At 41.9% G+C, this 144179-nt stretch overlaps 2 protein-coding genes and 1 pseudogene across 3 annotated transcripts; all 3 read left to right on the forward strand.

Moving 5' to 3' along the window:
- The first annotated feature begins 9455 nt into the window (after positions 1-9455).
- Mtmr6 (myotubularin related protein 6) lies at positions 9456-50423 on the forward strand. Of its 2 annotated transcripts, XM_048341630.1 has the most exons (15): positions 9465-9634; positions 27628-27744; positions 31416-31578; positions 33002-33159; positions 33587-33715; positions 34324-34458; positions 35465-35578; positions 37153-37285; positions 38283-38392; positions 38738-38863; positions 43268-43317; positions 44364-44564; positions 45970-46101; positions 46547-46673; positions 48299-50423. In XM_048341630.1, the coding sequence occupies exons 1-15, from the start codon at positions 9611-9613 to the stop codon at positions 48557-48559; spliced, it is 1980 nt and encodes a 659-aa protein (XP_048197587.1). In that variant the 5' UTR covers positions 9465-9610; the 3' UTR covers positions 48560-50423. The 2 variants fall into 2 exon arrangements, with proteins under 2 accessions (XP_048197586.1, XP_048197587.1); XM_048341629.1 differs by lacking the exon at positions 35465-35578 and having other exon boundaries at positions 9456-9634.
- Positions 14773-15638, forward strand: LOC125349720 (annotated as a pseudogene).
- A 2390-nt stretch (positions 50424-52813) lies between the features above and the next one.
- Positions 52814-80563, forward strand: Amer2 (APC membrane recruitment protein 2). The gene is made up of 3 exons (XM_048340615.1): positions 52814-52865; positions 77833-78794; positions 78915-80563. Exons 1-3 carry the CDS (start codon positions 52814-52816, stop codon positions 80106-80108), a joined length of 2208 nt encoding a protein of 735 aa, XP_048196572.1. The 3' UTR covers positions 80109-80563.
- Positions 80564-144179: the final 63616 nt, after the last annotated feature.

Here is a 144179-nt window from a genome sequence, read left to right on the forward strand (position 1 = left end):
CGCCACTTCTGGCCATTTTCTGTATATGTGGTGCTGGGGAATCGAACCCAGGGCTTCATGTATAGGAGGCAAGTGCGCTTGCCACTCGGCCATATCCCCAGCCCCTCAGTGAAACTCTTATCTCCAACAACAACTCAGAAAAAGCTGGAAGTGGCATTTTGGCTCAAGTGGTAGAGTGCTAGACTTGAGCACAAAAAGGCTTCGTGACCATACCTAGGCCCTGAGTTCAGGCCCCAGTACTGGAAAAAAAAAAAAAAAGAAAGAATTTTCAGTCCTTAAAAAGAAGAATAAATATTGTGAATTTTAAAACTCAATGATCTATGGGCTGGGAATATGGCCTAGTGGTAGAGTGCTTGCCTTGTATACATGAAGCCCTGGGTTTGTTTCCTCAGCAACACATAAATAGAAAAAGCCAGAAGTGGCACAGTGGCTCAAGTGGTAGAATGCTGGCCTTGAGCAAAAAGAAGCCAGGAACAGTGCTCAGGCCCTGAGTTCAAGCTCCAGGACTGGCAAAAAAAAAAAAGTCAGTCCTTCCTTGAATCTATACTCAGTTCTTTACAGCACCACATATATAGAACAAGTCAGAAGTGGTACTGTGGCTCAAGTGGTAGAGTGCCAGTCTTGAGTAGAAAAAGGCAAGCAAGAGTCCAAGGCCCTGAGTTCAAGCCCCAATACTAGAGTTCAAGCCCCACTACTAGAAAACACACCAACACACACACACACACACACACACACACACACACACGTACTCATAACCTCATAACTGAACAAGGTTTATTTGCTTTTGTGAAGTAGAAATCCTAAGTAGGCAAGGAGAAGCTCCAGCCCTTGCTGATATTGGCAGGCAGTATAATTGATGGTATGGACAGCAGCAATAAACACTGGGATGATTGACAGCTAAGTGTTACAGCTTATACCCCAAGTGATCTGAGGTCTTAAGTGTTAGTCTTCTATTTGATGGAAATCTGCTTCGTTCTCATAACTCCATGTTGATCCCCTCTCAGCCCATTCTTTTTATGTGTTCAAAGATTCTATATGAAGGACTTGCCTCTCTCCTCCTAGGCACGTTCTTTCTGTGTATCCAAAGATGGAATATGAAGGATTGACCCTCGCCCTGTTCTCCCAGGTGCATACAGATACCAGGCAAGCTACCAAAGACTGACTCCAGCAAAGCAATCTATCTAAGCCTGACTGTAAAGATTCCATTGTGGGCCCAACTGAAAAGCCCCCCACCTCCCTTAACATAATGGCTTTTTCGTGAATCTTCTTGCTTAGACCTCATAAAACCCAGCTCCTGTCCCAGATCTGACACTTAGTCTCCAAGCCCACAGGAAGGTTGTGTCCCTTGCTGCTGTATCTCAATAAATAGTCCTTGCCTATAGAAGATCGAACCTGGCCCGTTTTCTTCCTTTCTCCTCAATTTTCCTAACACTATTGCTGGCTGATACTCTTCTGCTTTCTCTACCAGGCCTGTCACTTTTCCCTAGCTGCTGCCCTGCTGCCAGGGTAGCTGCTTCCCTGACACAGCTACTGCTTCTAACCTTCCCTCCCGCCCTGCCCCAGAACTCATAATATTTATTTAAATCTATCTTATTTCCTTTAGGTAGTTGTACAAAGGAGTTACCATTAGACAGAATATTTTATGAATATAGTGTGTCTTGATCAATGTCACCCCTTTTAACATTCTCACCTATCCCTCCTACCCCAACTTTTCTTAATTTTTAGGTTATGTATTGAATTTTTTTGCCAGTTGGCAAAGCAATTTATGTATACAATGCATCTTGATCTGTGTCATCCTTTCAACATCTTCAGCCCCCCTTAGGCCCAAAACTTACCTTATTTTTCTCAGTTCCGTGTCATATACAATGCATTCTTATTTCCCCCATTCATTCTTACATCTTTCTCTACTTGACTCTCCACTGCCCACTTGCAAGTACCCATTTCTTAGTACTTTTTTTTTTTTTTTTTGCCAGGCCTGGGGCTTGGACTCAGGGCCTGAGCACTCACTGTCCCTGGCTTCCTTTTGCTCAAGACTAGCACTCTGCACTTAAGCCACAGCGCCACTTCTGGCCATTTTCTGTATATGTGGTGCTGGGGAATTGAACACAGAGCTTCATGTATGGGAGGCAAGTACTCTTGCCACTAGGCCATATTCCCAGCCCCTCTTAGTACTCATTTTGTTAGGCATTGAGTGAGTCTTTCTAAATAATTATACTATTTGTGTTCTACATATATTCTATTATTTCAATTAGTTAACCACTTGGGTGCCACCCAGTGTTCTTAATTCCAGATTTATAGGCACATTGTAGTTCCCATGGATGAGGGAAACCATGCAACCTGTGTTTCTCTGGGTCTGGCTTTCTTCACTTAATATAATCCTTTCCAAGTCTTTCCATGTCTTTATGCATGGTTCACTGTCATTCATTCTGATAGATGAGTATTCCACTGTGTATATATACCACATTTTCTTGATCCATTCACCCATTGAGGGGCATCTGGGCTGATTCCTTATCTTGGCTATGGTAAATAATGCTTCAATAAACTTGATTGCGATGGTGGCTTTAGTGTATCCTTATTTGTGCTCTATTGGATAAATGCCTTAAAAGTAGAACTGCTGGGTCACAGGGTAGTTCTAAACTTAGTTTTTTGAGGCCTCTCCATACTGCTTTCTGCAGTGGTTGAACAAGTTTACATTCTTACCAACAGTGTTTTTGGCCACCGAAGCCAGCATTTATTATTGCTAGTTTTCTTGATAAGGGCCATTCTAACTTGGGTGAAATGGAATTATGGTGGTGGTGGTGGTGGTGGTGGTGGTGGAAGCAGCGGTGGTAGTGGTGGTGGCAGTGTGTGTGTGTGTGTGTGTGTGTGTGTGTGTGTGTGTGTGTGCTTTGTTCATCATGGGACTAGAACTCATAGCCTGGGTACTCTTCCTGAGTTCTTTAAGCTCAAGGCTAGTGCTTTACCACTTTGAGCCACAGCTCCACTTCCAGTTTGTTTTTGTTTTTTTGTGCCAGTCACTTTTATTCCAGTTTTCTGATAGTTAAATGGAGATAAGAGTCTCACAGACTTTGCTGCTCGGGCTGGCTTTGAACTGTGATTCTCAGATCTCAGCCTCTTAAATAGGATTACAGATGTGAGCCACCAGTGCCTGGTCAAAGTATTGTTTTGATTTGCATTTCCTTTATGGCCAGAGATACTGAACTTTTTTTTCATGTGATTTTTGGCCATATTTACTTCTTTTTCTGAGAATTCTCTAGGTCATTAGCTCGTTTATTAATTTGGTTGTTGTTTCTTGGACAGTTTTGTTTTGTTTTGTTTTTGGCCATGAGGTTTGAACTCTGGGCCTGGACACTGTCCCTGCCTCAGCTCTTCAGCTCAAGGCTAGTGCTCTACCACTTGAGCTACAGGGCCACTTCTGATTTTCTGGTGATTAATTGGAGACAAGAATCTCATGGACTTTCCTGCCTGGCTTTGGCTTTGAACCACAATCCTCAGATCTCAGCCTTCTGAGTAGCTAGGATTACAGGCATGATCCACCAGTACCCATCTGGGAAGTTTATTTTTTTGAGGGTTCAATTTTTTGGAGCTTTAATTACATTTTGGATATTAGGCCCTTGTCTGATGGATAGCAGGTAAAAAATCTCCCAATCTGTGCTCTTTCTATTTAGCTTGTTAGCTATGTCCTTTGCCATGCATAAACTTTTAAGTTTGATGTAGTCTCATTTATCAATTTTTTTATTTATTGTTTTCTGGATTTTTACTTAGAAAATTTTGACTTGGGCCCTTTTTTCTCAAATGTTGCCAGCTTAGAAAAAGTATACAAGACCATGGAAGATAATGTCTTTATAGGAACCTTGCTGTATTACATGTGAGGAAGGTCTTCTCTAGCTGCTTTCACAAAGGAAGTTGAGCAGCTATCTTAGAAAGAGGCAAGGACAAAGGAGTCTGTACCAAACACTACAGTCTACTCATGTTTGTACAAATCATGGTCCAATCTGTTATGCAAATGAAGGGCTGCGTTTGCACCAACCATAGATCTTCTGTTGGGTCAAAGTGTCAGTAAGACTCTCTTACTGAAAGTGTGTGTTCTGGATTTGGAGTCATGCCTTGAGTATTGGCATGAGGGCAGTCTACATGTTGGTTGGCATTCCTTTTCTGAAAACAACCAGAACCTGGAGAATGGTTTCACAGTTAGCAACTAGGAAGTCTCCCCAACTTATCAGCACATTTTGAAGAGAAAAGTAAACTTTTAAGATGGTGTTTACCACTGAGTACTGGTAGAACATGCCTGTAATCCTAGCTACTTAGGTGGCTGAGATCTGAGGGTCACAGTTCAAAGCCAGACAGGGCAGGAAAGTCCATCAGAATCTTATCTCCAGTTCACCACCAGAAAATTGGAAATAGAGCTGTGGCTCAAAGGGTAGAGTGCTAGCCTGTGTGAAAAAACTCAGGGACAGCTTCCAGGCCCAGTTCAAGTTCCACAACCAAGAAAAAAAAAAGCCCAGGACCTTAGTGTGAGCCTCAGGATCAGCGCGCGCACACACACACACACACACACACACACACACACACGGTGCTTACAACAAAGGCTTATGAAAAGCAGTACTTTAACACTATTTAGCAGTGCTCTAGCAGTAGGTAACATCTCCTAGGAAGAAGTATGTCCCAGTCATCTGTTTCAATAGGAAAAACTGGCTGAGGAGTATATTGGAACTCTGTAGTCTGTAACTTGTAAAATGATACTTTTATAAAAAATAAATAAAGAATATCTGAGATAAAAGTTTCAACTTTAGAGAAAGGGCAAGTTGACATACAAATTGACAACTTTTTTTCAACTTTATAAATATCTTTTGTATCTGGCAAAGTCTTGGCACAGCAGTGACCTCCAGTAACTTTCAATGTTGCCTAGATCTACTGTTGCTAATAAAAAGTCAGATCTCAATTTTAGTTTTGAGGTACTAGCAGTTGCCTGTTCTTTTTCTTCTTTGGATTTTTTTTTTTTTTTGGCCAGTCCTGAAGTCAAGGCCTGAGCAGTCCCTGGCTTGTTTTTGCTCAAGGCTAGCACTCTGCCACTTGAGCCACAGTGCCACTTCTGGCCACTTTCTATGTATGTGTGGTGCTGAGGAATCGAACCTAGGGCTTCATGTATATGAGGCAAGCACTCTTGCCACTAGGCCATATTCCCAGCCCCTCTTTGGATGTTTTTTAAAATCTCTTATTTTTTGTTTATGTATATTGGTGCAAGCCTTGCAGTTTGACTCGGGGCCTGAGTGCTGTCCCTATGCTTTTTTTTGTTCAAAGTTAGCATTTTACCAGTTGAGACACAGCTCCATTTCTGGGGTTTGTTGGTTAATTGGAGATAAGAGTCTTACAGACTTTCCTGCCTGGGCTGGCTTTGAATCTCAATTCTCAAATCTCAACTGCCTGAGTACTTAGGATTACAAATGTGAATCACTGATGCCTGCCTCTTTTATGGTCTTTAATTGTTTTACATATATGAAGCACAATTGTTTTATAAACTAAGCCTGATAATTATAAAATATTATTTCATTCCTGTCAATTATCTTGAGAAGTCTTTCCTTGTCTGCTAATTTTATGATGACTTTAATATTCCTTGGAAATAATTCTAAGAATCATACAAGGTCGGTTACAGAGGCATGTTCAACCATAAAGGATTTATGTTTGCTACAATAAAGTTCCAAGGCACTGACACCAAACACTTTGAACTATGTTGTCAGCATGAGTATTTTTGGATCACACAGATGATATGAATTTAGCTATAAATCTGTCCGTTGACCATGTAATGGCTGAAGCATCTCCAGCAGAGGTAATTATCTGCACTATTTTCTTTTTCCTCACTGTAAGGGTGGAGTTGGGCTGGTTGAATCCTCTTCTGGTTCTGAGACCCATATTTTGGCTTCTGAGCTCTGTGCCATGGGAATTCATCAAGCCAGGCATTAAATTCATCTGATTTGGAAGTTGTCCTCTTGCAAAATCAAATTCAGCATTCTGCTGACCTCTCTGAGTGTATACTTTCTTTTATAGCTTGCATAGTTTTATCTTTGTCTATTATTAGCTACTGTATAGAATTTGATTTTGTATTTTGTCCATTACTTTATTTTTCCAAGTAGAGTGATTTCCCAATCTATCCTATTACTTTGAGTGGTACATTGATATGGATTTTGAAAGGCAAGTCAACATAGAATAGTAAAGAATATAGACTCTGGAGCCAGACTGTCTGGCTTTATGTTATGTATCATGAATCTAGTTTTATCTATTGTGTGGTTTGGGGATAAATTACTTCACTGGATTTCACGTTTCTCATCTTTGGCATGAGGAAAGTAATGGTATTATCCTCATAATCTAAGAAAGGCACTACACTGTGTCACCTGATAATCACTTAAATGTTAATCAAAGTCATTATGATTGTAAGAAAGGAAAAAACAAATGTGAAGTTGTGGGAAGAGAGAGAGAATGGGATAAAATACTAATTTGAAGAAAATAACTTAAAAAAACCCTTGCTGTGTATTATGTAGTATAACTTACCTGTTTCCTCAAAATATCTTCAATAAAGACATCCATTACTTTTTTATTTATTTTTTAAAGTAAGGCGTGTGTGTGTCGGGAGGGGGGAGGTGTTACTGCCCAAACTTGGTTTCCAGATGGTTCAATCCTTATGTATCTTTTTTTTTTTTTTTTGCCAGTCCTGGGCCTTGGACTCAGGGACTGAGCACTGTCCCTGGCTTCTTTTTTGCTCAAGGCTAGCACTCTGCCACTTGAGCCACAGCGCCACTTCTGGCCGTTTTCTATATATGTGGTGCTGGGGAATCGAACCCAGGGCTTCATGTATACGAGGCAAGCACTCTTGCCAGTAGGCCATATCCCCAGCCCCCAATCCTTATGTATCTTACAAGGACCAGCTGAGTATCTTACATCATTGCAGAGGCTGTTAAATAAACAATCCCATTGCATTGGCATTGCTTTTAAACTATAGTAGGCACTTAAAACACCAGAACAACCCAAATAAAAGGAAACCAAGTAAAACAAAATTTTTTAACTTAGGAAAGAAAAACATAGATGGCAGGTCTTTGTAATGTCAATCACAGTAAGAAAATTTCCTTCCTAATTATACCCTTTCCTTTTTCTTTTTCTTTTTTCTTTTTTTTTTTTTTTTTTTTTTTGGCCAGTCCTGGGGCTTGTACTCAGGGCCTGAGCACTGTCCCTGGCTTCTTTTTGCTCAAGGCTAGCACTCTGCCACTTGAGCCACAGCGCCACTTCTGGCCGTTTTCTGTATATGTGGTGCTGGGGAATTGAACCCAGGGCCTCATGTATACGAGGCAAGCACTCTTGCCACTAGGCCATATCCCCAGCCCTCCTTTTTCTTTTTGGTGCTGGAAATTGACCCCAATTCTCAGACATGATAGATACCTTTTCTGTCACTGAGGTAAAACTCCAGTTCACTTCCTAACCTTTTCAAAATACCTTGGTGTTGTTGTTGTGCTGGTACCAAGGCTTGAACTCAGGGCCTGCGCACTTAGCCCTCCCCTTGCCCCAAGGCTGGTGTTCTACCACTTGAGGCACATCTCCACTTCTGGCTATTTTTGTAGTTCATTGGAGATAAGCATCTCATGGACTTTCCTGCCCAGGCTGGCTTTGAACCATTATCCTCAGATCTTAGCCTATTGATCCATCATTTTTGAATTACAAATGTTAAAGTGCTCAGCACAGAAGATTCAGAAAACCTGGAGAAGAGTTTCTCTGCCCCTGCACTGCTGACATCATGGGTGGGATGATTCTCTGTTGGTGGCTTCTCTGGTACATTATATTCTGTAGCTAAACTAGCCTGGACCCACCAGATTCCATACCCCCAAACCCTAACCAAGGAAGCCATGACAACCAAACAGGACTCCACATCTCACCAAGCATCCTCTGGAGAGAAGATGTTCTGTGCTGGTAACTACTGCATTAGATGAATAATAACAATAACAACAACAAAAAGTCATCTGTAATCGCACTACCTAGAAATAGAAACATTTTGCTGTCATAAGTACAAATTACAAAATACGGTTATATTGAACTTACTGTACTAAAGTTAGCCTGATCTTCTCAATAATATAGTACCAACATTTTTGCTCTGTAATATCCTTCTATAATTGTGTGTGTGAGCGCACGCATGCACACATGCATGCCCACTAGTCCTGGAGCTTGAACTTAGGGATTGGGTGCTGCCCCTGAGCTTTTTTGCTCAAGCCTATCCTCTACCAGCTCTACCATGTGAGCTCCACATTTAGCTTTTTGCTCGTTAATTGGAGACAAGCGTTCTATGAATTTTCTTGCCTGAGCTGGCTTCAAACTAGATCCTCAGATCTCAGCTTCCTGAATAGGTAGGATTACAGTCATGATACATTGGTGTCCACCTCCCTCTATGACTTTTAATGAATACCTGTACTAACATTAATGAATACATCATATTTTACGTAACAAATCCAGAAGTATTTGAGAATTTGTTTCAAATAAGATCACACTACATTATTTCCTTAGAAAAACTTCCAGTGAGTAGCCAAATTGCTTTTCAAGTTACACTGAAAATTCCTAGTTAAAAATTAGCTTTAAGTAGTTACATAAAGGGGTTTCCATTTAACATGTAAGCTTGTGAGCACAATGCATCTTGATCACTGTCATCCTTTCCATCATTCTCTCTCATCTTTCTCAACCTCACCCCTTCATTTAATTTATGTGGTTTCATTTTCACCTATCTCCAATGAATGTTATGATTGGACCATCTTTCTCTCTCCAGTCGTCTACCCTTTCCCCCCTCACCCCCTCATAATACACGTTCTTTCCTGGCATTAAAAAGTAATAAACTGGGCTGGGGATATGGCCTAGTGGCAAGAGTGACTGCCTCATATACATGAGGCCCTGGGTTCGATTCCCCAGCACCACATATACAGAAAATGGCCAGAAGTGGCGCTGTGGCTCAAGTGGCAGAGTGCTAGCCTTGAGCTGGAAGAAGCCAGGGACAGTGCTCAGGCCCTGAGTCCAAGCCCCAGGACCGGCCAAAAAAAAAAAAAAGTAATAAACTATGTTCTTCAAAGGAGTGAGACCATTGGAATCCCTCCCTATATAAAGTCTCTAAATTTTGTATCGTCCGTTGGTACAGTGATGGACTTCAGAGACATCCAGTCATACCCTACGCATCAAATACCCTTTACTCAGGGTGCATTTTCAAAGCAAGAAACATCTTCCAGCCACTTGGCCAGGTTCTGGCTGGCTCAGCTGATCCAGGCCCAGCTGCACCTAGGATGGCTGATTAGTCCGCCACCAGCAGTGGGCGCCGTGGCAGGCTGAGGATGTTTTGGACCAATGGGAGCGCTTCTCTCCCTAGACAACACTACATGCCCGTCCACACCCCATTTTCCCACTGGCCTCTGGGTTTGGGAAGCGTTGCTAGGAGACGACGCTCGCCGGCCGCGCTTGCGCAGTTGCCGCTGTCTGGGGCGGGCTGACGGGGCGGCGGCGCAGGTCGGTTGAGGGAGCTCCCTCAGACTCGGTCGCTGTCACCGCTCCATGCTTCGTCGGTGAGACCGGCGGCCGCAGTCGCCTCCTCGGAATGGAGCACATCCGGACGACCAAGGTATTCTAGGTGTCACTCGGCGCCGCGGGAGGCGACGAGGGCTCTACCCGGGAGCCCGCTGGGCCCGGGCCCGGGCCCGGGGCCTGGCGGGGCTCGGTGGGAGGACCGTGCCAGTTTGGATAACGGGGTACCCAGGCCTGTATCTGGGAACAGGGAGCTCTGAAGCGGTTTAGGGCACTTAGGGGGGAAAAAATCTAGGAAAATTTGTCGCCACCTTATTAGCTCTACACTTTCTTGGGCAAGGTTGGGGCTGCTTCAACTTTTGTTATTATTGTTTGGTGCCGGTCCTGGGGCTTGAACTCAGGGCCGGGGCACTCTTCCTGAGCTTCTTTTGCTCAAGTCTAGCACTCTGCCACTTGAACCACAGCTCACTTCCGGGTTGGTTTTTTTTTTTTTTTTTGATGCTTAATTGGAGATAGTCTCGCGGACCTTCCTGCGTGGATGGGCTACGAATCCTGATCCTCACATCTCAGCCTCCTGAGTAGCCAAGATTACAGGTGTGAGTCACTGGTTCCCCGGCTCAATGTTTTTGGAAGTTGGGGTGGCGGGGGTACTTTCAGCCGTTCGCCGCTTAATTTAAGGCAAAACCAGTGGGTCCCGGACTTCACTTTACCATGTGTGCAAGGTAGTCTTTGCTCACGTTTCATTGTCCCGTGTCACAGATAAATGATGCAAGTTTTGGAGGATCCGAGCCCAGTAGTAGGATCTGCCTTACTTTACATCTGGTGTTTCTGTTTTGGCTTCAAACTTGAGGCGTGGACCCGAAGTCACTTTAACAAGAGTCATGGGTTTGGGGGGGGGGGGGAGGGTTTGGTATGTTAAGTTGTATTTTAAGGTCTAGTGGAAACTTTTCTTCTGTGGAACTTTTAAAAATCCCATGCTTTTTTTTGTATGCGAATACATTTATTTTGAGGATGATTATTTGTATGATTCTGTTAGGAAGTTAAAGATATAAGGAAATGACATCAGACTATCACAAGATTATGTTCTCAGCAACATTTAAGCCTGGTGAGGGAGAAAAACTGGTCAGAAGAATTGAAAAACATTTTAAGATTGCAGAGAGTAGACCAGTCTGGCACCCATTGTGAAGATGCTGAAAACTTACCCTTGTAAAAAATCTTTTTTTTGTTTAAAAAACTTGAATTAAGAAAATTACATTGTCAATAAGTGTTGACTGAGCACAGATGAGCCAAACAGAAACAGATGAAACATGTTACCTTCTTTGTTTTTAGCTTCTAGATGGTGAGAAGCAAATGCTAAACATTAATTGTAGGGCTAGGAGTATATCTAGATAAGAAATGTTTAGAAATACTGCTGATGTTTGGAACTGCTCCTTCAGGTTTCCATGTAGAAATCTTTTTAAGAGAAGAAAGGTAAATTAACTGAAGAATTAAAATTGCTGAGAAAGTTAGAAAATAGAAGGATAAATAACCAAACTATTAAAAGGTGAAAAGAGTACTAGAGTGGACCTTACGGCTCGCTTTTCCTGGGGCAGACTCTTATCCTGTTTACCAGAATCCAGATGTGCATTAGATGGCAGGTGTAAGAGTTATTAAAGTAGGTTAGGTAAAGCAGAACGCCTCGCGCAGGCCAGAGAGAAAGTTTATTATCTAACTGCTACCCTATGGCCAAGGTAATGCAAGGCGGGAGAGAAGGGGAGACCCCCGCCCAGCCCTGAGGTGTGGCCAGGTGGATTAGGATTAGGAAGGGGAAAGTAACTGCTTCCAGGTATGCTGGTTACCCAGGTAACTGGGTGGAGACTTAAACTAGGTGGGGGCACCTGCATAGAGCTCTTTCGGGGCGGGCCTTACATTCCAGCTTTTTAATAGTCATGAAAAAGAAAAAAATTATGAAAAAGCATGTAGACTCGCTCTGGCTACTTCCTGCTGGCAAGGGGCATCGACTTTAGGGGTAAAAGGCAGAAATGCGGCCCCTCCGGGAGAAGGCGAGCAGCAGGGACCTTTGGTGGTAGATGCCAGTCCTTGCATGAAGCCTGGAAGAAGTCTCATGAGGCAGGGGCTTGACCAAATATATATATATATATATATATATATATATATATATATGTGTGTGTGTGTGTGTGTGTATATGTATATGTATATATATATATATAGGCAAAAGGAAGGGTTTAGGACAGAAAATTAAAAATTGGATGACTTGGCTAGTTCAGTTAGTTCTTATACTCAGGTATGGACATTAGATGGACAAGTTCCCATCTCTTGATCCCCCGGCTCTGATTAATTTTGAAAGGGTGAGTATAAATCCACTCCATTTAGGATGTGACATCATTCTCCTCTTATTTCTCTCCGTGATCCCTTGTTCCCCAGACTGGCTGAATCCTAGGGGTTTAGGTGCTTGTTGCTGGGATGGCTTTTCCCAGATGGCAATTAGGGGGTTTGAACTCAAGGCCTGGGCACTGTCCCTGAGCACTTCTATTTGAGGCTAGTGCTCTACCACTTGAGCCACAGTACTACTTCCAGCATTTGGCTGGTTAATTAGAGATACATCTCTTGAGCCATGCTTCCAACCTGGCTCTTCGATGATTAGTTGGGAGATGGAGTTTTAGAGAGATTTTCTGTCCGGAATGGTTACAATCAAAGGAGTCTTTGCCACAAAAAGTCCTTTTTTATTCCCAATTAAAGCAACAAGGAGACCAAGAGGACTAGAGCTTACCTGCACCTTGTCAAGAATTGACCAAGAAATACTTGCCAGAATTCTGCAATGACAAAACTCAGTAGATGTGATGAGTTCAGCACAGTTGGATATAAACAATGACATGCTGGTTTTACACCAGTGCTTAAATCACAGCTAAATTACATACCAATTTAATAAGCTTTATCTTGTAAGAATTTAAGACATATACCATCTTCTCTCTACACTGTTTCTTCTATCCCTTTTCCAAGACTTCACTAACAAATGTTATCTAACAGACACAGACATACACACATACACACTGCACATAGGTTTTACAGCACGCAAAAATGTATTTCAGCCATAGACTCTTGGAATTCCAGCAGCAACTGACATTTTGCACAATATTTTAGAACCACATGGACAGTTAGAAAAACAAAAAGTTTGCTATCAAACAAAAATTTTCAGATTATAAAATGGAGAAACCATATTTTGATAAGCCAATTCAGCTCAGGTGTGATGTCCTGGTGACCAGAGGAGAGCCAGGAGAGAGGATGCTATTACAGCAGGGAGCTTCCTTTTACACACCTCTGGGAGTCTCATCTTCTTGCTTGTGTGTGGTTATTAGAGCTTGAACTCAGGATCTCACTTGACTATATTGTCTTGCTTTCAGCTGGTGCTTTACCACTTCAATCATGCCTCCAAGTTGGCTAGTTAATTGGAGATAAATGTCTCACATTGGTCTGTCTAGACTGGCTTCAAACCAGGATTCTTAGTCTCAGCTTCCTAGTAGCTGAGTAGTAGTAGTAGTAATAGGAGGAGGAGGAGGAGGTGGAGGATTATAGGTGTGAGCCACCAGCGCCTTGCTTGAATTTCATCTTTACTTTGTTCTTGTGCCTGCTACAGAGTATAGTACACCACAGAAAAGTTGTAAAAGTGAATTGTGTCATTAAAAACAAATCTTATTCCAAAGTGAATGATAATAAAACATTGGGAAATGTGGACCTCTTCATTATGTTAAAGTCTTTCTTCTTCAGTGTAGGATATATCCTAGCTGCTGTCTCTTAGCTCCTTTGGCTTAAGGCTAGTGTTCTACTACTTGATCCACAGCTCCACTTCCAGCCTTTTCTGTGAATAATTGGCATTCAAGAGTCTCACAGACTTTGCTGCCCTAACAGGCTTCCAACCACAATCCTCAGATTTCAGCCTCCAGAGTAGCTAAGATTACAGGTGTGAGCCACCAGTGCTTGCCTTTGTTTTTGTTCTTATGGCTGTAGCTTCTTTTAGTATATCCTTGAAAATAATTACTTCAAGATTTTTTCTCATTTAGCTTTATCTTTTCATAGCACTTGAGGTCTTTTGTGCCTTTTTTAAAATTAGATTTCTGACACATTTTCTAATAAAATTACTTTTCAAATATACTTCTTTATTACTTTGTGCTGTTTTTGTAGCATTGTATCACTCACCCTGGAATAATGTCAAATGAGTTTATATAAACTGCAGTTAAACTGCTTAGGTACCTCTTAGGTGCCAGGCACTGACTTAGACAGTGGGGTATACAACAGCAAGCTAGACATGGACCTTGGAATGCATTATGATAATTGCTGAATGGACCAATAGTTTAGAAAAGAGCTTATTCTTAAGAGTCAGTTGAAATAGCCTTTTTTTTGGGGGGGGGAGGGGTACTGGTCCTGGGGCTTAAACTCAGGGCCTGAGCTTTTTTACTCAAGGCCCTTGAGCCATAACTCCACTTTCATGGTTTTTGGGTGGTGAATTGGAAATAAGGGTCTTACAGTCTTTCCTGCTTGACCTGGCTTCAAACCATGGCCCACTCAGATCTCAGCCTCCTGAGTAGCAGGATTGCAGGCCACTGGCATCCAGCTTATAGCCAATTTTTTGTTTCCATTATGTATATCTGAACATAATGAATTTGTGGTGAAAAAATTAAGTATTTCAAAGCCCCAAATTGATTGTTTTAGGTATATTAACTTTTTGTTGTTTATTTGTTTGTTTAAAACAACTTCTTGTTGTTTATTAACAAGTTTATTAACTTGTTCAGAAATTAGTGCTTGTACTCCAAGCTTGGACACTGTCCATTAGCTTTTTTGCTCAAGGCTAGCACTCTACCACTTGAGCCACAGCTCCACTTCCAGCTTTTTGGTGGTTAATTGGAGAGATTCATCACCTACTTTCCTGCCTGGACTGTCTTGATTACAGGTGTGAGCCACTAGCGTTAATTAGCCAGATTGTTAACATTTTTGAGCTCTATGTAATTAATATGATCAAGAATTAACTATAATATTGTATGACTGTCTAGTGCTTTGATTTTAGACATCTGTATGTGAAAAGTAATAAATGTCATTTTCTAAGCAACAGCACAATAGTAGCCAATAATAGGATACTATATAATTTCAAAATGTTCAGTTTTCACAAGTACATTAATTTATTGGGTATTTTTGCTAATTAAAAAAAAATAGGCTTACTTCTTCTTCTTGGGAAAACACCAAATGGCGGATGATGCCGGTGCAGCGGGAGGGCCCGGAGGCCCTTGGGGCCCAGGCTTGGGAGGTCGTGGCGGCTTCCGAGGAGGCTTCCGTGGAGGCTTCCGTAGCAGCCTTCGGGGTCGAGGTCGAGGCCTAGTAGAGGCCAGGGTCGTGGCCGCGGGGCTCGTGGAGGCAAGGCCGAAGACAAGGAATGGATCCCTGTCACCAAACTAGGCCACCTGGTTAAGGACATGAAGATCAAGTCTTTGGAGGAAATCTATCTTTTCTCCCTGCCCATCAAGGCATCTGAGATTATTGACTTTTTCCTGGGGGCGTCCCTCAAGGATGAGGTGTTGAAGATCATGCCCGTGCAGAAGCAGGCTTGAGCTGGCCAACGCACCAGGTTCAAGGCATTTGTAGCCATTGGCGACTACAATGGCCATGTGGGTTTGGATGTTAAGTGCTCCAAGGAGGTTGCCACTGCCATCCGAGGAGCCATCATCCCGGCGAAGCTCTCCATTGTCCCTGTGCGGAGAGGCTACTGGGGGAACAAGATTGGCAAGCCTCACACCGTCCTGTGCAAGGTGACAGGCGGCTGTGGATCTGTGCTGGTGCTCCTCATCCCCGCACCCAGAGGCACTGGGATTGTTTCAGCTCCTGTCCCCAAGAAGCTGTTGATGATGGCTGGTATTGATGACTGTTAGACCTCAGCCAGGGGCTGTACTGCTACTTTGGGCAACTTTGTCAAGGCCACTTTTGATGCCATCTCCAAGACCTACAGTTACCTGACCCCTGATATCTGGAAAGAGACTGTGTTCACCAAATCTCCTTATCAGGAATTCACTGACCATCTTGTGAAAACCCAGGCTCCATCTGTGGCTACAACATAGGATTTTTATACAAGAACAATAAAGTGAATCAAGCCTGAAAAAAAAATAGGCTTAGAGAGTTTGAGAAAACTGCCCAGTTACCTCATGAGGAGTAGTTAGGATTTAAACTAAGGTTTGTCTGTTCTAAAGACTATCTTTAGGGTTTTTTCTTTTCCATTAATGGGGTGGAACTCATGGCCTGGACAATCTCCCTTAGCTTTTTCTACTCAAGGCCGGTGTTCTGCCACTTGAGCCATCCCTCCACATCCAGATTTTTGCTATTTAATTGGAGATAGAGGCTAATAGGCTTTCTTGCCCAGGCTGGCTTCCAACCTTGATCCTCAGATCTCAGCCTCAGTTAGGATTATAGGCTTGACCCAACACATCTTTAGTTTTAATCTAACAGTTAATTTGTATTAATTTAACAATAAATCAAAATAATAATTCTAAAAGATTTTTATCCTTAACCTTGTCATAAGTAATATTTATGTATCTTTTTTGTAGTATTTAGAGTCACTATATTGTGGTCTGCTAGCTGGAGATTGGTAGTATTTTTGCCGAGTATTAATTGAATGTTATTCTGGATCTGAAATTCAGGAACAGGGGTATCATCTTCTTTTGGTCATATTTGTCTTATTGAATAGTATCAAAAAGCATGTCAAATCCTGTGTTTGAATTTTTAGATACATGTTTTTTAAGCTGCACTTATGAATTGTGTAGCTCTTGCCTGTCACTTGGAGTTGTGAACCAGATACAAAGTTGGAACAGAGTAAGTAAAGAAGAGCAGAGTAGATTAAAGATAGAAGACAGGAGCAAGTTACTATAGGCCCTTCAAGGCTATTTTAAAATCTTTGCTTTCACTCTGAAATTGGAAGCCACTGATAGAATATAACTATTTTCAACATCAAAGAAAAGCTTAGTAAGATAGAACCGAAAAGTTCTAGCTTGCCGGCTGGAAGTGGCTCACACCTGTAATCTTGCTACTCAGGAGGCTGAGATCTGAGGCTCACAGTTCAAAGCCAGCCTGGGCAAGAAAGTCTGTAAGACTCGTATCTCCAATTAACCATCAGAAAACTGGAAGTGGGGCTGGGAATATGGCCTAGTGGTAAAGTGCTTGCCTCGTATACATGAAGCCCTGGGTTCAATTCTTCAGCACCACATATATAGAAAAAGCCAGAAGTGGCACTGTGGCTCAAGTGGTAGAGTGCTAGCCTTGAGCAAAATGAAGCCAGGGACAGTGCTCAGGCCCTGAGTTCAAGCCCCAGGACTGGCAAAAAAAAGAAAGAAAACTGGAAGTAGTGCTGTGGCTCAAAGTGGTGGAACGCTAAGCTTGAGCTGAAGAGCTCAGGGACAGCACCCAGGCCCAGAGTTCAAGCTCCATGGTTGACAAAAAAAGTTCTCATTGAACTTATGGTCTGAGGTGATAATCCCATCGATAATTCATGCCACCAGACATTATATACATGAGCTTGGAATACATGATTTTTTTTTTTTAACCAGTCCTGGGGCTTAGACTCAGGGCCTGAGCACTGTCCCTGGCTTCTTTTTGCTCAAGGCTCGCACTCTAACTCTTGAGCCACATCGCCACTTCTGGCTTTTTCTATATATGTGGTGCTGAGGAATTGATTGACCCCAGGGCTTCATGCATGCTAGGCAAGCACTCTACCACTAAAGCCACATTCCCAGTCCGGAATACATGATTTTTTAAAGACAATCTTTGCCCTCTACTTAATGAATATGAGCTGTTTTTTGGACATTACTAGGATGAATTTGGGGCCTTGCACTAGCTGAGCACATGTTCTATGACTTGAGCCATGCCCTTTTGTTTTTAGTTTTCTAGTCCTGCTTTTTTACCTAGGTTGTCCTGGACCTTGATCCTTCTATTTTTGATTCTGACATTGCTGACATGACAGGCACATGTCACCAGCTTTTTATTGGATGAGAACAGGTCTTGTGATCTTTTTTGCCTGGACTGGCCTCAAGCTAGAATCCTCCCTATCTCTGCCTCCTGAGTAACCAGGATTGTAATTTTCAGCCACCAAACCCATATTGCTCATTCTTGTTGGTAGCTAATTCTTGGTAGGATGTCAGTGTAGGATAAGGATTCTAAAAGTCCCAAATGGGTGTCTGGCTATTGGGAGAGAGAAGAAGAAGCTGGAGAAACTGACAGTGCATTTTCTGTTTAGGAGCACTGAACACATTGTCAGTAACACATAGTAAGGGCAGCTGTTGATCTTGGAAGTTTGACAGAAGACATTGGCCTTCCTTTCCAGAAGTGTCTGAATTTCCTCACTGTGGTTCTGTATATGTGTGATTCCCTGCATTTCTTTCCAGCTTTGTAATTAGCTGAAATGTCAGTTTCCTGGATAGAATAAGGTGATACATTTTAGTGAAGTCCTTCAGTTGGTAACAGTTTGACTAAGCAGTCTTTAAAGGGGTAGTGTATTGGCATTTACCATCCTTCACCAAAGTAACCACACACTCCCAATTTTTCCTGACACCCATCTCTTTCGTGTGTGTGTTTGCATGTGTGCGTGCACACGCTATTATTGGTTCTGGAACTCTGGGCCTGGGCACTTGTCCCTTAACTTGTTGCTGGTGCTCTACCACTTGAGCTTTACTTCCAGCTTTTTAGTGGTTACTGTAAATAACCAGTCTCACAGACTTTCTTGTCCAGGCTGGCTTCCAGCCCTGTTCCTTAGATCTCAGCTAGAATTACAGGTGTGAACCACTGTTGCCTCTTGTCCTTCAGTTATTCTTTCCTTTCCCAAATCCTTTCCCCATTTGCCTTTTGTCCTTTTAAGAATTTTAGCACTATTTTTTTTATAGTGCCTCAATGATAGTGACATGAAGTAGCTATTTTAGGAAGTACTTGGGGGATAAGCTGTAAAGTACTTCATACAAAGAAATATAAAGCAGTTGCTTTAAAAAATTGACTTAAGTCTTTGAAATTTTCATGTCAGTGATTTTAACAAAAAGATCCATTTTCTCTCTTAGAGAGGTGAGTTTTGTAGTAGTGAACTACTGTGCTTAAAAAACTGTTGGTATATCTTTATCTACAAGCACAGACTCTACCTTACTACATGTTTCTCTTTAATCAGATAAAGTACTGTGTCTTTTTTGAGATATAAATGCTGAATTATCTCTATTGAGATTTCTGTATTTTCTCCATATTCCTATAAATAAAAACAATTTTGTTAATCCTTGCTTTCAGCAAGTTGTATTAAAGAAACAGAATTCCTCCCTCCACCAATTGTTGAGCACCTAGAATATACTCCATATGTGTTCCTTCTTCTTTTTTCTCTTTTTGAACTTAACTGGATGGTAACTTAGTACAACAGACTGGCAAAGCCTTACCAGATTAACAACTGTAGTCATTCTTGCAAACATTTTATTGTCTTCATTTATTAGGCAAATGCAGGTAAAATACTTGTTATTTATTATACAAATCTATTGCAGGTTTTTGAAGAAGCAGTTATTATTAGTGAATGATTAAACTCTTTCCTGATACTGAATATTTAGGTACCTGTTCTTTTTGTGTGTGTGTGTCAGTCTTGGGGCTTGGGCTCAGGGTCTGGGTGCTGTCCCTGAACTTTGTTTTTTTGCCAGTCCTGGGGCTTGAACTGAGAGCCTGGAAACTGTCCCTGAGCTTCTTTTGCTCAAGGCTCTACCACTTAAGCCACAGTGCCACTTCTGGTTTTTTCTGTTTATGTAGTACTAAGAAATCGAATCCAGAGCTTTATGCATGCTAAGCAAGTAGTCTACCACTAAGCCACATTCCTAGACCTGTGAGCTTTTTTTTTACTCAAGGCTTGTGTTCTGCCACTTGAGCCACAGCTCCATGTCTGGCTTTTTGCTAGTTAATTGGAGATGGCCTCATGGGCTGGCTTTGAACTATGATCCTCAGATCTCAGTCAACATCCTGAATAGCTAGGATTACTGGCTTATGTAAATGGCTTTTGAGCGCATGAACATTGTGCACATGCGTGTGTAACATGCATGCATGCATATTTTAAGGAGTTAAAGTTGTAAATCAACTCCTGTGAAAAGTGGAGAACTCTACATGGTAGGACCTTAGGTATTGTCAAAACAGACTGAAGGTAGAGAAGAAAGCTAGCTCAAGTGAGTTAAGAGTGAGAGGGGTTAATTCCCCATTAAAGCTTGAAGGAAAACCAGTTGCATAAGAATGAGCAACTGAGCTTCTTAAATACAGTCTTTGTCCCCATCCTCTCAAATGACTGAGTGAGTGGCTTTGAGGTGTTGAGATGCTGCTAGGGACAAGGGCTGTTGCCAACTTTTGGAGATGATTCATTTGACCAGCCAGGCTTTGAATCTTAAATATAACTGACCCAAACTACAGCTCTAACAGAGGGATTTTAAGTAATTTGGGATCTAATACGAGGATGAATCAGTGCTGGGAAAAATATTTTAAACCAGAATTTAAAGAGAACATCTTGATGTAGCCTCAGCCAGAAGGAATGATGAAATATTATTTAGGTTTAGAAGAATGATTTTTTTCCCAGAATGAGTGATGAGATGGTGATAGAGAACTTTGTATTGCTAGTTGTGCTTTCTACCAGCAGTTTTTCTATGTGTTTGCAGTTCATTCAGGAATTTGTCCATTGTGTAAGAAACATAGCTGAAAGAAATAAGGAAGAGAATAGTGGTATTAAAAAAGGATCCTATTTAAAAATCCCTTAACTGATTTCAAGTGAAAAGTTTGCCACTGGTAAATTTTGGTCACTTTCTGGGTTTCCCCTTTGAGAAATTCATCTTAGGCCAATAAACATTTATGTCAAAGAGTGTTCTAGCCATCAGAATAATGATTCAGAAAGAAAAGAGACTATTCTTGCCCCGAGATATGTTAGAGGTTTTAGTGAGAGAGACTAGACACATGAATAGATGTGTAGATGAATAGATGCTTTCATTCTGACAGGCAGTGCTTTCATAATGGTGGGAGGAGCCAATTTCAAAATATTTAGGTGATGAAACTGGTAACAGTGATTGATGGAGCATTATGTGTTAAAAAGAGACAGGACAATTTCTAGATTTCTAAGTGGATGACCCCGCTAAGGGCGGGGTAACAGTATTTCCCATTTGTGATTACATTTGTGAAAGCTGAGAGGTGAAATTGGTTATTTTAATACAATCCACATAGCTCCTAAGATGCCCAAGTGGAGATAGTATAACTCTGGGTGAAAGGATTCCATCTCAGCATTCAGACCGTTCACGGGTAAAACACTACTGTCCTACTTAATTACCTAGGGATAGTGACTCCATCATAGGAGTTGTGAAAGTGAAAAGAAATAATGTGTGTTAACCACTTACCAGAGTAGTGGCCCGTAGTAAGTCTTCAGTATTATGTTAGAGATTACAGTCATATGTTAAACATATTTATAACTCAGGAACGGTTACAGTCGTGCATACAGTTCTGAGAGCACTAATAAACATGTTTAAAATAATGACAGTAGTAGGAAAATTGTGAACCAGGGGATGGGCAGGGTGGGATAAAGTCCATTAGAAAAGTATGATTATTGTCGGTGTATACAAGTTTTGTTTGTATTCAGGGTACTTGTTCCTTGTTCTGTAAAGCCTTACAAGTCTTATAATTAGAGAAATATTTACTGTCTTTAAGAATACACTTCACATGGACTTTTCTTTTGCCAATCGTGGGGCTTGAACTCAGGGCCTGAGCACTGTCCCTGGCTTCTTTTTGCTCAAGGCTAGCATTCTACCACTTGAGCCACAGCGCTACTTCTGGCTTTTTCTTGTTTTGTTTTTGTTTTTTGGCCAGTCCTGGGGCTTGAAATCAGGGCCTGAGCACTGTCCTGTGCTTCTTTTTGGTCAAGGCTAGCACTCTACCACTTGAGCCATAGCGACACTTCTGGATTTTTCTATATATGTGGGGCTGAGGAATCGAGCCCAGGGCTTCATGTATACAAGGCAAACACTCTTCCACTAGGCCATAGTCCTAGCTCCACTTCTGGCTTTTTCTATATATGTGGTGCTGAGAAGTCGAACCCAGGGCTTCTTGTATACGAGGCGAGCACTTTACCACTAGGCCATATTCCCAAGCCCTTTATCTTTCTTTTTAAAAATTGCCTGTACTGAGTACTAAGGCTTGAAGTCAGAGACAATCATGTTCCCTTAGCTTGTTTTACTATTATTTGCCAGTTATTTAGGTTCTCTTGGGCTTTTTGGTCCATGCTGATTTTTAAACCACAGTCCTCTAGGTCTCAGCCTTCTGAATAGCTAGGATTACAGGTGTAAGCCACAGCCACTGTCTTCTTTTTAAAACAAGCTTCCTAATTAATAACTCTTCCTTCTAAAACTAGTTGCCAGTATACTGCACTATTTTCTTAATGGCTACTTAATGTGCTTCAAAATGTTGACACAAATTTTTAGCTCAAGTAGTGTTGATACTTTAAGATTACCATTATGTCCATACATGTTCGCTAGTTCTCCTTTTTATTAGAGTCCTTAAAACTTTGTTTTACTTGCTTGAGGAAATAATGTGGGTGAAAACTATGTTGGTATAAGTGGTTTTCATTGGCTCAGTGCCTTGTCTAACCAAGTCTGATGTAACTGGAGAGGAATAAACACTAGTTGATCCTTCTTGTCCAGTTTGCAGTGTGTGGTACAGTGAAGAAGAAATAGCCTTGAACCCTGAAAATATATGCTGACATCCAAGGAAAATCTGCATTCAGGCTTGTGGGAAGCTTTCCTATTTTTTCTCTTTTTCTTTTTCTCACCATTCTTCTCTCCCTCTTTCTCACCTGTTCCACCCCCCGCCCCCCCATTCCTGGGGCTTGAACTCGGGGCCTAAGAACTGTCCCTGGCTTCTTTTTGCTCCAGGCTAGCGCTCTACCACTTGAGCCACAGCGCCACTTCTGGCCTTTTCTATATATATGGTGCTGCGGAAACAAACCCAAGCTTCATGTATACAAGGGAAACATTCTGCTACTAGGCCATATTTCCAACCCTTTCTCCTGTCTTTTATTTACTTTGTGTGTGTGTGTGTGTGTGTGTGTGTGTGTGTGTGTCTAACTGTATAACTAAATTGGCCTTGAGCTCATAATCCCTCTACCTTAGCCTCCCAGGTGCTGGGATTATAGACATGTGCCACCACGTTTAAGCTCTATTGTTTTTTTTGTTTTTTATTTTATTTTATTTTATTTTTATTTTTGCCAGTCCTGGGCCTTGGACTCAGGGCCTGAGCACTGTCCCTGGCTTCTTTTTGCTCAAGGCTAGCACTCTGCCACTTGAGTCACAGCGCCACTTCTGGCCATTTTCTGTATATGTGGTGCTGGGGAATCGAACCCAGGGCTTCAAGTATACGAGGCAAGCGCTCTTGCCACTAGGCCATATCCCCAGCCCGCTCTGTTGTTTTTTTAAATATCAGTGTATAATTGATGAGATAGTTTTTGTTTGTCAAATTAACTCTAAGAATAGAGTTACATAAATTGCATTTCGGAGTATCAGACTAAAGTCTGAATTTGCTGTTTTAATTGTACAAATAAAATTTGTATAAAAAATGAATTTTTATTCTTTGTGTCGATACTAGGTCTTGAAACCAGGGGCTGTCTCTTAGCTCTTTCCTTTCAAGTTTGGCACTCTACCACTTGAGCCACAGCTGCTCTTCTGACTTTTTTGTGATTAATTGGAAATAAGAATCTCTTGGATTTTTCTGTCTGGGCTAGCTTCAAACTGTGATCCTCAGATCTCAACCTCTTTAGAAGCCAGTATTACAGGCATGAGCCACTTATGCCCAGCTAAATATTTAACAATTATTTTTAAAATTATCTTTAAGTAGTTGTACAAAGAAGGTGCCATATAACAAAACAGTTTATGAAAACAATGCATCTTGGTTGGTGTCCTCCCTTCAACATTCTCACCCCCCTTTGACTTCTTCTTCTTGCTTTTATTAGTTTTGTGGTATATACAATGAATTTTTGACTGCATTCTCCCCACTTTCCGGATTCATTTGTTTTCTACTCTCCCCTTGGCCCCATCACCCATCTTGGAAGTACCCATTTCCTAGTGTTGATTTTTTTGGTCTTTGTCTCCCCTCTTGGAAGTACCCATTTCCTGGTGTTGGTTTTGTTGGTCTTTGACAAAGATAGTACTATTTGAGCTCTCCATAGAGTCTGTTACACTTCAGTTAATTCATTTGTGAGCACTTGCATACCACCTGGTGTATTTTTACTTCTAGATTTATAGACACATTTTAGCTACCACAAATGAGGGAAAACATGCAACCTTTGTTTTTCTGGGTTTGGCTTCCTTCACTTAATATAACTTTTTCCATGTCTCTCCATTTCCTTACGAATGGTACAATATCATTCTAATAGATGAGTAAAATTCCATTGTGCATATATACCACATTTTCTCCATTCACCCATTGATGGACATCTGTAAATTTAAAATTTTAACTTATTTGAAGAAATGCTGTTCTAAGCAAAAATTTTCTGGGGAAGTACATTGTGGGGAGTGAGGAAGAAAAGAGGAAGATTATCAGCTTTTTAAGTGCCCATTACTGATTACTTTGGAAGCAGTATTTTGTTTTAATAAGATTTATTATTTTTCTACTGTAAGAGTAATGATTTTTTTCTACTAATAATATGGAAAATTAGTGGTCACTTTTTTAAAGAAAAAACACTATTTTACTACCCAAAGATAATCACTACATTTCTTTTTTAAAAATTTTTTAAAGTATATGTATGTGTATATGTGTGGGTGTAGATTTTGTGTTCCACTTCTAAAACTTCATACTGCATCACATAATGTTCTGCATTAAATTCTTAAAATGTTTTTATTATTATAAAAGTGAGGTACAGAGGGGTTACTGTTACATAAATCAGATAAAAGTATATTACTTTTTGGACAGTGTCACCTCTTCCCTCACTCCTAGTTTTTCCCTCCCATGTCCACCCATTTTCAATAGTGTCTATTGAGTACCACAGTTGCATTTGTTTGCCCTTTGCCTCTCCATTTCTGTGCTCTCCTTACCTTCCCAAAGACAGATAAATGAACAAACAGGACAAAAAGAAAGCAAATTGAAAATCAACCTCTGTTCCCATTTCCTGGAGTTCATTTCAAATAAATATTTTGTATGATCCGGAGCACATAAGCATTTTGCCTTTGTGCATTAAATTCTTTTAAATTTTCTTTGACTAGCTACAATGATGATCATCAAATGGATATTCTATGGCATTCATCCCTCTTTATTGATGTATTTTTTTTTTTTTTTTTGCCAGTCCTGGGGCTTGGACTCAGGGCCTGAGCACTCTCCCTGGCTTCTTCTTGCTCAAGGCTAGCACTCTGCCACTTGAGCCACAGCGCCACTTCTGGCCATTTTCTGTATATGTGGTGCTGGGGAATCGAACCTAGGGCCTCATGTATACGAGGCAAGCACTCTAGCCACTAGGCCATATCCCCAGCCCCTAATGTATTTTTTGATAGAATTTTATTGCTTTTATGGTGGGTAACCATTTTGTAGGTCAGGTCATGAGTACATTCCTTTTCTGAACAAGGTCACCCCTTCCTTAGTTTTTCTCTGGGGAAACAATTTTTAATGAGGATAGTTTGTTCTTTTAGCAAGAGGAAATAAAATGCACATGGGAAGAAAGAATAGAATCATGAGATGATTAATAATTTGGTTTTGAAGGTCTACAATATTTAAAAGACTGTTCATAACCTGCTGCTATAACTGCAAATAGATGTTTTTGTGAGGCTCAAATTCCCTGTCCCCCTGCTTTTCCCGGGGAGATGCCAAATCCCAAATTATGAAAGACACTCGGCTCTACTCCTCCTGTCTGAGGAAGGAGCAGAGGGTGTCTTTATGGGCTAAGCTGAGGAAAGATGCCAACACCCCCCCCATGTGTCCGGAGCAGAGGCAGGACAGAGATTTTGGGGAGCCAGTTTGGATGTTCCACCAGTGTCAAAGAACTTGAATCAGGGAGGGGTTTTTATAACGGTAATGGCGGGCTGGAAGAGGAGGGACTACTGAATATTAGCGATTGGCTAATGGGGCTGTCTCTCAGGTGATGTCATGGAACTTCCTCTATGGGCGGAGACCTCAGCCCCCCAAGGACCGGGCCTCTGGGGTCTCCGCCACTATGATGACACGCACATGCTCGTCCCCAGGGGCGGGGGCTTCTCTTCTGGTTGAAGCCGGAAAGAGGTGGGAGGGGCTAACTAGGCCATCCCCTCTTAAAGGCACAGCTATCCCCGTCCCCAACATGTTTTTAAGTTGGTAGTTGATTATTTTACCCCTTTTTCCCTTATAAGGGAGAATGACATAAAATTTCTAGTTTTCTGCATATCCCTGACAATTCCAATTCCACTCTCCAATGACATTTGAGAGTGTGTGTGTACCAGTATTTTTAAAAAAATTATTTATTGTCAAAGTGATGTATAGTATAGTATAGATGTATACGTATGACAGTGAGTACATTTCTTATCCAACTTGTTACCTCCTCCCTCATCGCCCCCCCTTCCTCCCTCCCCATTTCCCCTCCCTTCCATGAGTTGTACAATTGGTTTACAACATGTCGTTTTGTAAGTATTGCTGTTGCACTGGTTTGTCTTTGTCTCTCCATTTTGATACTCCCCATCCCTTCCCTAGTTCCAATACATGTATATACAATATCCAGGGTACCAAGATCAGTTACAGTGATATCAAGGGTAAAACCATGAGGAAGAAAGACAAGAGAAAAAGGCATAATTTCACATGGTATGTTGAAAATAACAACAATGATAAACCATGTGTTTCCATACTTGGAGTTCATTTGCTTAGCATCATCTTGTGTGTTCATATTGTACCAGTATTAATAAAGACAATGTGCATCTCACTGTTTCAGGCACTTAAGGAGGCCATGCAGCACAGACATATCTGTGCCAGGGGAATTCAGACCTGTGAAGGATGTAAATCATGCCATGAAGCGGAGATTCATTTTCTTTCTTTCTTTCTTTCTTTCTTTCTTTCTTTCTTTCTTTCTTTCTTTCTTTCTTTCTTTCTTTCTTTCTTTCTCTCTCTCTCTCTCTCTCTCTCTCTTCTTTCTTTCTCGGTTGTGGGGCTTGAACTCTGGGTCTGGGCGCTGTCCCTGAGCTGTTCAGCTCAAAGCTAGCGCTCTACCATTTGAGCCACAGCTCCACTTCTGGTTTTCTGGTGGTTAATTGGAGGTAAGAGTATCAGGGCCTTGATTTTCCTGCCCAAGCTGATGGGCTGGCTTTGAACCGTGTTCCTCAGATCTCAGGCTCCTGAGTAGCTAAGATTACAGGCATGAACCACTCGCATCTGATGAAGATGAGTTTTCTGAGGAAGGTCACGTCAGCTAAGCAGGAGTCCTGTGTAAGGAAGAATAATCTGAGTAAAAGCTTAGGCTGGACACAGAATAATCAATATTTAGTATGGGATAGTAAAGCAAATAGAATATAAACTTCAGTTTGCAAGCTTACCTCTTTCTGAATTCATTTTCTTAGTTTACTCTAGAATTTAAATAATAACTTTATATACTTGGTTTTTGTCCATACTGGGGCTTGAACTCAGCTCTCTTGCTCAAGGCTGGTGCCTCTACCACTTGATTGATGTTTTTAGCCTAGCTTTTTGCTGGTTAATTGGAGATAGTAGTGTTTTGGGGACTTTCCTGCCTGGACTGGCTTGGAAGTGTGGCCCTTGATTTTTTAGCTTTAGATAAAGGACCCATGGGTACAAAAAAATTTTTTTTTGCTTATTCATACTCATCACTGTTTCTTGCCCTTCTTCCTGTTAATGTTGATGTTTCCAGCCTTCTTTCACATTTGTACATTTGTAATGAGAGAATACCTGTGTTGCTTGTGACATATATGTTCCCTCAAAAGGTAGATTAAATTGAACATAGAATATTAAATAAAGCTTAATATTTTTTCACAAAATGAAGAGAAAATTGAAAATGATTCATATAGGTCCTAGGATTTAACATTATTTTTTACTGCTTTTGAAATGAGAAATATTCTTTTTCTTTTTTAGGTTGAACAAGTAAAATTACTTGACCGATTCAGTACCAACAACAAATCATTAACGGGAACACTGTATCTTACAGCCACACATCTATTATTTATCGACTCTCATCAAAAAGAAACCTGGGTAAGGAAGATCACAGAAAAATGTTTTCCATAGCACTAAAAATTGACTGGTCTACTATTCTTTATTTTGCGTAGAAATATATTTGAATATATTTGAGATATATTGAGATATATTGAGTATATATCAAATATATTCAAATATAAACATATAAAATATATAGCAGAATATAAATATATACACATAAAACAGAAATTTAATCATTGGTTACTTACCTCAAAACAAAAAAAGTTTTTTTGAGATAGGCTCTTATATGGTTCAGGCTGGTCTCTGACTCTTATGTAGCTCAGCTACCTTCCAACATGCAATTCTCTTGCCTTTACCTCTGGAGTGCTAGGATTATAGGCATACAACTATAACACTCAAAATATTTTAAGTGGCTCCTGAACTTCCTGAAGAGTGATGTCATGAGTAATATGGAATTCTGTAGGATACCAGGCACTCATCTCTATAAATAATTGAAAATAATTGTTCGTTAACTTTCAGTTTTTAAAAATTGAAATACATTAACTAATTGGATAGGTTATTTGATATATTTCAGTATTTTTATATGGAATTAAAATCATAGTACCTACGGGTACTATAAAGATTTTTTTTACTTTACTATAAAGATTACAATATATAATATAGACAAATGCATTTCATATGGATACAGAGATATACTTGAAAATGTATATATGCATCCTACAGTCTATAGTTGACTCAAATAATATACTGACTAGGTTTGATCTGTATGGATCCACTTGTAGGCTGATTTTGTCCTCGAGATTTGTAACACTTTGAAAAGACAGTGATATAAGTAGTATACAAGTACTGAATAAACCAAAGAAAAGTTTATGTCATGGATGCATAAAATGTATGCAGGTAACTTTGTCATTGACTACCATAAAATATACGTAAACCTATTATAGTTATAATTTGTCAAAATTGACACAGGCACAGAAAATAGAGAAATGTAGGCATGCAATATTATATCACAACTGCATAAAATTAGCCTACTATATACTATATTACTGTAATGATTTTGTTGCCACATGCATTGCTATTGTATGAGCTCAAGTGTTGTGAGTATCCACTTCCAATACTGTGAGTAGTGACTGTATGTGGTGGTGTATGCCTGTAATCTCAGTACTTACAGGTAGAGGTAGGAGGATCACCAGTGCCTGGGTAGTGGGGATATCTTGTCTCTGAAACAAAGTATCAATCAAAGGGCAGGAGGTGTAGCTCAAGTGGGAAGGGCATTTGCCAGGAATAGCCATGTCAAGGCCCTGGGTTCAACCCTTAGTATGGCAAAAAACACCCACCAAAACAACAAAAGATACATTTCATGTCTGTCTTTAGGAAATTGCATAAGATAGTAAAAATGATGTCTTGTCATTCTCATTTATCTTTCACTGCTTATAATGTATACCATATAAAGTATGCATTAGTCACTGATTTGTGTTATTAGTAATGTTTCCTTCCAGTCATCAGCAGGCTATTGATAGTGAAGGTTTTGGGGAGCCAAAAGTTATGCTTGGGTGTCTAACTGGGTAGATATTTCGGTGCCACTAAATCACATGATGTTGAAAAGTTAACTCTGCAAACATCTCTTATTTGTATAGCTAGCTAGCTAAATGGATATTTTAGAGTTTATCTTAGGTATTTGCCTGGGAGTAGCATGTCTTAGATAAGCATAATATATAACATACTGATTTTATATACAATATAATCTTAATATGTACTTCTTTAGAGCTATCATATAATTACATAACTCATTTAAGGATAATATGCTTAAGTATATATATTAAATGACATTTTGGATTTATTCTGAGTATTACACATTGTTTTGCCTCAGTGTTTTACAGCATTGCCATTGTCTATTTAAAGACTTTTGTCTGTGTGTTTGGATGTACAATTGTGCTGTTAACTTGCTAATTGTTGAGAAGTTTTCTTTTTGATTTAGTGTATTGGGTCTTTTCTTTTTTTATTATCTTTTCTTTTGTTTTAATTTATTTGTGTTTGTGATATAGATACTTGTACTTAGGACCTTGCATGTGCTGGGCAAGTGCTGTACCACCGAGCTACATCCCCAACCCCATTTTTTATTAATTTTATAAGAATTCTGTATCTTAATACTTTATCAGTTATATATGTCATTATTTGTTTCTTCAAGTATGTGGCTTGTCTTTTGTATATTTTTGTGTATATTTTATTTAAATTTAATTTGTGTGTGTGTGACATCGTTGGGGCTTGGATTGGAGGCCCTATGCTCCCACTCAGCTTACTCACAGCTGGTACTCTACCACTTGAGCCTATTCTTCCAGTTGTGGCTTTTTGCTAGTTAATTGAATATAAATGAGCCTCTCAGATTTGTCTTCCCAGGCTGGCTTCAAAGTGTGATCCTCAGATCTCAGCCTCATGAGTATCTAGGATTACAGATATGAGCCAGTAGTGCCTGGGCAGATTTTTTGGTTTTTTGTCATGGGGCTTGAACTCAGGCCTCGATGCTGTCTTTGAGCTCTTTTGCTTTACCACTTTGAGCCACAGCACCACTTCTGGTTTTCTTGTGGTTAATTGGAGATAAAGAGTCTCAAGGATTTTCCAGCCCTAGGTGGCTTTGAGCCATGATCCTCAGATCTCAACTTCCTGAATAGCTAGGATTACAGGCATGAGCACCTGTACCCAGCAGAATTTGTTTCCTTTACTTTTCCTCTCTTATTGTCTTTTAAGTAGTTTTACAAAGGGTTTTGATTCAGTATATTTATGAATACAGTTCATCTTGATTAAAGTTACCTTTCCAAAATTAATAAAAATTGAGAAATAGATTTTTTTTGGCACTATTGGGATTTACTACACTTGATCTTAGCCAAAAGGTGGAGAAGCAATAGTATTGGGATTTGAATCCAGAGCCTCATACTTGTTAACAAGGCTGGACCACTGTAATTAGAACCAATCTACTAATCCCTTTTTATGATGGTTATTTATTTATTTATTTACTTATTTACTTATTGCCAGTCTTGGGGCTTGAATTCAGGGTCTGGGCACTGTCCCTGAGCTTCTTTTTGCTTAAGGCTAGCACTCTGCCTCTTGAGCCACAGTGCCACTTCTGGATCTTTCTGTTTATGTGGTACTAAGGAATCAAACTCAGGGCTTTATGCATGCTAAGCAAGCACTTTACCACTAAGTCATATTCCCAACCTTATGATGGTTATTTTTAAGATAGGGTCTCATTTTATGCTGAGTCGGCCTGGACTTTGATAACTCCCATTTGCTTCCTCTTTAGCTTGAGATGATAGGCTTGCACTTTCTCCACCATGTGCCTATTTGTTGAGTCTTGTGAATTTTTATGCCAGGGCTAGTTTCAAATCACATTCCTCTAATCTCGAACTCCCAAGTAATTAGGATTGTAGGCCTGAGCCACAGTGCCTAGCTGGCAAAGATTATTTCAGTAATAAAGTATTATTGGTAGCAGTGAGAATGGAAATCATATATTTAAAATACCATCTAGGTATTGAGTTTATAGTAGGACTTTTTATCCACCCAGATGACACCCATATTTCTGGCTTGAATGTTAAGCTATTGGATATATTAAGTATGAGTGAGTGTGCACCAAATAACATTTTTTTTACTCTGTTTGAGGGTGGCATTCCTAACATTTAAGTGCTTTCTTGATTTTTTTTTTAATGCTGTAGATATTACATCACCATATTGCCTCAGTGGAGAAACTTGCTTTGACTACTTCTGGATGCCCACTTGTGATTCAGTGCAAGAACTTCAGGACTGTGCATTTCATTGTTCCCAGAGAAAGAGATTGCCACGATATCTATAACTCTCTACTGCAACTGTCTAAACAAGGTGTGGTACTTAGGGACTGAAGCATGTGTGCTAAATTTGCATAGGGTTTTCCAAGATACCTTTAAAATCTCATTAGTGTTTCATACTTTGTTATCCTGGTAGTCAGGTTCTTGTGTACTCTCTATCTCCCAAAATGGGTTAGAAATAACTAGAACTACTGTTCTTAATTGTAAGAAAGGTATACAAAGTAAGGATAATAAACCATTTATAGTAGATCAAAGAAACTGTAGATTTATTTTAACATTTTAAAAGCTTCTTGACAACAATTTGCCTGTGTTTTAACAGTGGGTTTTTAGGAGCAGGTCTATGTTCACTCTTTTCTTTTTGCACATAGAGCCTGTTACAGTCAATCCACAGTGTATTCCTCAGAGGGTTCTGACTCCAGGCTTTTTGAGCAGAAGAAAGTTCTCTCCTGAGTTTTGCAAGCATTGCTTTGGTCCACAATGGCCTGTATGATTATGTAATGTGATGCAATTTCATGTTCTCTATTCCACCTCTATGGCTCTAAATGTTTTTTGTTGTTTTTGTTTTGTGGTGGTCTTGGGACTTGAACTCTGGGCCTGGGTGTTGTCCCTGAGCTTTTGTGCTCAAGGCTAGCATTCTACCACTTGAACCACAGCTCCATTTCTGGCTTTTTTGGTGGTTAATTGGAGATAAGAGTCTCATGGAGTTTACTGCCTGGACTGGTTTCAAACAGTGATCCTTAAAGCTCAGCCTCCCCAGTAGCTAGGATTACAGGCCCCAGTGGCCCCAGGAAATTCTAAATTTTCTGTTTATTTTAGTTTTTTAGATAGGGCCTCATTGTATAGCCAAGATAGCTTGAACTTGCAATCCTCTGACTCAGCCTCCTAAATGCTGGGATCATAGGCATTGCCACTGTTACCCATCTTTACTATTAGCTTTTGTTTCATATCTCATGTAGGGAAAGGGGTACATAGGAAGATTATATTTGGTTTTAATTTTACATTTAAGAAAAGAAAAATTTCAATACAGAATTTAGCATACAAGTCTAATTGTATTTTTTTTTTTTTTGTCCTGTCCTGGGGCTTAAACTCAGCGCCTAAGCACTGTCCCTGGCTTCTTTTTTGCTCAAGCCTAGTTAGCACTTTGCCATCTTGAGCCACAGCACCACTTCTGGACTTTTCTATATATATGGTGCTGAGGAATCGAACCTAGGGCTTCACTCTTGCCACTAGGCCATATTCCCAGCCCTTAATTTTATTCTTTATTAGCTTCAACTTTTGAATTAAATCTCAAATGAATTTCATGTGTATGCCTTTTTTATATAATCATTTGCATTACAGAACTTAGAAGATAATATGTTCACATATCATCTCTTTGAAGGTTGAAAAATTGCTTTTATTTATAGTGTATTAGGCCCTATAAGTTACATATTAATGTTTTGTGTTTTTGTATTTTGTAGCAAAATATGAAGATCTCTATGCATTCTCTTATAATCCTAAGCAAAATGATTCAGAACGGCTGCAAGGTTGGCACCTCATCAACCTTGCTGAGGAATATAAGAGGATGGGAGTGCCAAATTCACATTGGCAGTTGTCTGATGCCAACAGAGAATACAAGGTAACTTACTGCTTTGGGGAGAAATTCAGAATATGTGAGGACCAGGGAGAGATGTCATAGTAGCAAGTGGTATGAATTGTAGCATGCTTTTCTTGAGATTTTTAAAAACTAGTGTATATTAATTGTACAAAGGGTTATATTATGGTATTTCCTTCTTTTTCCTTTCTTTCTTCCTTCCTTCCTTTCTTCTTTTCTCTTTTTTCTTTTCTTTCTTTTGGTTTAAGACCGGGTTTTGAGCTCTTCATCTGATGTTTTCTCTCATTGGTTGGCTGATGCTCTACCACATGAGCCACACCTCTAATCCTTTATTATGCTATTTGTCTATATACAACTGTTCTTGAATTTAAGTTTTAAAAGTTTTGGAATATTTCTTAACTTTATGATTTTTATACAATGAGGCAAATAGTTATTTGTTTACTATTTGCAGATTTGTGAAACTTACCCCAGAGAACTTTATGTGCCCTGGATAGCAAGCAAACCAATAATTGTTGGTAGTTCCAAGTTCCGGAGCAAGGGAAGATTCCCAGTTCTTTCCTACTATCATCAAGACAAAGAGGTAGGAACCTTCTGTTTGGAGTTTTGTAAAGACATATACTACCCAGGGACAGTAGTACTCAGGCCCTGAGTTCAAGCCCCAGGACTGGCAAAAAAAACAAAAACAAAAAACAAAAACAAAAACAAACAAAAAATATATATATACACACATACATATATATATATGATTGTTACTTAGTTACATCTATGAAATTTTAATATAAAACTACCCTGAAGGGCTGGGAATGTGGCTTAGTGGTAGAGTACTTACCTAGCATGCATAAAGCCCTGGGTTCGATTCCTCAGCACCACATAAACAGAAAAAGCTGGAAGCGGCCCTGTGGCTCAAGAGGTAGGAGAGCTAACCTTGAGCAAAAGAAAGCCAGGGACAGTGCTCAAGCCCCCAGACGGGCAAAAAAAAAAAAAAAAAGAGTGTTTATGTTCATTTTCTTAGAAAATATTGGTAAAACTTAGGGAACCTCAAGATATTGAAACAGAATTTAATTAAATCAGATTTCATAGTTAGTATGTTCTAATGGTCTTAGTTTTAAATACATGACGTATTTCCAAGCATTTTTGAGTCATATCTTAGAGACCTCTGTATAATCGGTTTTCTGTCTTTAAAATTAGGCTGCCATATGTCGATGCAGTCAGCCACTGTCGGGATTCAGTGCCCGGTGCCTGGAGGATGAACATTTGCTTCAAGCCATTAGTAAAGCCAACCCAGCCAATCGCTACATGTATGTTGTGGATACCAGGCCCAAAGTATGTATCTTAAGTGCATGCAGTCTGCTCCTGCCATTATCTTTTATTGCTTTAATCCTGCTTTGAAACAAATGGAGGCTAATGATGCAAAGGAAATTAGTCCTTTAAGGGATACCAACTTAGAAGACTAGTTCTTAATAATTGAGGTGCCAAATTATGTTTTTTGGTGTACATTTGTGTAACTTTAAGAAAATTAAATTTTATTTATGTACTATATATGTGTGTGTATATGTACATACACATATATAATTATATGTATATTTATGTTTGTGTGTGCATGCCCTGGTACTGAGGCTTGAACTCAGGGCCAGAGTGCTGTCCCCTTAGCTTTTTCACTTTACAACTTGAGCCATACCTCTGTTTTTGAAAGTCTGTGAAAGCTCACAGACTTTCCTTCCTGGCCTGGCTTCCAACTGCGATCCTCAGCAGTGCCCAGGGGAACTCTTGATGGTGTCTAAACCTTACATTATTGTGAAGAAATATCAATTTTTAAAGTCATTCTTAATTTGTAACACATTTTGCTTTAAAATAATTTGACCTTAATAAGTAACAATAGCGAGGTAACAACCTAGGAAACATTGAACAAGAGCATTAAAAATAATGACAGGAAATTGTTACTCTGTAAAACACCTGTGGTATAAGGCTATACATTTTTACCACTGGGATCAAGTCAGAATCCTTTCTATTTCAATTTTTTTGCCAGTCCTGGGGCTTAGACTCAGGGCCTGAGCACTGTCCCTGGCTTCTTTTTGCTCAAGGCTAGCACTCTGCCAACTTGAGCCACAGTGCCACTTCTGCCTGTTTTCTGTATATGTAGTGCTGGGGAATTGAACCCAGAGCTTCATGTATATGAGGCAAGCACTCTTGCCACTAGGCCATATCCCTAGCCCCTCCTTTTAAATTTTTATGAGCACAGTTAAGCAGCCACTACATGTAAGGACCTGAAGTTAAAGTCATTAAAATCTTCAATGGTAATAGCTAACTTTGCTTTTAATTTTTATTATAGCATCGCATGCAGAGCTGGTGGGATACACAAAAGGACATTGGCAGAATTATAGTGAGGATTTCTTCAAAAATCTGGAATGATGAGAAAATAAGAGAAAGCGATGAGAAAAAGCGAGTGAGCAAAATAGAACACAAATCAATTTTAGGCAGCTTGCAAAAGGAATTCTATTTGTCATAGAGTCATTATCATCATTAGATGAGATGACAGAGGAACAGAAGATGAGAGTCATAGGAAATAGTAACAATTAGAAATTGGTGATTCATCATCTCTTATTTTGTTGAAATTTTTTTTTCTAGGAGTTAGGAGTTGGTGATATTTTCTGTAAGAAAAAATTCAATCTATACCTTGTACAATCTGGATTGATTAATTATTAGTTATATTAAATATAAGATGTGATTATAGTACAAAACTTTTTGAAAGGTGGTACTGGGGATTGAACTCAGAGCCTAGTGCTTGCTAGGCAGGTACTCTATACTTGAGCCACTCTTACCTACCCTTACCTATCTTGAGATAGTGTGCTGCTTTATTGCCCAAGCCAGCCTGGACTCTGATCTTCCTACTTATTATTCACATGGCTACAAACAACAGGCAGTACTGTACCACTGCACTAACTATTGGTTGAGATGGAGTCTTGTGAACTTTTTTTTTTTTTTTTTTTTGGGTCCAGGCTGGCTTTTGAACCCTAATCCTCCAATAGCTACCTCCCAAGTAACTAAGATTATAGGCTTAAGCCACCACACTCAGCAATATCAGATTTTTGGAAGATGAAGTCTGATTGTGATTTGTATGAATAATTGTCTTCTACACAGAAAATACACCTTTCTTTTCTAAGAAAATGAGTAATAATAATTAAGCTCTCTTAATTTTACCGTAGTATCTTTAAAGATGCTGAGTCAATAAATACAATTTAACTGTAGCTGTTACAAACCTAGAGCCCCCAGCTAGAGAAGGAAAGGTTTTTCTCTTCTACTTTTAGATTTTCTTTCATCCAAATTCACGAGAAAGGTCATCCTAAATTGTAGTAACATACTGTATGAAATCCTATTCTGAAAGAAGTAAGCATACCAAATTCTCACAGAATCTTGAATAACATGGTATAATAATGAATGACCATGGCAGTCTATTTCCTCTAGAAACAAGTTCATTTTTTTTATCCATTTCTTACAGGTCTATCAGGCTAGTGAAATATGTACTCTCTTATACAGTTCATCGCCCTCCAGTTATGTCTAACATGCAGACCTTAATCTGTAGACATTTCACATCAGATTTTCAGGCCCTAGGGATTCTAAGTCTTGTTTGGAAGTGAATCTCAGTTTGATTCTTTAAATGAAAAGCTCTCCAACTCTACTTAACTCTAAGTCATTTAAGATTGAGATAGAAGGTATTCCTATGTTTATAGACATATGATATGGGAACTGACTGAAAACATAGTTTCCTAACTTGTGGATACTTCCTGTCTGGATTTTCCTTTACACATCAGCCATATCATTACTTTATTTGTATTTTTGGTATCGTGTGACATTCTTGCCTATTTAAAAAAAACAGATAACTTGTTCAGTTTTGATGATTTCCTTTAAGTTCTCTTCTACCTAAAATGTGACTTATATAGTTATTTTATGACATTTTGGCAAGTTAATTTTAAAGATAAAAGTAATTTGATTTTCAATGTCTAACATTTTAAATTTTAGCTGAATGCCATAGCCAACAGAGCAGCTGGAAAAGGTTATGAAAATGAAGACAACTATTCTAATATTAGATTTCAGTTTGTTGGAATAGAAAATATCCATGTAATGAGGTCCAGCCTTCAGAAATTGTTGGAAGGTATGATTATTGCTTACCTTTTAGACATCTTTGCTGATCTCAGATAATTTAAAATTTTCTAGCAGCCGCATCAAAAAAGTCAAAAGTAAGCATGTAAAATTGATAGTGTATCCTCTTAATATATTAAAATTTTGACATGTAGTCAGTATAAAAGTATTGATATTTTAGTTACCATTGTCTTAGAACTCAGTTGTATATTTTACACTTATAATGCACCTCATTTTGACTTGTTCACATTTCAGTAGCTACAATTGGGTAGTATCTATTACATTAGTACAATTCTAATGGTTTTGTAAAAAAAAGTTATTAAGAGATTCTTGAGTAACCAGTAAAATTAGTATTTATGCTACTGTTTCACCTAAATATGAAGCTATCTTTCCAATCATGACTTAGAATTAAAAAATTAAAATATGAAATATTAGTTAAACATTTGTTGCATTGCTTTAAATGAGATTAGAACATTTTTTTACATAAAAGGAAGGACAGAAAAATGTACCCTCCAAATCATTAAGATTCTAATAGTATATTTCTTTTGTAAAAAGCCTTGCATATTTATTTTATCCTTTTTCAATTTTCTCACCTTGAGAGAGCTATAAAAAGACAAGTGGAAACTCTAGTCTCATTCTTTATTTTTTAATGTAATTTTTATGTTATTATAAAGGTGATGCACAAAGGGGTTACAGTTACATAAGTCAGGTAAAGAGTACATTTCTTTTTTTTTTTTTGCCAGTCCTGGGCCTTGGACTCAGGGCCTGAGCACTGTCCCTGGCTTCTTCCCGCTCAAGGCTAGCACTCTGCCGCTTGAGCCACAGCACCGCTTCTGGCGGTTTTCTGTATATGTGGTGCTGGGGAATCGAACCTAGGGCCTCGTGTATCCGAGGCAGGCACTCTTGCCACTAGGCCATATCCCCAGCCCTAAAGAGTACATTTCTTTTTGGACAATGTCACCCTCTTGCCTCATTCTTACTGCAATTTTTTTTACCTCTATTTTTTTTAGTGAATGGCACCAAAGGGCTCGCTGTCAACGATTTCTATTCTGGTTTGGAGAGCTCAGGATGGCTCCGCCATATCAAAGCTGTTATGGATGCTGCAATCTTCTTAGCCAAAGTAACTTTATCTCTCATACTTGATTTGGAGACTTAAATTGATTGTGAAGGGGTGGATTTATCCTGTTCTGTATTGATGTCAAACCTCTGGGTCACTTTAATTTGAACTTTAAAAATATTGTGTGTCACTTACCCGAAAGGCTTGAAATCTTCAAATTCTTTGAAATGTTTTTATGTATATCTGTTTTTTGTTTGTTTTGAATTATGCTACAGTAACATTATTACTGCAGGTAGAGTACTTTTTTAAAAATACAATGCCTGATAGTATGATTTTCAAGTAAATAGACTTACTGATTTATGTAAAAGGCATACTGTTAGAATCTAAGCATGTCATCTTTCTTTTCAGGCAATAGTGCTTGAAAATGCAAGTGTGTTGGTACATTGCTCAGACGGTTGGGATAGGACATCCCAAGTCTGTTCCCTTGGTTCGCTTTTATTGGATTCCTACTACAGGACAATTAAAGGATTCATGGTAAGGATTTACTATGTTAGGCCAGTGGTTCTTGGACAGAAGTAATTCTGTTCCCTCATAGAATGTTTGACAATGTTTGGAGACACTAAAGGCAGTGGTGTAGCTGGCAGACAGTGGAAATAAGCTTAATGTAATGCACAGGATGGCCCTATAACAAAGAATTACCTGGCTTCAAAATGTCAGTACTGCTGAGGCTGAGAGACCTTGAGTCAGACTGTTTTCCATATCTGTGGCAAAATAAGATTTAAGACTTTTTCTGTTTTTCCCACCTCTAAAATATATCTATAGAAATACTCAGTTTTTCTCCTTATTTTTATCTAATAAAAGTAACACACTAACAAAAAGGCATGAATAAGAATTCTTGAAAGCTATATTCTAGAGGGAACTTTCTACTTAAAATACTTTCATTAAGTATAACATGGTAGATATGTTTTATTTATGAAGCTTAAAATTCGGTTTGGACAAATTTCTCCATTCTGAAGATAAAGCCTTGGTTAATGCTATTTGTTGGTTTTCTTTTTCTTTTTTTTTGTTTTTGGCCAGTCCTGGGCCTGAGCACTGCCCTTGGCTTCCTTTTTGTTCAAGGCTAGCAATCTACCACTTGAGCCACAGCTGTACTTCTGGCCTTTTCTGTTTATGTGGTGGTGAGGAATCAAACCCAGGGCTTCATGCATGCAAGGCGAGTGAGCACTCTACGGCTAAGCCATATTCCCAGCCCCTGGTTTTCTTTTTAATGTCTGCTCAGATTAACTTTTCTTCAGGACATTAGTGGCACATTTATTTTCTCTAATTTTTTTGTCATCATCAAAAGTTTTCTGAAACTGTATTTGTTAATTGACTTGCCAGTTAACTTCCTCTTAGCTGACTTTGGTTGTACAAGGGAGGACTTTATTGTGACAGTTTCACATGTGCATAGAATATATTGTGATCAATCTCATCCCTCTATCACTCTCCCACATCCCACTCCCCCTGCTTGAAATAAATGCAATAGGTTTCATAGTTTTATTTTCATACATGCAAATAAACTACTTTTACCATGTTCATCTTCATTCAGCCTATTTGCCCTTCCCACTCCCAAGGATGCCCCTCTCAGTCTACTTTACTTTGCTATCATTCATTTTTTTTGTGTGTACTAACTATACCAAAGTATTTCAGTGTGCCTATATTTTACTCAGAATAATCTTCTCTGTTGCTTTCTTTTTTCCTGCCCCAACCTCCTATTGGTCAAGCTTCCTTATGCCATCTTCATATATAATTGCAATGTACTTAGAATTTATTCAACCTCCATCTTTCTTTTTTGAATTATTATTAAGTAATTGTTCAAAGAGGTTACAGTTCCATAAGTCAGGTTATAAGTACAATGCTTCCTGATCAGTGTCACCCCTTCCCTTCCATCCTTCTTTTTCCCTTTCCCCTTTCCTTCCTCTTAAATAATCCCATAGTTAGAATCATGTTCTATGTGTATGTTTGTTTGTATGTTATGTATATGAACACAGATATGTTTACACATGTATACAAACATACATATGTTCATATCATGTATTTGTGGACATGTATATATAGTGCCATGTCCACAAAAATATATATAATGTGTGTGTATACGTGTATAAAATGTCCACAAATGTATGTCTTTAGGTCAAGGTTCTACATATGAGCAAAACCATACATGTTGGGCTTTTTGAGCATAGCTTATGATCAGATTATCTTTTAAAATTTACATGCTAATATATGGTGAGAAAAAGATATTAGACAGTTTTCCTAAGTACACAGTAATTAAATACAGTGCCACTGTAGAGCAAGGGAAGATTTAAAATCATTCATTTTCAGTACTCTTATTTTGTGCTGCTAACATATTGAATCTGGGATAGACTAAATGCAAATAAGAAAACAGCTAATAAGGTAATGTTCAACTTACTTTAGGATTACAAGATAAGCTATGTTTTTCTTTTCAGTTCCAGTTGCATCGGAATAAAATCACAAAGCTGGGTGCTGGTGGCTCACACCTGTAATCCTAGCTGCTCTGGAGGCTAGGCTCTGAGAATCATAGTTCATAAGCTAGCCTTGACAGAAAAGTGTATGAAACTCTTATCTCCAGTTAGCTACCAAAAATCTGGAAGTGGAGCTGTGGCTCAAGTGGTAGAACACAAGCATTCAGTGAAAAGTTAAGGAACAGCACCCAGGCCCTGAATTGAAGCCTCAGGAAAGGCAGGCGCGCGTGCGCACATGCGCGCGCGCGCACGTTAAAACAGATCTGTGGTCAATTCTAAAACTCTTGTTGTTCCCTCTCCTCTCCCCCTCCCCCCAGCTGCTGCAGGGATGAAATCCTTCACTAGAATCTCCTCTAGCCTCTGATTTACGCCAAAACTTCTCTTTGATAATTTTGTTTTATATTTTTTATGCCAGTACTGGTGCTTGAACTTGGGGCCTTTCATTTGGCATTTTTTTGGTGGGGGGGTTCGGGAGGTCTGCAGCTTAAGATGGTACCTCAAGACTACAGCCACATGTATTCTTTTTTTGTGTAATTTATTTATTAATTAAACACAAATTTTTTGACAAGGTGTTGTGCAAAAAGGGTACAGTTACATAGTAGGGGGCTGGGGATATAGCCTAGTGGCAAGAGTGTCTGCCTCGGATACACGAGGCCCTAGGTTCGATTCCCCAGCACCACATATACAGAAAATGGCCAGAAGCGGCGCTGTGGCTCAAGTGGCAGAGTGCTAGCCTTGAGCGGGAAGAAGCCAGGGACAGTGCTCAGGCCCTGAGTCCAAGGCCCAGGACTGGCAAAAAACAAAAAACCAAAAAAACAGTTACATAGTAGGGCAGTGGGTACATTTTTTGTGATATCTTACACCCTGTTTTTCTTTCCCTTCCCTAGGTCAGGTAGACATATATACAATACACAATGTACCAAGAACCTATACAGTAGCCACGTGGCCTACGCCCAAGAAAATTCACCTAGGGCTTTAAATGTAATGTCGACATTAGACAGTATGTCGACAGTAGTCTTATTCATTTGGCATTTTTGATGAAGCCCTGTGCTCCACCACTTGAGCTATGCCTTCACTTCTGGGTTTTGGCTTTAAGAATTTCTGGACTTTTCTGCCCAGCCTGGCTTCAAACTCCAATCCTCAGATATCAGCTTTCTGAGTAGCTAGGATTACAAGAGTGAGCCACAGGTGCCCAGCTAGTCCTAAGCTTTTCTGATATATAAAAGGTGATGAAAAGCAGAGTTTCCAGGGAAATTAATTGTTCATGTATCAAACCTTTATTGAGCATCTACTGTGTGCCAGACACTATTCTGGATCTTGCAGACATAGACAAGAAAGAAATGTGAGGGTGAAGGAAGACAAATATGGTTTGTACTATGTGCATGTATGAAAATGGAATAATGAAACCTGTTGAAATTGTTTTAACAAGCAGGGAGGGAGGAGGAAGGAGAGCAATGGAGGACAAAAATATGATTCAGGCTGCATTGTAAATAAATATGGATATGTCAGAATGAAACTTCCCTTGTAAAACTAATAGAAGCTAATAAAATATTTCAGTGGGTTTGATAAATGGGGAAGCCATGACAGAGGAAACACTATAATAGGGTGGATATGTAACATTTGGATTTGAATATCAGCTACTGTTTTCATTGCTCTTGTTATTTATTTATTTATTTATTCATTCATTCATTTTGTTTTGTTTTTTGTTTGTTTGTTTTGTTTTTTGGGCCAGTCCTGGGGCTTGGACTCAGGGCCTGAGCACTGTCCCTGGCTTCTTTTTTGCTCAAGGCTAGCACTCTGCCACTTGAGCCACAGCGCCACTTCTGGCCATTTTCTGTATATGTGGTGCTGGGGAATCGAACCCAGGGCCTCATGTATATGAGGCAGGCACTCTTGCCACTAGGCTATATCCCCAGCCCTCATTCATTCATTTTTGACTGGATTTTGTTTGCTATGTAGCCCAGGTTGACCTCAAACTTGAAATCCTCCTGCCTCAGCCTCCTGAGTGCTGGGATTATTGAAGTGCTCCACCATACCCAATATTCTTTCTTTTTAATCACTTCAGGAAAAATAATTCCAGAAAATAAGTTTATGCAAGTAAGGTACAAGTAAGCCAAAAAGTTTGAAAACTCCACCTTCATCATCATCTCAGAGTCAACTCTTGTTAACATTTTAGTTTATATTTCTTAGAGTATGTTTCGTATGTCATCTTTAATGTGCACCCTTTTTAGTATAGTAGTACTGCTTTACACTGTATACTTTTCAGTTAAAAATATATAAATACAACTGAATTAGTTATGAAATTACTCTTTTGTGTATTTGTATACTGTAACTCAAGTTCTGGCTGTTTTCTGTTTATAGTTTTTATTTTGTTCTAAATAGCTATAAAGTGGATTTTTACTTTTTTTCTGTTAAGGTTTTAATAGAAAAAGATTGGATCTCATTTGGACATAAATTTTCAGAGAGGTGAGTGGCTGTTAATATACTTATATCATTTTTTCCCTGTGGTTTTAGAGATAGGGTTTCATATCCCAGACTTACCTGGAACTCTGTGTAGGCCAGACTGATCTCATCAGCTTCCCCAGGTCTGAGATTACATGTGTGTGTTGGTAGTCCTGGCACCACTTAGGACATACATAAAATTAGAGTGTTGCATGTTTCTAATTTTTTGTGTATGTGTGTCAGTCCTGGAGCTTGAACTCAGAGCCTGACTGCCTGTCCCTGCTTTTGCTCAAGGCTAATGCTCTATCACCTGAGCCATGGCTGTAACTGCCTTTTTCTGGCTTTTTTTGGTAGATTATGAGAAAAGTCTCATAGACTTGCCTGCCTAGGCTAGCTTTGAACCACAATCCTCAGATCTCAGTCTCCTGAATATCTAGGACTACAGGCATGAGCCACCAGTGCCTGGCTGTTTCTGTCCCCTATGAATTTTTGCATGTGTAACGGGGTGAAAGTGCTGTATGAAGTCAGATTTAATTTTTCCTCTCATTTCAATTCTAATATCTTTGCTAATTTTCAGGGTTAGTTATTAACCAAAAATGACTATATTGGCTGTTCTGTAATATTTCGAAAGTAACAACTTCTTTAAAATTGTGGTTACAAAGCTGGATACTGGCGGCTCTTGACTGTAATCCTAATTAGTATGCTAGCCCAGGAAGAAAGTTTTACTCTATCTCTAACCAGCAAAAAAAAAAAAAAAAGACTGGGTATATGGTTCAAGTGGTAGAGGGCCAGATGAGCAACGAAGCTGAACGAGTGGAAGGGCCTGAGTTCAAACCTCAGTATTGGCAAAACCAAAAAACTGTGGTTATAAAATTCATAGATAAGAATGGCTTCAATACACTGCTATTTTTTGTGCTCATGTACTAGTGTTTTAGGATTCTTTTATGTGTGTATTATATATGTATGCTATGTGCGTAACTATGTTTTATTTTTGTGTGTACATTTATGATTCTTTCATACAGGACTTCTTTCCAAAGCATTTTTAAAAGTTTGCTTTCCTGGTGGTTTAGGTGTGGCCATTTGGACGGTGACCCCAAGGAAGTCTCACCAGTGTTTACTCAGTTTTTGGAATGTGTGTGGCATTTGACGGAACAGTTCCCACAGGCTTTTGAATTCAATGAAGAATTTCTTCTTCAGATCCATGAACATATTCATTCATGTCAATTTGGGAACTTCCTTGGAAATTGTCAGAAGGAAAGAGAAGAGCTCAAGTAAGATGGCTTGATTTAAATAGATTTTGTTTTATTTTCTTCATAACAGGTCCTATAACCATAAATAGTGGTTTTCTGAACAAAATGTCTAACAGTGTGAAATAGAACTGAACTTGAATTGTAGGTTTTATTGTCTGTATTTCTGAATCTAAGTGCTTTCCTAACATCTCCCACCCTCACAGTAATAGTAAAATTCATGCTGTAATCTGTTTTGAAGTGTGATATACACAGAGAAAAGTACATATAGTGAAAGTGTTCAGGCTAGTAAGTCTATGCAGACTCACACCTATGTAACAAGCTCCCAGAATAGGAACTGTTACCTGTACTCTAGAAATGTTTGTGGTGCTGATTTTCAGTTTGAGTATGTATTTTAGAATAGACAAATATTTATAATTTTGCTTCCCAGAAAACACCGATCACTAGTTTTAAAGTATGGTGGATTTTTAAAGTGTTGGTTTGTGAACTGGGCAGCAGAGCTTATACCTGTAAACCTATATACTATATACTCAGGAGGCTGAGATCTGAGAATCACAATCTGAAGCAAGCCTGGGCAGAAAAGTCTGTGTGACTCTTAATTTTCACCTAACCAGCAGATATGATTGGCAGGTATCATTCATGTCTAGAAGTGGAGTTGTGGCTCAAGTGGTAGATAGAGCACCAGCCTTGAGTGAAAAAGCCAAGTGAGGGCATGAGGCCCTGAGTTCAAGCCCAGTACCAGCACAAAAAGAGAGAAGAAGAAGTGAATGAATATTTCATAGGTCATCATCCTCTAAGATAACACCTATGGGAGACATGGAAAAATGAGAAGATTGTCTACTTTCTCCCTCACAGCCATTCTGCCCTTCACCCATGTGTTCTTTCTCTCCCTTTCCACGCCTAGAGTGCTGGAATTATTCCCAGTTTACTACATACTCAGATTTGCAATATAACTGGCATTTAGAACTTTGCATCATGTCCTAACTTTGCCTGTTTCTCTTGTTTGTATTCTTGTATTCCTACCCCATGATACTTGACATTGTGCCCTAGATATAGCATTAAGAGAATTAGGCCAAATGGAGCTACAATAGTAGCTTGGCCCACGTTTGTATGTGTAGTAGCAATAGCTAGAACAAGGACCAAGGCTTTACAATTGTGTGGCTTGAGGGGGATCCTATAAAGTATATGGTTTCAAGAACAAAAAAATAAGGTTATACTACTATATTGTGTTCAAGAAAAATGGTTTTTAACTTACGTGGTTAGGAATAAAAAGCAAAAAAAAAAAAAACCAAAACAAACCAGAATTCATAGAGATGAATGTGTGGATTCCTAAAATCTACTTTGAAAGCATTTTTCTGATTTATAAAGATGATTTTAGTAGTAATACTACATTTCTGAACAAGATCTTTGTTTCTCTCGTTGTATTAAGATTGAAGGAGAAGACTCACTCCCTGTGGCCATTTCTTTTGGAGAACCAAAAGAAATACTTAAATCCTCTGTACAGTTCCAAGTCTCAGAAATTTACAGTTCTGGAGCCAAATACAGTCTCTTTCAATTTTAAGTAAGTTGGCATCATTGTAGTTTTGTTACTTGATTTTTTTCAAACATAATTTAGTGAATCTTTAAATTTTTGTTAAGAGTTTTTAATCTTTAACATTTTAAGGAACATTTAAAATTATACATAGTGTGTAGTGTGATAATTGGATACATATATACAATGTGTAATGACCAAAGGATATTAGTTATCATTTCTAAGTCTTTAAAAAAATTGACTCATAATTGTATTTATGAGATACATTTTGCTATTTTTAGTACTGTAACAGTGTATAATGATCAAATCAGGGTAATGTTTTCTTCTCCTTATCATTGTATTTGGAGTCTTTGAGCTCCTCTCAGTTGCTCATAAAATATACAGCAGGATAGTGAATATATTCATTGAAAAACATTAAAGTTTATTATTTCTGCCTAATTATGTTTTGGTAAAGCTTCTTTGTTTTATGGTAAAGGTTTTGGAGAAACATGTACCACCAGTTTGACCGAACATTGCATCCTAGGCAGTCTGTATTCAATATAATTCTAAATATGAATGAACAAAATAAACAATTAGAGGAAGATCTTGAAGATCTAGAGTCTGTAAGTATTTTGAAGTGTCTAATATAGTTGGAATATTAGTTTAATTTACTGTAAGTTTTTCATCTTGGATTTCCATGACTACAAATGACTTTCAGTGACTTTAACATGTTCATTGGCCATTTAGTTTTAGCCTTTTGTCTTACAGGTCTGTGAGAGTTCATAATATACGGGATAGTAATTCTCTGCTAGTGAATGTGTATTACAAATCGTTTCATGTCAAATTTATCAGTCTTTGGGTTTTTGTTTTTTTTCAAATCCTGGACAAGGGCTGGGGATATGGCCTAGTGGCAAGAGAGCTTGCCTCGTATACATGAGGCCCTGGGTTCGATTCCCCAGCACCACATATACAGAAAACGGCTAGAAGTGGCGCTGTGGCTCAATTGGCATAGTGCTAGCCTTGAGCAAAAAGGAAGCCAGGGACAGTGCTCAGGCCCTGAGTCCAAGGCCCAGGACTGGCCAAAAAAACAAAACAAAAAAAAAACAAACAATCAAATCCTGGACAATTTTTTTTTTTTTTTGTCATGGCTTGAACTTAGGGACTTGGTGCTGTCCCTGAGCTCTTTTGCTCAGTGCTATTGCTCTGCCACTTTGAGCCATAGTACCACATCCGGTTTTCTAGTGGTTAGAGGTAAGTCTTATGCACTTTCCTGCCCCTGCTGGCCTTGAACCATGATTCTCAGGTCTCAGCCTCCTCGGTAGCAAGGATTATAGGCATGGGCCACTAACACCTGGCTTTGGACAACTTTTTTCAGTGAAGACAATGACTGTCTTTTCTGCCTCTTGGGCAGATGTCCCTTAGTCATCTCTAGCTAACAATTTGGGCAAGTTGTAAGATAGTGTTAGGGAAAAGCAGGCCCAAAATTTGGGAACAAGAAGAAACTGTCCAGGTCAGTCCAAAGGTTGGACCATCATGCTTCTAAAACCTATTGTGTTAAAAAGAAAAAGAAAAAGAATTCTATTGTCTTCTAAGCAGTATCTTCAGCTAGCAAACTGTTGTAGGGAGACCCAGGAAAAAAAACCAAGAACTTCAGCTAAATAAGCTTGCAACTGCTCATAGTTAGGACTTCTGGGAAAGTGTTTCATGTTCACCTCTGTCTTTATTAAATATTTACTTGCCAGACTCTAGGTAGTTCATTCCCTTTTCCCGTATGAAAGACTAGTAATGTTTTACAGTCAAGTCTAGCTGGCTTGATTGATAAATATAAAAACCTAACTAAACATTTTCCACTATAAAACTTGTAGATTAGCTTTTTTTTTTTGGCCAGTCCTGGACCTTGGACTCAGGGCCTGAGCACTGTCCCTGGCTTCTTTCCGCTCAAGGCTAGCACTCTGCCACTTGAGCCACAGCGCCGCTTCTGGCCGTTTTCTGTATATGTGGTGCTGGGGAATCGAACCTAGGGCCTCGTGTATCCGAGGCAGGCACTCTTGCCACTAGGCTATATCCCCAGCCCTGTAGATTAGCATTTTAATGAAGATTTTCATGTCATGTGCACCAAGCCATTATGAAGTTTTTGAAATTTATTTTTGTGTCATATGTAGAACATTTAAAAAAACATGTTTTATTTCACCTAGCTTAGAGTGCCCACATAGCATCTAGTTATACTTTCCCCCAATTTTTGTTTTAGAAAATCAAGCAACAAAAAAATACGCCAACAGATGACATCATTCCAAAGGAACTGTTACATTCAGTTCATCCTGAATCGCCTCCTCTCAAAACTTCCCTGTGTCTTAAAGAGCAGACTCTGCTCCCTGTGAGTGAGGCGCTTCGAACCATAGAGGGCAGCAGCCCCCCGGATAATCGCTACAGTGACTACGCCGAGGAGTTTTCCAAGTCCGAACCGACTGTGGTCAGCTTAGAGTACGGCGTGGCAAGAATGACTTGTTAGGTCTGCACTGACTACAGTGCAAGAGACAGGTGATGGCAAAGATGGTCTCTGCAAATGACCAAAGGGATTCAAGTAATAATGACTTGGGGGTTAGAAGTAGGTAAACAGTTGAAGACAGAATAATAACTATCCTTATGAGAGAAAGAAGTCAAGTTTGATTATATCTCTTTAGCAAGGATAATGACTGTCAGTTCTGTAAGAAATGAGTATTATTTGGCAAGTTTCCTCAAAACACAATTTACACAGTACACTAGATGACATTTCTGTATGGTTTCTGTGTCAATTAAAGCCAAACATGAATAGCTTTCCTTAAGTATAATTTAACTTTCAGAAAGCAAACCAGACAAAATGATCCCTATCTAATTATTGACATGGCATGTACTTCTAATTATGTGACTGTGTAACTGAATATTGACATGTTTTGCCTTTTAGTGATGTGTATTTTGAAGTGCCACGAAAAATATTTCTAAGAGGGCCTTAAAATAAATGCTCAGTGTGTTCTTTACCCTTCAGTTTGATAACATATTAGAAGATGTTTTGTTTTTCTTCTGGGCAGCCTTATTTCCTGGGTGCAGAATTAACACTGTCATTACTTCAGGGGCCACACACTGTACTCTCTGGCACCCACAGTTGCACTAGTTGTATGTTTATTCATAGCCAACCCCACTTCCAGATTCAAAGGAATGAAATGGAAGGTTTTGTTTGGATTGTAATTGGCTTGATGGTTTTATTTACAGCTTAGATTATTGACTTCTTAAAATGTATAAGCACACTGATTTTTAAAATATGGATTACTGCATCCTATTGATTCATATTTTGTGGTTGACTTTAGTCTTTTAATAATGGTGTAGGTATGAAGAGCTCTAAAGCTTTTTGTTCCTGAAACAGTGAATAGTACATATATGTGTTTTTATCTAAATGGCCTTTATCTCCCAATGAATTGGTACTTTTCGCACATTGAACTTTTGGTATGCTGAAAAGCTTTTAAGTAAAAAGGGAGGTACAGATAGTTCCAGTTTTGCTTAGCTGCATAAATCTTAAAGCAGTAATTTTTAAGTGGAACATTTTTGTTTCTTCTCTGTTAAATATAGAAGAAAAACTAAGGATAGCCTAGTCAAAAAACAATCTGGGAAGGGTTTCATTTCACCTTGGTATTTCCACACTCTGTTTATAATCTATCTTTACATAACAATAAAGAAGTCAATTGACATTAGCAGTATTACCCAGCTAACTTTACAACTCAACTTTACAACAATTGGGGCAATGTGGCTGGCACTAGGTACAGTCCAAGAAACTCTGAAATCTGCTCAGATTGCTCAAGTGACTCTTTATTCCATCTATGTCTATTATAGTAGTTTTGGCCACACACACATTGTTTTTATATAAATGCAGCCAATATTATGTGTGAGCTTCTCTAATTTGTTTATTTTTCCAGCTCATTTCTATAATATGTAATAAGGAAAAATACTGCTTCTTAAACTGTAACAGAAATGTGCTAAAAATATAGTAAGCAAATAACAAATCTTACTTCCTAGAAAAGGAAATGTAATCTCTGTAACCACAAAGGGAAGCTTTCGTGCCGTGGTTCTAGTCACATTGTGTTTTAGAATCTTCCATGGCAGACTTCTTATATTCAGCTCATCAGTTATCTTAATCTTCAACTTTAGACATATATTTATGTGTTTACATGCCCGCACATGGACTGAAAAATTGGCATCCTAAGTGACCTACAAGGTTTATGGTGGCAAAAAGAAGGTTGTGTATATGTCTTACAAAATTGGATTTGTGTTCATTGTGTCTTGGAATGTATAGCATGTAAATTATTTCATGTATTATTTAAAAGAAATTAAATGTTCATATTTCATTTCTAATGCTTTTCTTTTGGGGGATCAAGTTGTGATTCCCTCCCCCCAACTTGCCTAGCAAATGATCTTATGCATTACATTAACAGGGTAAGTGTTTGGCATTTCCTTTCTCTAAGAATTGTTGATGAATGACTCCTGGTAGACAGAAAAATAATTCCCACATCCCATAGTAGTTGTGGGCTAAAAGACTGAGTGGATGCAGCCAACAGTCACTACCTTGACTCTTAGAATTAGTGCTTCCTCTTAATGGATTACTGGGTCCACTGAGCCATGTACCTTCAGGATGAGCTTATCTCTCCAAAGGCAGGTCTGATGTCAAGGTGGAGAGAAGTGACTGCTCAAGAGGAAGGTAACGTGGCTGTCAGGGTTGGCACAAGTCAGCTGGGCAAGAAGCAGCGTTGGGAAATCTTGAGTTTAAAAAAATGAATGGAACTTTTCCTAGAAGCGTTCCATGTAGTGGATAGGGAAGCAGAGCAGCAATGTAATGTCAGGCTAGTCTTTCATGAAAACTAGGTTTTGCAGGTCAGTTTTAGAACTTGGAAAGTATTCCAAGTTGGAAATTTGGAGCAAATAAATAAATACTAGTTGGCTATATAACTAGAGTAGCAGGTGTCACTTCCAGCTTTTTGTTGGTGAATTGGAGATGAGTCTCGTGGACTTTTTTGCCCTGATTGGCTTAAAACCACAATCCTCAGATCTCAGCCTCCTTAGTAGCTTTAGGATTACAGGCTTGAGCCACCAACACCTGGCAAATTTTTGAAGCTCATAATGATATTGGTGCCAAGTACTTGTTTGTTAAAGGATAAAAGCTATTTTATGAATATTAAATGAGTGACAAAGTATTGGGTTCTTGGAGGCAAGCTGGTGGTTTCCATGCTTTTTCCAGAAGGTTCCTCAATAACTGTTAGAATCGCTATGAGACCTTGTTAGAAATATAGATTCTTGAGCCCAGCTCCAGATCACAGAGACCTGTTCAGTTGTAGTGGGCCCTGCAAACTAAATCCTGCAGTGACTTTTCATGTACATTAAAGTATGAGGTCCATTGTGAATGGCCAGGGCTGGGTAAAAGTTGTTTCCTTTTATTTATTTTTCCCTGCTCTGAGGACTGGTGCAAAGAAGTCCTACCCACAGCTGGAGAAGGGCCATCCAAAGCAGCTTTTCTGCCCAGTTTGCACGAACACTTAGGTATGAATGTCACTTACTCACAAGGCAGCCAAACATGGGGAATTAGAAACCCCAAGTCTCAAAGAGGACAGAGTTAAGAAGTAGTTACAGTTTAAGGAAACTGTGGCCTGAGGTGTGGGGACAAGTGAGGTCATTGCGGGCTTGCGCATGTGTAATCAACTCCGTGGCTCTATACAGGACCCATGTTCAGAAAATTGTACATTAGCGTTCAAGGAGAGTAGAGTTTAAGACTGAAAGCAAGGGAGACCAGTAAGCTTTCCATATTTCAGTACGACATTGTTTTTTCTTTTCTTGGTGCCATCCTGGGGCTTGAGCTCAGGGTCTGAGAATTGTCCCTGAGCTTTTTTTTGCTCAAGAATAGCACTCTACCACTTCAGCCACAACTCCACTTATGGCCTTTCAAGTGGTTAATTGAAGATGAGCATCTCATGGACTTCCTTGCCTAACTGGCTTTCAACCACCATCCTCAGATTCAGTAAGACAATTTTTTTTTTTTTTTTTTTTTTTTGGCCAGTCCTGGGCCTTGGACTCAGGGCCTGAGCACTGTCCCTGGCTTCTTTCCGCTCAAGGCTAGCACTCTGCCACTTGAGCCACAGCGCTGCTTCTGGCCGTTTTCTGTATATGTGGTGCTGGGGAATCGAACCTAGGGCCTCGTGTATCCGAGGCAGGCACTCTTGCCACTAGGCTATATCCCCAGCCCTCAGTAAGACAATTTTAAGCTTTGGGGTTAAACAGGACTGGTTTTAAGTCAGGTCATCATGTGTGTGGGCACAGGGAAAATCGGTGGTGACTCCCAAATTTCTTGTGGAGGAATCAGGGATGAGAATGCACTCAGGTGGGTGTCACTAGGTTTTATCCCCCCCCCAAAAAAAATCCATCCAATCAAGAATCCTTTCTGGAAAAAAAAAAATCCTTTCTGTGTTGGTGCACAGAGATAAGGGAGCCAATCATAGGGCAGGGCAGCATCCATGCTTGAGTTCCAAAGTAAGAACTAATCATGATAATCCCCACAGCACCTGTCTACCCCTTAACCAATCAGAACAGGAACACGTCCTTAGGGGGAGGAGGCAAGAAAACCCTATCTCTAGCCAAAAGGAAGGAAGAAAAGGGGAGGGGAGAAAGGGAGATGGTGGGGGGGGGGGAGACAGAGAAAGAGAAGAGAACAAACTAGTCTGGTCTCCTCATTCTTGGACGCCCTTGCACAATGACTCCCCTAAATAGGAATCCATTCACTGTCCTTTTGCTGGACAATGAAGGTAAGTAGCATTACTAAGGGCTCTTGTGTTGATTTGCACAAAAATGTATGGACCTGGAAAAAAAAAGTAACAGTAAGTCAGGCTCAGAGAGGCAAAAGACCCCTGTTTTCTTTCATATGTGAAGGTTAGATCTAAATTCTGAACAAACTTAAACGTATACAGAGTCATATGCATATAGACATCAATATATTAACTAAAATACGGTATACGCAGTGGGGAATCCAATGTTGTCCTTTGTTGGCCAGGGTGGGGTGGGAGTTGAGGTCAAATGTAGTGGGTCAGATGCATGGAAAAATGAAGGGTGGATGAATGCAGTCATAAAATTCAATGTAGATAGGTAAAAATGGAGCCAGGTAAGTTGAGGTGATGAGTGAGGCTGGGAGGTGAGGGAGAATGATGAAAGGAATGACATCGATCAAGATGCATTGTACTCACAAACTGACATTTTGATGGAAATCCCTTGGTACAACTACTTAGGGTAATAAAAATACTAATATTAAAGCCGGGTGATGGTGACTTAGCTGTAATCACTGCTATGTGGAAGGCTGAGATCTGAGTATCATGTTTTAAAACCAGTCTGGGCAGGAAAGTCCATGAGATTTATCTCCAATTAATCACCAAAAAGTTGTAAGTGGAGCTGTGACTCAAGTGGCAAAGTGCAAACCTTGAGCAAAAAAAGCTAGAGACAGCGCTCAGGCCCCAAGTTAAGCCCCAGGAACCGCACACAAAACAAAGACAAAAAGGAAAAAGTTCCTGTGCTCTGAAGCCACCTGCCAGGAGTGGGCGACAGTTCCACGCCAGGTGGCACCTTGCCAAATGCTTTTGGAAAATGCAATGCTGAGAAATGTTTCATGTTTTCCCTTTTATCTGCAGCTGCTAGAGAAGTCCTTTCCTCTTTGTGAGGACCTCGTGCTTGTTTTCCTTGATATTTTTCAATTTAAAACAATACAAAAAACGAACTTGAGCCCAGGGCCTAGGAGCTGTCCCTTTGCTTTTTTTGGCTGGTGCTCTACCATTTGAGCCACATCTCCACTCCTACCTTTTTGCTGGTCAATATATGAGTATCTATCGCTGACTTTCTTGTCCAGGGTGACTGCACACCACAATTTTCAGATCTCAGCTTGAGATCTGAGTAGTTAGGATTACAGAGGTGAGCCACAGCAAGGAGTTTGACCTAATTTCTTACCCCTCATTGTCAACATATTTATATAGCCTTTCCCACTGCAAATCCTTTAGCTAAGCATTTTTTAAATTCCTGGGGATTTTGATTTGAATTAATAAAACTTGCAGCAGTTGCCCCTCCAGGACTATATATTTAATGGGTAAGATATAAAAAGAAAAGAGAAAGCTGCTCTCTGATAAAGAAGAGTATTTATAGCTACCTCTGTTCCTTCCTTTGATTTGACCACATGTCAGTTCTAGGTGTATTTTATTTTGACAAGGTTTCTATTCTCTCATACAGTTAAGTCCTATATGAATTAAATTCTTAGCAAAGTGACTGGTTCATGAGCCATCTGACCAGGTCATATTGTTTTTAAGATAAAATGAATAGCTCAGGCACTGTCGTCTCATGCCTGTAATCTTAGCTACTCAGGAGGCTGAGATCTGAAGATCACAGTTATAAACCAGCTCAGACAGAAAAGTCCACAAGACTCATATCTGACTAACCGGCAAAAAAGATGGAAATGGAGATGTGGCTCAAGTGGTAGAGCAACAGCTTTGAGCCAAAAAGTCAAGTGAATTTGAGGCCCTGAGTTCATGCCCCAGTATAGGCAGCGAAAGGGGAGGGAGGGAGGGAAGGAAGGAAGACAAAATTATTTAGTGAATGATCTCCCTATGACTCAAATATTGTTTATTAAAAAATAAGCCAGGTTGCCAGTGGCTCACACTTATAATCCTAGGTACCCAGGAGGCTGAAATCTGAGGATCCTAGTTCAAAGCCAGTCTGGGCAGAAAAGTCTGTGAGGCTCTAATCTCCAGTAACTACTCAGAAAAAGCTGGAAGTGGCGCTGTGGCTCAAGTGGTAGAGTGCTAGACTTGAACACAAAGAGACTCAAGGACAGCAACCAGGCCCTGAACTCAAGCCCCAGGACCAGCAAAAGAAAATATAAATAAATTTAAAATTTATGTAAATAAATAAGCCCTGTGGGGGTAATAAAACAGAGCTAGACAGTAACATAATAAAATTATTAGACTCTGTATAGTAATCTACAGGCAACATTTCCCTATAATCATCTGCTACAGGAACCCAGGAGTCAGGAAGATTCTAGAGGCAGAGCAGGAGTTGGGTTGAGTTTTAGATAGTGGGTAGGAATTCAGCAGAGGTATGAAAAGAGGACACTTGTGATGGAAAGATGAATAAGCACAAAGGAATTGGTAAGATCATGAGTATTTCTGGGCTCTGCTGGTACCCAAGGCATTGGTGGGGATGGTAGGTGGAAGATGAGCTGGGGAATGGATGTTAGTTAACTAGATCCTGCGGTCTTTGTTCTGCCAGTTGTGGGTGCTACGTGGAAAACTTCAGTGGGTTGAAGAATTTGAAACAGCACATGTCCGTGTTATACATCAGATTTATATTTTGGAAAGAGGTTTTAGAAGGCAGGTAGATTATTCTGGTATTTTGCCCCACCTCCTTTGCCTTTAGTACTGACAGCATTTCCTTGGCTTTGACAGTTCCAGTACCAAATCTTTTTTTTTTCCTCCTGGTTTTAGGGCGCGAACTCTATGTCTGGGTGCTGTCCCTGAGTTTTTGTGGGGTTTGTTTTGTTTTGTTTTGCACAAGACTAGTGCCAGTTTCTAACCAGTAAAATGCTGGAATAGAGGTCAGGCATGGCTCAACTTAAGAGTTCCAGCCTACCAAGTGCAAGGATCTGAGTTCAAACCCAGTAGTGTCAAAAAAGATGTAGTCTTACAGGTAAAAGTCACTTAGATAAAATAGTTACATAAATGTGTACAAGGGTAACAAATGCACAGTACAGTCTGTGCTATTTAAGGGCTGGCTTGAAAAAATTAGTTGGCTAGATGCTGGTTCACACTTACAATCCTAACTACTCAAGAAGCTGAAATCTGAGGATTATGGTTCAAAGCTGGCCCAAGCAGGAAATTTTGTGAGACTCTTATCTCCTATCAGCTAGCAAAAAGCCAGAAGAGGAGCCCTGGCTCAAGTGGTAGGGTATTAGCTTTGAGTGAAAAAGCCAAGTGAGAGTGTGAGAAACTGAGTTCAAGCCCCAGTACTGGCACAAGAAAAAAAATTTAAGTTGCTCACAACCCTTTCAGGAGACCAAGACTTTCAGATTTTTTTTTCTTTTGATCCCAATTTTATACCATGTCATAAAATTTACAGAGCCACTGAACTTTGCCAGTTCCAGGTGTTTTAAATTCCCCTTTGCCTGGCTGCACTTTCCAAAGACTTCCTGGAGGCCATAGAATCAAAGCTAAATCCTCGGGGCTGGGAATACGGCCTAGTGGTAAAGTGCTTGTCTTGTATACATGAAGCCCTGGGTTCAATTCCTCAGCACCACATACATAGAAAAAGCCGGAAGTGGTGCTGTGGCTCAAGTGGTAGAGTGCTAGCCTTGAGCAAAAAGAAGCCAGGGACAGTGCTCAGGCCCTGAGTTCAAGCCCCAGGACTGGCAAAAAAACAAAATCAAACAACACAAATCTAAATCCTCATCACAACATAGCCTTCCCTGTGTGCATACTTCTGTCTTGTGCGCCAATGTAGACTGATAAATGGTTTCTTCTTTAGGAACTCAAATACTACACAGTCAAGACCATGCCACGTGTATGTGAATGCTGGCTTATTAGGAAAGACAGCAATGGTAAATGAAGCCGAGGGGGGGGGGGGTGCGGGGTGGAAATAAGGGCTACTGCCCAGCATCCTTGCTTGGCCTGGGAAAAGAGCTCTGTTGGTAACTAAATTGGCTTTGAAGAACAGGGCCTGCATTGTGCTCAGTGGATTTCCCATTGAGCTGTCACTCAAAGGGCAGCAGGATTTGGAAAGAGGCCACCTTGTTGCCAAGGTCATTTCTACTGTGAGGAAGACAGCCGTCCCCATTGCCCAGCTATGTCTGCCCCAGTCAGTATTCCAGGAGTCAAAGCTCCCATCTCTAAGATTAGTCCTGTTGCTGATGGGTACCATCCCTTCTGGGAATTAGAACTGGAAAAAGAAATTTGCATCCACTCATCACCCTTCCATGAACATTGTTCTTCTGTGGCACGGACATTTCTATTTCTTTGCTGTTAATACAATTGTGACTTGCCAAGCTGGGTACCAGCACCTATAAGCTTAACTACTCAAGAGGCTGAGATCTGAGGATCCCAATTTGAAGCCAGACCAGGCAGGAAAGTGTGAGTGGAGCTGTGATTCAAGTGGTAAAGTGCCAGCTTTGAGCAAAAAAGCTATGGGAAACTCAGTGCTGGTGGTTTATGCCCATAATCCTAACTATTCAAGAGGCGGAGAGCTGAGGATCTTGGTTCACAGCTAGTCCAGGCAGGAAAGTCTGTGAGACTCTTATTTCCAATTAGTTTCCAAAAAAGTCAGAAGTGGTGCTGTGGCCCACATGGTAGAGGACTAGCCTTGAGAAAATGAGTTCATTTTTTTTCTTTCATCTCTCTTAATTTTATGTACCTTGTGTCTTATATATAAGATTATTTGACAAGAGGAAGGGAATCAGAAACAGCAAGTGAAAGGACAAACTAATGCAACAATGACACTTGACTCTAGGTTGGATATCAATCTTACAACTTGGAGAGGAGGGGAATAGGAAGGGGTAAGTGGGAGAAAAATGAAAGATGGGGTAACATTGCTTAAAAACAAATGCAATCATTACTTGTGAAACTGTAACTCCCCTGCTCACCACCTTATCAATAAAGATAAAATTTAATAAAGTTCAAGAACAGGGCTGGGAATATGGCCTAGTGGCAAGAGTGCTTGCCTCTTATACATGAAGCCCTGGGTTCAATTCCTCAGCACCACATATATAGAAAAAGCCAGAAGTGGCGCTGTGGCTCAAGTGGTAGAGTGCTAGCCTTGAGCAAAAAGAAGCCAGGGACAGTGCTCAGGCCCTGAGTTCAAGCCCCAGGACTGGTTAAAAAAAAAAAAGTTCAAGAACAGCATCCATGCCAGGTGCTGATGGCTCACCTACAATCATGGCTATTCAGGAGGTTGAGATATGAGGATCGTGGTTTAAGGCCAGCCTGGGCAGGAAAGACCATGAGACTCTTCCCTCCAATTAACTACCAGAAAACCAGAAATGGCACTGTGGCACAAGTGGTAGAGTGCCAGCCTTGAGCTGAAGAACTTAGGGACAGAGCCCAGGTCCAGAGTTTAAGCCCCATGACTGACAGAAAAGAAGGAGAAGAGGAGAAGGAGGGTGGGGAGGGAGGAAGGGAGGGAGGGAGGGAGGGAGGGAGGAAGAAAGGAGGGGAGGGAGAGATAGAGGGAAGGAGGGAGGAAAGATGAAAGAAAGAAAGAGAGAGAGAAAGAAAAGAAAGAGAAAGAAAGGAAGAAAGGAAGGAAGGAAGAGAAAGAAGGAAAGAGGAAAAGAGATAGTGTCCAGACTGTGAGTTCAAGCCCTGCTGGCACGTGTGTGCATGCACACACACACACACACACACACACACACACACACACACGGAGTGACTTGTGGATCAGACTGAACAAAAATGACACTCCAAATTTAGATGAAATCACTGTCTAGTTAATCATTTGTGATTAATGACGCCATGCATAGATGCAGGTACTGTCAGAAATCCTGAGTCAGAGGTAATTACAGTTAGGTAAAGTCATCTATTTTTCATTCAATTTGTGTTGTCTTAGCAGTTCTTAGAACAAGTGACAGGACCCAGGTGTCATCCAGATTAGACATTTTTTTCTACTTTCTGTTTCCTAGTCCCCTGTAAATGATGTAAGATTATTTTAGCTTCTACTCATCTGAAGTTTTTAAACAGGTTGATTGTGTGTGTGTGTGTGTGTGTCTGCTAGAAAGAGAGGGAGGGGGGGAGAAAGAGAGAGAGGAGGGAGAGAGGATGCAGGATCAAATCTAGACAAGTACTCTATCACTATGCTATATCCCTAGATAATAAGACTAATAATTATTAACAGTATTATATACAATATTCTATGATATACAATTATACAATATTATGTTATTGAGTACTATAATTATTCTTAATAACTAATAGTTTTTGTGTCTGTTTGTGCCAGTTCTCCTGAGGCTTGAATTTAGGGTCTCAGGGCCTGAGTATAGTCCTTGGGTTTTTTTCTTTTTGTTCAAAGCTAGTGCTGTAGCACTTGAGCCACACCTTCACTTCTTGCTTTCTTATTGGTTAATTGGAGATGAGTCTCACAAACTTTTCTGCCCAGGCTGTCTTTGAATGGTCATCCTCAGATCTTAGCCTCCTCAGTAACTAGGATTACAAGTGTAAGCCAATAATGGTTATTATTATTACACTTGAATATCACTCCTAGCCCTTTTTAGTTTTGTTATTTTTGAAGTAGAGTCTCCAAGTTTTGCCTAAGGCTGGTCTAGGACCATCTTGCCTCTGTCTCCCATGTAGCTGGAATACAGGCATGAGCCACTATGCCTGGCTTATTTTTTGAGATGAAGCCTCATTAATATATCTATTTTTTTAACCTGGACTAGCCTCAAAACTGATTATCTGTCTCTTGCATAGCTGCAATTACAGGCATGTGCCACTAAGCCTGACTCTAAGCTTTTACGAGGCAAGCACTTGCCACTAGGCCATATTCCCAGCCCGTGACCCTAAGCTTTTAATTTTAGAATAGTCTTAGAATAATTTTAGAATAGTCTTGGCTTAGACAATTCTATATTCTCACTCTCCCATTTATTCTGCCCTCAACATCTTACATTATTTATCACAACCATAAGTTAATATTGGTGTATTACTCTCAACTATCTGATTCTTTTTCTTTTTTTGTGTGCAGTCCGGGAACTTGAACTCAGGGCCTAGTTACTGTCCCTGAGCTTTTGTGCTCAAAGCTATTGCTCTACTACTTGAGCCATACTTCTACATCCAGCCTTTTGGTGTTTAGTTGGAGATAAGAATCTCACTTTCCTGACCAGGCTGACTTTGAACTGCAATCCTCAGATCTCAGCCTCCTGAGTAGCTAAGATTATAGGCATGAGCTACCAGCACATGACTTCATTGTGTTCTTTTAATGGCAAATGGATGGCTTGCCTCTCTCACGAGTGCAAAAGGGCTAAATGTGTGCCCTGATACAGGGCTCCTCAGCCCTGTTCCTTGTCTTTATTAGAGACCTTGCTTTTGATAAATCATCTGATGTATTCTCTATTACATAATATATGCTACAATTATAATAATATAACGGCTGGTGTTGATGCATTTTCTTTGAAGGCATCTCTGTAATTAATCTTCACTAGTTCCAAACTGTGTGGGATTTTGAGGCATCTCTGTGGGAGTCCTGGCCTCTAAGCTGTGTGCTGTGGACCCTGATATTCCTGGAATCCAGATGTGCCCTTGTAAAGTGGGAAGGACACACAGAGAAATCAAGCACTATGGCAATAACAAAGCCCCTCCTGTGCAATATTGGCACATTTGACCCCCTTGCCCTGATCCCCAAATCCAGGCAAGCCTAAAAATCTAGGGTTGGTGCTGACCAGATCAGCCCCTCTGCAGTCACCACTGGGGGGTTTTGGAGGGCCGCCACTGGGGGGGGGAGGGGCATTCCCTTGCATCACAGGTTTTGTTATGAGATAATGTTATAGTTTGCATCTGGAATGTCTGCAAAAGTCCACATACTATAAGCTTGGACTCCAGATGTTGATGCTAATTGGGAAATGGTGGAACTCTCAGCTGGTGAAGCCTAGTAAGAGAAGTTAGGTCATTGGCATGGGGAGGGAATCTTTATGGGGGATTGTGGGGCTCTGGCCTCTTCCTCTTTCTTTGACTACTGGCTGCCCTAAGGTGAGCAGGCTTCTCCCGCCATAATGTTCTATTTTATCACTGGCCCCAGGCTAACAGCACAGACTGAGAACTTCTGAAACTTTGAGCCTACATAAACCGTTCTTCTAATTCTCAAGTATTTTGTTACAGTAAGGAGCCAGCTGACTACCTTACTTTTTTTTTTTTTTTTTTTTTTTTTGGCCAGTCCTGGGGCTTGGACTCAGGGCCTGAGCACTGTCCCTGGCTTCTTTTTGCTCAAGGCTAGCACTCTGCCACTTGAGCCACAGCGCCACTTCTGGCCATTTTCTGTATATGTGGTGTTGGGGAATTGAACACAGGGCCTCATGTATACAAGGCAAGCACTCTTGCCACTAGGCCATATCCCCAGCCCTGCTGACTACCTTACATTCCCTGTGTTGAGAAGAGCAGGAAGTGAGGAATGTCTCTGAGAGACACAGCATTTATCTTAAGAGGGTGAACATGGAGATGATCTCAGCAGGAAATCCCAGTCAGCTTCCCTCCCCACCTTTGCCTGGGCACCATCTGGGTCACCCAAGATTGAGCAGCTCAGCTATGAAGCAAGCAGAGAGATTTTCCTTTGCTTTGATTTAGTTGTTTTGGTATTTTTTGCCAGTCCTGGGGCTTGAACTCAGGGCCTGAGCACTGTCCCTGGCTTCCTTTTGCTCAAGGCTAGCACTCTACCACTTGAGCCACAGTGCCACTTCCAGCTTTTTCTATATTTGTGATGCTGAGGAATCAAACCCAGGGCTTCATGTATACGAGGCGAGCACTTTATCACTAGGCCATATTCCCAGCACTCCTTTGCTAATTTAGGACATGCTTCAATACAGTATATATTTTCCAATACTGTATGTGCCTGCATGTGCGTGTGTGCACACATCAGTTCTGGGGCTTGATCTCAGGGCCTGTTCTGTTCCTGAGCTTTTTCATTCAAGGCTGGCACTCTACCACTTGAACCACATCTCATGGGCTTTCCTGCCTGCTGGCTTCAAACTGGGGTCCTTGGATCTGTTTCCTGAGCAGCTAGGATTACAGGCGTGAGCCACTGGTGCTCAGTGGGGTTTCCAGTATTTTTTAATCCCCTGGCATATAGTTGAGGAACATCTCAAGACCATTTTGTAAATTTCCAGGAACCCAGCACTTTCCTTATCCACTGGCGTCCTAAGTGGACTTCTGTACTTCCGAGTTATAAATGTCTTTAATCAGTGCTCCCACAAAAAAGACTCCAGACAATCGTGGGTTGGTGTGATGAATGGAGCCTGGAGCTGTAGACCCATTTGGTGTGACACAGGGACTGCGGCTTGCCTAATGAGCTTCCATGGTGTATTTATGACCCTCATATCTCCCTCTTCACTGAAAGCCCGGAATATTTCATAAATATTATTTTAGATCACAATTGGCAGAATCACTATTCCAGAAATATTTTATCAGTCATCTATTTCTTCCCCTGAAACAGTTGTCAGGAAGTCAGAGTGCCCTCTTGCTCTCTCTCTCTCTCTCTGCTCACACAGGGGTCTGTACATTCCAGAGGCCTGGTGGTAGCCATGGCAATCCTGCAGCCCCGTTGCCACGGGGCAGGAATCTGGCTCATCTGCTTCATCAGCACCAGAGAGGAAGTCTGAGACAGAGTTGGAAAAGCCCATGAAACCTTTGTCATTCTCCCTTCTGTCCCAGTGAGGCGAGGAAGAGGTCCAAGTGAGAAAAAAGAAATCTAACAAGGAAGGGCTTTCTGATGTACACAGCTTCTCCCAGTCCCTTTCAAGGAGCAGGCTTACACTGGTGGTCTGAATGCAGAAGAAACAGTCTGGGAGGGGCTAAGGATGTATACCAAGGTCCTGTGGTCACTACATAGGAAGATTTCTGGACAAAAACCTTCAACAACTTTATGTATGCAGTTCCCCTCAGGTTTAAAAGGGAACACTATATTTATCCCCTCATCTGATCTTCACTATGGTCCTATAGATGATAAATGGAAAGAAAACAATAGATAGCCCCTCTTTATCCTTGCTCAGCCTTCTCCTGTCCTATATACCCACAACCCATCAGTCTGAAAATATGAAATGAACAATTCCAGAAAGAAACAAGCTCATAAGTTTTAAAGACATTTTCTTACAGTATATTATTCAATGATATTTATTTTGTTTTTTTTTAATTTTTATTTATTTTTGGTGCCAGTTCTAGGGCAGGACCTGGGCTCTATGAGCTCTTTTTTTTTTCTTCTCAAGGTTAGCCCTTTACCACTTAAGCCACAGCTCCACTCTGTCTTTTTAGTGATGAACTGGAGATGAGTCTCCTAGCTAGCTACTCAGGAGGTTGAGATTTGAGAATGGTGATACGAAACCAACCCAGGCAGAAAAGTCTCTGAAACTCTTATAGTAAAACTGCCAGCTTAACTGGAGATGAGTATGCACAGATTTGTCTTCCCAGCTTGGTTTCCAACAGTGATCCTCAGATCTCAGCCTCCTGAGTAGCTAGGATCACAGGTATGAGACACTGCTCCCAGCCAAGGGTTGTACTTTAGTTTGTATCCAATAGATAATAAGATCATTTAAAAATAATAACCACAATGGCTGGGTGTTAGTGATTCATACTTGTAATCCTAGATACTCAGGAGGCTGAGATCTGAAGATCAATGTTTGAAGCCAGTCCAGGTAGGAAAGTCCATGAGACTCTTAGTTCCCATTAACCACCAAAAAGCCAGAAGAGGCACTGTGGCTCAACTGGTAGAGTGCTAGCCTTGAACAAAAAAAGCTCAGGGACAGCACCCAGGTCCTGAGTTCAAGCCCCGGGACAGGCATAATAAAGAAGAAGAAAAAAATCCCCATGACATTGCCACTCTGAACCAAACTATTTCCACAAAATCTCTTATCTATTATGCACCCTATCACAATTTTCTCCCTTTGATTTAAAGATATAATTTTCAGTCTAAAACTTTTCCCTGGAGTCTACACAGAATTTTCCTTCTGTTCTGGTTGCAGCCTCTTCTCTCTCCCTTTTGCTTCTGATGGTTTCTAGGAGTCACTGGTAATTACCGCCGAGCTCCACCATTTCATCAGGGGTGACAAGATTTTTCTAACAATGTAATTACTCTGCACCTAATTAGCTGCGTCGTTTTATGAAGACTGGCTATACTGGAAGACTCAGATTCTTCCCTTTTAATACTTAAATTTAAACAGAATTTTAAATATGTAGAAAATAGGTACCAGTGGCTCACACCTGTAATCCTAGCTACTCGTGTGGCTGAGAGGGGAGGATCGCAGTTCAAAGCCAGTCAGAGCAGGAAAATCCATCAGTCTTATCTCCCATTAACCACCAATAAATGGGAAATGGAGCGGTTGCCTAAACCATAGAGCAAAATCTTTGACGTTCTCTCCTGGAATGGAGCTGCCGTGCCGCATTCTCGGCCTTGTTACTGCATAGGCACATGAGAGTTGGTTCCAACAGAATGGCCATCTGTGAGGACAGGCCCTCTCACAGCTGACCGAAGGCTGGCAGGACATATGCAGGCGCACAAAATACCCCGCCCTGCAGGATAGATTCTAATGAGGAAGCACACCAGGCATTCCGGAGGTGGGGGGCTGTCATTAGCGATAATTGTAGTAATCATACACACACTTAGCAAAGGAGCCTGCTGCTGTTGTCCTGAGCCTGTGTAATAATGAGCGCATGATTGGGCAGTGGGGGGGGGGAGGAGGAAATAAGCATGTCTGGCCTAGTTTAGAGGCCTGAGTGGGGTGGGGGTGTGTGTGTGTGTGTGTGTGTGTGTGTGTGTGTGTGTGTGTGTGTGCGCGCGCGCGCACCGGTTCTGAACTCAGGGCCCAGGCACTGTCCCTGAGCTCAGTGCTAGCACTCAAGGCTAGTGCTCTACCATTTTAGCCACACCTCCACTTCCAGTTTTTTGGTGTATAACTGCAGATAAGAATCTTACAGACTTTCCTGACTGGGTTAGCTTTGAACTGTGATCCTTAGATCTCAGCCTCCTAAGTAGCTAGGCCATGGCCACCTGCGGTGCCGCTGCTCATGGCTGATCAGAGGGCCTCTAACCACACTGAAAGAAAACAGGACCAAACAAAGTCAAATTCCTGGTTCTTACTAAGACATCGATCATGCAAGAAATTATAGGTGCCAGAAAAATTTCTACATGAAGAAAGACATAAAGCAGGTGCTGGTGACTCATATCTGTTATCCTAGCTACTCAGGAGGCTGAGACCAGAAGATCCCAGGCCAAAGCCAACCTTGGCAGAAATGTCTATGAGACTCTTATCCCAAACCAGTATAAAGCTAGAAGTGGAGGTGTGGTTCAAGCAGTTGCGCACTGGCCATGAGAGCAAATTAAAAAAAAAAGAGCTCAAGGTCCTGAGTTCAAGCCCCAATACTGGCAGATACTAAAAAAAAAAAAAAAAAAAAAAAAAAAAAAAAGATTCATAAGAAATACATATAAGAGCACAACAATGTTCATCGCAACACAATTTGTCATAGCTAGAATATGGAACCAACCTAGATGCCCCTCAGTAGACGAATGGATCAGGAAAATGTGGTACATATACACAATGGAATTTTATGCCTCTATCTGAAATAATGACATTGCCCCATTCATAAGAAAATGGAAGGACTTGGAAAAAATTATACTAAGTGAAGTGAGCCAGACCCAAAGAAACATGGACTCTGTGGTCTCCCTCATAGGGAATAATTAGCACAAGTTTAGGCTAGTCACAGCAGAGGATCACAAGAGCCCAATAGCTATACCCTTATGAACACATGAGAAGATGCTAAGTGAAATGAACTCCATGTTATGGAAACAACTGTTATATCACTGTTGTAATTACTTTCAACATGTGATGTGAAACCGTAGCTTCTGTTATTTATGACCCTCTTGTATCCCCTTCCTGTGGTTGTACCTGCACTATCTCTGTATCTTATCTGAGTATATTGGAAACCATCTATACTGGTATTAGAACTAGGAAACTGAAAGGGAATACCAAAATCGAGAGACACAGGGTAAAAAGACAAACGACTACAAAAGCAATACTTGCAAAACTGTTTGGTGTAAATCAACTGAACAACTCATGGGGGGAAAGGGATAGGGGGAGGGGGGATGAGGGAGGAGGTAACAAACAGTACAAGAAATGTATCCAATGCCTAACATATGAAACTGTAACCTCTCTGTACATTAGTTTGACAATAAATTTTTTTAAAAAAAAGAAATACTTATAAGAGGGAGGAGTGGCTTTGGTTATGGTCTGCTAAGATTTGGGGCTGCTTGTTACTCAGCATTATTATAGCAAAAACTCATTGCTGCTGGGTGCTGGTGGCTCACGCCTATAATTCTAACTACTCAGGAAGCTGAAATGTGATGATTGTGTTTCAAAGTCAGCCCAGGCAGAAAAGTCTGTAAAACTCTTATCTCCAATTACCAAATACATACATACATACATACATACATACATACATACATACATACATGCATAGAAAGCTAGAAGTTGAGACCTGTGGCTGGAATGGTAGAGTACTAGCCTTGAGTACAAATGCTCAGAAACAAGGCCCACACAAGAGTTCAAGCCCCAGGACCCACAAAACAAACAAACAAAAATCCTCACTGCTACATAGTTGGTGGTGTGGGATACTGCCTTGAACTTAGTGATGAGTAAAGACTGTTACTGCAAACACTATAACAAACACTTTAGAGTTGTCAAAGAATGTATCTGAAATAGGAATATTCATGACACAGGAAACTATATGTGAAGTCACAAAGGGATATAAGGGTGTGTGTGTGTCTGTCTGTATGTACATACTGTGTGTATACTGGTGCTGATTTTGAACTCAGGGCCTGGGAACTATCCCTGAGCTTTTTGGCTTAAGGCTAGTACTCTACGACTTGAGCCATACTTCTACTTCCAGCTTTTCAGTGGTTAATTGGAGATAAGAGACTCACAGACTTTTCTACCTGGGCTGGCTTCAAAACATGATCTTTAGATCTCAGCCTCCTAAGTAGTAACAGGTATGAGTCACCTGGCAATATCTTTTTTTTTGGCCAGTCCTGGGGCTTGGACTCAGGGCCTGAGCACCCTCCCTGGCTTCTTCCTGCTCAAGGCTAGCACTCTGCCACCTGAGCCACAGCGCCCCTTCTGGCCGTTTTCCATATATGTGGTGCTGGGGAATCGAACCAACACTTTCATGTGTAGGAGGCAAGCACTCTTGCCACTAGGCCATATTCCCAGCCCCTGGCAAGATCTTTTAAAGGTAAAATTAAGCGGGTTATATTAAGTTGTTTTGAAACAATTTTCCTTCCTTCTTTCTTCCCTCCCTCCCATCCTACCTCCCTCCCTTCCTTTCTCCCTCCCTTCCTTTCTCCCTCCCTCCCTTTCTCCTTCTCCCCCTCCCTTCCTCCCTTTTCCCTTTTCCCTTCTCTCCTCTTTCCCCTCTGTCCCCTTCTCTTCTTTCTCTCCCTCTGTCCTTTTCTCTCCCTCTCTCCCTTTGTCTTACTCTCTTGCTCTCTCCCTGTCCCTCTTTCTCATGCAAGTCCTGGGTTTTGACCTCAGGGCCTGGGTGCTGTGCCTTGGATTTTTCATTCAAGGTTGGCACTCTACTGTTTGAATCATACCTCCACTTCTGGCCTTTAACTGGTTAATTGGAGATTGAGTCTGTTGTACTTTTCTTTCCAGGCTGCATTTGAACTGTGATCCTCCTGAGCAGCCCAGCTGTTCTTGTATTTCCAATGGTATTTAGAAAAGAAATTACAAGTGAGGAGGTAGAAATAAAATTATCTAAAAAGAGATGACCACACTAGACAAAATCTTGTTTAGATGGTCATTATTATTTTTTTTTTTGCCAGTCCTGGGCCTTGGAATCAGGGCCTGAGCACTGTCCCTGGCTTCTTCTCGCTCAAGGCTAGCACTCTGCCACTTGAGCCACAGCACCGCTTCTGGCGGTTTTCTGTATATGTGGTGCTGGGGAATCGAACCTAGGGCCTCGTGTATCCGAGGCAGGCACTCTTGCCACTAGGCCATATCCCCAGCCCATTAGATGGTTATTTTTAAGATTTGGGCTGGAGGCATGGCACAAGAGGAGGACCATCAGCCAAGCAAGCACAAGGCCCTGAGTTCAAACCTCAATACTGTCAAAGAAAAAAAAATTCAGTAAATGAATCAGTAAGTAATTTGGCTTCCATTACTTGAAAAGAAGATTGAAGCTGGACACTGGTAGCTCAAGCCTATAATCATAGCTACTTAGGAGGGTGAGATCTGAGAACCTCTGTTCAAAGCCAGCCTGAGCAGGAAAGTCCATGAAATTTTTATCTCCAATTAACCAGAAGAAAAGCTAAAATGGACTGTGGCTCAAATGGTACACTAGTGCCTTGAGTGAAAAAAGCTAAGGGACATCTCCCAGACCCTAAGTTCAAGCCCCAGGACCAATACAAAAGAAAGAAAGAAGCCAGTGGTTCATGTCAGTTATCCCAGCTACTCAGCCGGCTGAGATCTGAGGATTGTGGTTCAAAGCCAGCCCATGCAGGAAAGTCTGTGAGCCTTTCTCCAATTAGCCACCAGAAAACTGGAAGTGGTGTTGTGGCTCAAAGTGGTAGAGTGATAGCCTTGAGCAAAAAAAAAAAAAAAAAAAAAAAGGAAGAAAGAAAGAAAGAAAGAAGAGCTCAGGGACAGTGCCCAGGCCTTGAGTTCAAGCCCCATGACTAGCAAAAAGAAAGAAAGAAAGAGAGGGGGGGGGGAGGGAGGGAGGGAGAGAAAGAAAAGAAGAAAGGAAGGAAGGAAGGCAGGCTGGCTCACTCTGGGTTTCATCTGTATTTTTCAGAATAGGGAGGAAAACCTCAATAGCGAATGCAGAGAGTGTAGGAACAAGCAAGAATGGTTTATGGCAGTTTAAGCTGGTAAAAGAGGAGTGTGTTGATTCACTTTCGTGTTCTGATTTTCCCTCTTCTTAAATTCTGAGTTTGACTCAGGACATTAAGTTCCTTTCCCAAGTTCTCAACTTTTTCTTAAAAAAAAAAATACAAGATCTCACCTGGCTTGGTTATGAAGATAAAAAGGAGTACATATGCCACCGAGTCACAATTATCTATTTATTCTAAGATTAACCAGAGCCAGACCCAGTACAGATTAAAATGATTTGACTTCATTAGCTTAATTAGGGAGCTCCAAATTCGATTTCTGCAGCTAAATTCTTCGGCCAACCAGGGAGAACAGCTGTCACCCAGTCGCATCTCAAAGGACTGCTCTCCATCACTGAGCCTGTCCCTCCCATGCTGATTGGCAGAGGACTCTGTCCAACAATCCCACTTCAAAGATGATTTTCAGGGGAGACCCTGCTGACTGTTCTTGTTTTCACTTGAGCATGTTGAAATTCTACAGTGACACCAGCCACATGAGCCCAGTGCAGACCTTGTGCAACTGGCCATGGCCAGTGAAAGCCGTGTGTGTGTGTGTGTGTGTGTGTGTGTGTGTGTGTGTGTGTATGCACATGCACACATGTACACTGGTCCTGGGGCTTGAACTCAGGGCCTGGGCACTGTCCTTTAGTTTTTGTGCTCAAGGCTAACTCTCTACCACTTGAGCCACACCTCCATTTGTGGGTTTTTTGGGGGGAGGTGGTGGTTAATTTGAGCTGCATTAAATGTGTTCGAGGATGAGCACTGGTGTCTCAAGCCTGTAATCCTAGATATTTAGGAGTCTGAGATCTGATGATCGTGATTCAGAGCCAGCCTAGGCAGTTAAGTTTGTGAAACTCTTACCTTATCAACTTACAGCAAAAGCTGTGACTCAAGTGGTAGACTACTAGACTTGAGCAAAAAAGCTCAGGGACAATGCCCAGGTCCTGATTTCAAGCTCCAGGACTTACACAAAAAAGAGATCAAAACAAGAAAGAAAGAAAGAAGGAAAGAAAGAAAGAAAGAGAGAGAGAGAAAGGAAGGAAGGAAGGAAGGAAGGAAGGAAAAGGAGAGGCAGAGAGAGAGACAAAGAAAGAAAGAAAGAGAGAGGGGGAGGAAGGAAAGTAGGAAGGAAGGAAGAAGAAAGGAAGGGAGGGAGGAAGGAAGGGAGGGAAAGAAAATTTAATCTAGCTGGTTTTGAATGGCAATCTTCAGTTCTCAGCCTCCTGAGTAGCCACAGGCACAAGCCACCAACACCTGACTTGATTGAATTTCCTTTTAATGTATTTTTTTCTATAGTTGAGACTATACTGCATGTAGCTTTGAGACTAGCCTTTCCCCTCTGTTCTTGTTATCTTAAGCATTTTCCCATGTCACAAAAATTTCTTCATGCAATAATCTGAAAGGAAATGTATATAATTAGCCAGTGATACAAGACTTCCTTTTAGGGGAAAAATAAGTTTGGGGCTTTTTTTGTGGGGGAAAAAAATGATCTGGGAAGAAGCATGAGGAATAATCTCAGTTTCTTCAGGGAATTGGGAGGTGGAGAAGGGTGAGCGAGAGAAAGAAGTGAGATGTCCAGTGCCTTTGCCATTTCTCTCAACTCCAAGAAAGCACCAAAATCATCAAATACTTGAGGGAAAACAGAAGCTAGATGGAGGCTGACCTGGGGCACAGATAGAAAGAAGTTCCTTGGAAAGAAGCTCCTGGTCATCTAAACAATGAATGGGGAAAGCTAGGCACCAGTGGCTTATACCTGTAATCCTAGTTACTCAGAAAACTGAAATCCGAGAATCAACCCTCAAAGACAGCCTAGGCAGTAAAGTCCATGACACTCTTATCTCCAGACAACCACTTTTAAAAAGCCACAAGTGGGGCTGTGGCTCAACTGGTAAAGTGCTAGCCTTAAGAAAAAAAAAAAGCTCATGGACAGTGCTCAGGCCCTGAATTCAAGCCCCAGGGCTGCCACCAATAAATAAATAAACTAAACAAACTGGAACTATTAACCATATCAAATCATGGAAATAGCTCAGATATACTACAACTCTTGAAAGGGTCAAGAATATATATATATATATACACATATATATATACACACACATATACACATGTACAAATATATATCAAGAATATATATACAAAACACATACATATCAAGATTCTGATCAACTCAGGTGGGCACTGTATGATCAGAATCCTTGCTTTTAGAGTCCAGCTATCATGTGCCAATACTGGGACTTGACCTCAGGGCCTGGGTAATGTCCCTGGGCTTTTCTTCTCAAGGGTAGCACTCTACCACACAAGCCATAGCCGCAATTCCAACTTTTCACTGGTTAATTGGAGGTAAGCGTCTCATCGATTTTCCTGCAGAAGCTGGCTTTGAACCTTGATCCTCAAATCTCAGCCTCCTGAGTAGCTAGGATTACAGGTGTGAGTCACTGGTGCTGCCCAGCTTCAATAGGCTTTTCTTGACTATGAAAGGGAGACATCTTCACTTTGACCAATGATTTTGCTGGTACTGGGGATCAAACTCAGGGCCTAGGCGGTGTTAGCCATTATTTGGTGAACTATTTAGTGTACCTTTCTCCCTATGAATCCAATGCCAGAAGGTGAGGACACCCAGGTCCCTTAGCCTCCCTGCCCAGGAAGGGGGTACAGAAACGGTGTCAATATCCCCCAAAGTGTTGTGGGGGTGCAGACATAGAGGGTGTTGCTAAGATCACAACAACACAATTGCCAGGGTAACCCCCCTAATTACAGAGGCTCTAAGAAGGCAGCACTGGCTAGTTCTTCAATTAGAAATAAAAGAAAAGCTGGTCTGTAATTGAAATCTTTCCTGATCTCAGAAAATATCCCAGGCCCTGGGAGATAACCCCAAAGTCACTTCTAGTTCCACCAAATGTTTCTCTACTGTGCCAATCTAGGGCAGGGCACGAGACAGAGGCAGCCAGACAGCAAGGCACAATGTCTGCGCCAGCCAGGGCAATCCACTTGTTTCCTAGCTATTCAGTCTCTTCAGATACCAGCTTCAAAGCCAGTAAACTCGGGACTCTAAATGAGGACAGACTAACTCGAGAAATGGGGACAGGTGTTCACTGATACCCCACTTTGAAAACCCACATGGGGTATTATAATAGCATTCTCCATCTGTCCAACTTCAGGGGTTAATCCGTCCTAATCTAAGCCATAATAATTGGGTAATCAGACAAGTCACACCAAGAAAACCCAGGCCATAGCTTTGCTGTTCATTTTGGCTAGCGATTTGGGGGTATTTTTTTAAAGAGTGAAGTAGAGCTGACCTAGAAATTTCCTGCTCAGAGTTTCAATCTTCCACTAAATAAAAGCAGACACTTGAGAGAAGGAAGCTTGTTTAGAATGGCACAATTCTCTTTCTAGGGGACAATTTGAGTCAGTGTCTCCCCAACATACAGGATTGAGAGCTACTTGGAGCCAGATCACATGATTTCACTCGGCTAAAAGCTAAAAAGAAAAGGAAAGGTGGGGCGGTGGGAGGAAGCCCCATCTTTAGCTTGGCTAATGAGCTCACTGGTGTGAATCCAGGGAACATCCATGATGAATAGGTTGGCTGAGATTTCTGACTTTTGAAAAAAGAGTAGCCTTGCTGGGATGGCTGGTGAAAGAAACATAAATGAAAGCTGAAGGAATACAGATCAGAGTCTTAACTCAAAGCCTGTGAAGGAAAACCAGTAGGTAGTTAGGGTCTGTGGCAGAATGAAACGTGGCTATTTGAGGATTCACCATCATGAAGGAAAACAAGTTTTTCTTTTCTTTCTTTTTTTTCTTTTTTCTTTTTTATTAATAAATGCATTGTGTATTCTGTTTGTCATACCTATACTTCAGTTGGAAGAACTTCTTGCTAAAATGTTCCACTTTAGAATTCTTAGAATTTTCTAGATTTCATTTCTCTGTATCCGATTCTTTTTTTTTTTTTTTCCAAATTTTTATTATCAAACTGATGTACAGAGAGGGAGGGGGGGTATGAGGGACAAGGTAACAAACAGTACAAGGTTTTTCTTTTCTTTTCCAAAAGAGGAAAAAAATCACCTCCAAGCTACAGAGGCCTGGTCACTGCAAAGGGCAGACATCATATGTGTTCATGGGAGTACCCGGCCCACAGGAGCGCTCACATGCTCCTTTGAGAAAGGATGGATTAGCCAGGTATGCTGGTGTGTCACACCTGTAATCCTAGCTACTCAGGAGGCTGTGATCTGAGGATCAGTGTTCAAAGCTATCCCAGGGAAGAGAAGTATGTAAGACTCTTCTCTCCAATTAACCATCAACAAGCTTGAAGTGAAGGCAAGGATCAAGTGATACAGCCTTGAATGAAGAAGCTGAGATCTGAGAACCATAGTTCAAAGCCAGTCTGGGCAGGAAAGTCTGTGAGACACTTAGCTACCCCCCCAAAAAAAAAAAATTACCAGAAGTGGAGGTGTGGTTCAAGTGCTAGAGCAACAGACTTGAGCTCAAAAAGCAAAACAAGAGCATGAGGCCTTGAGTTCAAGCTCCAGCCCATTAGTAGCACACACAAAATGAACAGAAGGGCTGGGAATATGGCCTAGTGGCAAGAGTGCTTGCCTCCTATACATGAAGCCCTGGGTTTGATTCCCCAGCACCACATATATAGAAAACGGCCAGAAGTGGTGCTGTGGCTCAAGTGGCAGAGTACTAGCCTTGAGCAAAAAGAAGCCAGGGACAGTGCTCAGGCCCTGAGTCCAAGCCCAGGCCTGGCCAAAAAAAAAAAAAAAAAAAAAAAAAAGAACAGAAAAGGAAATAAGCTCTGCACCTTCTACCCAGGGTGACTCTAGAGGAGTGGGAAGAGATGCTGTCCCTCCATGAGCTAAGGGCCTGGAGAGTAGAGGGAGATCACCATTGTCTGGAACCCTTGCGAGTGTCACCAGTGTTATCATGGCAGGGACATGAGCAGGGGACTTAAATGAGGGACAAGGGTGAACCAACAGTGGCCTAAAGAAGCAAGAACAGCTTCTCATGTCTCTTCAAAAGCAATGGAAGTAGCTGGGAATAGAGTCATTGATTTCATAGACTATGACAAGGAAATGTGAGAGCAGAAAGTGGCTTCCTCCAATTGCTGGAACTAAAGGGATGAGGAACCTGGGTGGACGGCTCAGGTCTGTGCTACCCAGGACAGCTCACACGTGCCATCTGTCTGCTGAGGAGGCTGAACCAAGGCCTAGGTGTGATGTGGACTGCATATCCAGAAGCATGGGGCAAAACAGAGCTTTTTATTTATTTATTTTTTCTTTATTGCCAATGCGAAGTACAGAGGGGTTACAGTTTCATATGTAAGGCAGTGAGTATAATTTTTATCCAACTTGTTACCTCCTCCCTCCTTTTTCTCCCTTCTCCCCCTCCCCTTTCCCCTCTCCCCCCCATGAGTTGTACAGTTGGTTTACGCCAAATGGCTTTGTAAGTATTAAAGCAGAGCTTTTTAAAATGGGAATATGGCCTAGTGGCAAGAGTGCTTGCCTTGTATACATAAAGCCCTAGGTTCGATTCCTCAGCATGACATATATAGAGAAGGTCAGAAGTGTCGCTGTGGCTCAAGTTGGCAGAGTGCTAGCCTTGAGCAAAAAGAAGCCAGGGACAGTGCTCAGGCCCTGAGTTCAAACCCCAGGACTGGCAAAAAAAAAAAAAGTACAAGAGGCAGAGGCTGGTAGCACATCTCTCTCGTCCCAGGTTGGAAGCTAGGCCAAGTTAAAAAGTTAGCAAGACTTATCTCCAAAAACAAGCTGAGCGCAGTAAGAGACAGCTATCATGCCCCCTCAGCAGGAGGCAGAAGTAAGAGGATCATAGTCTGAGGCCAGCTGAGATCATGCAAGACCCTATGTGAAAAGGACGGAGAGTATGTCTCAAGTGGTAGATCACTTGCCTGGAAAGTGCAAGGGCCCTAAGGACCGGGAACTGGAGCTCAGGCTTTGAATGACTGTTCCCTGGTGAGGCGTATCATGTCTCTCCCAGCCTCATTATCTCAAATTCCTGAGCCTTGCCTCTTCCCTCACAGCTCTAGGTCATCCTCACACTGTGCCTTGCTAGGATATCTATCTATCTATCTTGGTGCTGGTGCTTATTGATATATTTATATATAAAATATAAATTATATAGTTTTATACTTATTTAAATTTCATGTATCTCTGTGTGTGTGTGCATGTACACCAGTCCTTGGGCTTGAACTCAGGTATTGGTGCTAGTCCTTATTGATATATCAATATGTTGGACTTGAACTCAGGGCCTGGGTGCTATCCCAGAGCTGCTTTTGCTCAAGGCTCACATTCTATCACTTGAGCTCTACTTCTGGGTTTTCTTTTTGGTGGTGGTTGGTTGGAGATAAAAGTCTTATATGGATTTTCCTGCTTGGGCTGGCTTCTCACTGATAGCTTCAAATCTCAGCTTCCTGAGTAGCTACGATTGCAGCCACCAGCACCTGGCTCCCCTACTAGTATTAGATGACGCCCACTGCTGCTCTGGCTGCCCTCTAATCCTGCATTTATCCATGTCCACAGCGCTGGCATCCTGTCTGCTCACCCTCTGCTATCTGGCCTCATTCTGCTCTCACTTTGGCTGCCCTGAGCCTGCTTTGATTCTGGCAACTGAAAAGACCCCATCTAGTTCTGCAATCTGAGATGAGATATTTGCTCAGAGTGGCTCTGGCTAAATAGAGCAGAAGGAAAGAGGATGTTTGGGAGGTGCTGGTAAGTGGTAACAATGTGGTGACTTTTTAAGGCCACTTTGGCTTAGGTTTAGAGGATAGGAGAACAATAGAACCAGAGAAAGGAGCTGGGCACTAGTGGTTCATGCCTGTTATTCCAGCTACTCAGGAGACTGAGATCTAAGGATCACAATCTGAATTTAGCAGACAAATCTGAGAGACTCTTATCTCTATTTAACCAGTGAAAAGCCAGAACCTGAGGTGAGGGTCAAGTGGTAGAGCACTAGACTTGAGTGAAAAAGCTCAGAGACAGTGCCCAGGCCTGAGTTCAAATTACTATGGAAGAAAGAAGAGAGAGAGAGAGAAAGAAAGAAAGAAAGAAAGAAAGAAAGAAAGAAAGAAAGAAAGAAAGAAAGAAAGAAAGAAAAGAAAGGGAAAGAAGGAAGGAAGGGAGGGAGAAAGGAAGAAATAAGGAAAAAAAGGAGGGGGGGAGGGAGAGAAAGATGGGTGAAAAAAAGAAGGAAAAGGAAGGAAGAAAGAAGAAAGGAAAGAAAGGAAGGAAAGAAAGAGCTTTGATGAGGGAAAGAGACTGCTATTTGTGTTTATTTGTAACTACTACATATAATTGAATGATATTTAATACTAGTATTAAATAATATACAACATATGTGTGTGTGTGTTTCTAGATCTTTTTCTGTTTATAAGCTCTCAGTTGAGATCATGAAAACAAACACTAAGATGCCAATGATAATAGTTACCTTCAAAGTCAAAGCACAGAAAAAACCCTGGCTGGCCTGCTGCCTGGAGAGGGCTTTTCCTTTTCTCCAGCCCACCTGGGTCAGAGCTGATAAAGGGGGCCCTAGGCACTCAGCTTTTCCTACCCTACAGTGGGGAGTGAGCTACAAGCCAGCCCTGGGAGGAGTTCCAGGCTGGGGTAGGATTTAAGCAGTATCTCACTAAAAGGAAAAGGAGGGAGCAGAACCCTGGTTGCATCCCAAGGCAGTGGGCTGTGCAGTGGACCTGGGTTTCCAAGCTACCTCAATGCCAGCTCAGTCTATGGTGACCAAATGTGGGTTGGTCAGTCACTTCTGTAACTTCAGTCCTTGGTCGTTGTAGTCTGAGTAAAAAGCCTGTCCAAACCAGGCAACTGCTGGTTGAGCTTTCTTTGTCGAGATGCAACTTGGTGCTTGACTGATGGCTAGTGCTTTTGTTATTTGTTTTGTTTTTGTTGCCAGTCCTGGGGCGTGGACTCAGGGCCTGAGCACTGTCCCTGGCTTTTTTTTTTTTTTTTTTGCTCAAGGCTAGCACTCTGCCACTTGAGCCACAGCGCCACTTCTGGCTTTTATCTATATATGTGGTGCTGAGGAATCGAACCCAGAGCTTCATGTATACGAGGTGAGCACTCTACCACTAGGCCATATTCCCAGCCCCTGGTTAGTGCTTTTGTAGTAGGCACAGAGCCCTCCTATTAAGGATAGGACATTGATTTAAAGATATTTAGCCCTGGTCCAGATAGATGTAAATGTACATTTCATCCCTGCTGGGCTTGTGAAGGGAAAGACACCAGGATGCATGAAGACTAATACATATAATAAAAGGAATGTGTGTTTATGTGTGAGTGTGTGATGTGTGTGTGTATGTGTGCCAGTACTGGGCCTTGAATTCAGGGTCTCATGCTTTTGCTTAACTTTTTTTTTTTTTTAAACTCAAGGCTGGCACTCTACCACTTGAACCATTCATCCATTTCCAAGATTTTGCTACTTCATTAGAGATAAGAGTCTTGTGGGCTTTTCTGCCCAGGCTAGCTTTCAACCTCAATCTTCAGATATCAGCTTCCTGAGTAGCTGGGATTATAGCTGTGAACCACTGCTTCCAGTTCAGGAACATTATTTTTTTTTTTACATTGAACTAACCAACGTGTGTGTGTGTGTGAGAGAGAGAGAGAGAGAGAGAGACAGAGAGACAGAGAGACAGAGAGAGGCAGAGACAGAGAGACAGAGACAGAGACAGAGACAGAGACAGAGAGAGAGAGAGAGACAGAGACAGAGAGAGAGAGAGAGAGAGAGAGAGAGAGAGAGAGAGAGAGAGAGATCTATGATGAGGCCAGGAAGAGCCACTCTAGAGGAGGAATCAGAAGAAGACCTGGGGTGAGTGTAGCTGGACTCTGTGAATTCCATAATTACGATTTTAATGTCTTCTTGGGTCAGCTGGCGAGGCTCTTACCACCAACCTGCCAGGCAGCGTCGAAGCCAAGCGGGCTGAGATGATGGGGTGGGGTTGGAGGGATGGGGTGGGGGTGGATATTATATAAGCACCTTTGCAGGAAGGAGGGCAGGGAGCGAGGCTCTTTGCTGTGTGTTTTCTTGCAGCAGCAGCAGTAGCAGCAGCAGCTGCCGCCGGCGGAGAGGCTCAGGTTGATTTAGAATCCGGATGACAGTGGCCTGGCTGGGGCCCAGGGCTGACGAAAGCTGCTTATCCGACACCCCTCCCTCCCCAATCCCTCGGTTGCCATGGAGACGGGCGAGCGCAGCGGCGGCGGCGGCGGCGGCTGACAGTGAGCGCGCGCGTCCACGGGGGTCTGCAGAAGGAAGCCACCGCCGCTGCCGCCGCCGCCGCCGCCGCCGCAGCAGCAACAGCGAGCCGAGGAAGCCGGGGGTGGGGACTGGGGTCGTTCACGGTGGCAGACATGGACTTACCTTGTGATTGTACCTCGGAAACGCCAGCTCCGGAGCAGCCCTCGGGGAAGATCAATAAGGCGGCTTTCAAATTATTCAAGAAGAGGAAAACGGGGAGTACCCTGCCTAGCATTTTTGGGGTCAAAAACAAAGGGGATGGGAAAAGCTCGGGTCCCGCGGGGATGGTGAAGAGCAGGACGCACGACGGCTTGGCGGAGGCGGTGTCGGTGCTGGAGAGCGGCAGGAAGGAGGAGGAGGCGGCAGCCCAGGACGATGGGGTGGCTGACAGGGGCCGGGGCCTCCGCGGTGATCAATCCAACCCGGGGCCCCCCAAAGCCACCGAGGGGGGCAGCGTGAGCTCCCTGGCCAACAACAACAACAGCTCCGTGGCCAAGTCCCACAGCTTCTTCTCCCTTTTGAAGAAGAACGGCAGGTCGGAGAATGGCAAAGGAGGAGAGCCTTCGGATGCCAGCAAAGCCGCAGGCAAACAAAAGAAGGGGCTGAGAGGGATTTTTAGCAGTATGCGTTGGCACAAGAGGGACAAGCGCGGCGGCAGCAAGGACGGCGGCGAGAAGGAGGCCGCGTGCGCCCAGAGCCCGGGGAGCCTCATCCTCCCCGGATCGCTCACTGCAAGCCTGGAGTGCGTCAAGGAGGAAACGCCCCGAGCCGCGTGCAAGCCAGACAGCCCCACCAGCAAGGAGACCCCGCCAGACCCAGCAGGTGAGCTTGGAGGGGGTGAGGAGGTGCCCGCTACCACCACCACCACCACCACCACCACCATCACTACCACCACCACCACCACCTCCACCACCACCACCACCACCGATCGCGCCTCAGCAGCGCGGATCAGCCGAGAGGCCCAGAGCCCTGGGGGTCCTTACGACAAAACCACCCAGGCAGAGGACTCCAGGGGGTACCACCACCATCATCCGCGCACCGAGAAGTCCTGGACACCCCCCGAAGCAGAAGCTGATGAGGTCCACTCGGCTCAGGAGACTCCCAGCACAGGTGATGTTCTGATAAAGCCTGTCCCCCTTGTCGACTCGGAATGTGGCAGTGGCCGGGCATCTGCCATTCCTGACCTTTCTTACTCTGTTGACCCACCCTCTGACCCGTCGGCTGATCGTATTTGTTTGATGTTTTCTGACGTGACTTCACTGAAAAGCTTTGACTCTCTTACAGGCTGTGGAGATATTATTGCAGATCAAGAGGAAGAGGCAGATTCCAGCTGTGACAAGCATATTCCAGGGTCAGGCAACACCGTGCTCTCTAAAAAGAATCCCAACGTGATTGCTTACCAAGGAGGAGGAGAAGAGATGGCCAGCCCCGACGGGGTGGGTGACACTTACCTGCAGGAATTCTGGGACATGCTTTCCCAGACTGAGGACCAACGAGAAGCTAGGCCCCAAGACAGAGTGGCTAAGGGAGCGATTGCCCAGGAAGCCAAGGCAGTCCCGCCAGACACATCCAAAGACGCCAGGCGCGTAGAAGTAGCGAAGGATGTGTCCTCCATCAAGCGCAGGAGACTCAACCGGATTCCTGTGGATCTCTATCCCAAGGAGGACCCCAAACACCCAGAGAAGGAGCAGCAAGAAGGGGTCCCCAACAGTGATGAGGGCTACTGTGAGTCCACCACTCCTGGTCCAGAGGAAGACAGAGTGAACAGCAGTAAAAAGGCGAGTGTCCCCCCCGAAAGTGACAGCGGTGACGCCCTATATGACCTCTACACAGAGCCTAATGGTAGCCCGGCCCCTCCTCCTGCCGGCCAGGAGAACACCTGTTTGTCCCGGCTAAAGCCTGTGGCTCCAGGCACCATCACCTGTCCATTGCGAACACCAGGCAGTTTGCTAAAAGACTCCAAAATCCCAATTAGCGTCAAACATCTCACGAACCTTCCATCGAGTCATCCCGTGGGACCCCAGCCACCATCCAGGAGTGACATGCCCAGAACAAAAATCCCAGTCTCTAAAGTGCTGGTCCGGAGGGTGAGCAATCGTGGCTTAGCCGGGACCACCATGCGGGCAGCCGCGTGCCACGACAGTGCCAAAAAGTTGTGAGAGCTCCCAGATGGAGATGAACGGTCCACATGTCAAGGAATGTACAATTTGTTCCTGGAAACTACTGAAGGATGTTTTGCTTTCTCTAAAGAAATTCATATAGGACTACTCTTGTTTCCCAGCCTGGGACCCCGGTGGTCTTTGGCAGGCTGGAAACAGGGGTGGGAGATAACATTGGAAAGAGGATGCCACAATGATCCTCCATACAAGATAAGTTCCTGGGAATTCTTTTCAAGCACTTTTCCCCCCCTTCTTTTATTAAAAAAAAAAACCTTTTGTTTTCCTTCCTCTCTCCCCTTCTCCCTTCAACATGGTAGAACCCTCGGAAGTCACCTTTACTTTCCTTTGTAAAAAATAATAATAATAATAATTAAGACAACCAAATCTAAGTAAAAGTCATACCAGAATACTGGGGTGTGGGAAGGGGGGGATGCTAGAGCCAGAGGGTCAGGAGAAATCAGTGCAGCATTATTCCCTCCCTCCCTCCCTCCTTCCCTCCCTCCCTCTCTCTCTTCTTCCCTCCTCCTGCTTTCCTCCCTTCCTTTCTCTCCTCCCTCCATTTCTCCCCTTTCTCCCTCCCTGCTTCCTTCCCTCCCTCCCTCTCTATCTCCCTTCCTCCTTCCCTCCTCTTTCCTTTCCAGGAAAGACAAAAACAACAACAATAAAAAGGACTCTTTGCTGTATCACTGAGTGACAAAACATCTGAAAAGCAGAAAGAGCCGGGTAGTACATACCTGATAAGAAGAGGGAATTATTGATTGGCAGCAAACTTTGCTACTTTCAATGGTTAGATATTCATATAGGTAAAGATCTACTACTAGGAAAATAAAGGCAAGCTGTTGGTTGGTTGGTTTAGATCATTGGGGGGAGAAATAAAGGTTCCCAGAGTAGATTTCTGTGTTTTGTGTTTTGGAACACCCCCTAACCACCCCTCGGCAACTCCCTACAGACCCTTCCCCAATAAGAAAATCAAAATCAGGGAAGAGATTTCAACTAAATGCCAATAGGTACAGTATTTTTTCACCTTTCTAAGCTGCCACTTTCTTGTGTGTGGATAATGCATATTTTACAGTTATTCCCACTGTTAAGATTTTTATACTCTTGTCAATAATTTAAAATTTAAATCTGGTTATATAGCTACACAATGACGATTCCCTACAAACAAATGAAGTCCTTTTATGTAACAGAACCTGAAGCAATGTTGGTTTGGGTTGACTGGGTTGTCTGGTTCTCAAAAAGCAAGAAAATATATACATGTTGTGTTGATGCCCTGGAGAAATGGCTTGGCTTTGTCTTAGTTAAGAGTCTGTTTGTCAACCAACCTCTAAACCCTAAACCCTGGTTTGCAGAGATTGTTTTTTAAATTTTGGTTATAAAATTTTGAATCCAACTATTCGAAATGCAGTGATGGGAAATCCAGTATAAGGACCACAGAATGAAAAACAATAGAAAAATATAATTCTTTTTAATGTCATTTGACTTCTGTTTTAGTATCCTAAACCCATCCTACTGAGATTTTTTTCTTTTTTTTTTTTTTTTGGCCAGTCCTGGGCCTTGGACTCAGGGCCTGAGCACTGTCCCTGGCTTCTTCCTGCTCAAGGCTAGCACTCTGCCACTTGAGCCACAGCGCCGCTTCTGGCCGTTTTCTGTATATGTGGTGCTGGGGAATCGATCCTAGGGCCTCGTGTATCCGAGGCAGGCACTCTTGCCACTAGGCTATATCCCCAGCCCTGAGATTTTTTTCTTAAAAAGCAATACACACACACACACACACACACACACACACACACACGATTGTTAACATGCCTCAGTAGTTTGAATGAATGATAAAGTGAAGCTGTTCCTAGAATGCTATTAATGTCTAAAGGTTAAATTATATCCTCTTGCCACATACTTCAGTATATCCATCAAAGGCCAATGCTTCTACTGGGACTGAGTCATCATATCAGAGAGACTATTTACTATACATGTAGAGATGACTCTAACATTTCTATAACACTCATTTTCCAGAACTATTGCTAGTAATGGGCTGCTAGTGTGTGTGTGTGTGTGTGTATGTGTGTGTGTGTGTGTGTGTGTGTGTGTGTGTGTGTGTGTGTACTGGAGTTTGAACTCAGGGCTTGGGTTCTGTCCCTTAGCTTTTTCCACTCAAGGCTAATGCTCCACCATTTGAGTCACAGCACCACTTCTGGCTTTTTTGGGTGGTTAATTGAAGATAAGAGTCTCACAGACTTTCCTTCCCAGGCTGGGTTCAAGCCACTATTCTCAGATCTCAGCCTCCCGTGTAGCTAACATTACAGCTGTGAGCCACCAGTGACATGCTTTTCTATTTTGTTTTTATAGTTTTTTTTCCCCATCCCATTTTCAAGGGAAAAAAGACAAGTTAAATATACCAAAGCCTATTTCAGTACTATAAAGGAAATAGACCTCAGAGGAAAACAAACTTAAGCTAGTAGCTTAAATAATGTTGCTCATTTTAATATGGCAATCCAGTTAGAAAAGGAAAGAGATGTTTGCCAAATGCCTATATTGCTTGTTGTCATTATAGTGACTCAGATCCTTTATGTTATTTCAAAGCAATGTTTAATATTTAATTCCCTTAGATCTAGAGAAGCAGTCCTACATGTAGACATAGCCTTAAGCTTTCTGCACCCATTATCAAGAATTTACCCTAGTAGCTTATAGGTGCTTGGACACTCAACTGAATACACATTAATAGATAAAAGACATGCAGAATTATTTCAATTTACAAATATTGTGGAAGTGGTTTCTGTCCTTGAGAGAAGTTTTGAATTTGATTTGTTATCAGTACTACTCCTTAGACTCAAAATACACTTTCCCTTAGCAAATGAGATAGAACATGTATTTTAGAATGTTTATTTCTAGCAATTTTAGCAAAAAAAAAATCTTTAATTCAAGGGCAACTCCATGGCTGAGCTTTATCTGGTCTTTTGTTTGCTTGTATAGTCAAGAGTATGTGGGAAAGAATACTGCCATCGTAAAAGCCGTTTCTTCTGACATATCTGAAGAAGTGGACTAATTTCTATATTCATGCCACTGAACCATCTTCTATTTGCAAGGAAAATGTTAGCGAACTTTGCCTTAATTTCCTGTCAATTAAGTCATTATAAAGGACTTCAATTCTTTCTTTTTAAAAATTCTTTTTCCCATAGTTTTGGTGGTTTGTTTTGTTTTGCCTATATTTCTGAAAATTGTACCCTAACCAGTCAAATGAATGCTTGTGGGAATTAATTAAATGACCTTTTGGCCTTATGGAAAACCTCTCAGTGGCAGAATTGGTGAGTGGCCTACTTTTTCCCTAAACAGAAGGGATTGGATTTGCTTTCTTCTGCCAAGAGCCACTTGGCATGCTTTGTGTTAGTGAAAGTAGTTAATTAGAATTTTCTACATTTACACACTTTTTTGTTTTGTTTTGTCTTTTGCTAGTCCTGGGGCTTGAACTCAAGGACTGAGCACTGTCCCTGGCTTCTTTTTGCTCAAGGCTAGCACTCTGCCACTTGAGCCACAGCGCCACACTTCCAGCTTTTTCTATGTATGTGGTGCTGAGGAATCGAACCCAGGGCTTCATGTATATGAAGTCAGCATTTTACCACTAGGCCATATTCCCAGCCCCATTTACACATTTTTAAAAAAGCCAGTTCTTAGGGCCTGGGGTTCCTAAACTTTTGTGCTCAATACTGGTGCTCTACCACTTGAGCCACAACTCCACTTACAGTTTTTTGGTGGTTAATTGAAGATAAGAGTCTACCAACTTTCCTTCTTGGGCTGGCTTTGAACGTCAATCCTCAGATCTCAGCCTTCTGAGTAGCTGGGATTACAAGCGTGAGTCACTGGTGCCTGGCTTCCAGTTTTTATTCAATGCATTCACTAAAAATCTTGTGAAGATTGTTTATCTGGGTTTTTAAGGGAAGGGTTAGATATAAGTAATATTTTCTTGATGTGTATGACTCTAAGATACTCAGTGGCTTAGTGTCTTGGTTAAAAAAAAAAAACCTGCCAAAATTAGAGAGAGGAAAAGCCAAGTCAATTGCTGGGTGGAATTCTGTCAGTTTAACAGCTGACAGGAAAGCTTGACTTTTAATATCTGTGACACAATGTGACTTAAAACATTCTACTTTAGTGCATAAGTGGCTAACACTTTTATTCTTTCATTAGTACCTAGTGGGAGAAATTTTATTCATTACAACATTTTATATTTTTTATCTTTTATTTCTTTCCATGTTAGTCATTTTTACTTTCTTCTTGCCATACCCTTTGCTTTTATTAGTGTACATGAATTATACAATGTGAGGTATTTCATTGCAATCTTTCATATATGTATATATTATGCTTTGATCACATTCACTTTCCTACTATAGCATTTTAAATACTCAGAAGAAAAAATTTATTATTTTACCTAACAAGGAAGCCAAATAGAAAAACTGAAGAACATTCTCTAGGTAGATTTTCCACAATAAATTTTTTGCCTTCTTAAATACAAGTGTACAATAAAGCATTTAATCTAAGAATGTGATAACTTTCCCAATTGAAAGGCTTTATTCAGTCTTAGTAGTTCTCAAGTATTTGCAGTTAAATGAAGATGCAAATAGACCTTCCTTCACTGACCCAGTAATCAAGATAGACTCTATCAGGATTTCTTTGAACTTTTTTTTTTTTTTTTTCATTTTTGTGCCAGCTCTGGGTTGAGAGATGGGGGAGGCTGTCCTTTAGCTTCCCCCTCCCCCAGTGCTAGCTCTTTACCACTTTAAGCCACAGCTCCACTTCTGGGTTTTTTTGTTTGTTTGTTTTGGCTTTTTTTTATGGGGGGGGGGAGCTGGTAATTGGAGATGAGTCACATAGACTTCCTTGCCTGGCTTGGCTTTTTATAACCATAGTTCTCAGATCTCAGCCTCCTGAGTAGCTAGGATGACAGGCTTGAGCCACCAGTGCCCTGCTACTATGATATCTTTTAATTTGTTTCTTTTTTGTTGGTACTGTTTGTTTGTAACTTCCTTAAATCTCTGTCTCCTCTGTCTTTATCCTTCTCTCTGTTCTTTACTCTTTTTCTCTGGTCTCTGGGACAGGGCTATACATTATCTTGTGTCCTGTGGGTTACCCAAGAGCTAAGAATTGCTGGAATCCCTATCTCCTTCAACAGGAAAAGCTTCCTCAGGACCATATAGCTGATACCAGAGACATATGGTGCTCATGAGGGCAGGTGAGCACCTGCCCTTGCTTTCCCAGGTTCCTTTTTCATCAGGGATGAGCAGAGAGACCTCTTCTGTTTTTGTTTGTTTCAGTCTTAGGGTCTGAACTCAGGGCCTGGGTGCTGTTCCTGAGCTCTTTTGCTCAAGGCTAGCTGAGCCTCAGCACCACTTCTGGTTCTCTGGTGATTAGTTGGAGCTAAGAGCCTCTCAGACTTTGGGGCTCCGGCGGCTTTGAACCAGGATCCTCAGATCTCATCCTCCTGAGTAGCTAGGATTACAGGTGTGAGCCCAGGGCCTCCAGCACCTCTTCGGTTGTCATGGTAATATTTCTTCCCAGACTGGATTTCCATCATTTCAAATGCAATTCCTTTCTTTTCTTGTCTCAAGTCTAGATGTGTTATAGGTATTGTGTGTGCATTAAAATAATTTTTTGAATTGTAGTAAAAACATTTAACATGGGATCTACCCTCTCAATTTTTTAGAAAACAATACTAGTATTCACTGTACACAGACTGTTGAAGAGCAGGTATCTGTAAGTTATTCATGCTGATGTAGCAGAAACTTTATGCCCATGGATGCACAGCTCAGTTCTTGGTAACTGCTATTCTCTCTGATTCCATAAGTCTGGCTTTTTGTTTTGTTTTGGTGGTGGTGGTGGTAGGGCTTTAACTCAGGATTTGTGTGCTGTCCCTGAGCTTTTTCACTCAAGGCTAGCACTCTATTGGCTTTTTGGTGGTTTATTGGAGATAAGAGTCTCATGGACATTCCTGCTTAGGCTGGCTTTGAACCTTGATCCTCAGATCTCAGCCACCTGAGTATGTCACTAGTGTCTCGCTACCCTCAATAAAAAAAACAGTTAATAGTCTTCAAATCATCTAAATTACCTACAAGTCTAAAAGCATGATTTCAGAGACTTAATTAGCAGATGTTTTTCTTACCTAGGTCAGTTAAAATTGAGGGTTGTATTTACCAGTTACAAAACTAGTATATTTACAGATTCTGATGAGTGCTCTATCATTACAAAATAGCCAGCAATGCAATTTCAGGATGAATTCAGCAGGTTATATTCTTGGCTTTTTTTCCCATTTGATTCTATTAAGATGCCTCTCTTAGCAGTTAGGACTTTTTTTTAAGTTGAAAATTATATTGCTATCACAACTAACAGGATTATTTTACTGGCATATGACAATCATACATTTGGACACTTTTAAAAAGCATTAAAGCTCATTGCAATGAAATTCAATGTGATAACTCAGAAATTGGTTTCTTTCATTCTTTTTTGGCAATACTGGGGCTTCAACTTGGTAGGCCAGAACTCTACCAGTGAGCCACACTTCCAGATAAAATAACTACTTAATTTATAGTGAGTTGTAAACTGGGGTAAGTGAGAAAATACATTTCTAAGATCACAGAGTCCAGGTTTCTGGTTATTTGAAACCCTCTTAAGTTTGGCAGACATTTTCAGAACTGGCTTGTTTAATCAAATCCAGCAGGAATACCTTTTAAAAAATCAGGTAGAATAGTACAAAGCATGAAATGTATGTACACACCAAAAACTTGTTAAGACATCACAAAGTAGCCATAAGTAGTCTGGAAGAATTAATTGATCTTTCTCAATCTTCTGACAACTGTTTTCCTCCCCAATGCCTTTATTTTTAACTAAAGTAGAGAGACTAAGAACTCTGTAACACTTGCATCATTTTGAGGATAAAATTTAGTAGAAGATGGAAGAGCTGATAGTGGAAGGTTTATCAATATCAAGAAAAAAGAATTTGACATCACAGACAGTCCCAACATTTAACCTCTCACCCATTACCTGTCAACTTGGGTACAGCTCATGTTATTTAGATGAGCTTCATTACACAGAGACAATTGCAGGTTATTTAAAAAAAATAGTGATAAAGAGCCAGGCACTGGTGGCTCATGCCTGTAAGAAATCCTAGCTACTCAGGAGGCTGATACTTGAGGATCTCAGTTCTAAGCTGGCCTGGGTAGGAGACTGTTATCTCCAATTAACCACTCCAAAAGCTGGAAATGGAGCTGTGGCTCAAATAGCAGAGCACTAGCCTTGAGCAAAAAAGCTCAAGGACAGTGTCCAGGCCCTGAGTTCAAGCTCTAGGACTGGAACACAGACACACACACAAATAATGATAAGGAAATCAAAATGAAAGACTCCATGTCTGTAATTAGGATTTTTTTTCTTGTTTCTTTTTGTTGTTGTTGGAGACCAGGATTCAAACTCTGTACAGGATGATTCAATCATTAGGTGGTGCTCAACCACCTCAGTCACCCCTCCAGCACTAGGTGTTGTTTTTTTTACCCCCCACAAAAGTCAGGCCTGTCATTTAAGGACCAGCTTTTGGCTGTATTATTTTTGTGCACAGGAGAAGAATTGTTAGTAGATTTACAGATATTATTTTTCTAATAAAATGTTAACCCCCACTCCCGTCCCCAAATGAACATCAAAGTTGTCTCTTTCAAACCTTATTTTAAATTAAAAGATTCTAAATAGCAATAGGGTCTTTCCTTATTTCTCCATGCCAATGGTCTAATGGGATAAAGGAATCGATGTTTATATTTTTAAGCTTGTAAATATTTTATTTTGGGTATTTTGTACATTTGTCGGGATAATCCCACGTTGTGCAGATGTGCCGTGGGCATGTTGCTATTTCGCTGGTCTCTCACATGTAAGAAGCTGGGACTGAGAGCATGCGCACCCCCCTCCACCTCTTCGTGAAGGACAGCGCTGCCATTTGGACCGAGGTGGTAAAGCCAGTCAATAAATTTTGTTGCTCCTTTGCGGTTAAAGCAAATCTGGTTGGCTGTCATTTCTCCAGGATCAATTTTATTTCTAATCTGGTCAATGTTTTAAGGAAATTATACCCAATGTGTGATGTGTGTGACATGTATGCATGATGTGTGTGATGTGTATGTGCATGTTGGGTGATGTGTATATGTGTGATGCATATGTGGTATGTATATGATATAAGTGCATGTGTGATGTGTGTGTGGCTATGTGGTGTGTGTAATGGATGTGGTTAATGTGCAATTGTATGATTTGTTTGTGATGTATCTGTGTGATACGTGTGACGTGTGTGAATGTGTTGTATGTAATGTATGTGAATAACATGTGATGTGTGTGTGTGCATGTGACTCATGTGATGTGGTATATGGTATGTGGTACATATGTGCCATTAGGAGTTGTGATTCATGATCACACCTGCGTGTGATGTATTCGGTATGTGTAAACAGTGTGTGCATGTATATGATGGGGGAGATGTGTGTATGGTTTGTCTACGATGCTATGCCCGTGTGTGATGTGTGCGTGTATGTGAGGCATGTGTTGTTTGTGTGATTTATCTATGTATGACATGCTTGTTTGATGTGTGTGTCTATGTTTGTGATGTGTGTATAATTGTGTGTGTGTGTGGTATGTGTGATGCTTGTGTGTGTGGAAGAGACCAAGGGGAGGCCCACATTCTGTTCACACTAGCAAGTGAAAAGCTGATTGACTTGGGCAGCTGCCTTATGAAAAATGTATCATTCACTTAGGACATCTCTGTGTCTTGAGTCCCTGGTGCAGGGGGTGGGGGGGGCAGGGAGGACAGCTATTCTTCCTGTGACTGTCAGGCACCAGCCAAATTACTTATTTGTTTGTTTGGTCTCTGTTGTTTCTGATTGTAGGTTTGTACTTCCTGTATCTAAGAGGTTCCACTTCATAGCATTTGTCAGCTCCCTGTCAGGGATAATGAGGTTGTGCTATTTTGTATTTGAAAAACAAGAATTTAACATTGACCAGGCACCAGTGGCTTACTCCTGTAATCTTAGCCACTCAGGAGACTGAGATCTGAGGAGTGCTGTTCAAAGCCAGCCTGGGCAGGAAAGACCATGAGACTCTTATCTTCAATTAACCACCAGAAAACCCCAAGTGGCACTGGGGCTCAAGTGGTAGAGCACTAGCTTTGAGCTGACGAGTTTGGGGACCAGCACCCAGGCCCAGACTTCAAGCTCCAGGACCAACAAAAAGAAAAAGAAAAAGGAATTTAATGTTGCATAGGTTGTTTTGAGTACATCTCCCTTAAAAAAGGCTTGTTCATACCACCGATGCTTACACTGAAAAACACATTTGCCTACAGAACATGAGCAGAAATACTTGCAAAGGTGGATCTGATTACTCCATAGTAACTAATCCCAGGAGAGCCACAAGTAGGGGGATACAAATTTCACAAAACTACTCCCTTTATTTTGTCCCTCCCCTTCCTCTTGCCTCTTCTCTTTTCTCCTTCTCTTTTTCTAGAATTAACATATATCAAAGGCACTTTGAGATAACCTGGCCCAATCTTCCTTTCTTCAATTAAGTGAGGAAACTAAAGCTCAAAGATGCTGAAACTTACCCATAACTTTGAAATATGTTTTTTTTAAAAAGAACCAAATTTTATTAGTTTATGGTGTGCTGCAATAGCACAATACATAAGGTCTAGCATGATATAAAGAAAAGAAATTTATTTTGTATCTAGAGATACAAAAGCATGGGTGCTGGCATCTGCTTGGCTCTTGGGGAGACTTTCTGGCAAATGACATGCTATGGTAGAAGTGTGTGCAAAGATTAAGCAGAAGATGGATTTTGGAGAAGTGCCAGGCTTGCTTATAACAACCCATTTTTGTGGGAAATGATCTAGTCCCATGAGACCTGCTTTAGTCTCTTCCAAGGGTGATGACCGATGAGTTAATTACTCCCACTAAATTTAGTCCCTTGAAGATTCCACTCAAGATTCAACACTGCTACATTGGACTCAAGATTCCAACACATGAATGTCTGGGGACAAATCAAGTCTAAACCATAATTTCAAGTTTGGGTACCAAAAGGACTTTAGTTTTGAGTCTTGAGTTAGACATAAAACTCTAAGAGTCAATTCTTTACCTTCTGTGAGCCTATCCTATCCTATAAAATGCGAATTATGGGCCAGCTGCTGGTGGCTCATGCCTGTAATCCTAGCTACTCAGGAGGCTTAGATCTGAAGTTCAAGGCTCGAAGCCAGCCAGCCTGGGCAAGAAAGTCTGTGAGACTCACAAAAAGCCAGAAGTGGTGCTGGGCTCAAGTGCTAACCTTGAACCAAAGAAGCTCAGGGACAGTGCCTAGGCCCAGAGTTCGAGCCCAAGGACTGGAAAGACAGACGGAGAGAGAGAGACACAGAGAGAGAGAGACAGACAGACAGACAGACAGACAGAGAGAATATAATGAGATTTAGTTTCTAAAGTAAATATGCCTACTTTAGTTATATTATTTGTTAATTATTAATTAATATATTATTACATTACAATGATATTATTATATACTATATTATATGCTATATATTGTATCAATATATGTATTAATAGAGTTAATACATATATTGATTATATGCTAATTATTAACAAATATAGCAATATTAATAAGTATATTGAATGTGTATTAATATAATATATATTGTATATTATATCATGTATTATATGCTATATTAATATGTTGGTTGATATATTAATACATTATTATTAATTATATATACATAGTTATATTTTCAGAAAGGTGAGTGTCCATGACTGTTTTTGTATATTAAGCTTCTTCTTCTTTTTTTTTTTTTTTGTCAGTCCTGGGACTTGGACTCAGGGCCCGAGCACTGCCCCTGAGCTCTTTTGCTCAAGGCTAGTGCTCTACCACTTGATTCACCCCTCTACTTTTGACTTTTTTGGTGGTTAATTAGAGATAAAAGTCTCATGTACTTTCCTGCCCCAGCTGGCTTAGAACCACGCTCTTCAGATCTCAGCCTCCTGAGGACCTACCTAGGATGACAGGCTTGAGCCACCTGTGCATGGCTAATAATCACTTCTTAAATTGGTCCCAGTCCTGAAGCAACCTCATCTGGTGCTGGGTCACCCAAATAGCATGTATTTGACATTGATGGCCCGGGAAGGTATGGGGAGAGGCCAGGCGTCAGCGTGGACCTAATTAAGACAGTGGTGAGAGTGGATTTGAACTTGTATGCTGCCTTTGGGTTTAGAGGCCCAAGGAAGCAACTGTGAACCAAAGGATATATTAAAACAACAACAAGAACAACACATGGTCTTGCTGGGTGCCGGTGGCTCACACCTATAATCCTAGCTACTCAGAATCCTGAGATCTGAGGATCATGGTTTAAAGCCAGCCTGGGCAGGAAAGTCCATGACACTCATCTCCAATTAACCACTGAAAATCGAAGTGGAGCTGTGGCACAAAGTGGTAGAGCTTTAGCCTTGATCAAAAGCGCCCAGGGTCAGCACCCATGCCCTGAGTTCAAGCCCCTCAACTGACCAAACAAAATTGTTGTCCAACCACCAGGCTTTGTATTCTCAGATTCCTGTCCCTTTATAAGGCATGCCAGGTTCTCAGAGCCAGCAGGGGTGTTGAGTGATGGGAGTGTTGAGGAAGGAGAAAGGGATTGTGTCAGTCAACTTTCCATTACTGTGACAAAATGCCTGGGACAACAAACTTACAAGGAGAAAATGTTATTTTAGCTCATAGTTTCAGAGGTTTCAGTCCATGCTTGCTTGTGCCTGAGGCAGCACAGTACATCATGGCTCAGCTGTTGGAGGAGAAAGTCTGTTCACCTCATGACAGCTGGGATGCAAAGAAAGAAAGAAAAGAGAAATCAGGTCTAATATTCCCTTTTAGGACACGCCTCCAATGACCTTACTCCTTCCACTAGGCTCCACCTATTAAATGGCACATCCCTTCCCAATAGCACCACAGGTTAGTGACTAAACCTTTAGCATATGGGCTTTGAAGGAATATTCCAGATCCCAACCACAGCAGGGACATTCCAAGAAAGAATAGAAGCAGGAGCCAAGATGGGCTTGTAGCTGCAGCTAGATCCCTCTCTCCTTGTACCTATTCCTGAGTGGTAGCTGTAAAGTATGCATTTGTGTTCCATCATGGAGTCGATTGGACATCCCCAACTAAGCTCAGCCTTTTTTTTTTTTTTTTCTTTTTCTCATTCTAGGTCTCTGAGTTGAGGGTTAAGTTTGCTCTCAAGCCCTCCAATCTTTATACCTCCCGTGGCTTGAATAGAAGCAGGTGTTTACAGGAAATTACTCTCTGTGCTAGGTGTGTGCCTGTAATCCTAGATACTTGGGAGGCTGTGAAGGGTTCAAGGTCAGCTTGGTCAGAAAAGTTGTGAGCTCTCCCTTTTCAACCTATAGCTACACACACAGTGGTGTGCTTCTGTCGTAGAAAGTTGCATGAGTGGCTGAGAAGGGAAGATCATGGTGCCAGATCAGCTTGGCATGGGAGTTGGTGAAACTCTGACTCTACTGAAGGAAGCTGGATGTAAAAGTGTGTGCCTACACCCCATGACAGGAAGCTCAATGTAGGCAAATTGGTGCATGGTCAAGGGTAGGAAACAAGACCTTGTCCTAAAAATACCCAGTGAAAAACACAGCTGGAGATATGACTCAGTGATATCATGATAACCAAATAATCATGAGGCCTTGATTTTAAACTCCAGTATTACCAGCTTTGCTGGTCAGTGCATAGGGGCCTTTATATATTTTTTTAATTTTTAATTTTTGTGTGCCAATCCTAGGGTTTGAACTCAGGGACCAGGCACTGTCCCTGAGCGTCTTTGCTTAATGCTGGTGCTCTACCACTTGAGCCACAGCTCTACTTCTGGATTTTCTGAAAGGTAATTGGGTATAAGCATCTCACAGGCTTTCCTGCTTGGGCTGGCTTTGAATCAGGATCCTCAGATCTCAGCCTCCTAAGTAGCTAGGATAATAGGCATGGCCCCCTTGTGCCTGGCTGGGGGCCCTTTTTAGAAGACTGATTGGTTCTTTTGACCTTTCATGGGGCAGCTCCTGCCAGATTCTCAAGTTCTCAGACTGGATGTCACATTTTGGCTAGAATTTTCCATCTGAAAAAAAAAAAACACAACACCACATAACTCACATTCATTACATATGATAATAAGTGGCTTCTTGACTGACAAGATGCTAAGCTCTGTGCGACACTTGGAGGTGATGGGTGAAATGTGGCACAAGCCTCTGCCAAAGCTATGCCAATGTCCCATAAACTCTGCGCCTGTAAAGTATTGCTTTGATGTTGTTTCCTAGAAAATCCAGACCTGAGCTATCAATACTTTCTATTTCTAGAGTGCGTTAAGTGTTCATAGAAATGCAGAAGGTCAGAGGAAGAAGAAATTTTCTTGTACATAGTTTTCTTAAAAATACCAGGCAATACTGGGTGCTGGTGGATTATGCCTGTTAATCTTAGCTACTCAGGAGGCTGAGATCTGGATGATAGTGATTCCAAACAACATAGGAAGAACAGCCTGAGAGACTCCATCTCTTATTAACCAGCAAAAAGGGAAACTGGAGATGTGGCTCAACTGGTAGAGCACCAACCAAGCAAGCAAGTCAGGTATGTGAGACACTGAATTTAGGCTTTGGTACCAGCAAAAACAAAAGCAGTAAAACAAGACTAGGGACTTGGCCTAAGTCAGAGCATCTGCCTAGCAAGCTCTAAGTCCTACGTTCAAACTTCAGATCTGCCCAAAATCCAATCCAACCAAACAGAAAACATAAACTGGATCAAACAAAACATTAAAACCAGAGGGCAGAAGTAATATTTTACCAAACATAGGGATTTAACATTTCCAGTTTAACTCACTTTTGGGGAGGAAGGTGGGACTGTGATTTGAACTCAGAACCTCCTCTTACCATAGAGCTGTCCTACCACTTGAGCCACAGCCACCAATGTAGCTCATGGAGCACAATTTCTTTAAGAGAATGGAACAAGAGGTAACATTGTTTAGTGCTTTGTCTAAAGTAGCAAGAAAATTATGGAGCCATCTCTGTCATGGAATTCAATATTTCCACATAAGCTGTTGGGGATTCATCTTGGCCTTAAGAGGGGAAGGGCGAGGAGAGCGCTCCTGAGACGCCGCCCTTCCCCCAGCCCTGGGGCAGTGTGGAAGTGAGCCACACCTATCTCCTTCTGGGTCTGGAACCAGAAGGGGTAGCTTTGAGACCATCCCCTACCTTGCGCCAGCAAGCACATGTGCTCTCCTTTGGAGGGCTTTGCCCAGAGGGCGGTACTATGGAAAGTGACGTTAGCCCATGAGGGAGGTCCTTGGGAGCTGCTCTTGGATGGAAAAGCTCACCAGACTATCGCCAGCTCATGCTCAATCCTCGTCATCACTACTATATTACTGTGAGCCCCTCCCAATTAAATTGGATTGCTCTCCGAAGCGTCTCCGAGATCCGTCTGCGCCTGGCTTCCTTGGTGGGTAAGGAGGGAGGAAAAGGGGATCTTGTTCGGCCACGTGCACCTTAGGCTAGCCCGTGTCCCTTTGCTCCACCTTGGCTGCCCGCTGGTCGGGTGCCCAGGGGAGAGGGTGGAAAGGGGAGCACTGATAAGGGAGTAAGCTTAGCATCCCCGCACCAGGGGAGGTAAATCTAGCCCGGCAATAAGCTATTTGAAAGAACTGAATCTAATATTTTGTGAAACTATAGATCATAGTCAAGTAGGTCTTACCTGGTTTTCCATGTAAAAACCCCTATTCTGCAGGGTGCTGGTGGCTCATGCTTGTAATCCTAGCTGCTCAGGAGGCTGAGATCTGAGGATCAAAGTTCAAAGCCAGCCCAGGTAAAAAAGTATATGAGACTCTTATCTCTAATTAGCCACCAAAAGCTGGAAATGAAGCTGTAGCTCAAGTGGTAAAGCAATTGTTGTGAACCAAAAAGCTCAGGGACAGTGCCCAGTCCTAACTCAGGAGAATGGGTTGCTTTAAACTTCAATTTTTTTTGTTTGTTTTATTTTGTGTGCCGGTACCAGGACTTAAATGCAGGTCTTTTACTCTTCCTTAGTTTTTTTTTCATTCATTTTTCATTCTCATGCTTCCACTTTCATCTTTTTGGTTAACTGAATAATAAGAGTCTCTCAGATTTGTCTGCCTGGGCTGACTTTGAACTAGGCTCCTCAGATCTCAGCCTCCTGAGTAGTGAGGATTACAGGCATGAGCCACTTTTATCTAGAATGACACTCTCTTCTGCTGAAATGCACAGGGAGCCATGACAGTAAGATTATTTCACAAGCTTCTCACTTGCAAGCCAACACTCTCCACCCCAGCTATCTTTGCATCTTGTCTTGACCCTCACAAGCTGGCAGGCAAGAATCCACGCTGTCCCTGTCTTCTGTCATCAGCTAGCACTTCCCTGTGTCCCAGAAGACACCCATTTCTCATACACTCATGTCTTGGATATCTTTCCAGATGGCAATGTGTTTCTTAAAAAACTTCTAACTCTTTCTTTGGCCCATGGGATTGCATGACAGCAGGCCCATGTCATATGTTGTTTTCTCAGTCTCACAGATCTGCCCAGGCCTGATGCAGGGCTCCGCCCACCAGCTTGTGGCTTCCTATTGGGTGTCAAGTGGATTTCTTTTCTTTTTTCTTTCTTTTTCTCTTTCCCTTTCTTAAAAAAAAATTACCTTTAGTTGTACAAAGGGGTGGGTGGTTTTTTTTTTTTGTTTTTTGTTTTGGCTAGGCAGAGAGCCCTACTGACTGGCAAGTAAGTCCAGCATTTATTTTGTTCTAGATATATGGGTGCCACTGACAATTGTTTGCTAGTGGTGTTTCAAGCTCTAGGTTTTTAAATAACAATGAGAGGTAACTCTATATTTGGCTTTGCTCTTTCAGATGGTCCACAGGCTCCTCCCCCCCAGCCCAAGAGCTGGCATCTTTTAATATATCGTTTCTTTTCATATTGCCTTTGCTAGTTTAATCTTTCCTTCTTCCTGTCATCTTTGTTCTTTTCTTTTCTTTCTCCTTCCTTCTCTCCCTCCATTCTGCTTTTCTTCATTTCTTCCATCTTTCCCTCCCCCTCCTCTCTTCATTCTATCTTATCTTCCTCCCTCCCTCCCCCAGATGTCCCCTCTGTTCTCTTCTCTTCTCTCTCTCTGTCTCTCTGTCTCTCTCTCTCTCTCTCTCTCTGTCTGTCTCTCTCTTTTTATTGGCTCTGGGCTTGAGCTCAAGGCCTCTCACTTTTAGCTTTTAGTTCAAGGCTGTCACTCTACCACTAGAGCCATACCTCCACTTCTGGCTTTTTGCTGGTTAACTGAGATAAGAGTCTCTGATTTGTCTGCCCTGGCTGGCATCAAACTGGGATTCTCAAATATCCGCCTCTTGAGTATTTAGGATTACAAGCAGGAATTACTGGCGCCTGGATTTTTTCTTCATTTTCTTAAGTCTTCTTTTGTACTGACTGACCTCTAGCCAAGAATTAAGTTTCTCACATTCATTTATTCTTCCTGAGGGACAAAATTCAGAGCTTTTTTTTTTTTTCAGAGAAACTTGTCCTGAGAGTCTTATACTGATGAACTAATATTCTTGGGGATCATTGTAGAATACAATATTCGTCTGGCCTTCATTCCTGTTTCCTGGGAGACAGGACTTCCCAAGGGACTGGAGTGTCTGGGTGGTTCCTACTGGAGCCTATAATCTTACAGAATTCATGGGACGGTGAGTTAAGATGGAACTAGTCATATCAAAAAGATCAAAATGTGATTAAAGGGTTAGGCTTTGAGCCAAGTGATATCAGCTCAACTGCCTGTCTTTCAATTTCCAGGGAGGAGAAGAGGGCTGGAGATTGAATTTGAGCTGTGTGTTAAAATGTTAGCTGCTAGTGTATACTGGTATTGGGAGGAGATAGATCTTTAAGAGGTGGGCCTAGTGGGAGGAAGTTAGGTCATTGGGGGATTTACCTTGAAAAGAATATTAGGCTCTGGACCCTTCTATGTCTTTTTGCTTCCTGGCAACCACAAGAGTGGAACTTCCTCATCTAAACCTTTATCATGAAAGCCTAATAAAATCTCAACACACTAAGGCTTCTTGGGTGAGCTTCCCTGTTGTTGGATATATCCTCTTGCCAAGAAGTTTATATACTCCAGTTCCACAGCGAAGGCTCCGGAAGCTCTGTGCCCAGGACCCTCCTCAAATTAGCCTCCTGTGTCTCTCCATTTGGCTTGTCTTGGATTGTGTATTTCGTAAGTACTATTCTAGTAAGTATATGATATTTTCTTGCTTTCTTGGAGTTACTCTAGAGAATTATTAAAACTGATTAGGCAGTTGACCAGAAATACTAACACTTTGCTAACTCTTGAATAGCTAATGACAGTGTTAAGTTGCAATCATTTAGGAATATGGTGAAAAGAATAGCTTAATTTTTATCAGGCCCAAACAAAACAGCAAAAATATATTTATTTTCATCCTATTATCTATAAGTGAATAAAATTTGAAACCCAATGTGATGTTCTATAACTGCATATTCAATTGATTTATCAGTTACACTTACTTCCTGGTTATTTTGTGAATATTGTTCTCTCTGAACCAATCCGTACTCATAACTTAAACTAGAGATTTCTCAAAGGAGTGTTGCTAGGAATTGATCTCAGTACTTCAGGCAGTGGGCAGGGCCTACTGGTCAGCACCTAATTGGGAATTCTCAGAAACAGGTTTGGGCAGGAAGTGGGAGGCCCACTCAGTATCATCCCATAGTACCCTTGGGCCTGAACATGAGTGAGAAACACATGGAACCCCCTGTGGAAGGGCAAGTAAAATGGCTCAGCACAAATGCTGCTTATTTGGTGAACAAGGAAGCAGGTCTCTGGTGGAGCTTGTGTTAGAAGTATGTAAGGAGAAGGGCTCCACAGCCGAGAGAGCTTGTCTGAGCTGCAGAAGGTCAGGCACACCTCACCCAGTGTCACCCTTCTATATAGCAAACTGTGTTTGATGGATGTGAAGTGTGAAGGAGAGATTTCCAAACTGAAAAATGTTAAAGATAATAGTCCAGGTGGACTTAAAAATCCATTTGCCTTCACTATAAGAATTTTTGCCGGGCACTGGTGGCTCATGCTTGTAATCCTAGCTATTCAGGAGGCTGAGACCTGTGAATTGAGGTTCAAAGCCAGCCTGGTCAGGAAGGTCCATGTGACTCTTATCTCCAATTAACCACAAAAATAAAAAAGTAGAGCTGTGGTTCAAGTAGTAAAGTGTTAACCTTGAGCAAAAGAAGCTCAGGGACAGCACCTAGCTCCTGAGTTCAAGCCCCAGGACTGGCACACACACACACACACACACACACACACACACACACACACACACACACACTTCATCAAGAAAGAAAAGGAAGGGCTGGCTGACTCTTTAAACCTATTTTCAACTGTTATAAATGTTTCAAAGCCTTGCAAAATGGTCTTCAATTTTTTATCACCCATTTGCATGAACATGTTTCCTCCTTGATGGGTTCATTCTTTGTGAAGAGTTAGAAAAGTGGAACTGTGTGAACCCTAAATCCAGAGAGAGACAGGCCACACCCTGCATAGCAAGCTCAAGTACCTCCGTAAAATATTCCCAGGATTTAATTGGAAGATTTATAGAAAGTCCATCTTAGAGACTTGCTTTCCTTGATGTTTTGTAGCATGTTCTTCTTAATATAATTAAAGCTGGCTGCTGGTGGCTTGTAATTCTACTTACTCGGGAGGCTGGGATCTGAGGACCATGGTTTGAAGCCACCCAGGGCAGACAAATTCAGTTAATCAGCAAAAAGCCAGAAGCAGATGTGTAGCTCATATGGTAGAGCACCAGCCTTCAGTGAAGAAGCCAAGCAAGAATGAAAGAACTTGAGTTTAAGCCCTAGTACCAGCACAAAAATCATGGGGTATAATTTGAAAAAATAAAAAGAATGCTTTCTACCAAGCCAGATATGTAGTCATAAGCTACGTAATAATGATCTGGTCAATGTTGGGTCACAGGAAAGTCTATGAAAGTCATATTTCTAAATTAACCACCAAAAACAAGATGTGGAGCTGTGATTCAAGGGGTAAAGCGCTAGCCTTGAGCATAAAAGCCCAGGGACTGTCCAGGCCCTGAGTTGAACCCCAGCACACACTCACACGCACACACGCACACAGAGATTATAACATCTGACAAAAATTCTATCAGTGAATGACACTGCAGTCCTTGTAACATTGCGGCATAGTCCATTCCTATGTGAGTGGAAGCACGTGTCACAGTGGTGGCTGGTGCATGGTTCTTGTTTTGTTTTGTTTTTTGCCAGTCCTAAGGCGTGGACTCAGGGTCTGAGCACTGTCCCTGGCTTCTTTTTGCTCAAGGCTAACACTCTGCCACTTGAGCCACAGCGCCACTTCTGGCCTTTTCTATATATGTGGTGCTGGGGAATCAAACCCAGGGCTTCATGTATACTAGACAAGCACTCTTGCCACTAGGCCATATTCCCAGCCCCTGGCTCATGCTTCTTAACAATAACAAGGATAACTATGCTGCCAGTCCCTTTGTTTTGTATATTACATGCTTTATTGTTATTTGACTACACTTACTTTATTTTTTTGTGCTGGTACTCAGGCTTGAACTCAGAGCCTAGTTGCTGTCCTTTAGCCTTTACAATCAAAGGTCGCACTCTACTACTTGAGCCACAGTTCCACTTTTGGCTTTTTGGTATTTAACTGTGGATGCAAATCTTATGGACTTTCCTGCTTGGGCTGGCTTTGAACTATGATCCACAGCTCTCAGTCTCCTGAGTAGGTAAGATTATAGGCATGAGCCACCAGTGGCTAGTTCTTTATTGTTATTTTAGTGTATTTCTACTTATATAACCAAAATTTTGCTGTATACATCAGGCCAGCAGCAGCCTCACACACCTGTTTTCTATTGAGTACATCTGTTTGTTTTTTAATAATTACTTATTTATTGTCAAAGTGATGTACAGAAAGGTTACAGTTTCATACGTAAGACCATGGTACATTTATTGTACTATTTGTTATGCTACTGATTGAATGGCAAGGCACTCTGGAGTGGTTGACCTGTACCACCCGGGGTTGCTGAAGCGCTTGAGGCATTGTTCCAAGGACACATACTTCTGTGTCTTTTGCTAGACATATTTTGGGGGAAAGTGCTCTGTGTTGTTGTGGCTGCTGTACCTAATTGTCACTTTTGTTGAAGTGCATGTTAATTGTTTAAATGAATTTCACCAAGGTATCTCACACAAGTGTATACTTAGCTTTTGTCAGAATAGATATACATATATTCATATACATGTATATATGTATAAAGATAGATGTATATGTGCATATACACAAACATATGCATACATATGCACATGTGCACAGCACATGTATATGTGCAGGTATGTCTATACACATATGCACATACATGTGTACACATGTTTGTATATGTGTGCGCACATTTGCACACATGACTGTATGTACATGTATGCATATGTGTATTTATGTGTATGCATATATATATGACTATGTATAGATATGTATATACGGGTGTATATATGTGGTATGTGTATACATATATATGATCCTGTATGTGTTTATATATATGTTTGTATTTTATGCCTACTATCCATATATGAAAGAAAACCGGTTACCTTTGTCCTTCTGAATGGTCCTTGCTTCATTTGATATGATGGTTTCCAGATCCATCCATTTTCCTACAAGTGACTTAATTGCATTTATGACTGAGTATACTCTATTGTATATACACATTTTCTCCATCTATTTATCAGTTGTAGGGTATTTGGGCTGTTTCTGAGGCTTGGCTTTGGGGGACTGGAGCTGCAATGAACATGGATATGCATGTGCCCCTATTATATCCTGACTTACATTCCTTCAGAAAATGTCCAAGGGTGCTATTGTGGGATGGTAGGGTTGATCTATTTTTCTCACCTCTGAAGAATCTCCATACTGACTTCCAAAGTGGTTGCATGAGCTTGCATGCCACTGACAAAGTGTAAGTGTTCCTTTTCCGACATCCTCTTCATCATCTGTTGTTGCTTGTGTTCTTGGTGGTGGCCATTCCAGCTGGAGTGATATGGAATCTAAATGCCATTTTGATTTGCATTTCCTTACAGCAGGGATGTCAAGCATTTCTTTACATGTTTATTGAACATTTTAGTCCTTTTGATAGGTGTTCAGGTGAGATTTCTTCCAGGTAGGTGAGCCCATGAGACATCTCCATTGGAAATTGGGTCATTGGAAAGCAGGGAACTTCTCACTGAAAAACTGATCTGGAATGGAGTCACCAGGAGTAGAGAAGAGTAGGGTGCAGGGCACCCCCATTTTATTGTATGAACTATTTGTCCTGGTAGGACTTTCCCCTCAGATAGGCTGGCGTGTACTCTGTAGTGCATTGGCCAGTACCAGGCAAAAGCTGTCACTATGGAGACCAAAGTTAAACTTAGTTAACTTGTCAGCAGGCTTTGTAACCTGGAAAGGACTCTGCATCACCGGATTAAGGGATAGGAAGCAAAGGAAGACTTGTTGGAGTGGAACAGTAAGATGTATGAAGGGAGCGCTTGCCAGGCCATTCAGAGGAGGATAAATCAGCACAGGCAACCATGAAAGAGGAAGGAAAGGCTGAAAGTAGGCTATTGCACTTGGCAGAATCAGGAAAGTGGAGGGACAGAATCTTAATAGCAGTGTGCTGAGAAGTGAGCAGATAATGGGAAAGTACCCTGAGCTCGGAGCAGTGGTAAACAGAACATGTGGCCAAGCAAAGGATAGAAAAGGATGGACATCTGCTTTTTTCACTTTCCCTGCTTCTTTCCCCCTTCTCTGCTCCCTTCCTCTTCCTTCCTTTCTTCATTCTTTCTTTCCTTGCTTTTATCTTCCTTCTCTCCCTCCCTCCCTCCCTTCATTCCTCATTCCCCTCTTTCCTCCCTCCCTTTCTTCTCCTTCCTCCTTTCTCCCTTTCTTTCCTTCCTTCCTTCCCCTCCCTCCTCCTCTGCTTTCTCCCTTCCTTTCCTCTTCTTCCTGTCTTCCTTCTTTCCCTATCTCCCTCCTTCCCTTTCTTCCTTCTCTCCTTCCTTTCACTTCTCTATCTCCTCCTTTCCTTCCTTTCTCCCTCTTTCCTTCTTTCTGCCCCTTCTCCTCCTCTTCCTCATTCTTCTTCATTTCATGGGGTAGAACCCAATGCATTGTACTTGCTAGGTAAGTGCACTATCCCTGAACTGCAGCCCTGGCTCTCCCTCTACTTTTGTTGTGAGAGGCATTTGTAAATCCAAATGCTGACAAGAAAGCTTCAGTGCAGCAGGAGAGATTGAGATTCAGAGGCAGACAGAGTGAATACCAGGCTAGGTCTAAGAGGAGGCAAGGACATGGGGTCAAGAGCTGAGATGGCTGAGTGTCTTAGGGCAGAAGGAAGATGGCTTTTGCCACTCAGTGGTGGCAGGGATGTGGCTGGCGTGGGTCTTTATGCCTTGTGCTTTCTCTCTTCGCTGTAGAGGGGAGGCAGGCCTCTTTCTAGGGTGAGTAGAGAGGGTGGCACAAGATGGAAAGGACAGGACAGCCCAGGTTGCCATGGAGAATGGGAAGGGGCCTGGGCTAGGGACACTTCCCAACCACAGGAGACTGAATGCTGCACAGTTTGACTGAAAGGGAAAAGAAAGACACTGGTTTCGGTAGTGGTCATTCCAAGGGCAGGGAGAGTTTCAGCAAGGTTCCTGGATGCATCTGGGTGTCTTGTTCTTCTCTCTCTTCATTTTGTTGGTTCTGATTTTCAGCTGCTGCTATCCAGTTGCTGACCACAGCAGACTCAGCCTCTTAGAAGCAAACACAATAAGCTTTCCTTAATCATGGTTCTGTTTCAACATTTTACTTACCTATGGTCGGCAAGGGACTTGCTCTCGGAGGTCAGCCTCAGCAAATAGAAGTTCTCAAGACTCCCTCTCAATTAATGTGTGGACTGCTGTGACACTAGCCTGTTACCCCAGCTACAAAGGAAGCACTGTGGCTCGGTGCAATGGTCTGCATCTGCTATCCCCAGCCACACAGGAAAACACAGACAGGAGGACAGCACCAGGCCAGCCTGGGCATAAAGAGATACACTACCTTGCAAATCATCAATATATGCAGGTCACTGATGGCTCACATCTGTAAACCTAGCTGGGCTCTGAGGATTGTAGTTTGAGGCTAGCCCAGGCAGAAAAGTCCATGAGGCTCTTCAATTAACCATCAAAAATCTGGAAGTGGCTCAAGTGGTAGTGCAACAGCTTTGAGCAGGACAGTACCTGGGCCCTGAGTTCAAGCCCCATTACTGGCAAAGAAGGAAAGAAGGAAGGAAGGAGAAATGGGTACCAGTGGCTTATGCCTGTGATCCTAGCTACTCAGGAAGCTGAGAAGAAAGGATTGTGGTTCGAAGCCAGTCTGGGCAGGAATGTCCATGAGACTCTTATCTCCAATAAACTACTCAGAAAAGCCAGAAGTGGCACTGTGGATCAAGTAGTAGAGCAGTAGCGTTGAGTAAAAGGAAGCTCAGGGACAGCACCCAGATCCTGAGTTCAATTCCCAGGACTGGCACAAATAAGAGAGAGAGAGAGAGAGAGAGAGAGAGAGAGAGAGAGAGAGAGAGAGAGAGAGAGAGAGAGAGAGAGGAATGAAAGATAAAGGAAGAAAGGGAGAGAAAAGAAAAGATGTGGAGGAAACATGCTGGGGTGGGAAAGAAAGGAAGAAAGAAAAAGTGAGAGACAAAGAAAAAAAGGAAAGAAGGAGGAAGGAAGGAAAAGAAAGAAAAGAAGGAAAGAATGAGAGAGAACGGAAGAAAGAGGAGAGAAAAAGATGTGGAAACAGACCAGAGGTGTGTTTGAGCACCTGAGTGGCCAAACACAAAGCCCTGAGTTCAATCCCTAGTACCCCCCAAACCAAAACCACAACAGAAAGAATGTAGCAGCCAGCCCTGGAGCTGTAGTAGGATGATGCTTAAATGTTAGTAGAAAGATAACCAACGCCAGGAGTGGTAGCTAGGACTGAAGGTACATGGACTGGGGCAGGAGATTCCCAGCTTATCCGAAGGACTGACTCATCTGGGGCCTACCCAGAACATTTGGTAAGTTACAGCCAAGAAGCAGAAATGCTTCTCATACAGGCAAATTTACAGTTGGGAGAGGGAAAAAAAAGTGACAGCATGGTTTGGAGTGGTTCTCTAGCAGGCATGAGTGTAGCACATTGCAGTTGGAGTGCCTTGCGGTGGGGGGTGGGGGGAGTGTACTCATGGTAATCACATGTAATTGAGCCAGTGCTTAAAATAGATGGGGCTGTTCATGAACTGCCATGAGGTTTGTACAAAAATCTGCTTTCAGTTTTAATTTTATGTTGTTCCCGTAGGATATTCTTAATAGGAGTATTTTTTTGATGCTTGATCTCTTCTCTATCTGTGGCCTAAAATTTTAAAATGTTATTATTTACTTATTTAGGTGTGTGTGTGTGTGTGTGTGTGTGTGTGTGTGTGTGTGTGTTTGTGTGTGGTCAAGACTGGTGCTCTACCACTTGAGCCACACTACACTTTAATTTTTCCTTCCTTCCTTCCTTCCTCCTTCCCTCCCTCTCTTCCTCCCTCCCTCCCTCGCTCTCCCTCTCTCCCTCTCTCTGTCTCTTTCTTTCTTTCCTTCTTTTCTTTCTTTCTTTCTTTCTTTCTTTCTTTCTTCTTCCTTTCTTTCTTTCTTTCTTTCTTTCTTTCTTTCTTTCTTTCTTTCTTTCTTTCTTTCTTTCTTTCTTTCTTTCTTTCTTTCTTTCTCTCTCTCTCTCTCTCTCCTTCTCTCTCTCTAGCTTTTCCTTCCTCCCTCCCTTTCCCCTTCCCTCCCTCCCTTCCTGTGCTTAAGAGAAGAGACTTACAAAATTTTCTGCCCTGACTACTTTGAGCTCTGATCCTCAGATCTCAGCCTCCCAGTAGCTAGGATTACAGGTGTGAGCTCCCAGCACCCAGCTAGTTATTTTTGAGCCTGCACTGGGCTTGAACTCAAGGCTGTATATTCTTGCTTAGCTTTTTTGCTCAAGGCTAGCACTCTATCACTTGATCCACACTACCACTTCTGATTTTTGTCTGATTAATGGGTTTGTCTGGTTAATTGGAGATAATTGTCTCTCTGATTTATCTGCCTAGGCTGGCCTTAAACTGAGATATTAGATATTGACCTCCTGGGTAACTATGATTGCAGGCATGAGCCATCAGCAACTGACTCCTGGACCTCATTTTTTTTTTTTTTTTGCCAGTCTTGGGCCTTGGACTCAGGGCCTGAGCACTGTCCCTGGCTTCCTTTTGCTCAAGGCTAGCATTCTGCCACTTGAGCCACAGCGCCACTTCTGGCAGTTTTCTGTATATGTGGTGCTGGGGAATCGAACCCAGGGCCTCATGTATACGAGGCAAGCTCTCTTGCCACTAGGCCATATCCCCAGGCCCCTGGACCTCATTTTTTTAAATTAAATTTTATTGTCAAGGTGATGTACTGAGGGGGTACAGTTACATAATAAGGCAGTGAATACATTTATTGTCATATTTGTTACACCCTCCCTCATTTTTCTTTCCCTTCCCTAGCTCAGATAAGCATATATACAATATCCAGTGTACCAAAATCATACACAGTGACCACAGGGGGTATACCATAGGAAATTCACCTAGAACATTAAACATAACGACAACAATGAAATCCTCCTGTTTCCACCTCTTAGAGTTCATTTTGCTTAGCCTCATATAATCATATGTACATAGCTGTTGAGCTACTGTGATCCTCTGTTAGGTCTATCCTAGGCCTTTTTATGTTTCTTCAGTAATTGTTTGGTTTTAGAGTCATAATGTAAAGGCACTGACCAAAACATGTGGAAACACCATTTGAAAAGAAGTTTGTTATTTTACAGACACCATCTCTACTGTAGTATTCCATTGTGTACAGGTACCACATTCTTTGATCCATTCATCTGTTGTGGGGCATCTGAGTTGTTTCCATATTTTGACTTGTGAATTGTGCAGCAATAAACATGGATGTACAGGTGTCTTTATGGTATCCTGGATCCTGATGTTCAGGATAGATGCCTAGGAGTGGTATGGCGGGGAAAACAGTAGAGATGGTGTCTGTAAAATAACAAACTTCTTTTCAAATGGTATTTCCACCTGTTTTGGTCAGTGCTTTTACATTATGACTCTAAAATCAAACAATTACTGAATGGATACAAAAACTGTGGTACCTATACACAATGGAATACTACATAGCGATTAGAAATGATAAAATATTGGTATTCGCAAGGAAATGGTCAGAACTTGAACAAATAATGTTGAGCAAGACAAGCCTAGAACACAGAGAACAAAGGGGCATGGTCTCCTTGATATATGACTGTTGGGGGGCGGGGGAGAGGAACAGTAGAGACCAGGTCTGCAAAACAAAAAACTCCTTTTCAAATGGTATTTCCATAGGTTTGGGTCAGCGACCTTACATTATGTATAAGCAAAAACAAGACCAAGAGAAGGACACAGGAGGATTCTATTGTTGACGTTACAGTTAAAGTTCTAGGTGAATTTCCTTTGGCGAACGCTACGTGGTTACTGTATATGATTTTGGTACACTGGGTATTGTATATATGCCTTCCTGATCTAGGGAAGGGAAAGAAAAATGAGGGTATAAGATATCACAAGAGGGGCTGGGGATATAGCCTAGTGGCAAGAGTGCCTGCCTCGGATACACGAGGCCCTAGGTTCGATTCCCTAGCACCACATATACAGAAAGCGGCCAGAAGCGGCGCTGTGGCTCAAGTGGCAGAATGCTAGCCTTGAGCGGGAAGAAGCCAGGGACAGTGCTCAGGCCCTGAGTCCAAGGCCCAGGACTGGCCAAAAAAAAAAAAAAAAAGATATCACAAGAAATGTACTCACGGGGCTGGGGATATGGCCTAGTGGCAAGAGAGCTTGCCTTGTATACATGAGGCCCTGGGTTCGATTCCCCAGCACCACATATGCAGAAAACGGCCAGAAGTGGCGCTGTGGCTCAAATGGCGGAGTGCTAGCCTTGAGCAAAAGGAAGCCAGGGACAGTGCTCAGGCCCTGAGTCCAAGGCCCAGGACTGGCAAAAAACAAAACAAAACAAAACAAAGAAATGTACTCACTGCCTTATTATGTAACTGAACTCCTTTTGCACAACACCTTGTCAACAAAATTTAATTAATAATAAAAAAAGAAAAAAACTGCTTGCCTAGAAGCGAACATATTGTATATGGGTATTTGTGCTTCACAGAACCATTCATATGCAGTATCAGTGAATCAATGAATAAATAAATACATAATTACAACAAAACTAGACATCAAATAAGTTGTCACAGAATGCTGCCTTTAATTTATGCCAGGACATCTTTCTCATATCAATAAAGTAGTGTGTAACTGGCATTTACTACTAGGAAACACTAAATGCAATCCCACACTCTAACCATTTTAAAGATTAAAGGTGAGATTGTCATGTCCCTGGTCCTGATCAGAGAGTTAATATGTAAATCAATTTATGAGCTTGCTAATATTCATTGGTGAGAGGCAACAAGAACAAGAACAAGAAGAGCTGATGTAACTCTAACACATCTGAGAGAAATCTATTAGTGGATGGATTGTTGTCTTTGGAAGAGCAAATAACAACAACAACAATGGACTTGTGAATGCTGTAATCTGCTGGGGAAAAAAAAGATTATATGTAAATTATATGCAAATTACCTTCAGTGTGATGACAGTGACTAAATACATTCATGGTGTCTTGCACATTAAAGACTTAGGGAGTATCTAGTTCTTTAATAGTGTTTTGGGATCCAGGCCATTCAAAGGCTTCCAGTGAAAAGGGTTTCTTTTTTCTTTTCTTTTTTTTTCCAGCATTTTGTGCTGGTGAATCTTTTGTGTTGTGTGAAGTCTGTTTTTCACCTCATTTCAATTACATGTTCTGATGTTCAACTCTTCATTTCAATGTAAATGTCGAGTCTTTTTTTTTCTTTTGTTGATAGGAAACTTACCTGCTTTACAGTGTAGAAGGAATTTTAAATGCTTTTTGTCCCCTCAACCCTACTGTTCTGCTAAATTCTGTGTAGACAGACAGATGGGGTGATCATTTTTAATGGCGTGGGCAGGTCAAAATAGATTCTGGCAAAAAAAAATTATTTAAAAGGGAAAACAAAGTTGAATTTTTTTTTACACTAACTTAACAAGTTACAGCAATTACTATCATTTTCTGGTTTAATGAACAATGAAGTAAAAAATAAGTGAATATAAAAACCCTACTTAAATTCTTTTCACATGAATGGATTTGCTCATCCTTACAAATGCTGGTTTCTCCTAGTTTGATTCAGCTCATGCATTTTTAAGTGTGCTGGGTCTGGATAGACTGGATCACTGGGTAATGGGAGAGAAATGGAAAGTCACTGAGTCCTTTGTTTAATAGTTACTTTGTCAATTACCAGTTGAATCTTGGGTTTCATTCTAGGATATAATTCATCTTTTTTCTTTGCTACAAAAAATAATACAGAAATCAGTATTTAAGAGAAATCAATTGGGTTCATGGTACATACCTGTAATCTCTACAGTACTTCCAAGGCAGAAGTGGGAGGATTGTGAGCTCAGGATAAGGTTTAGGTATATATTGACCCTAGCTCTATAAACTGATTGGAGACATAGCTCAGTGATAGAGTAATTGCTTAACCCATACAAGTCTAGATTCAATCCCTAGCAGGCAAAAAACAAGAAAAAAATTAAAGAAATATCATCTGAAATTTCCTGGTAACAATTGTTTTATTTCCTCCATGGAATTTTTCCACAAAGGTAACTTTTCACATGGTTGCTCCAAAAACTCCTTTTTCCCACCTAATAAATATACTATTATATCTGTGAGCATATGTATTCAGGACACAGATGAACTCAAAGGACCCATTTTGCCTGCTTTAGAGTTTTCCACTGAAGTCTTTGGAGGTGCATTATCCTTTGCTGTGTGTGTTTGTGTGGGGGCCCCTTTTTCTATTGCAGGATAGTTAGCAACATCCTTGGCTTCCACCTTATAGAAGCTGGTAGCACGCCCTAGTCGGGCTGTATCAGCCAGAAATGTCTCTAAAAATTGACAAGTATTCTTTCGGAACTACATATTTAACTAAATTGTCCCAGTTATGAGTTGTGTTGTTTTGTTTCTTTTGTCTGAGAAAAACACATAATGAGAATGGAATCTCAGGGTTTAGGCAGGAAGGAAGAATGTGGCCCCACATAGCAAGGGGCTGGTCTGTAAAGGAAGACAAGGCGGCCATCTTGGACTGATGCCCACAATGAAGCCAACCTGGTGAGTATTGGCACTCACACTCAGCTCTAGGGAAATCCACTTCTGTTGGGAATGTGTGCTATGTCAGGCTGTGGGTCTGACCCATAATCCTTTCAGCAAGGAGCTCTTATTCATGCTTTACAAGTAGGAAAGCTAAACAATCTACTTATTAGTAAGTGGGGCAATGCAAGACTCAAACTCTCTTGTTCTTGTAGTTAGATGAGATATCCCCTACTATTGGCTTACTTGTAACATTAATTAATTTAATGACCTTTTATGAAGAAACTAGGCAGCAGTATGTACGCTTCCATGGCAGTATGTTCAAATGAATGAGACTTAGAAATGAGCGCTCGGTGCCAAGTTTGGACTAGACAGCCTGACGTGGTGTGGATTGCCTCAAGCTGTTGACAGTCTTGAAATAGAATAAAAATGTGTACAGAAATGATCCATCCTTGAAATCAAAGCTTTCTCAGGGACACTTATCTATTTTGTTTCCAAACTTGGCAAAGAGTCCACTGCAGTTGAAGATAAAAACCTCACATCACTTAACAATTAAACTTCCTTCCCTCTTTCTTTCACTTTCCTTTGTCCTTCTCCCTTTCTCTTTCCTTCCTTTCTCTCCCTACTTTTCTTTTCCCTTTCCTTCTTTGCCTTTCCCTCCTTCCTCTGCCCTCTTTTCTCCTTCCCTGTCCTTCCCCCTCCCCTCCCTTCCTTTCCCCCTCCTCTCATCTTCTCTCTTCTCTTTTTTCTTTTCTTTGGGCAGTGCTGAGGATGAACCCAGGGCTGAGCACATGCTAAGCAGGTTCTGTACCACTTAGCTACATCCCCAGTCCATCATCGAGTGTTTTGGTGTTCTCCCATTCTGTTTCCAAGATGTAACAGCACTAGACTTTGTAATACATTCCTATGACAGTCATTTTCAAGACTGTCTAGTTGCAAAGTCGACTGTTCATTTAACAAACTAGAAGTTGATCATGCAAATATTTCCAACGGAACAGGTCTTGTACCACCGAGTTCCTTGTGTGGTGTCACAAACCTGTGCAGTGCCAGGAGCCGGCAGCTCCCTCCCTGGAGGTGAGCAGTCCCCTCTTGTTTTCAGGGAGATATGCTGGACTGGCCATAGGGCCTTCTCTCTGTGTTCATGCCCTGAAGGCAGCATTGTGTAAGTTCACCCCTGAGCTGTTGGTAATTTTCATGAATTGTTTACAGTGTTCGATTTTGACACTCTTTTTAAAGGATCTCTGTGCATGCTGATTTCAGAAGGTAATATTTCTGGCACCAGTAACCATGGTAATGAATCATCCTCCTCTCGCTAGTGCCAGCTGCATTAGTGTCTAGCTAGTAGCACCCTGGTGTTTTACTAATGAGAGACTTTTTTCCTTTGCTGTAGGGAGGGTATTTCCAGTTCACATGGTGTGTGTGTGTGTGTGTGTGTGTGTGTGTGTGTGTGTGTGTGTGTGTGCATACCAGTCCTGGGGCTTAAACTCAGGGCCTGTACACTGTCCCTGAAGTTTCTGGCTCAAGACTAGCACTCTACCATTTGAGCCACAGCTCCACTTCCAGCTTTTTGGTTATTAATTAGAAGATAAGAGTCTCACAAAGTTTCCTGCCTGGGATGGTTTTGAACTGTGATCCTTAGATCTTAGCCTCCTGAGTAGCGACATGTACAGATGTGAGCCACTGGTGCCTCTGCTCTGCTTTGAGAACAACATTTGAAAAAAAAAAAATCCCACTTGGCAAACTCTCCATCTCAAGAGGAAACATTGCTAGTTTGAGAAAGTAGAGCATGCAGAATATTTTCCTTTGAAGTTTTTGCCCTGGGGGCTGGGGGGGGGGGGGCTGTGGGGAGAGGCACTTCCTCTCTGTCCTCACTTCCCTTAGCCTCAGCATCTCGAAAATTGCTTTTCATCGCACCTACAGCTTTTCCATCGCATTCTCCTGTGACTACTCCAGGAGAGAGTTTAAATATTTTAAAAGAGTTATGTTATGAATAATTTAAGACAAATAAGGAAAGCTTCTAAACTCTCTTTGAATTATGTAATGTGAGCTTTGAAACATGGCTGGATTTTGCCTTATCAGATTTAAACTTTTTTTTTTAATGTGGCAAGACTAAAGTAGAATTGTAAGCTATTGTTATCTGTTATCCCGTGAGCTAATGGTAAGGCCCAGCGAGACAAAGCTTTAGTTAAGGGAAAGACAAGACCTGCAGTAAAGGATAACCATTCCTTTTGCATGCTATTTCCATGAGCAATTGGGAAACAGCCTTAAACCACCATAGCTTCTAGTCTGGATGGTGTTAGAAAGATAATCAAAGTTGCTACTTAATTTCCTTCTTTTATAATGATTCCAGTATGGACCTAGATGAAATGATTTTCTGATATGATCATTACTTTTACACTAATACACCCTGGCAGTCACAGATGAAGATCTGCTTTCTGTATCCACACTAAGGCTAATGGAAGAGCTTTTGCTAACTAGTTTTTGTGCTTTATGCACTTTAATTTATCCTCATGAGGACTCTACATTGTAGCGACTATTACTTCCATCCTACAAATGAGGAAACAGGAACAGAGAGGTTAAATAATGAGCTCAAAGTTATTACTATGGTAAATGGCCAAGCCAGTCTTTAGGTGCAGTTTCTGATGGGAAACCCTTGTTCAGAAGTCCAGTCACCTGCTGGGTACTGGAGGCTCATGATTGGAATCCTAACTACTCAGGAGACTGGAATCTGAGGCTCATGGTTCAAAGCCAGCCCCAGTAGCAAAATCCGTTAGACTCTTCAATTAACCACCAAAAAGGCCAGAAGTGGATGTGTGGCTCAAGTGTTAGAATGTTACTCACAAGCATAAAAGCTCAGGGACAGTGCCCAGGACAGTTTCTAAATAAACAAATCAATAAAAATTAAAAGAAATACAAGGTCCAGTGCACCACCGTGCAATAAAGTTCATAGGATGGCTCAGTTTCAAGTCTCAACTCTGTCACTTGCCATTTGTCCCTTGTAGATTCCTTTTTTTTCTTTTGTGTGTGTGTGTGTGTGTGTGTGTGTGTGTGTGTGTGTGAGAGAGAGAGAGAGAGAGAGAGAGAGAAAGACAGAGAGAGAGAGAGAGACCACACACACGCATGCCAGTACTAGGGCTTGAACTCAGGGCTTGGGCATTGTTCCTTAGCTTTTTCACAAGGCTAGCACTCTACCACTGGAGCCACACCTCTACTTCTTTTTTATTTTATGGGTTAATTGGAGATTAACAGTCTCATAGACTTTTCTGACTGGGCTGGCTTTGAACCTCCTGAGTAGCTAGGATTAGAGGTGTGAGCCATCAGTGCTCAACTAAAAAATTTCTTTTTTTAAAATTTGTAACATTTTATTGTAAAGATGATGTACAGAGGGGTCATAGTTATGTAAGTCAGGTAATGAGTACATTTCCTTTAGAACAGTGTCACCCCCTCTCTCATTCCCTCCAAGTTTTTTCCCCCTCCCAAATGCCCATCCCTCAAAATTTTATAGTTCATTTCCAACATAGTATCTCAGGGGTTTTATTGCTGAATTGGTTCACCCTTTGTCCCACTGTTTCTCTGCTTCCCCTTCCCCTCCCCAAATCAGATAAACTTATATACAAGACAAAGGGTACAGAAATCCAAAACAGCAACAGAAAGGAATAAGAAAAAAGGAAAGAAGAAGAACCACAAACAGTACAATAAAAAAGCTCTTGCTTCCACTTCTTGGAGTTCATTTCAATAAGCATCGTTTTATATGATCATATGCATATAGCTATTGCGCCCTTGCAATCCTTTCCTAAAAATATCCTTCTTTGTTCTCACTATGTGAATGTCTAGACTGCTTGTTTAATTAATCATGTCCAGTTGTAATTATTTGTCTTTTACTATCCATTGGGTTTACTTGTAGATTTATAGACACATTCTAATTATTACAAATGAGGGAAACCATGGGATTACAAAATCAACCCAGATGCCTCTCAGTAGATGAGTGGATCAAGAAAATGTGGTATATTTACACAAGGGAATTCTATACTTCCATCAGAAAGAATGACATTGCCTTATTCATAAGGAAATGAAAAGACTTGGAAAAAAAATCATACTAAACAAAGTAAGCCAGACCCAAAGAAACATAGGCTGCATGGTTTCCCGCATTTATAATAATTAGATTGTGCCTATAAATGTCTATGCTGCTGAGTCTCAGTTTCTTCCCCATGAAACAGAGTACATGGGAGGACTGCAGACTTGATGGGCCTTCCAACTTTTTGCAAACAGTAAATATTGTGCCAGTGTGTATATAGAGATGGTGACCATGACATGACATCAACTGGAAGAGATAGGATGATAACAAGACAACACTTCCTTAATAAATGTAAGAATTACGAAATGATTCCAAATTCTCAGAGTAGTGTGATGAAAAAATGCACATATTTCAGATTGCCACTCCTATTAGATTAGCTTCTAAATTTAAAACATTTGTTCAAGATGGGCACCAGTGACTCGTGCCTGTAATCCTAGCTACTCAGCAGGCTGAGATTGGAGGATCATGGTTTGGAGCCAGCCAAGGTAGGGAAGTCCATGAGACTCTGGTCTCCAATGAACCAGCAAGAAGATGGAAATGGATGTATGGTTCAAGTGGTAGAGCACCAGCCTTGAGCAAAAAAGCTAAGGAACAGAGCCCAGGCCCTGAGTTCAAGCCCCAGTACAGAAAAAAAAGTAACTTCTTTTTATATATAGGATTTATTACCTTACATACAACAAAGAGATTATTAAGGATTATTAAGGATAGAATTTAATCATTACATTTTTTACTTAATGAAGATACTGATAGTGAAAAACAGAACTCTTTTTCTTCATCCCCAAAATGAAACTAAGCTTTGATTTTTTTTTTCCTTCATGGCTATCTTCCCAGTAGATAAAAATATTCTAAGGCTATAAAATAAATTTACACAATTTTCACAAGTAAACTAACATAATCTCTTGTTTTAAATGGAGACTTGTTTTTCAAATTAGCTACCAGTAGGCAAAAAAATAAAGTTTAATCCTTCATTGTCTTAACTTTTAGGCTCAAATTGACAAGTAGAACATACAGAGATGTTGATCTTCTCAACAGAAAGTTCTGTCACCAACTGTGTTGATATTGTCCTTCAAGAGAGCACAACCCCATCCCTTTAGTCAATTTCAGCTAGGCACTGGTGGCTCACACCTGTAATCCTAGCTACTCAGGAGGCTGAGATCTGAAGAAGATACAGGTTTGAAGCCGGCCTGAGCAGGAAAGTCCATGAGACTCTGATCTCCAATTAACTACCACAAAGCTGGAAGTGAAGCTGTAGCTCAAGTTGTAGAGTGCTAACCTTGAGCAAAATGGCTCTGGAACAAAGCCCAGGCCCTGAGTTCAAATCCCAGGACTCATGCGCATGAACACACACATAGAGGTGATTTTAGTGTCATATCAATGCTTCACAAATGCTTACACATCTGAGAAGCAAAAAGGAGGGAAGACATCTCTATGGCACTGATGATGCTGGGGAGCATTTTGCACACACGTATACTGTGGCAAACCTGTGAATGTCTTGGCAAGGACCCATCAGTATAGACTCAGAACGAACAGATGGTGAATGAAGGCGTGAGAGCGCTGCGGTGGAGAAGGGAATGAATTAGCTTATTAAGAAATCAGCTACTTGATATAGCATGGCAAGTTTCCAGGATACTTAGAACTATGGGTTTGATTCAAAGCAGAGAAGGGTTTCCTAACAGCTTGCTCCGCAGTAAGGGTTGGTCTCTGGATCACCATGAGTCACAGCGTGTTTGCAAAGGCCTCCTTCCTGGAATCTGGGATTCTCATGTTGCTCTCCTGTCCTCATTTCTGTGTTATTCCTCTAGGTATGGATTCCCACCCTTCTCTGTGTATTTATACCTACGTGTGTGTGTGTGTGTGTGTGTGTGTGTGTATGTGTGTGTGTGCTAGTCCTGGGGCTTGAACTCAGGGCCTGGGTGCTGTCCCTGAGTTTCTTTGCTAAAGGATAGCTCTCTACCAACTTGAATCACAACTTCACTTCTGGCTTTTTGGTGGTTAATTGGAGATAAGAATCTCATGGACTCTGAATGGTGATCTTCACATCTCAGCCTCTTGAGTAACTTGGATTAAAGATATAAGCCACCAGTGCTCAGCTTCCTACTCTGTATTTTAAGTATGCTTGATTGGCCTACGCAATGAGCTAAGTGCTGATCTACAAGCAGTCAAACTGATTGTCCTAGGCAGTGTGAAGCTGAAGGTGCCCCAGGTGACTAATGGAAGACACACATCACCCCTCTGGAATTCTCATTTTTGTGAAGCTTGCCATTCAGAGGAGACTAATGAGATGTTGTGCCCTTTGATGATAGAAGCAGAAGATGAACAAAGTGGCAGCAGGAATAAGACCTTAGAGAGCAGTGGGAACTGTGGCAATCTAGAGAGAAAAAGCAAATATATAGATTTTTGTGTGATTTAAAAAAAAAGAAATTGGGCTGGGGATATGGCCTAGTGGCTAGAGTGCTTGCCTTCTATAGATGAAGCCCTGGGTTCAATTCCCCAGCACCACATATATAGAAAACGGCCAGAAGGGGCGCTGTGGCTCAAGTGGCAGATAGCCTTGAGCAAAAAGAAGCCAGGGACAGTGCTCAGGCCCAGAGTCCAAGCCCCAGGACTGCCAAAACAAAAAACAAACAAACAAACAAAAAAGAAATTAACACACTTATGAAGTGACAAATCACATCCTGAGCTTCATGAGCTGACATATCCCTAAGCCACCAGTTGGAAAGTTTGAGTGAAAAGTGGGAGGATAGGAGACCTGGTAGAGTAACCCCAGAACACACTTGACCCTTCTCTTTATCCTCATTCGAGTTCTGGTACGTGCCAGGTATGTTGGCTTTACCTGAGTATCTGGGAAATGGAGAGAACTTTAGTGATTCCCTTCTGGATTGTTGTGAGGATTAAATGAGATGATTCAAGTAAAGCTCTTGGAATATGGCCTGCCTTAACACTGTCCATGTGTGAAATACTAAACCAGATGATTTCAGACTGTCCTGGTCTATTTGATGCTGCTATAACATAACATCATGGACTAGGCAAAATTATTATTATTATTACTATTATTATTATGATTTGGTACCAGTCCTGGGGCTTGAACTCAACTCCTGAGCTCTGTCCTTGACTTTTTTTACTCAAAGCTAGCTCTCTACCACTTGAGCCACAACTCCACTTCACACTTTTTGGTGATTCATGAGAGAGAGGGGACTTTCCTTCCTTGGCTGACTTCACACCATGATCTTCAGATCTCAACCTCCTAAGTAGTTAGGATTATAGGCATGAACCACCAAGGTAAAATTTAAACAATAGAGTTTTCCCTCTCCCCCCACCCACTTTTTTTTTTTTACCCAGTCCTGAGGCTTGAACTCAGGTTCCCTAGCACTTTCCCCGAGCTTCTTTTTGCTTGAGGCTAGCACTTTGCCAATTGAGCCACAGCACCACTTCCAGCATTTTCTGTTTATGTGGTGCTGAGGAATGGAACCCAGGGCTTCATGCATGCTAGGCACTCTACGGCTAAGCCACATTCTCAGCCCCAACAATAGACTTTTGTTTGAATCTTCTGAAGACTGAAAGGTCTACCATCACAGTGCTGGCCCCTACCAAAGGCCTTCTGGTATCATTATAAGTTGGTGGAGGTTATTACATGAAGAGACAGAGGTAAGTTTGCCAGCTTGAGTCTCTTGTTTTCTTTGCTGTTCATTTTTAATGCTTGTCCTGGGGCGTGAACTGAGCTTTTGTGCTCAAGGCTAATATTCTACCACTTGGGCCACAACTCCACTTCTGGCTTTTTGGTATTTAATTGGACTTAAGAGTCTTGTGGACTTTTTTGTCCAGGCTTGCTTCCAACCCTGATCTTCAAATCTCAGCCTTCTGAGTAGCTGGGATCACAGGTATGAGTCAGGCACTGGGTGAGTCTCTTCTTTTATGAAGCCACTGATTCTATCATAGGGGCCATACCCCCACACCTTCATCTAACCTAAGTTAATTCTCAAAGGCCCCACATCCAAATGCCATCAACATAATTATTTAGAAATCAAGTTTCCAACACATGAATTTCTTCAGAGTACATTCAAACCAAAACACTCTATGTAAGGAAGGATCCCAGAAAAAAAAGCAATGAGCAGGTTTACTTGGCACAAGATACGCTCGTCATCCAGATGGTCCTCAGTAGCAGTGTCTTCTTGGGCTGGATTTCATTGTAATTCTGTTGTCTCTTGCTGAGGTTATATCTTCTTTCTAGACCTAGAGCAGGCTATGGAGATGGTTATTCGTGCACTAACTCCTTCGAGATCTTGCTGAAATGCAGCTTCAAATTCTACTCATCTAAGCTAGGACCTGAGATTTGTTGCTTGTTACAAACCTTCCAGATTTTGCTAACTTTGAGGAATTAGTAGTTGAAGAATATTCTTTTCTAAATATTTTCTGATGTATTACCTGTGGATAGCTGGGGAGGTGAAGAGTCCAGATTCTTGGTGTCTCCAACAAAGAATTGAATAAAGATACACATACAAATGTAAAATGGCAAAGCAGAGAGAGAGTACTACTAAGGGAAATGGAGGGCTAGAGCTAGATGATTCTGTTTTCAGCCAGGCTCATGCTTATAATCCTAGCTACTCAGGAGGCTGAGATTTGAGACTGCAGTTTGTTTGTTTGGTTGGTTTTGTTTTTTTGCCAGTCGTGGAGCTTGAACTCAGGGCCTGAGCACTGTCCCTGGCTTCTATTTGCTCAAGGCTAGCACTCTGCCACTTGAGCCACAGCACCACTTCTGGCATTTTTCTATATATGTGGTGCTGAGGAATCGAACCCAGGGCTTCATGTATACGAGGCGAGCACTTTACCACTAGGCCATATTCCCAGCCCCTTGAGATTGCAGTTTGAAGTCAACCTGAGCAGGAAAGTCTGTGAGACTCTGATCTCCAATTAACTACCCAAAAATACTGGAAGAGGAGCTGTGCCTCAAGTGGTAGAGTGTTATTCCTGTGCAAAATAACCAAGGGATGGAACCCAGAACCTGAGTTCAAGCCACAGGACTGGCATTTCTTTAAAAATTCTGTTTTCTAAGACTTTAAGAATGTGAGTAGAGCAACGCCACTTTTGGACATTTACCCAAAAGATTACAAGCAAGACCACACCAAAGCCACCAGCACAACTATGTTCATCACAGCACAATTTGTCATCGCTAAAATATGGAACCAACCCAGATGTCCCTCAGTAGACCAATGGATCAGGAAAATGTGGTATATATACACAAAGGAATTCTATGCCTCCCTCAGAAAGAATGACATTGCCCCATTCATAAGGAAATGGAAGGACTTGGAAAAAAATCATACTAAGTGAAGTGAGCCAGACCCAAAGAAACATAGACTCTATGGTTTCCCTCATTGGTAATAATTAGTACATATCTAGGATAGTCCTAGCAAAAGATCACAATAGCTCAATAGCTATGTCCAGATGAACAAACAAAGTAATGCTAATTGAAATGAACTGCAAGTTAGTTTGTCATGGCATATTTCTCCACAGTAATGTTAAATAACAATGGCCTCAAGTCCCCATCAAAAGACGTAGAACAGCAGACTGGATTAAAAAAAAACAAACCACAAGACCTATCTATTTGTTGTCTCTAAGTTGGAGTTTGTGGCAAAAAAAAAAAAAAGGCACAGTAAGGACTTATACAGTTTGACTGCATAGATGCCATTGTTTAGTTAGAATGGGCACCGCATTTTTCTGCTCCTAGGAAGAAATCCTAACTACAAGCTGACCCCTAATTACGCCCCCTCCCCCAGGGAGGAGTGGCCATGGCAGATACTAGGGAGAGGTCAAGTAAGACCCCTGAGAGTCTCCTAGAAAGACTAGGAAACGGGGTGGGTTTCAGCATTCTTCCCCTATCGCTAACCTGCCTCACCTACTCATTCTGATCAGGACTTGAACTCACTATCTGGTGCTTGCTTTTGTTCATTGGCTGGTACTTTACCACCTGAGCCACCCCACCAACCCCCAACTCAGGCTTTCTGAGGTCTCCTAGTTCCTTTGGCACCAAGCCCAGTCCATGAACAGCTCTGTCACATCAGTACTCCAGACTGTCTGTCAGCCCTGTCTGAGGCGGGGAGCATTCAGGACCACACTGCCTCCCGTGAGTGTGTCCTAGTAAGTGTCTGGTGTAAATAAAGCGTTTAAATTTTTTTCCAGTCTAATAACACCATAGATACTCTGAGAAAAGTATTTTTTTCCTTCCAGAATAAACACAATAAAACAGAACCTTCAGTTCCATGGTATGCATTCAGCCATTGACTCTGGCTTCTCAAGACAATAATCTCACAAAGACGAGGCTCCAAACACCTTCACTCTGTTAGACCAGATATGCATGTCCTCAATCTCTAATAAGCGTGGAAAGAGAATGCATTCCCACACCACAGGAGCGATGTGGCCTCTATTCCTGCCATGCCACATTTCATTCCAGGATGCCCAAGCCACACGCAACACACTCATGCCTGAGGATGTCACAGGTGTGTGTGTGTGTGTGTGTGTGTGTGTGTGTGTGTGTGCAGGTCCTGAGGCTTGAACTCAGGGTTTGGGTGCTACCTCTGAGCTTTTCTGTTCAAGGCTGGCACTCTACCCCTTGAGCCACAGCTCCACTTTTAGTTTTTGGTGATTAATTGGAAATGAAAGTTTCTTCTGAGCTGCTGGCTTGTTTTTTTGTGTGCTTTTTTTTTTTTAGTTGAACCTGCAATGTTCTATTGTCGAACATAAAGCTCTTGTTTTCCTTAGTTTTTGCTTTCGTTCTGAGTTATTAAATGCCACAGTAGCCGAAGCATGAGTGAGTGCATCACATGAAATATTTTCTTGAGGGGAATGCTTTGAGAGACAGACACTATTGAAGAACCCAGTTCAAGGGGAAATGGATTGGGGAGAGAAGGCAGTGTGAGGCGGGAACACAGACCACGAAGAAAGGGCAGAGCGAGGGGGAAACATGCTTAGTGGGTCTTCTTCCACGGATGCTAAAGTCTCTGGCTGTGCATTGGGCCCAGGGGACAAGGCTGCATCTCCATCCTGATGTCACACATCTGCCCTTTCTGGAGTAGAGGGGTCTCTTTGGGTGGGTATCTCTCCCTGTCCTTAGCCTCATTGTATGTGTCTTCCCCTCTCCTTCCTTCAAGCCATGGGTCTGCTCTTGCCTCGAGTGGGTAACTCTAGGTCCTGCAGTCCCAGGTATAGCTGGTGAGGAGAACGTCAGAAGCTGGGCTTGATCAGAACTCTCTGAGGCTGGTTTTGAACTGCAATTCTCAGATCTCAGCCTCCTGAGATGCCTGGCTGATCTATATTATTTTTAATACATTTTTTCTATTGTTTGGGATAGAACTCAGCCTCCCACATGCTAAGAAAGTTCTTTGCCTCTTATTTATTCTCCCAGCCCAATACATTTTTATTCTATTTGTGTGTGTGTGTGTGTGTGTGCACGAGTACGCGCGTGCACACTTTCCTGCCCAGCTTGGCTTTGAATCTCTATCCTCAGATATCAGCCTCCTGAGTCGCAAGGATGACAGGTGTGAGCCATCAGTGTTTGACTTATGAGTCTATGTTTCTAAAAGCTAGCAACGTAAAACATGGTAGTGTGTAATCTTGCAAAGCTCCCATCTAAGTAGTTTCTGGTGCCACTGAATTAGGGTGTAGACACAGTTGTGGGGGCAGGAGTGTTTTATCCTCATGCTGCTGTGCATGGCTCACCCACAAGCTACCATATGGACGATTGTCTCCTGGGTCAGTTATTTACACTGACTTCAGCCTGTTCGCTGGCCGATGCTGGAGCTGATGAAGCAGTACAGCTATTTGCTTTCGAGTAAGAGGTAAGTACAAGAACCCAGCAAAGCACAGCTAATGTGGGGAAGGGCAGAAACCAGATCTGCATGAATCCTCCTCTCTAGCCAGTTCCTCTGGGTAATGCATCTGCCTGATGGGGTGCTGTGAGGGTCTCCCAAGAGTGACACCAGGAGTAGCAAGACCAAGAAGAAAAACAACACTGACCAGAGCCAGAGCAAGCCCCAGGGCATGGGGTAAAGTCCCCAGGGGAACACTTTAAACAGTTCCACTGCCTCAGATATGCTGCCAGTGTAGGTTAGTGACAGCTCTGTGCCTGCCAGCAGTGTTTTTTCTTGATTTGATTGGCAGCACCAAGATTTGAAGAAAATTAGTTGCAAGCAAAATGCACCTGGACTGGTTGTGACTGACAAATACTCTGTGAAGCCAAAAAATCAAGAATGCCTAGGATTTTTTTTTCTTTGTTGGTTGTGGGGCTTTGAACTCTGGGCCTAGGTGCTGTCCCTGAGATCTTCAGCTGAAGGATAGCACTCTACTACTTGAGCAACAGTGCCACTTCCAGTTTTCTGGTGGTTAATTGGAGGTAAGTGTCACAGACTTTCTTGCCATACTAGCTTTGAATTGCGATCCTCAGATCTCAGGTCTCCTGAGTAGCTAGGATTACAGGCGTGAGCCCCCAGTGCCTGGACAGTCCTTGGATTTTAGAGGGGAAAAAAATGAAGAGAAAATGCCTTATATACACACACAAAAGATGGTAAAAATTAGCTGGTGGCTCGTGTGTATAATCCTTGCTATTCAGGAGTGTCTGGAGGCTGAGATCTGAGAATGGAGGTTCAAACCCAGTTCATGTAGGAAAGTCAGTGAGATTCTTATCTCTAATGAACCATCAAAAAGCTGGAAGTTGAGGTGTGGCTCAAGTGGTAGAGCACCAGCCTTGAGCAAAAAACTTCAAGGATAATGTCCAGGCCCTGAATTGCAGCTCCAAGACTAGGACACACACACACACACACACACACACACACACACACACACACGGTAAGAATTAGACTACAGAACACATTGTAGACTTCCTAAAAGACTTGGAATGACCAGGCTGGATCATAGCATCATTCTATGTTCAGTTTTGTTGAGGACTCTCCATATTGCCTTCCATAGTGGTTGCACTAGTTTACGATCTTGCCAACAGCGTGTTAGGGTTCCTTTCTTCCCCTCATCTCCACCAGGATTTGTTGTTCATTCTAACTGGAGCGAAATGGGATCTCATGCTGCTTAGAATTGCATTTCCTGTATAGCCTGGGATGTTTGGTATTTCTGCATGTGTTTATTGGTTATTTGTAAGATATTTGCTTTTTAGAGAGAAAATCAGACTGCCTATTCCTGTTTTCTTCTTGATACATGGTCTGTGGTAGGATAGCACATTCTTCCACAGGGCCCCCAGGTGGAGGGTTGCTTGTAGGCTAGCCTTACCTGGACAGGCTGCAAATGTCTTTCTGGAGCCCGCCCCAAAGAAGTTTCCCTCTTCTCAGGCAGAAGTCTCCAGGCTTCATCTGTAATAAAAATAACATCCTGGGCCCTCTTAGCCTTTCTCTTTTGTGCAAGAGGTTGAATGAGATGACTTGTGTTTCACAGAATTTCTAGCTTGCTACTCAAAACTTGCCAGTGCTCAGGTGAAACAAATGGCATCTCCAAGACCCTCTGAGTTGTTAAAAGGTTCTAAATGTAAATGTGTGTCTGATCTAATGAATGTAACTATGCAAGGAATTGTGTAACTGGGCAAGACTTGTTCTCCAATATTATTTGCTGTTATTGAAACAACAGAATCATGGCAGCCAGCAGCTTTCCTCCTGTTTGTTAAGTAATCAGCAACATACAGCTTTTGAAATGAATGAATTGAACAAATGTATGGATAATAACTAACTAAATAAAGCCCAGGGGCTGGAAATATGGCCTAGTGGTAAAGTGCTCACCTTGTATACATAAAGCCCTGGGTTCAATTCCTCAGCACCACATATATAGAAAAAAGCCAGAAGTGGCACTGTAGCTCAAGTGGTAGAGTGCTAGCCTTGAGCAAAAAGAAGCCAGAGACAGTGCTCAGGCCCTGAGTTCAAGCCCCAAGACTGGCAAAAAACAAACAAATAAATAAATAAATCCCAGAGTCCAGACCAAAATGGCAAGCAACGTGAATTACTTTGTTTTGTTTTATGCCAGTATTAGGGCTTGAACTCAAAGCCTGGGCACCACCCTTTAGCTTTTTTGCTCAAAGTTGATACTCTATTACTTGAGCCTAACTTCTACTTTCAGCTACACATCCCTCTTCTTGTAGGCTAGTTGGAGATAAGAATGTCAGATTTGTCCACCTGGGATGGCTGGTCATGGCTTCTCTAATTTACTTCTTTTCTGTGCTCTTTCTGGGCACTGTGACTTAGGGCAGATGGTGACAATGGCCTCAGATACTGATGACTCCAGAGTCAGGATCTCAAGCTCAAGTCACACTTCCGAATTGGGTCATCTAGATGCCCCAGGGATATTTCAAATCCAATAGGCTAAAAAAAGGGGAGCCCAACTCTCTTCTCTCTATAAATGTTCCTAGTATCTTCTTTCATGTTCCTTATCTATCTTTTGTTCCAAATTATGTCCACGGTGCCTGCATATCTCAGATTTGTCTCTCAGATTGACCTTACTTCAACTCTACTCCAGGCTACCAAAACTTCTGCTCTTGAAACTATTCTTCACATTGCCAACTGGACAATGTTCCAAAGTATAAAACTTAATCGGATCCCTCTTCTTTAGTAACCATAGTTAACATTTAGCTTTTATAGAAAAACAAAACCAAATATCTCAGGGAAAACTTAACCTCTTTAATACCCCCTACCAGTTGCATCTGGGATGAATCATATCAAACTTAAAAATTTTTATATTCTGCTACCTGTCCTGGAGCTTGAACTCAAGGCCTGGGCACTGTCGATTTTTTTTTTTCTTTCTCAAGGCTGGCTTTTTTTTTTTTTTTTTTTTTTTTTTGCCAGTCCTGGGCCTTGGACTCAGGGCCTGAGCACCGTCCCTGGCTTCTTCCCGCTCAAGGCTAGCACTCTGCCACTTGAGCCACAGCGCCGCTTCTAGCCGTTTTCTGTATATGTGGTGCTGGGGAATCGAACCTAGGGCCTCGTGTATCCGAGGCAGGCACTCTTGCCACTAGGCTATATCCCCAGCCCCTAGGCTGGCTTTTTTAAAGTAGTTAATTGAAGGTAAGACTCACAGACTTCAAACCACAATCCTCAGATCTCAGCTTCCTGAGTAGCTAGGATTCTAGAAGTGGGCCACTGGTGCCTGGCTAGTCTATTCATTTTCTGTGGTTTTTGGTTTTTTGTTTATTTGTTTGTTTCTTTTGCCAGTCCTGGGGCTTGAACTCTGGGCCTATGCACTGTCCCTGGCTTCTTTTTGCTCAAGGCTAGCACTCTACCACAGCACTACTTCTGGCCATTTTCTATATATGTGGTGCTGAGGAATCAAACCCAGGGCTTCACGTATAAGAGGCAAGCACTCTACTACTAGGCCCCATTCCCAGCCTAGTCTATTCATTTTCAAAGGAGCATGTATTGAGTGCTCTTGTGGGCTGGGTACTGTCATAAATATACAAGACGCTTGCCTTTTGGCAGTGATCCACAGATGGGCCACAGGAGCCTCTTCAGCTACCATGCCTTTCCTCCTACCTAGTTGCTAAGCCTCCGCAGTGGCTAGGCCTCTGCAGCCATGATGTTATTTTTCCTTCTTTGGAAAACAAAACAACTCTGTTATTGTTTCTCTGTTCATCTGTGACAAGTGCTCATCTCATCTTTTACCTGTAGGTGATTACTGAGACTCCACAGTGTGCAAGGCTGCCTGTGCTTGTGCTATAATCACTTGTATGGAAGAAGAATAAGCCAAATAAATGTGGCTCACCATCCTTGCCAACTCCTTCCCAATCATCACTTTATCTTTCCATCAGAAAGTGGTCTCGGGTGACCCATGACCCAAGAGGGATATGAGTCACTTCCCCTTTCATGTTCTTCTTGATTTTCTGAGGTTTCATGGCTTGGGTGATGTCTTGGATGAGCATGGTGGTGACTCTTGTCACCCTCCTTGTACTATTGTCCTTTTAACAAGCAAGTCCAAGTAGCGGTAGGAACCTGTTGAGTTCCAGAAACTATTTCCTGACCTGCCAAGAGTGCAGGGACTCAGCTTGGACGCATGGAAGATCCAGGGTACAGCCAGAGGTTCCTCATCCCAACAGGTCCCCAGAGGTGTCACACAGGACTTGGAATGGAGACCTGTCACTCCTCTTTGGGTGCAGAACAAGAACCATCTATGGTCGGGCTCTGATGGCTAATCCCTATAAGCTTAGCTACAGGAGAATGAGAACTGAAGATCGTGGTTCAAAGCCAGCCTGGGCAGGAAAGGCTGTGAGATGCCTGCCTCCAATTAACCATCAAAAAGCTGGAAATAGAGTTGTGCTTCAAGGGGTAGAGTATCAGCCTTGAGCAGAAAAAAAAAAAAAGCCAAGAGACAGCATCCAGGCCCTGAATTCAAGCCCCATTACAAGGAAAAAATAAAAACTGAGAGAGAGAAACAGAAGGCACTGGCTTTGCGTTCAGACTCTAAGTTCAGACTCTATGGCCAGCACCAAAAAAGAAGAAAAGGAAGGAAGGAAGGAAGGAAGGAAGGAAGGAAGGAAGGAAGGAAAGAAGGAAGGAAGGGAAGGAGGGAGGGAGGGAGGGAGAGAGGGAGAGAGGGAGAGAGGGAGGGAGGGAGGGAGGGAGGGAGAGAGGAAGGGAGGAAGGGAGGAAAGCAAGAAAGCAAGTAGTAAGGGAAGGGAAGGAGGGAGGGAGGGAGGATCATCTAGAGCATAGTCTGACCTACTAATGTCTTCTATGTGTGGTGGTCATATTTTATTACACTCTCTATTCCAAAAGCCTGGCCAGAATAAATGGATGCTCATGGAATAAAGGAACACAAATTTATTACAAGAGCTTCAGGTTGTGTCTGTTTCTTTTCCCTTTGATTTTTTTTTAACACATGTTGTATTAACTGGCTAGGTTTTCTGAGGAACTTGTTCGTTTGAGGAGGTTTCACATGTCTGAAAAACTTAAGATCTCGTGAGCTCTGCCTCAGATACCTTGGGCTGTCCTCCATTCTCAGCTTCCATTTTGCCTGGGAACCGGAAGTAGGATGTTTGAAGGGAAAGTTTGTGGCAAAGCCTTAAAGCTATCACTTACCATAACCCCATAGCCAATTCAAGTACAATCCTTCACACACACACACACACACACACACACACACACACACACACACACGGGTTCTGGAAGAACCCGTGCATGCTATGCCCCTCCTTACTCTTTTACCCAGGCCTGGGATTGGCTTGCAGGACTGTTTTTGTTTTTTTTTTGTTGTTGTTCTTAAATGTCCCCTTTCAAAATCTTCAGAGAAGAAGTAGAGGGGAAGAAATGCTTGCTCGGGAATGAAGATAAACCACAGCAGAGAATTTACCATATTGCCATAAATTAATAAATAACGCCCAACATACATAGAGATGGAACAGGATGAACATCACAGTCTTGCAAAAGACCCCAAGGTTGTCAGGTGCAGGTGGCTCAGAGCTGTAATCCTAGCTACTCAGGAGGCTGAGATCCAAGGATCAAGGTTCCAAGCCAACCCAGGCAGAAAAGTCTCCATGAGACTCTTATCTCCTACTAACCATTCAAAAAAAATTGGAAAGTAGAGCTATGACTCAAAGTGGTAGAGTACTAGCCTTGAGCAAAAGAGCTCAGTGACAGTGCCCAGATCCCGAGTTCAAGCCCCACTACAGACAAAATAATGATGATAATAATAACGATGAAGATGATGATGATGATGATGACGACGACGACGATGTTGTCTGCAAGAGCTCCAGCAAGGCATGGCCTGCTTCCCCATTACCATAAAGCACAGGTGATTTGCAATGTTTCTGCTCGTAACATCCAAATACCAATGGCAAATAAAAATATGGCAGCTAAACCACATCATAGAAGGAGGAAGTATGTCAGCGCTCCAAGTAGCCTTGTGACAATTTCACTCCACCTGCCATTTTCTTTTCTTTGTGCCAGAACTGGGGCTTGAGCTTGAGTTGAGGCTTCACACCCTTGCTGGGTTTTTTCCACTCAAGGCTGACTCTACCACATGAGCCACACTCCCACTTCTATTTCTCTGGTTAATTTGAGGTAAGAATCTCCATATCATCATCCTCACAGCTCAGCCTCCTGAATAGCTAGGATTCCAAGCATGAACCATCAGCACTCAGCCAGCACCCTGCCATTTTCAAATGAAGAAGCAGAGACATAGAAAGCCCCCCTGCCCCCTCCAACTCCACAGCCTGTAGGCCACATCAGAATTGGAATCCCTTACTTGGGGCCTCTTTCTCCTTGCACAGTTGCTTCTCCTGAATGAGCTGGATAGCTAAACATCCATTTGATAATTTCTAAATATAGATCTAGACATTCCCACAAACGTGTGGCTTTTCAATTTCTCCTTGATGAATTTAGCTGAAACAAGGTCACTGCCATATTTAGGAACAGAGTCTTTACAGAAAGGATTCATTCTGACAGAGCTGGTACCATGGGGAGATTTCCCCAGCAGCATTTAAAACTGAGAATAGAAAACTTCCTGGAAACAAATGAACAGTTGGCCCTCAGGATCCTCAGGGGACTATGTTTCAAGATACCCTGGGACACTAAAACCAAGGATACTACATCCCTTATTTTAAAAATATCAGGTAATGTTTATGCAGAAACTACACACTTCCCCCTCAGACTTTAAGACATCTCTCAGATGATGTTCAAAACTTAATACATGGGCTGGGTGCCAGGGGCTCATGCCTGGATTCCTAGCTACTCAGAAGGCTAAGCTTTGAGGATCATAGTTCAAACAAAGCTAGCCCATCCAGAACAGTCTGTGAGACTCTGATATCAAATTAAGCAGCAAAAAGCCAGCCCGGGCACCAAGGCTCAAGTGGTAGAACACAAGCCTTGAACAATAAAACTTAGAGACAGCACCCAAGCCTTTAGTTCAAGCCCCAGGAGCAGCAAACAAATAAAACAAACAAAAACCACCCGTAATGGAAACACTATGTAAGTAGTTGTTCTACAATATTGTTGGAGAAATGATGACAAGGAAAAATTTTGTATGTGTTCAGTATGTAGATGTGATGTGATGTGTGTGTGTGTGTGTGTGTGTGTGTGTGTGTGTGTGTGTGTGTGTGTGTGTACTGGGGCTTGAACTCAGGGCCTGGTACTCTCCCTTGGCTTTTCTGTGCAAGGCTGGTGCTATCTATATCCCTTCAGCCACAGCTCCACACCAGGCTTTTAGGTGGTTAATTGGAGATCAGAGTGTCATGGAGTTTTCTGCCTTGGGTTGCCTTCAAACCACAATCCTCAGATTTCAGCCTCCAGAACAGCTAGGATTACAGGTGGCTCCTTTTCTAACTATTTTTTTTTTTTTTTATCTCAGATCGATAGACTGGGTGGACGAGGAGAGCTGACAGAACCAAGAAAAACCCTTTTCCTGCAATGCGGAGACTAATGGCGCTAGGGGGTGGGGGTCAGTGGGGGTGGGGAGACTCACTTGGCCTGCGTTAGAGATGGCAGGAAGCAGGCTAAGCAATGGGCAAACTCACTGAACAAAGACTGCACCTAGCCAGCAAATCTGTTTGGAAGTCTGGGAGATGGAGGAGAAGGGGTGGGGGCGGTGGCAAAGCTAGGGCCTCAGGGGCTTGGCGACTCCAACAGCAGGAGGTGTGACACGTGAAGGCCGGGCCAGTGCTGGGCCCCACATGCTGCGACTGCTCAGGCATTCAGCTGGCACTGATTGCATTGGATGCAAACTCAGAGGCGAAGCCTGATCCAGTAATGCGCATTAGAGGGCTAGCCTGGGGCGACAGGACGACAGGGGCTCTGCAGGAAATGAAAGGGACAATGCAGTGGCTGGAAAGCAGCGCTGAGCTCTGCAGGAGTTCAAGGGGGCTCTTCATTGGGATGTGGATTACACAGAAGAAATTCACCTAAGTCCTGATTGATAGAATTTTAGTGCATGTGTTCCTGGGTATATTTGTGGCCCCACAATAGAGACCTTAGGGTCTCTACAACTTTAAGGAGTGCTGGGACTGCAGGAGAGTACCACTAGACCCAGCTTCCTTCAATCATTTTTCTGGAAAACAGGACTCAAACTAGTTAACATCCTGAGAGGTGCTGAGGAAAACACTCAGTCTTGTCATTGTCACTCTGTCACTGTCCGAGCTTCAGGGTATGGAGAGGGCCCCCTCAGGCCCACCCACGAGTGGACACAAATTCTAACTTCTGTCTTCAAAATAAACAGATGCAGGTCTGGACATGGAGAAAGAGAAAAAGAGTGAATGAGAGAGAGAAAGAGAGAGAGAGTGTGTGTTTGAGAGAGAGAGCGAGAGAGAGCAAGAGAGAGAGAGAGAGTTCTGTGGGTTGTGAGCCTATTTCTGATTTAAAATCTTCCAAGTGGAGAGGCAGACAGGTGAGTGTCTCGACAGGGAACTCTCCTTGTCATTCCAGGACACACAGAGCAGTACGAGCCATTCTTTGTGACTTCAGCCTGTGTGGGGAAGCCACACAGGTCCCAAGTGTAGCCATATTGAGGTTCACAGAAAAAGGTAATTGAGTTTAGCTAATCGAGTTAACTGGTGATCCTAGCCTCTCAGGAGGCTGAGACCTAAAAGATCTAGGTTCAAACCCAGCCTAAAGCAGAGAAGTCTTAACTCTATCTCGAAATAACCAGCAACATTCTAGACTGGAGGTGTGGCTCTACTGGTAAAGCACCAGTTGTGAATGAAAGCTGAGAGTTAAAGGCTCAGTTCAAGTCCTATACAAAAACAAAGCAGCCATGCATTGGTGGTTCATGCCTGTAATCTCAACTACTCAGAGGCTGAGATCTGAGGATTGCCATTCAAAGCCTGCCAGATCAGGAAAGTCTACGAGGCTCTTAATTCCAATTAAGCGCCACAAAAAACTGGAAAAGGAGCTGTAGTTCAAGTGGCAGAGAGCTAGCCTTGAGCGAAGACAAACTCAAGGACAGAGCCCAGGCTCTCAGCTCAAGCCTAGGGACCTGCACAAAAGAAAGAGAGAATGAGAGAGAGAGAATGAGAGAGAGAGGGAGAGAGAGAGATGGGAGAGAGAGAGATGGGAGAGAAGGAAGGAAGAAAGGAAGGAAGGAAGGAAGGAAGGAAGGAAGGAAGGAAGGAAGGAAGGAAGGAAGGAAGGAAGGAAGGAAGGAAGGAAGAAAGGAATAAAATCAATATTGCAGAGACTGGGGTCTCCACAAGGTGGCAGTAGTAAGACATCTCCCAGGCAGGAGATGCAGGCCTGGAAAGGATTGGAACAGGTATCTTGGTTTTAGTACAACCTATAGTGTTTTGTGATGCCTATGGAAAACATTCCCCTGTGTAGAATGGAAAGAAAGGAGTGATCTTATGTTCAGTGTTATTGAATCCTCCAGTTTTTTAAAAAGTGGGAAAGCACACCCTTCCCAAAGCCCCTAATTCAATTGCTATGTGTGTGTGTCTCCATTTCCAGAAAATTAATACTACCTATACTGTTGAAACTCTTGACTTCAATAAGGAATAAGATTTGCTATTTGAAGTTTTGTCTTTGATGCAAGATAAAAAAATAAACTTTATGAAATATGGGGTCTCTCCTATCAAATGTAGGCTTTGGATAAGAGGGAGATGCTCAATATTTTGGGAGTCTCAGAAAAGATGTCATCCTTTTATCTTAGACAAGGGATGATAATTCAGTTTGTTTTAATGACTGTAGAGAGTTTATTTTATTTTTTGAAGGATGTAATTCAGTATAACTGCATATGTTCTTGCTAATATAAAGACTGAAATACAGCTGGCTCATGCCTGTAACCATAGCTATTCCTCAGGAGATTGTGATCTAGAGGATCATGATTTGAGGCCAATCTGGACAGAAAACTTTGACAGACTTCATTTACAAAATAACCATCAAGAAATAGGGCTAGAGTCATGGCTTAAGTAGTAAAGTACTAGTCTAATGAGCATAAGGCCTTGAGTTCAAAGTTTAGGACCAGCCAAATAAAACATGAGTGAAAGCCAGGTGCCAGTGGTTCAGGCCTACAGCTCTGAGGATCAAATTTCAAGGCCAGACTGAGCAGGAAAATCTGTGAGACTCTTATCTACAACCAACCACCAAAAAACCAGAAGTGGGGCTGTGGCTGAAGTGGTAGAGCATTAACCTTGAGCGAAAGAGCTCAGGGACAGCACCCAGCTCCTGAGTCTAAACCCAGGACTAACAGAAAGCAAAACAAAACAAAAAGCAAAAATAAACAGCAATAAGAAGCATGGCTGAAGTACAAACCTAATTACTATACAAAGAAATGTAAAGCGTCTTACATGCTTACCTAAGCCTGTTTATATTAATATATGTATTTATACTTTAGCATATTTTTCTACTTTAAAAATATTTAAGGAAATGGTGTGGTTCAAGTGGTTGAGTGTCCAGCCTCAAGTGAAAAAGCCACTCAATAGTACAACAAGAGTTCAAGCCATAGAATTGTACACACACAAAAAGAATATCTAAGATACATAGTTACATGTAAGATAAAATACATGCCTACTAAAGAAGCTAAGATTTAAAGATCACAGTTCAAAGCCAGCCCTGGCAGGAAAGACCATGAAACTCTTATCTCCAATTAATCATCAAAAAAGCCAGAAGTGAGGGCTGGGAATGTGGCCTAATGGCAAAAGTGCTTGCCTTGTATACATGAAGCCCTGGGTTCAATTCCCCAGCACCACATATATGGAAAATGGCCAGAAGTGGTGCTGTGGCTCAAGTGGCAGAGTGCTAGCCTTGAGCAAAAAGAAGCCAAGGACAGTGCTCAGGCCCTGAGTCCAAGGCCCAGGACTGGCAAAAAAAAAAAAAAAAAAGCCAGAAGTGGAGCTGTGGCTCAAGGGGTAGAGCACTAGCCCCAAGCACAAATTCTCAAGGACAGTACTCAGGCCCTGAGTTCAAGCCCCAGGACTAGTGTGTGCATGCACACACGATAAATATATGTATATATATTTGTGTAATATCTAACATACCATGATAATATGTATCTGTAATGGTTGTGTATTCATAACCACAATTTGATTGGGCAGGGAGGATTCGAGAAAGCTCCCTGAAGCAAAGTTTAGACCTGCTGGACCCCAAACACTACAATGACGGAACATGTGAGGACTGCAGTAAGTATTCTAAGTCATTTAGAGAGGGTTAAGTGTAGACTAGATGATGTGTGGAGATTGTATGCAAATACTACACTGTCTTGTATATCCTCGCCATATCCCTGTAGCCAGTTGCTGCCAATGTTGCAGGTGAGACTGTTTGTGTACATGCAAACTTCTTGTAGAAAAATGGAGATCTCGGGCTGGGGATATGGCCTAGTGGCAAGAGTGCGTGCCTCTAATACATGAAACCCTGGGTTCGATTCCCCAGCACCACATACACAGAAAACTGCCAGAAGTGGCGCTGTGGCTCAAGTGGCATAGTGCTAGCCTTGAGCAAAAAGAAGCCAGGGACAGTGCTCAGGCCCTGAGTCCAAGGCCCAGGACTGGCAAAAAAAAAAGAAAAGAAAAATGGAGATCTCATGTAGTAGGACTACTTCTTGAATTTAATTTTCTTTTTTTGTACCAGTACTGGGACTTGAACTGAGGGTCTGAGTACTGTCCTTTGGGCTTCTTCTCTCAAGGCTGACACTCTACCACTTGAGCCACAGTACCATTTCTGGTTTTCTGGTAGTTAATTAGTGATAAGAGTTTCATAGACTTTCCTGCCTGGGCTGGCTTTGAAACTTGAGCCTCAGTTCTCTATCTTCTGAGTAGCTAGGATTACAGGTGTGAGCCAGCAGTGCCTAGCCTTTACTTTTATTAAATTTCTCCAATTAACCAGTAAAAATCTGGAAGTGCAGCTGTAGCTCAAGTGGTGGAGAACCAGCCTTGAGCGAAAAGCCACATGAGAGTGTGAGGCCCTGAGTTTGAGCCCCAGTACACACACACACACACACACACACACACACACACACACACACGCGCGCGCGCGCACAGCCCCAGCTCCTTACAAAGGTCAATATTGTATGTGCTCCACCTACATTCAGACAAGCAATTCCCTGATTCTGTTTGACGCTGCTTCTAGGAGGCAAATGTCAGCACGTTCCTAGGTAATTGATATGTGACAGCTTAGTTTTAAGGCTTAGCCAAAGTAGTTCCTAATGGATTCTAGATGACAGATAGGGCTTCCCTTCCCCTTCTTGTCCTGTGGGAAAAGAGGACAGATCTGCCATGGTGGCTTTTTAATGCCTTTCTGTTCATTTTGAAAGGAAGCTCTCTAAACAACTACTAAGAAAAAAAATAATCAGAGTGTGTACAGGAATGGCTTTTTAATTTTTACCTGTCTATATGGGAGGCTTATTAAATTATTTTTTATCAAGTTTCACTCAAGCAATTAGTAAAAGTAAGGATAAGTATAATAAACTTTGATTAAAAATAATTTTGCAAATGATTCATTATTACACTGAGGACCATGTTAGAATATGCTGGGACAAGGCAGACAGCACAGTCACTCAACAAATCTTAATTCCAGTTTCATGGCCTGCTCTCGCAAGTTAATTGTTTTAATCATCTCAGAAACATCTAGACTTTTTTTCCATGATAGCAGCTCCTGTGAGAGCAACAAGAAGAAACAGGTTGCCTTAAATAGATACAGGCTTGTTTCACTGGGAGCATTTTAGACTAGGGTCTGATGACACCTGATAGCTTTGAAAACGCATTGTGCAGTTAGTAAGAAAAGAAATTTAGCCCGTGGAGCCCATTTTCTCTTGTTTGTTCTGTTTTTGTTTCATTTCAGGTCCAAGAATGCAAAGACTAGTGTCATTAGAAGGCATTAAAGCTTAAAGCTGTCCTTGTGCGTTCTGAAAGTTGCTGAAAGAGTGTTGTGAGTTCTGGGCATTATTAGAATGTGCAAGGCCCTGGGTTCAATCCCCAGCAATGAAAACAAAAAATACAAAACAAAACCCTAGTCATAGAAATTGCTGGAAGTATTAGGCAGGTGCTAAGTAAATGTGCTAAGTAAATGCTCTGCCATGAGCTCTCTGGAAGAAATAAGGGGTGTGTGTGTGTGTGTGTGTGTGTGTGTGTGTGTGTTTAAATTCAAGGCCTGGGCACTGTCCCTTAGCTTTATTGCTCATGGCTAGAACTCAACCACTTGAGCTACAGCTTTTTTTTTTTTTTTTTTTTGGCCAGTCCTGGGCCTTGGACTCAGGGCCTGAGCACTGTCCCTGGCTTCTTCCCGCTCAAGGCTAGCACTCTGCCACCTGAGCCACAGCGCCACTTCTGGCCATTTTCTGTATATGTGGTGCTGGGGAATCGAACCTAGGGCCTCGTGTATCCGAGGCAGGCACTCTTGCCACTAGGCTATATCCCCAGCCCGAGCTACAGCTTTACTTCTGGCTTTTTGGTGATTAACTAGAAATAAGAATATCATAAACTTTCTGGCTCGGGCTGGCTTCAAAGCTTGATCTTCAAATCTCAGCCTCCTGAGTAGCTAGGATTACAGGTATGAGCCACAGGCACCTGGCTCAAATGGATTTTACTTGTGAAAGGGATAGCCTGTCTGTTTCATGAGTCAGGAAACTTGCTAATGGTTTTTATATGTTTTACAAGAAGTTCTACACAAATGGAGTCACAAATTGCTAACTCTCAACTCACAGGCTTGGCCGTGGGGATATAATTTGAGAAGACAGCAAAGATTGATTCTTGGGGGCCTCCAGATGTGAACAACAAAGACAGGATTGGTGAAGCCAAAGGGCCTGGGACTAGGGCGCTCAATGACTATGACAGGTGCAAATTCAATAAGCGTTTGACAAGACACAGTATTTTTCAAAAAGGCAAACAAATGTCTTTTTGTTGGCAAGGATCCTCTGATGAAATACATGTCAGTGAGTGCAAGTTATAGCCTACGCCATCCTCTGTCACCATAGTTACAGAGTTAAGGAGGCGCTTTGAACTCTTTGGAATAGAACCATCAAATGGCTTTATTTTTCCATTGACAGTCATTGGCAGTGCTGTTAAACATGTTCTCCTCTTTCCAGGATTGGGACCTTGTTTAATGACATATTGGTCCTGTGATATAAACCTTTAGTATTTTCAGTTATTTTAACCATCTCATTCCTTTAAAAAAAATGTGGTTCATCTTGTTCAGGCCTTTCTATTGTACATTAAGGGTTTGGGGTGTTTCGGTGTTTTTTTTTAGTTAAAAGTATCTTAAAGGTTTGAGCATTAGTAGCTACTCATTGCAATCCCAGCTACTCGGGCGGCTGAGATTTGAGGATTACTGTTTGAAGCCAGCCTGGGCAGGAAAGTCTGTGAGACTCTTATTTCCAATTAATTGGCAAAATCCAGTAGTGGAACTATGGCTCAAATGGTAAAGTGCTAGTCTTGAGCACAAAAGCTAAGGAATTAGCACCAAGGCCCTGAGTTCAAGCCCCAGGACACACACACACACACACACACACATACACAAACACACACACACATGTTTCAATGCACTTCAACAAATGTGTATGCCTCTATGGTATCCAAAGTAAATATAAAAATCAATTGGGCCAGATGTTGATGGCTCACACCTGTAATCCTACATACTCAGAAGGCTCAGATATGAGGATTACAGTTCAAAGCCATCCCAGGCAGAAAAATCCCAGTGAGACTCTTATTTCTAACGAACTACCCAAAAGTTGGAAGTGGTACTGTGGCTCTAAGTGGTAGGGTGCGAGCTTTGAGCAGAAATGCTTAGGGACAGAGCCTGGGCTCTGAGCTCAAGCCCTATGACCAAGAACAACAACAAAAATCAATCAAATTTCTATGCAATAATTCTTTCCTGTATGATTAAGAAAACAATTTCAAGGGATGTAGAAAGTAGAGGTTGAGAGAATCTTTTTGGTTAGAGGCTAGCATGAGCAAAAGTTATGAAGACCCCATCTCAATCAACAAGCCAGGTAGGGTGGTAATCACCTGTGATCCCAATTATGAAGGAGGTTTTAGGTAAAAGATTGTGGTCCAGAAAGAGTCCTCCTGTCAAAACTTGAGACCTAACTGTAAGGCCCATCCCTGGGAAGGCCCCATGCAGATGCCCACTCCAACCTGTTTAAGTCTCCGCCCAGTACCTGTGTTACCTAGACAGTTGGCACACCTGGAGGCAGTTACCTCCCTCTTCTTTGAAGTCACATCCAATCCACCTGGCCATACCTTTCCACCTCTGCCCCAGATAAGGCAGGGCCCAGTGGTGGTTCAGCCCTTCTCTCTAGCCATGGGTCATCTCCGCCACAGGCCAGAAGTTCAGGAACAAACTTTTCTTTCTTGCCTGAATACCACATGGTATTCTCAATCATCGGTTACCTACTTTAATAACTCTTACACTGACCTAAATAAATAAATAAAGCAAAAGAAGTACTGGAGGGATGGCCCAAATGGTGGACTACTTGCCTACCAAGAAGAAGGCCCTGAGTTCAAAATCTCAGCATTCTTTAAAAGAATTTTATTCACAGCCAGGTGCCAGTGCTCAGGCCTATAATCCTAGCTACTCGGGAGACTGATATTTGAGGATCGTGGTTCTAAGCTAGCTTGGGCAAGAAAGTCTGTGAGACTCTTATCTCTAAGAAACTACCAAAAAGCCAGAAGTGGAGCTGTGGCTCAAGTGGTAGAGTGCTAGCCTTGAGCAAAAGCAGCTCAGGGACATCATACCCCAGGAATAGCACAAAAATGAATAAACAAATTTCATTCACAAGAGCATCCAAAAGTAAAAGCAGTGGGTACCAGTGGCTCATGCCTGTAATCTTGGCTACTCGGGATGCTGAGTTCTGAGGACTGCAGTTCGAAACCAACCCAAGCAGGAAAGTCCAGTGAGACCCTTATCTCCAACTAACCACCAGGAAGCTAGAAGTGGAGCTGTGGCTTAAGTGGTAGAATCTGAGCAAAAAAGCTCAGGCCCTGAGTTCAGACCCCAGGACTGGTGTGCACACGCATATGCGTACGTGCACACACACACACACACACACACACACACAGAGGAAAATATTTATACCGGCTTTTGTGTATGAGATACTACAAAAAATATTGAAAGAACTTAATACATATGTCAATAAAAGGAAAGCCATCTATGTTCATGGATTTGAAGATTTATTACTGTTAAAATGGTGATATTTCCCAACTAAACTACAGGTTGAACATGACTCCTCTCAAAAGCCCAGCTACCTTCCTGACAGGTTGATCCTAAGATTCACATGGAAATTCATACAACTTCAAAAAGCCAAACAAGATAAAATGAAATCTGGAAAGAAAAATAAAGAACAAATTGAATGACCCTCAACTTCTGATTTCAAAGCATACTTTAAAGCTCTAGTAAAAAAGACAACACAAGACTTATAGTTTTAAAAAGATACACTACTCAATAGGAATGAATTGAGAGTTCTATCAGAAAGTCTTATATTTACAATCAACTAAGCCGTGTGTGTGTGTGTGTGTGTGTGTGTGTGTGTGTTTGTACATGCACACACTGGTCCTGAGACTTGAATTCAGGGCCTGAGCACTGTCCTTGAGTTTTTGTGCTTAAGGCAAGTAGTCTAATATTTGAGCCACACCTCTACTTCTGTTTTTTTTGGTAGTTAATTGGAAATAGTCTCAAAGACTTTCCTGGACAGGCTGACTTTGAATTATGATCCATCCAGGCTTTACCCTCCTGAGTAACTAGGATTACAGGCATGAGCCACTGGTGGCTGGCTAAAACATTTTAATTTCTTTACAATGAAAATCATTCATTACAATATTGATTCGACATGGATATTCATAAATCCCAGGATGCATGCATGCATGTATGTATTTTTGAGATGAGCGCTTCTTTTGTTCCCTGGGCCGAAGTCCAGCTGGCCTTAAAGTTTTTTATCCTCTTCCTTCTGCCTTCCACTGGCTGGGATTACAGGTATGCCCACCACATCCAGCTTCCTCAGTTGCTTTGTATCAACATAGCTATTTCGAGGAGTTTATAGAGGTTTATAGGCTGGTTTTGTGTATATGTCTTAATGGCCATCACTGGGTTTGGGAGAGGCCACTGTGTGCATAGAAGCTGCTTTCCTTTGGAATGTTTTAGAATTGATGGGGCTTGACAGTTCTGGTTAAATGTCAACTGGCTAGCGTCACCTGCAGGGGAGTCCTGTGACGTGAGCAGATCTGACGTGTAGTTCTGACTGAGCTTCAGGCCTTTCTTCAGAGACAGACACTTGGCACAGTCAAGCTGTTCTCCGTCATTCATGTACCGCCTTCCATCAGAGCCGGTGCTCCAGGAAGGACTTTCCCAGGGGTAGAGACTGAGAGAGAGATGAATGACACAACAGCAGAAGAGATGGTGGGGAAGATAGACAAAGCCCCTCACCTACAACAGCAGGAAACTACTCATTGCTAGACGAAAAAGTGATGAAGCCAAAAGATAACTGTATTATTTGTTATGAGGGAAATCAGCTACCAGAAAGACTGACAATAAGTAGTTAAAAATAATGAACTCAAGGGCTGGGAATATGGCCTAGTGGTAAAGTGCTCGCCTCATACACTAAGCCCTGGGTTTGATTCCCCAGCACCACATATACAGAAAAAGCCAGAAGTAGCGCTGTGGCTCAAATGGTAGAGTGCTAGCCTTGAGCAAAAAGAAGCCAGGGACAGTGCTCGGGCCCTGAGTTCAAGCCCAGGAATGGCAAAAAAAAAAAAAAAAGCTCAGTTGGGTGCCAGTGGCTCACACCTGTAATCCTAGCTCTCAGGAGGCTGCAGTTCTGAGGACCTGAGGATCACAGTTCAAAGCCAGCCCAGGGAGGAAAGTCCATGAGACTTTTATCTCCAGTTAACTAGGAAAAAGCCAAAAGGATGGCTCAAGTTGTAGACTGTCAACCTTAGGTGAAAAAGCCAAGTGAGATTACAAGACCCTAAGTTCAAACCCCAGTATCAGCACACACACACACACACACACACACACACACACACACACCAAAAAAGGTTTTAAATTTGGACTGTAAAAGCAAGTACTGAGAGATGTGTGATTACGATTACTTAAAAATGTATGATAAGGGCTGGGAATGTGGCTTAGCAATAGAGTGCTTGCCTAGCATGCATGAAGCCCTGGGTTTGACTCCTCAGCACCACATAGATAGAAAAAGCCGGAAGTGGTGCTGTAGTTCAAGTGGTAGAGTGATAGCTTTGAGCAAAACAGAAGCTAAGGACAATGCTCAGGCCCCGAGTCCCAAGCCCCAGCCTGGCAAAAACAAAACAAAAAAACAAAAACAAAAAATACGGCATTGTGATAGGATATGTCAGAAAGCTTGAGTTTCCCTCTAACCAGGCAGTAGACTAGCACTTGAGGGGAAGAGAATTGGAACACACTTGCCAAAATCCTGGCCTTCTAGATCTATAACTTTATGTATACTAGGCAAGCACTCTTGCCACTAGGCCATATTCCCAGTCCCCTGTAATTTTAATCTACAGCCTTATCTTCACATTTCTCAAAAGTTTGTTGTTGTCATTTGTTTGTTTGGTGTGGGTGTTTGGGTAGGTGTCCCCATGTGCGTGTATGCACACACCCATCCTGGGACTTGAACTCATGACCTGGGCACTGTCCTTGATCTTTCATGCTCAAGGTTAGCACTTTACCACTTGAGCCCCAGCTGTACTTCCAGCTTTTCTGGTGGTTCATTGGACATAAGAATCTCATGGAATCTGGAACCAACCCAGATGCCCCTCCGTAGACGAATGGATCAGGAAAATGTAGTACATATACACAATGGAATTTTATGCCTCTATCAGAAAGAATGACATTGCCCCATTTGTAAGGAAATGGAAGGACTTGGAAAAAATTATACTAAGTGAAGTGAGCCAGACCCAAAGAAACATGGACTCTATGGTCTCCCTTATTGGGAATAATTAGCACAGGTTTAGGCAAGTCACAGCAGAGGATCACAAGAGCCCAATAGCTATACCCTTATGACCACATAAGATGATGCTAAGTGAAATGAACTCCATGTTATGGAAACGATTGTTATATCACAGTTGTAACTACTTTCAACAACCCATGTGTATCTGTAGTTTCTACTATTGATGATGTTCTTGTATCACCTTCTTGCAATTGTATCTACACTATCTCTGTAATCTTATCTGAGTATATTGGAAACAGTGTATACTGGTATTAGAATTAGGAAATTGAAAGGGAATACCAAAATTGAGAGACAAAGGGTAAAATAAGAGAAACAACAACAAAAGCAATACTTGCAAAACTGTTTGGTGTAAGTGAACTGAACACCTCAGGGGGGGAAAGGGGAAGGGGGGAGGGGGGTATGAGGGACAAGGTAACAAACAGTCCAAGAAATGTATCCAATGCCTAACGTATGAAACTGTAACCTCTCTGTACATCAGTTTTATAATAAAAACTAAAAAAAAAAAAAAAGAATCTCATGGACTTTCCTGGTTGGCTTCAAACTGTGATGCTCAGATCACAACCTTCTGAGTAGCTACAATGACAGCATGAGCCACGGGCATCCAGTATCTTCCAATGTCTTCATGGACAATTTCATTTTATTTAGTGTGCAGTGGTAGGGATTGAACCCAGGGTCTTGGATAGGCTATGAGTGCTCCACCTCTAGAGCTATGCTCTTGTCCTTCCCTTTTCCTTTTCTTTATATTTCTTTCCTCCCCCTCCTGCTCCTCCTTTTCTTCCTTCTTTTTAGGCAGTGCTGAGGTTTGAGCTTAGAACCTCATACTTGCTAGGCTGGTGTTCTACCACGTAAGCCTCCAGTCCTCATGATTCTTTATTTTTCAAATATTTTTCCTGTTTATGCCCAGGATGGCCTGGACCACACAATCCTTCTAGTTATTCTTCCTGTGTGGCTGGGATGACAAGTGCTTACTACTGTCTAGTTTTCTGATTGGTTGATGTTGGGTCTTCTGAACTTTCTTTCTTGGGCTAGCCTCACACTAGGACCCTCCTGATCTCAGCCTCCCAAGTAGCAGTAGCTGGGATTACAGTTGTGAGCCACCTAGCCTAGCTTCTTTGATATCTTTTTGGTCTTGCAACTACATTAGTTCAGGCTGGCCTAGAACTCTCAATCCTGTAGCCTCATAAATAACTTGTGTTAAAGGCATGTTCCACCACACATAGCTGATTATTTCATTTTTTTTGAACCTGCAGGTGTTGAGCATCTTACCACATACATAGCAATTGGATAAATAGTTACTGAATGGACAAATGAACAAGAATCAAGAGGAGGGAGAGCAATGGGACCATGTTGCAGTTGGCCTTGATGCTTTGGGAGGAAAAATAATTCTAAGTCCTTTTGAGTGTGTAGTAAAGGACACATTTACTAAGAAATTTCAGATAAATCTCACCCTTTCCTGTCATGGCTCCATGGTAGATAGCGGCCAGGAAGTTTTTAATACAGCCATGTATCATGAGAGGATTCTGCATAAGGGTTATTTTGTATGATGTTAGCTAATAATACTGTCAGCTCTTGTCAGTTGGGTTATGTGCCTATTTCTCTTGGGTACTTGATGAAAATGATAGAAAGTGACTTTAATTAGGGTCCCTAGGCAAGGCAGATGTTTGATGCTGAGAAGAATTCAGTGCAGCAAACAAGAGTGAACTTTGATGATCGCCTCCTCCATTTCTTTACATTTAAGTTCAGGTCCAGCAATCATAAGAGCAATTCATGTGAATATTACCACCATTGGACATGTGGAGAGATTTTGTGTCTGAATAGCTTAGAAAAAAGATCTTCAAACATAATTATCCTGATTTTCTTTGTGCATCAACTTGGAAATCAATGTGCCACCATGCTATTTCAAGTGTAAAAGATACATTTTACTTTAGTTAACCACACATGAGCATAGATACTCAGAAAAGAGCTATCTAGAATGATCACTGAGTTAATAAGGGCAACAATACCTAATACAGTAGTATATCATATCAAGATTCTTTTGGGTTTTTTTTTTTTTTTGAGCTAGGTGCCAGTGGCTCACGCCTGTAATCCTAACTACTGACAAGGCTGAAATCTGAGGATTGTGTTTCAAAGCTAGTCTGGACAGGAAAGTCCATGAGACTCTTATCTTCGATAAACTACCAAAGCAACTGGAAGTGGAGCCATGGCTTAAGTGGTAGAGCACCAGTCTTGAGCAAACAAAGCTCAAGGACAGCACCCAGGCCCTGAGTTCAAGCCCCTAACAGGGGCATGTGCACACTACACATACACACACACACACACACACACACACACACACACACACACACACACACCTCTTTTCCCCCTTGAGACAATGTATGTTGGGTTCTTGTGTCCCAGGCATTCCTGTGATGGGGCTCTTCCTATACATCCCAGGCTGGACTCCAATCTCTAGGACCTGCCTAGAGATTATAAGCATGTGTCACTGTGAACCACCATAAAGAAGACTCTTCAGTCTCTAGACTGGTGAACAAATACTTTGAATAATACAATCATCTTTCCATATCCATCAACAGCAATTCCATGTCTGCAGATTCAGTCAGCCACAGATAAAAAATACTCAGAAAAAAATTAGACCTGGCTCACACCTGTAATTCTAGTTACTCAGGAGGGTGAGATCTGAGGATCACAGTTTGAAGCCAGCCCAGATAGGAAAGTCCGAGAGACTCTTATCTCCAATAAACTATTCAGAAAAACCTGGAAGTGGTTCTGTGGTTCAAGTGGTAGAGCACTAGCCTTGAGCACAAAGAGGCTTAAGGACAGCTTCAAGACCCAGAGTTCCAGCCCTAGGTCTGGCAGAAAAAAAATTAGTTCTATACTGAACACAGGAAAATTGTTTTCTTGTTATTTTCTAAACAACACAGTACCTGATGATTTCCTGTAGATTTATATTATATTATTGTAAGATAGGTATGATATACAGCTGATTTAAGGCATACCCAAAGAGGTCTGTAGGTTATATATAAGCACTGTGCTATTTGGGGGGGGGGATGTGAGCCAGTCCTGGGGCTGCTCCTACGTGCTGTATTTGAGATGGTGGCCCACACTTGTAATCCCAGCTACTCAATCTCCTTTCCTTCTTCCCCTTCTTCTTCCACTTCAGTGGCTCCCTAGCCCTTCCTACAAATGTAAGTTGATGTTAAATCCAGAAGCACTGTCTGTGTTCATAGAGAAATGGCCAAAGTCAGAAATGTCAGCCAACACTCCTGAATATAGTGAAGGAAGCAGGTAGCTAGAAAAAACAACTCCTAGCATGGTTCTGACTGCTGTAATCTCAAGTGTAAAAATTCTGAATTTGAAATGTACGAAGTCTGAAGTCTTGCAAATCGCAATGCTAAAAGCTCAAGATCGGGCTGGGGATATAGCCTAGTGGCAAGAGTGCCTGCCTCGGATACACAAGGCCCTAGGTTTGATTCCCCAGCACCACATATACAGAAAACGGCCAGAAGCGGCGCTGTGGCTCAAGTGGCAGAGTGCTAGCCTTGAGCGGGAAGAAGCCAGGGACAGTGCTCAGGCCCTGAGTCCAAGGCCCAGGACTGGCCAAAAAAAAAAAAAGCTCAAGATCCTGGAAGCTGAAATCTCCAAATCTACAACTTTCATAAGAGGGAAAGAGTGTGGTTATGGCTTGAATCTCAACCATCACCCACAGCTTCATGTTGTTGTACCATTAGTCTCCAGCTGGTGGCACTATTGTGAGAAGTAGTGGAAACTGCAGGGAGGGGGCTGGCTAGGGGAGGTAGGTCACTTGGAGGCAGA

This window comes from Perognathus longimembris, chromosome 3 (genome assembly GCF_023159225.1).
Source record: "Perognathus longimembris pacificus isolate PPM17 chromosome 3, ASM2315922v1, whole genome shotgun sequence".
NCBI lineage: Eukaryota > Metazoa > Chordata > Mammalia > Rodentia > Heteromyidae > Perognathus > Perognathus longimembris.

Bases quoted from the DNA above. Each gene is read 5' to 3' on its own strand.
- Mtmr6 (XM_048341630.1), top strand. From the start codon at position 9,611: ATGGAGCACATCCGGACGACCAAG. The intron at 33,716-34,323 runs GTAGGAACCTTC...CTTTAAAATTAG, and splicing joins ACTATCATCAAGACAAAGAG to GCTGCCATATGTCGATGCAG. The intron at 44,565-45,969 runs GTAAGATGGCTT...CGTTGTATTAAG, and splicing joins AAGGAAAGAGAAGAGCTCAA to ATTGAAGGAGAAGACTCACT.
- Amer2 (XM_048340615.1), top strand. From the start codon at position 52,814: ATGACTCCCCTAAATAGGAATCCATTCACTGTCCTTTTGCTGGACAAT. The intron at 52,866-77,832 runs GTAAGTAGCATT...GCTGGGGCCCAG, and splicing joins CCTTTTGCTGGACAATGAAG to GGCTGACGAAAGCTGCTTAT. The intron at 78,795-78,914 runs GTGCCCGCTACC...CGAGAGGCCCAG, and splicing joins AGCTTGGAGGGGGTGAGGAG to AGCCCTGGGGGTCCTTACGA.